At 38.0% G+C, this 132,119-nt stretch overlaps 4 protein-coding genes across 5 annotated transcripts; 2 read left to right on the top strand and 2 right to left on the bottom strand.

Moving 5' to 3' along the window:
• Positions 1-1,340: 1,340 nt before the first annotated feature.
• slc17a6a (solute carrier family 17 member 6a) lies at positions 1,341-24,929 on the top strand. Its single transcript, XM_067379733.1, has 12 exons — positions 1,341-1,426; positions 2,817-3,072; positions 3,268-3,386; positions 5,515-5,629; positions 11,101-11,188; positions 11,267-11,353; positions 11,459-11,601; positions 13,639-13,788; positions 16,461-16,593; positions 16,677-16,787; positions 16,946-17,073; positions 24,582-24,929. Exons 1-12 carry the CDS (start codon positions 1,341-1,343, stop codon positions 24,927-24,929), a joined length of 1,764 nt encoding a protein of 587 aa, XP_067235834.1.
• A 24,335-nt stretch (positions 24,930-49,264) lies between these two features.
• On the bottom strand, positions 49,265-51,082 carry fancf (FA complementation group F). The gene has a single exon (XM_067380201.1). It carries the CDS (start codon positions 51,026-51,028, stop codon positions 49,985-49,987), a length of 1,044 nt encoding a protein of 347 aa, XP_067236302.1. The 5' UTR covers positions 51,029-51,082; the 3' UTR covers positions 49,265-49,984.
• A 1,378-nt stretch (positions 51,083-52,460) lies between these two features.
• On the top strand, positions 52,461-112,711 carry LOC137015216 (growth arrest-specific protein 2). Its single transcript, XM_067380016.1, has 8 exons — positions 52,461-52,590; positions 64,911-65,059; positions 72,703-72,827; positions 88,734-88,875; positions 96,586-96,649; positions 97,921-98,125; positions 98,242-98,349; positions 111,607-112,711. Exons 2-8 carry the CDS (start codon positions 64,912-64,914, stop codon positions 111,814-111,816), a joined length of 1,002 nt encoding a protein of 333 aa, XP_067236117.1. The 5' UTR covers positions 52,461-52,590; position 64,911; the 3' UTR covers positions 111,817-112,711.
• Positions 112,712-113,855: 1,144 nt separating this feature from the next.
• svip (small VCP interacting protein) lies at positions 113,856-125,382 on the bottom strand. Of its 2 annotated transcripts, none has more exons than XM_067380301.1 (4): positions 124,952-125,382; positions 121,537-121,587; positions 116,909-117,022; positions 113,856-114,346 (listed from the first exon to the last, which is right to left on the bottom strand). In XM_067380301.1, the coding sequence occupies exons 1-4, from the start codon at positions 125,012-125,014 to the stop codon at positions 114,332-114,334; spliced, it is 243 nt and encodes an 80-aa protein (XP_067236402.1). In that variant the 5' UTR covers positions 125,015-125,382; the 3' UTR covers positions 113,856-114,331. The 2 variants fall into 2 exon arrangements, with proteins under 2 accessions (XP_067236402.1, XP_067236403.1); XM_067380302.1 differs by lacking the exon at positions 113,856-114,346 and adding an exon at positions 118,990-119,027.
• Between the last annotated feature and the right edge of the window lie 6,737 nt (positions 125,383-132,119).

Below are 132,119 nucleotides of genomic sequence, written 5' to 3'. Positions count from 1 at the left end.
TTTTTTAGTCCATAACAGAAAGATTATGCCTATTTTAAGAGGACAGAAAAAGTCTTTCGAAGATAATATTCTTGTCCTTATTTATAAGTAAATTTAAACATTTGTTTACGTTTTTAATTTTATCTTAAGTGAAAATTCTACTTTATTATTATAGCTAATTTAGCTTTTGTTTATGGTGACATTAGGCCTAATATATATATATATATATATATATATATATATATATATATATATATATATATATATATATATATATATATTACATTGATATGCGTTAAGTAACATTTGGCTTGTGTCATCACTTACACATTTCTATGCCCCACAATATAATCAAAATGAATTTTAGGTAAGGAACTGGAAAAAAATAAAATAAAAAAGAATATTCACACTTTTTTTTTTTTTTTTTTTTTTTTTTTTTTTGCACTGCTAATACATATTTATGAATGATTTAACAGATCCGGGCAAACGAAAGACATGACGCTACACCGACTTGTCATTGAGCTCCCTCTTGTGGTCATTATTCATTATTAGTCTTTTTTTTTCTTGCCCTACCCTGTTTTCGTAAGTCATTTAACCAAAAGGATTTGCTATGATTTATCATGAATATTCCCTAATGAACAAAATTAAATAAAATTCTGACTCCAACAATAACCAATTCTATTGTTTCGTCACAAGAGCCCATATAATGCCAGCATTAGTTGCATCTTTGTAACCCTACCTGATAAAACCACTCAATACATCAAACACTAATATAACATGACTCAAAACATGTTTGCTAATGGATCTTTGCTAAATGCTAGATGTCAATACATTTCTTTTTAAGCAGTTCATGAGTGACTGAGTGGAGCGCGCAGGTGTGGAGCGCGCAGCTCAGTCGCTGCCTTGCGGGTTCATGGAACAGCTGGACGGACGCGCGCTTTCACTGTCCACGGTACCGAAAGAGCTCCCGCGTCTACTGCTGAGTTCCACCGCTCCAGATTTCTTTTTCTCGTTCTGTCTTTGTCATTTTCCTCCTCCTGGCTTTTTCAAAGGTGAATTCTGATGGACTACAGTCGTTTGTAATTAAAAATATAACGACAAAATGGAAAATCGAGGAATTACAGAAGAGGGAAAGGGAGTTTCAAAGGACATTTCAGTGACTGTGAAACAATATTTTAATTGATTGATTATTTTTGTGTTTTGTAGGTCGTCTACAAGGAATAGTAAAAACGCATTTTTTTACTGGGTCAAAAATAGGCTACTTGCTCAGGTTTCCACACTCAAGGAATATGCTGAAACATCTCACAGCTAATTCATATTAAAATTTCTTATTCATATCGAGTGGAATATTATCTTTGGAGATGGATACGATGAAGGAACGAGTTTTGGCTCCCGGTAAGGAGAGATTGAGGAATCTGGCCGGGAAAACCCTGGGACACATGCACAGGTATCTATCCTTATCCTTATCCTTATCCTATCCTATCTTCCTTTAAAAAAAATAAAACGTAATGATGTTTACAAAAATATTATTCGTTTATTATCTCGATGTCAAAGTACAATTTACATGTCTAAAAGCATATTTTCCCTACCATTACTACATAAAAATGACTACATAAAAATGGCTACATAACGCATCATTCATTATGATTAATACATTTGTAGTGTGACATTTTTTTCGACATTTTTCGTTACGAGAAAATACGACAGAAATTCCTGTGCGCGTTAAAGATCGTGATATGATCATGTATAGATCTAGAGATGAAAGAATTCCTCGGAGGATCGTTCCTCTGCCCACAGCGCGCCTGAATCAATTAATAATTCATGAAAAGAAAGTCGTGACATGACGAGCTTAGAATAAGCTCCTTTAATTAAATTATTATTATTATTATTATTATTTGTTTTTTAACGATAAAAAAACAAAAAACAAACAAAAAAAAACAAACAAAAAAACGGTAGCTTATTTATTTTAGGAGCTCACAATTAGATTTCAGAATAATCACAGCGGTTCCCTTTTACTTTGTCAAAATCGTCCAAATTATTTGTATTGTATGAAAACAGTGACATTTTCAAAGCGTTTTTGTATATGTTTCATTATATGCAGGAGATTGTGAAACGCTGAGAGTCTGAACGGATCTGTGAATGGTTTTCATCACAGGAAAAAAAAATCTTCACTATGATCCGATACTACACAAAAGTCAATCTATAGAATGGTATTTTTTTGTATTTCGTTTGTTTTAATGTTTATTTCGCATATTTATCTGTTGAAACAGCCACAAAAATGTGTCACCAACGAAAAAGAATATTCACATATAACCTGTATCTACTATGAAAAAATATGGTCACGTCTGCATTTAGAAGCTATAGGTATGTATTTCGATGAGGATGTAAGAGATAAAAATGCTGCAATGCGGTGCAAATAACTCAGTTTGCCAAGTCGTGATCAGACAGATGAACAGAGATGTACAATAGAACTCTATTCCGTTCTCGTGCTGAATGGTTGATGGATTTAATTATTAAATAAAATAAACAAAGAAACATGATAACATCACATCCACAAACTAGAGGAATAAAATTAAGTTCATGAACAAAAAATGTATTTCTCTGTTTATAACAGCTATTTTCAGAACGTTCGCCCAACGTTCCACGATTCTTTTTCCCCGCGGGAACTTTAGTCAGGGACGTTTTTGATCGAATATTCGAATGTTGTGGCTTAAAGGTTATTTTCCCTTGCTTTATTTTCATAAACGAACATTCCCAGAACGCTCCAGAAACTAACAAAAAAGAAAACGAAATGTACTTTTTTTTTCGAAATTGAGCAATGTTGTCTGTCTTAACAGGGTGATGGAGAAGAAGCAGAAAACGGGTGAGGTTATCGAGCTGACAGAAGATGGACGGCCCGCGCAAATACAGGAGAAGAAACCTCCTCTGTGCGACTGTACGTGTTTCGGGCTCCCGCGTCGCTACATCATCGCCATCATGAGCGGCCTCGGCTTCTGCATATCGTTCGGAATCCGCTGCAACCTCGGAGTCGCGATTGTCGGCATGGTTAATAACAGCACCATTCACAGGGGCGGCAAGATTATAATCAAAGAGGTGAGAATAACCTGTGACAGCCTTCCTCTCAGAGCCAATCCTCCCTGTCAGTCAGAGCACCCTCGCCATCTGACAAGGAAACATCAACACTGTTTATATTTTATGAGGGAAAACAAATGGAAATGTTTCATTTAAAGCTTACAGTGTTTCATAAGTTTATACATTGAAATTATATATATACATTTCCCCCCTTAGAAAGCTAAGTTTAACTGGGATCCGGAGACGGTGGGAATGATCCACGGCTCGTTTTTCTGGGGCTATATAGTGACACAGATCCCTGGAGGATATATATCCTCACGACTGGCTGCCAACAGGTAATTCACCACACGCATTTGTCTGGATATTAGAAATTTATTTATCAGTTTATATATTTACATACAGCCTAGAGACTTGTTTCACATTATATCAGGCGACAGTATCAAGGACATTTGCTTCCTTTTCTGTGCTTTATTTGGTTGCCATGAACCCTGAATGCAGAAGAGCAGACACGCTTTCCTCTGGAGACCTCATTAACCAGCAGACAGGATCACGTGTCCGTGTGCTTCTCACATTTTCTTCTTTTGTTCACTGTGAGACATGGACTGATTCAACTAAACTCCCTCTTACTGAAATAGACTAGTATTTTTAGCTTTTAGATAGGTTACATGTAGTAATAAATAACATATATGTAGTAATGTAATATACAAATAGATAAGTACATGTAAAGTGCAATATATGTATGTATGTATATATATATATATATATATATATATATATATATATATATATATATATATATTGCACTTTACATGTACTTTTTATGTATAATATAAATGCATCTTTGGTCAAATGATGTTCCATGAAAACAAATTTTGTAAATTGCATTTTTTAAATGATATAGGGGAAAGCAGGGCACAAAGTAACACTTTTTGACTTTCTCAGTTTGTGTAAATTCAGGTTCAGAGTATTTATTTTTTCCCACATTAATATCACACATGTCCAATACAATTATGTGGTTTTGTTTCATTAATACAGTGTATAATTTTTTCTTGATTTACCCTGAAAGAATGGAAGTGAAATGTGACAACATGCCCCATAGGGACATGTGAGGGGCACATGACCATACAGCATAACCTGATTCTGAGTTCAACATGTTCCTGGGTCAACATTTTTGTTGATCCTGGAACAACATTCAAATCAGATTAGGGGCAAGTTTACAGAGTATGTCAAGTTTAAGCTTAAAATCATGAATTGGTGCTTCTACATCAGTGTTATTCATCTATCATTTCCCTCTGATTTTTGGGATAACTTATGGGTAGGGTTAGGTTTAGGGGTAGGAATAGGGTTAAGTCTAAATTTTCAGACTGGAATGTTGTTCCGGGATCAACAAAATATGTTGACCCAAGAATGCATCTAACTCAGCAAAATCAGGACGTGCGACCATACAACAGCTTAAAATGTTAACTGATCTAATCAAAAAAATATACAAGACAATCTAAAATATTTAGTCAATAAAATAAAATTATTAACTTTTTTTCATATAAAATAATGGCATTTTTTAATGAATAAAAATAAACTAATTTTTGCGTTTGACAGCAAACTTCGCAAAACACAGATATACAGCATAGTTCAAAACAATAATAATTAACAATTTCTGAACATTGACTCTCAGTCTTTATTCACCTTTTTCTCATGGTTTCTCAATAGAATTCATAAAAGTATAGAACAGAATAGTACAGTTCCAATAGGGGCACATTGTAACACAGTGTTACAACGGTTAAATAATGGATATAAGATTAAAATAATATAAAATTTGTCTAATTTTATATAAACACAAAAAATAGAGATGGAAAATTAACTTAAGTAAGAAATTTACTTTTGCTAGGGTTAAATAAATGTTCAGTGATATCTTCCAAAATAATTTTAAGTTTGGCGCAATTTTTTCTCGATAAAGTGTTGATATGGCAACAACTAGCCCCGCATTACTTTGTACCCACGCTCCCCTATATATGCACAAAACTGCCATTTTGAGATGTAATATAGATGTATATAAAGGATCAAGTGTGCCTGAGCACCTGTTAAATGTCGATTTTTGATTTAATTGTTCTTAAATCATGGCTTTAAGAATTTTGACATTTCCATTTGACTAAAGTTTGATTTCACACATTAAAACAGATGGCTGCACCCTATGTGAATTAGATTTCACACACAATTAATAAAACATGTGTTTTCCCGCCTTTTGATTTCTTTGCTAGACACTGATGCCTTCGGGTACAACTGTCTGCAGTAAATGTTCTTAACATCGAGTCCTGGCGTTTATTTCCTGCTCAGTTTCTTGTATCTGCACTACAGATTTACCTTCAGTCAGTTGAAGGTTGCTGGCAATTTTATACAGTACTTCCTGTGATTTGAAACAATTATAAAGTATGATCAGATTCTTTTTCTGCACACTTTGATCTCCAGGGTGTTTGGTGCTGCTATCCTGCTCACGTCAACACTCAATATGTTCATCCCCTCTGCGGCGCGTGTGCACTACGGCTGTGTCATCTTTGTGAGGATACTGCAGGGCCTTGTTGAAGTAAGACTCTGTTCTTTCTTTTAACCCATGTTTATCAAATTACTGATAATTTAAAAGATTAGTCCACTTTCAAATAAAATTTTTCCTGATAATTTACTCACCCCCATGTCATCCAAGATGTCCTTCTTTCTTCAGTCAAAAAGAAATTAAGGTTTTTGATGAAAACATTCCAGGATTATTCTCCTTATAGTGGACTTCAATGGCCTCTCCAAATGGTTGAAGGTCAAAATGACAGTTTCAGTGCAGCTTCAAAGGGCTTTAAATGATACCACACGAGGAATAAGGGTCTTATCTAGCGAAACGTTTGGTCATTTTCGAAAAAAAATGTAAATGTATATGCTTAATATAAACAAATGATCGCCTTCCAAGTGGTTTCGCCAAAATCGCACTTAAAAGCTTACACTGAATGTCCTACGCCTAGAATTACTTACGGAAAAAATGGAACCGACGCTGCGGTCATTCCGTAAGTAGAATAGGGAAGGTGTAGGACATACAGCGCAAGCTTTTTGAAGAATATGAAAGTGTGGTTTTGGCGGAACCACTTGGAAGGCGATCATTCGATCATATATAAAGCATATACATTTAATGAAATGACCGATCGTTTCGCTAGATAAGACCCTTATTCCTTGTCTGGTATCGTTTAAAGCCCTTTGAAGCTGCACTGAAACTATAATTTTGACCTTCAACCTTTGGGAGAGGCCATTGAAGTCCACTATAAGAAGAATAATCCTGGAATGTTTTCATTAAAAACTTTAATTTCTTTTCGACTGAAGAGAGAAGTACATGGACATCTTGGATGACATGGGGGTGAGTAAATTATCAGGAAAATTTTATTTGAAAGTGAACTAATCCTTTGACAGATGTTTTATCCCAAGCATTTACACTAAACATAATAAAGGTTCAGCCCTCCTAAAGCAACCAGATGTAAGTTTAGTTTGACAGCATTTGTAACATGTCAGTTACCATAGACAATAATCTCTCAGTTCAAAATAAACAAAAATTGTGTTACTTACAATGGAAGTCTATGGGACAAGGCATTACAAAAATGCAGTTTAAAACAATCATATTTAAACATTATATGTGTTAACATGAGTAAAATACTATCCTTATCTGTGTGATCTTATATTGGTAACACTTTACAATAAGGTTCCATTTGTTAACACTAGGTATCACAAACTAATATACATATATCAATAAACATTTAAATTTGCATTAATATTTATACATTTTAAATGAACATGGATTTCCATAGACATAAATCTTATAGGGATAGTTCATCTAAATTGTCATTCCTTGTGACTTTTTTTTCCCCTGTGAAAAAACAACAACAAAAAACTAACTATTATTTTGGACTCCATTGACTTTAAATTTATGGACAAAACAATTCTTCAAAATCTCTCTTTTGTATGTGAAGAAATCAAGTCATTCACATCATTAAAATGAATAATGATATTTTCTTTTCAGGATGAAATTTCCCTTTGAAGACTTTTGAGCTAAATTTCAATGGTTATGAAACAATTAAAACAATGTAAAGGTCAGGTTCAAAAATATCAAGCCATTGTTTTGCATTGAGAAAACAGTTCAGTATTTCACTTAAAATCTGCTATTGTTGACTGTTGTCTGTAAGAAATAAGATGATATTGGAACTTACCTGGATTGAATTCACAAAAATATGCTTATTTAAGATGGTTTTGAACCATGTATTTTAAACTAACACACAGAACACCTGTTAGAGAAAAAAATTGTATAGTGTGGATTTGGATATTGTCCCTATTATAACCAGTGTAACTTCTGGATCTGCCTCCTTGAAAAAGCTAATAGGAGTCACATGTGCATTATCCCACTGACTGTACACTCCTAAAATAAAGGTTCTTTATTGGCATCGATGGTTCCATGCAGAAACCTCTAATATCCATGGAATCCAATGCACAAAAGTTTCTTTACACTGGAAAACAGTTCTTTAGAATATAAAAGTCCCCCTGTCAATAATTGTATCATTTAAAACTCATATTTGATCACCAAAATGTTATATTTAAAGTATTTTTCCTGTGAAAAAAATCTTCATGCCTTAAAATAGCTTGAATGTAACCCTACACCCTTGTTTCATTTAGTATATGTGGAATCTATGAATATGCAAATTAGCCCCGCCCAGCTCAGAGATCCACTCAGTCAACTTTACTATAGTAAACCCTGCACAATGGTATCGCTCTTTACAACATCGGACACATAACGGTAATTAATATGATTAGCCTTTGGCTTGACTAAGTTTTCAAATAGCTAATAATGTTACACAAACCATGTTCCCGTTCACCATCTCAGAGTCACACAGTTGCCTTCTGAAAAATCTGTATCCTTAAAAAAGCTTTGAATAATGCAGAACTTCAGTGGAGAAAGGCATATAGTTCATCATAGCATTTTAATATACATCAAATACATGACTCACCTGCTATATTGCTAAATGTACCCGATTTTTCACATCAACAGAAAAACATACCGGGATAACCAGGCTTCTTTTGAGAATCCCCTGCTTCACAGCATAGTTAATGATATGCTAAAGCCCGCCCACACGGTGACGTGATTAGTTACAAGGTAGTTTGTTGCGTCAGAATGCCTTTTTTCACTGCAGTTTTAAAGAGAAAATACTCAGCGATGGTGTTGACTAATGAATTTGCACATGATTTGTATTAAAGCATATTAAAAACACCACAGAGACATATAAACAGCAATAAAAACAACAGGGGGTACTTTAAAATGTTCTTCACACTAAGAAAAAATGGTTCTGTTAAGAACTGATCACTGAAAGGTTCTTTGAGGAGCCCAAAATTGTTCTTATGGCATCACTATGAAAAACCCGTATTGGAAGCTTTATTTTTAAGAGTGTACATCAGCACAGCAGACACACTGAAAGCAAGAGAATAAACAAAATATAAAAAATGAAAAGGAGAGTAAACTGACTCATCTCTTATTCAAACAAAACTCAAAAGATGAACATTGAAAGAGTATTAGCAGCTGGCTTTGTCCGCGTACCGGTCGTGTGCCATTCTATACTATTGTTCAGTATACGATGAATGTTGACTGTACATGAATCAAACCCCATTTGAGGTTTTATTGTAACCACACTAGCTTGTGTTGTGTGTATTGACAGTAGCTCTCTGGATGTGCTCTCCTTTGCTGGCTGCAGCAATTTGAGTCTATCAGCGACTGATTCTGTAACAATTAGCTGCTAATGAAGATTTAATGAGCGGCATTAGTGTGTTTGTGGTGAATCAGATCTGATCTGCTTGCGTTTGCACAAGTCTGCACGGATCATTAATCCTTATTTGAATTGTGATTGTATGAGTTACTGTTCATTTGTTAAGAGTTAGATTTGTCTCTGTTTTTTTATGAACCCTGGTAAGGGAATTCTTGAGCATTTTTGTTCTGGAGAAAGATTTTAAATATATATAGTATATGTATGCAGATTTCATTTGAGTATATTGAACCCATTGTCATCATTTCAAAAGTGACGGGGACAGAAATGTTGGGTGTAATACCAGTTTTTATCTGAGCTATGTCTAATTGGTAGATACTCTTTTTTTTATCTCTTGCTTTTAATTTTAAATCAATTCGCTTTTAATAAGAAATCAAATACACTGCTGAACAATAAACAATATCTAATATGTTTCCCTATATTTTATGATTGGTTTATGTACAAACACTTGTGCTTAAAGTCCTTATTAATTTTATACAATGTAAAAAAAAAAAAAAAAAAAGATCACAGAATAATGCAGAACATACCTCTCAAAAGTTTGGAAACATTACAATTGTACAACTGAAATATGTCTCTTCTGCTCACCAAGGCTGGATTTATTTAATCAAAAATGTAGCAAAAACAGTAATATTGTGAAATAGCTGTTTACAATGTGAATAGATTGTAAAACAATATATGTGATATATTTTCAGCATCATTACTCCAGTCTTCAGTGTCACATGATCCTTCAAAAATCATTCTAATATAATGATTTGCTGCTCAAGAAACATTTCTGATTATTATAAATGTTGAAACCAGTTGTACTGCTGAATATTTGTGTGGAAACCATGATACAATTCAAACATTTGTGGTAAGATTAAAAAGAGAGATATTAATACTTTTATTCATCAAGGATGCATTAAATTGATCAAAAGTGAAAATAAATGCAAATAAATGATGTCGATTGAACTTTCTATTCATCAAAGAATCCAGAAAAATTAAATGTATGATGGTATCCACAATAATTTTAAGCAACTGTTTTCAACACAAATAATAGGCCTAATCATAAATGTTTCTTGAGCAGCAAATCATCATATTAGAATGATTTCTGAAGGATCACCGAAGACTGCTGAAAATTCAGCTTTAAGCACAGGATATAAATTACATTTTAAAGTATATTCACATAGAAAACAGTTATTTTAATATGTAATAATATTTCACAATATTGCTGTTTTTACTGTACTTTTTGATTAAATAAACGCAGCCTTGGCAATAGAGACTTCAAAAACATTAAAAAGGCTGTCAATTAGCACTGCATCATATGCTTTTTTTTTCAATAAATACCTTGAGATGGCTTGAAAATCACACATAATAATCCATATCTTGTTGCATTAGCGTGTTAATTGTCTTCACGTTTCATCAGTCAATGCGTTTCTGCATTTTATTCAGCTGTTGCTAGAGCGAATAGCTGAATTACTTCTACGAAACCGCTTTGGACTTTCTGCGAGAGAGCGCCCTCCGGCTTCCAGCATGAATGAAACATTAAACGATAGTGAACTCTCCATAATGTTTAGATCGCTTCATTTTAGTTAAGAATAAAACGACAGGTAATGCATAGACTATCTTGCCCGAAAAAAGTGCGGGGGACGAATTTACGTTTTATTAAAAGTGCGGGGGACATTCTACGCCCATGGTCATGCTCAAGAAACCAGTTTGAGATGATTTGACCTTTGTGACATGGGCCTGGTTTCACAGACAGGGCTTAGATTAAACCAGGATTAGGCCTTAGTTTAATTAGGACATTTAAATAGCTTTTATAACATGCCTTAAAAAACATTACCATTGTGCATCTAGAAACAAAACAATGTGACTGACATATTGTTTGTAGTGATTATTTGAGTAACTGTTGCCTTTTTATCAGCTGAAACTGATCATTCTCCTCTGACCTCTGGCATCAACAAGACATTTTCAACCCACAGAACTGCTGCTTACTGCATATTTTCTCTTTTTCGGACCATTCTCTGTAAACCCTAGAGATGACTGTGCGTAGATCAGCAGTTTCTGAAATACTCAGACCAGCCTGTCTGTCACCAACAACTGTGTCATGTTCAGATTCACTTAAATCACCTTTTGTCCCTATTCTGATGCTCAGTTTACTTCAGCAGATTTGTACTGACCATGTCTACATTTTGTAATGAAAATATTTAAAATCTTTATTGTATATAAAATATTTTGTGTCCAGGGTGTGACCTACCCAGCATGCCATGGAATTTGGAGCAAGTGGGCTCCACCCCTTGAGAGAAGTCGTCTAGCAACCACCTCTTTTTGTGGTAAATACAATTTGCCTTTTAAAAGCCCACATAACACAGAATACCCAAAATAAAACCTTTACAAACACCCTGTTTCAGGTTCATACGCGGGTGCTGTGGTCGCCATGCCATTGGCTGGAATATTAGTGCAGTACTCAGGCTGGTCTTCTGTCTTCTACATATATGGTAGGTTTATAATCTTGACTGTGATCTCTGAAATGATAATAGAATATGTGCAGTTTTGAGGGTACTATACTTGTTTTCCATGATTTTCTCTCCATTGGGCTACAGGTTGTTTTGGGATTGTCTGGTACATGTTTTGGATTCTGGTTTCATATGAGAGCCCAGCAGATCATCCCACCATCACAGATGAAGAGAGAACTTACATAGAGGAGAGTATTGGAGAAAGTGCCAAACTACTTGGGCCGTCTGAGGTACGTTTTCTTCCACTGGAGAAATCTAAAGATCCATGAAATCAAATTTGGGTATTATTCAATGTCTATTAGCTATAGGGTAACAGTGCTGTTCAAGATTTTGGAGCCAGTAAGATTTTTATATATATATTTACAGTACTTAGCAAGGAGGCATTAAATTGATCAAACATGACAGTAAAAACTTTTATAATGCTGTTCAGTTAAACTTTCTATTCATCATAGAATCCTGAAAAAAGTATCACGGTTCCAACAAAAATATGAAGCAAAAACTGTTTTCAACACTGAAAATAATAATTCCGGTACTGAATAAAAAATAAAAAAAGATAACTGTGACTTTTTTTATCTCACAATTCTGAGTTTATTTCTCACAATTGCGAGTTTATATCACACAATTCTGAGAAAAAAAGTCAGAATTGCGAGATGTAAACTCACAATTGCGAGAAAAAAAGTCCCTTTTTTCAATTACCTTTTTTATTTCTTATTCAGTGGCAGAAACAAGCTTCCATAAGCCTTGGTGAGCATAAGAGACTTCTTTCAAAAACATAAAAAAAACGACTCCAAACTATTAAACGCTTGTGTAAAATTAACAACAATTTATAGTAAAAAGGTATTAGCAATAGCAAGAAGCAAATCATGTTTTTTTTTTCCAAGTTGTCTGAGTTCTAGGAGCTTTTACCCTGGAGAGAATTTGAGAATCTTTTAGGATTCCTTTTTATCTCAATTGTAGTTGCTCGGCTTGAGAATATAAATCCATTACATGCTGTTAAATGTAAATAAATAAATACTAACGTTCAGGCTGAGGAAGAAAATGAGGCAAAGCGTAGCGGATCTAAATTACAGTGTAACTTTATTAAAGGTGCAATATGTAATATTTTTGCAGTAAAATATCCAAAAACCACTAGGCCAGTGTTATATATTTTGTTCACTTGAGTACTTGCAATATCCCAAATGTTTCCAACTATTTGTAAATCGTAAGAAAATTGCAATTTTAACCAAGGCTCCGGGACGTGTGAGGAGTCGCCTGTCAATTGCGTCATATCCGCGTTACCCTTGGTTAAATAGTCAAGTTAACAACTGTTTTGATATATTTATAGACTAATTGTTGTTATATAGCTCAACACGTTTAGTCTTATTGTTTAAATCTAATTTTCTTGATTTTTTGCAAGTACCGTGCTTTACCATACCTCAGAGAAAAACACTATTTTGTGAAGTAGCTAACGTAGCATAATCAGAAGAGGCGCCGGCGACTGTGGCATAATAAAAGTTTGTGAGGCGCTTGTTGCGCAATAATAACTGTGGCATAATAAAAGTTTGTGAGGCGCTTGTGAGGCGCGTGTTGCGCAATCGCTCCAGTGGCCTCGTTCAGCTCCCACAACACTTGGTCCTGCTCCGCTTCATACTACAGTAACGCTAATAATCACATCCATGAACATGATTTCTTCCCGAGTCCTATCTCTATTCTTTTGCACCATCCGTTGAGGTGGACACCACATGTCCCATGATTCCACTTTCAAATTTGGCATCTTCAAGCTACGCCTTTGTTTTGAATAGGCTTCTAGCGACCTCTAGCGGACAGAATTCTTACATACTGTGCCTTTAAACAAATCAAAAGAGAATAATCCAAACAGTGTGTATAAGCACATCCAACACCAGACAATGAAAGAATGAAACTGAGGACATTATATACACAACTAACCAAGGATCAAAACAAGGAACAGGTGTGTGAAATCAATGAAACAATAAGTAACCATGACGACCAATGATAAATGTGCTACAAACCATGACAACAGAAAGGAAACACAAGACAAACTAAAAGTTCTTGTAAATGAAACTGAAACATCTATATTTTTATGTTTTTATTTGTTTTTTTGTTTCTTTCAAAATATTTTACTTAATCAAAATTCATGCAACTTCTGAATATCAATAAGAGAGATTGTAGAAAGGTGTAGTTACAAAATCGTGACTGTTTTGATTGCTTAAAATCTTCATGCTATAGGTCTTCTATGAATGTATTAACATGTTTCTTTTTTTCTACAGAAATTCAAGACACCCTGGAGGAAGTTCTTCACCTCCATGCCGGTCTATGCAATCATTGTGGCCAACTTCTGCCGGAGCTGGACCTTCTATCTGTTGCTCATCAGTCAGCCAGCGTACTTCGAAGAAGTGTTTGGCTTTGAAATCAGTAAGGTGAGAGAATTTAGGGAGAAAATGTGTTTGCATTAATCAAGTCTAATCAAGGCTTGTGTATTTGCTGTATGAATCGGTCTCATATGCAATCCTTTCTGGTTGTTGTGTCTGACCCCTCATTCACCACTGTCATGCGTTGAGTCGCCGTATTGGATTGTATTTGAGACGTTGGGCATTCAGATATGTGTGTTCATAGTGGCGTACATAAATGAAACCTGACATTGTTATTGATCTTGGGCTCCTGACCTGAGAGAGTGATATAAATCCTGCAAGCCTGACAGGTGTAATTGAACCACTGCTTTGATTCTGCTGGTCAAACTGCCTCATAGGTGCAGCATGGGATTTGTTTTGGGGTTTTATTAGTCAGGGCTTGTTAAGGATTACAATTGTAGGGATATTTTTGAGCTACACATTTGGTTATTTAGGATGCTAAATAGCATTTTAGAGGTTTGCAGTGTTTTCTCAGTGTTTCTGATCCAGACATTGTTCATTATCGGTGATATAGTTCACCCTAAAAAAATCCTAAACATCTAAACCCATATGATTTTTGTTTTTCTGTGGAAAACTAGGAGAAAATGAGCATAATATCTGAGCTGTTGTTATGTACCATAAATATCTTACAAGTTGTCCATATGACGTGTACACTACATCTTCTGAAGATATACAGTGAATTTGTGTGAGGAATATGTGCAAATAAGTTCTAAAATGTCTAAGATTTTCTACATGAGACATCACTTTTAATCTGTGCAACCCTTTTAGCATACTTTTTTAAAAGTGTTTTACAGAAATAATATACTTAGAACCCTGGTTTCACAGACAATGCTTAAAGGGAAGGGATAGTAGAACATTTCTGTTAATTACTCACCCTCATATTGTTCCACACCAGCAAGGCCTTCGTTCATTTTCGGAACACAAATTAAGATATTTTTTTATAAAAAAAAGATGGCTCAGTGTGGCCTCTATTGCCAGCAAGATAGTTAAAACTTTCAGATGCCCAAAAGGTACTAAAGACATATTTAAAACATTTCGTGTGACTACAGTGGTTCAACCTTAATGTTATGAAGCGACCAGAATACTTTTTGTGGGCCAAAAAAAAAAAAAAAAATCTTTATTTCACAATATCTAGTGATGGGCAATTTCAAAACTGCTTCATGAAGCTTCAAAGCTTTACAAATCTTTTGTTTCGAATCAGTGGTTCAGAGCGTGTATCAAACTGCCAAAGTCACACGATTTCAGAAAACGAGGCTTCCTTACATCGTAAGTGTTTCAAAATTTCAATGGCTCACCACTAGGCCTCATTGAGCCATCGGATTTTATCAAAAAGATATTTGTGTTCATATGTGTTCCGAAGATGATCGAAGGTCTTACGGGGATGTAATGACATGAGGGTGAGTAATTAACAGAATTGACAGTAATTGAGTAAGTGAGTAAGTGACAGAATTTTCATTCTTGGGTGAACTAACCCTTTAAGCTAGTCCTAGACTAAAATGCATGTTTGAGCTGTTTTAACTGAAAGCAACTTGCACTGACATATCTTAAAATATGAGAAGTGTAATATGATTAATCTGGTGCAACTTCACACATCCAACAAGGTGCATGGAATATAGACAAAACTTTTTTTATAAACCATACATGTTTTATTCTTGACCCCTCAACACCACAAGTGTTGTTTATAAAAAAATATCTTAAAATATGTCAGTGTCATTGTTTTGTCTCAAGATGCACACACCAGTAATGTTTTTGCAAGGGTATGTTTATAAAAGCTACTTAAATGCCTTAATTGAACTAAGGCCTAATCCTGGCTTAGTCTAAGCCCTGTCTGTGAAACTGGGTCTGAAAGAATATACTTAAGTGTGAACTGAAAGTAATGTTTTCAGACACTTAATTGCATGTCATTCAGAATTACATGAAAATGTATTATAGTGTAAATTTATATTAAATGCAATTAGTTGAATTTAAGGGTGCTTTTTTGATGCACTTTTATTAGGACTTAAGTACATATTTATGTAATTTCATAATTACTTCTATTGTCTTTGAAATATGGTTGAAGTTACTGCCGAATGTACTGACAATAATTTATGGTAAACTAAAATATACTTTAATGCCATTTCTATTGAAACTTGTATGCATGTACTTAAATATATTTGTAATTACACATCAAAATAAGTGTACTTCCTCAAAGCATGACAAAAAATTATTAAAACAATGGAATTATTACAAAGTGTACTTAAGTGCGTTTAGAAAAATAGTCATGAAAATAGACACTTAAGGTACACTTAAGTGGCATTTTATTTCATTTATATTATACATCTTTTTTAAATGTACATATATAAAATATTTAATTTGAAATTTGTATACCATAAGTGCACATTCATTACAATTAAATGCACTTCTTTTTCACAAGGGAAGTGCAAATGAGTGTTAAAGCTTTAGTGGAGGGGACTTACAAGTCCCAAATATTATAAAAATCACCACAGTATTGAAAACGTGGCTAAAGGATTCAAAATTTTTCCTTTTGTTTTTAACGAAAGACAGTAAGTCACATAGGTTTGCAACGACATGAGGGTGAGTATGTTTTGTAAATGGTTATTTTTTTTAATTTTCATACTTCTGATGAACTATCCCTGTAAGGTGATGTCAGGAGCACTGATGGTTTCTGTGGCTGTTGTCAGGTCGGGATGCTCTCTGCTCTACCCCACCTGGTTATGACCATCATAGTGCCAATTGGCGGTCAACTTGCTGACTTCCTACGCAGCAAAAACATCTTAACCACCACCACCGTCAGAAAGATCATGAATTGCGGAGGTGAGTGTGACCATATTTGATTACATTATTTGTGAAATTAATAGAACATTGGTATGACCTTTGACCCACCAATTTCACTACAGGGTTTGGAATGGAGGCCACGCTGCTGTTAGTGGTTGGTTTCTCTCACAGTAAAGGTGTGGCCATCTCATTTCTGGTGCTAGCAGTTGGTTTTAGCGGCTTTGCTATATCAGGTGAGACGCTTTACAGTTCTGCTGTCACACACTGACATGTTATTGACTTCATTGCAAGTTTAGAAATCCCATTTTGATTGACCTGCGCTCAGAAATATAAAATAAATGTTTCCCAATATTTCTGATTTATTTATTTTTTAATCCGGCCCCTCTCTAAGGTTTTAATGTCAACCACTTGGACATTGCGCCAAGGTATGCCAGCATACTGATGGGTATTTCTAATGGAGTCGGCACACTTTCTGGAATGGTCTGCCCTCTTATTGTAGGTGCTATGACCAAAAATAAGGTGAGAAATCTTGAAATTATCTACATTTTCTTTATTCATTTAATCATGTTTTTTTTTTTTTTTTTAAATGGAACAGTTCATTAAACCTTTAAACAAAATATCAAAAAAGAAAAGAAGAAAAGAAAAGTGTGCATATGTTTTTTTTAATTGAATATCATATTTTAATACATCAGGCATTTATGGCTCATAGTTTGACATATGGATCTCATACTTGAGGACAAAAAAAAGCACCTCACTTTTATTCAGAGGCCCAAACTGAGCAAGAACATGCTATTTGGTGCACTTATTTATATGGCCAAAAAGTAAGATGAAAATCTGATAGCTTGTGATACAAATCAATGAGATCTTTATAACTGTGTAGCAGACAGCATACAGTAGTATACTTACATAAAATGCATATAAATATCAGTTGTCACAGTTCTCTATATCTACCATTAATATGAATATGGGGGGATTGATGTTCACATCAAAACAGGCAAACAATAAATTAATATTATTCAACATATCCTAGCTTTTTATAGAAAATATTCAGATGTAATCTAAAAATTTTCAGATGTAATCTATAACATTTTCATAAGTAACTAATTTAATTACACATTTTGTCTCAGTAACTGTAATTGATTACAGTTACATTTATTTTGTAATGAAATTAGGTAACTCCGTTACATGTAACTAGATTGATTGAGAGATGAACAAAAAAACGTTCTTCCAAAGCCCGATGTGTCATACTTGATTCTTAGATTTAAAAAAAAAACAGATGTATTGATAATTGATGTAATGATCAGTGTTGGGGAAGCTACTCTGAAACTGTAGTTTGACAAGCTACAAGCTACTCATAAATTAAAGTAGTTAAACTACTGTCAAGCTACCCTTTTGAAAAAGTAGTTAGCTACACTACAAGTTACTATCAAAAAGTAGCTAGCTACATTCAAACTACTTTGATTTTTTTTTTTTTTTTTTTTTTAAATGACATAGCTTATTACAAATAACTGGATAACTGTTCATGAAGAATGTTTAAGTAAGATGTTTGGAGTTTAAAACAAAGCAACGCACTACAATTATGATTTCAAAGCGTACTGATTTATTTTGTAAACTATATCAAAAGATACAACACTCAAATGTAGCCTATATCTCACACTGACTCTCTTTGCACGCTTTATATATAATACATTCAGAATTTTAATATAAATTTTGTTTTTCATGCTATGAGAGGACCGACCACCAATTGCACTCTGCAGTTTCAGAAGTGATTTCTACATATAAATGCAGGATTCATGCTCAAAATTGCTACCATAACCATAACACGGGACAAAAATATGCAATAATAAGAATAAGAATAAGCAATGTAAATGCAGACTAGAAAAATATTAGAATTTTTGTATCAATATTTTTGAAATTCTATTCCAATTATTTGTAAAATTACTTAATCTTAAATGTCACTATACATTGCTATTCTTATTATGGTGGAGCCGTTGTTTACACATCACATCTACATCTTGATTATAATAATACCATCACTTATTTCAGAAGCACCCTCAATGATTTGATTCTGGAACCGGACCTGCACGTAAACCGAACCGGAACTTAAATTGGATACACAGAAAAATGCAGGTCAAACTCACAGCATGCAGTTATAAAGCTTTGAGACGCGAATCATGCGCTTCTCGCGTGAACATTCTTATATCCGAGCAACCGATTTTATTAGATAAGCCGTGTGATAAGCGCACTAAGCTATAACGCGATTTTGTTCTCAAAAAGTTGACGGATGCTTTGTCCTTACATAATCATCAGGCGTTCTCTTCTCGATGAATTGCCAATGAACTGATAAAGCCGCAAGATGCGTTATATAACAATAGATGGCGGTAATGCACGATGTAAGTTCGTGATCTGAAGACGCTGAAGACGAGCTCGTCAGAACGCAAAACGGAAAGTAACTTGTAGCTTTTGGTCGCACTACACCGATACTTGCTGGAAAATGTAGTTAACTACTGGAAAAGCTACACTATTTTAAAAGTAGCTGAACTACATACAGGCTACTGAAAAATGTAGTTAAACTAGTAGCGCCGCTACATGTAGTTAACTACTCCCCAACACTGGTAATGATAAATGATAAATTAAGTAAATCTAAGTTGCTTCAGTCCTTGTTCATCTTGAAATATAACTAAAAACATAAATGTTATCCTTACATTTAATTTATAAAAAAAATCTTTAAAGATTTCACAGCAAAAAGAAACCTGAAAGTGGACGTTTTTACCAACATATCCTCCAATTTGCCTATATAGGTCGTTTGTCACTTCCCTGAAATACGACCCATAGGAGCGTTTACTAAAGTTGCGCCCCTATTAACAACAAGACACTTTCATTTGAACTTTTATCTGCATCATATTTCAGGTTTCGCGTAGCTCAATTGGTAGAGCATTGCAAGATACAACTATATGCAATCATGTGATCATATGATCGTGGGTTCGATCACAGGGAACGCATGTGCTTATAAAGTGTATACACTATAAATCACTAAGGGTAGGTTTAGGGATGGGGTGGGTGTAGTCGTTAATAAAAAAATTAGTTTTGCTAAATGGAAATAGGACAAATGTCGGGTAAGGGACCATGTAAAAAGTCCACACAATGCATTTAAATGAACACGCATTTTGATTGGTAACGATGGTCGTACGTCATTTCAGGGTCATTTTTTTGGAGGGGGACAGTCTCGTTTTTACATTTATACCAAAATGCTTCTACTTGCTAAAAATGTATAAACTATCAATCAGACGACAGAAGGCATGTAGATTGTGTAGTAAAATTTTGATCATATTGATAATTTAGAGGCCTTTGCGTATTTGCATAACAAATATGAGACAGGAGGCTTAAAGGGTTTAGTTCATTCTAAAATGAAATTTCTGTCATTAATTACTCACCCTCATGTTATTTCAAAAATGTTGTAAGACCTTCGTTCATCTTCAGAACACAAATTAAGACATTTTTGATGAAATCCAAGAGGCTCAGTATTGGCGGCTTCTCCATCAGCTTCACACGCATGTATCGCACTGCTCACGTGAACAGGCATCAGTCAATACTGAGCCGGCATTCTGAAGTAGAACCTGAAAACACTGCAATGAAAATAGCGTAGCAGAATGAAAGGGGAGAGTTGAATTTGTTAAATAAAGCCGTTATTTTTATTTTGTTTTTGCGTACAAGGAATATTCTCGTAGCATCATAAAATTAAAAGGTTATTTCACCCAGAAATGAAAATTATGTCATTAATGACTCACCCTCATGTCGTTCCAAACCCGTAAGACCTCCGTTCATCTTCGGTACACAGTTTTAGATATTTTAGATTTAAGGTGTGGTCAGACTGCACTTTTCGTTCCATTGACTTCCATTCAAACACATGCGAATGCGTCAGACCGGAAAAGCAAGCTCGTGTGAAAAATTTAGCATTCCGCACCTCTGACCTGCGAATTCGCATCACGTGAAGACGTGCGACCAATAAGATCTATTCGTCACGACATGACCTCTTGGCTGAATTAAAAGAATTATATTTTTGGAGTAAAGTCAAGTAGGTTCTATATTTTTACATTTTAAATGTATTACATTAAGTTATGTGTTGAATTCATGTTAATAAAAAAGACGCTGTAGACCGTGACGTCATATCACGACCGTTACAGCATCTAAAAAAATTTTGCACGTTCAAAGTCTAGTGTGACCGCTGCTTTAGTCCGAGAACTTTCTGTCCCTCCATTGAAAGTGTTTGTACGGTAGACTGTCCATGTCCAGAAAGGTAATAAAAACATCATCAAAGTAGTCCATGTGACATCAGTGGGTTAGTCAGAAGTTTTTGAAGCATTGAAAATACATTTTGGTCCAAAAATAACAAAAACTACAACATTATTATTAGGTCTTACGGGTTTGGAACGACATGTGGGTGAGTCATTAATGACATAATTTTCATTTTTGGGTGAACTAACCCTTTAAGGTTGAACCACTGTAGACATGAGTATTGACTATTTAACCATGTTTTACTACTTTTCTGGACTTTGAATGTGGTCATTTCATTGCTTTCTATGGGGGATAAAAAAGCTTCTTGGATTTAATCAAAAATATCTTAATTTGTGTTCCTAAGATGAATGAAGGTCTTATGGGTGTGGAACGACATGAGTAATTAACAGAGGTGTAAAGTATTTGAGTAAATGTAATTAGTTACTGTACTTAAGTATCTTTTTGGCTATTTTGTAGTTGTACTGAGTATCAAAAGATATTGGCAACTTTTACTCTCTACTTGACTACATTTTTGAGCAAGTAAATGTACTTTTTACTCCAATACATTTGTGAGGAGTAATGCAATTACACATTACATTTTGCATGGCACCTAACTTTTTCTGCAGCAGTTTGTTTCTGATATAAAGAAGCGAGATCGCCATCTAAGGGCACTGAAGATACTATATCTTATGTGTTTTGCCTTTACTCACCCACTTGTCAACAAGGATACTTTACGTGAATGTGAGTGCATTAGCAGGTAGTTGCTGATCACAGGTGTTTATTAGATGAGGAAAATGACTGCAGCTGGTGATGAGGCTCAAACCAGCACGTACTTTGACTATTGACTATACTTAACATTGTTTTATTTATCTGCTATATTGACAAGACCTGTTTGAAGGATATTGGTTTACTTATGGCCTTTTTGTGCACTTGAGCTTAACTGAGACTTGAAAGTTGGAAGACGTTTAAAAGGTTGTTGTGTCTACCTTGATTTATTGCAATATTGAGGTGTTCGGTTTTATTTTGATTTTAGAAAATAAACATGATTTCTCATCTTACAAATCAACTGTTTCTAAAGTACTGTTAAAATCACATAATCTAAGACTTTTACTCAAGTCGAATTGGAATTGGTAACTTGTAACTTGTAATGGAGTCATTTTCGATGTAAGGTATCTGTACTTTTACTCAAGTATGGTTTTCAGGTACTCTTTAGACCTCTGGTAATAGGTTGGTTTCACGTGACGTCACAGCAGCAGCGCGAATGTGTCCGGAGGGCAGGGAGTGATGTTTCTATATAGGAATCCTATCAAAAACTCAATATTCGTATGTTTTGCGTTGTTTATGGTTGCTCAAATCGTTAAAATCGAGAACCCAGAAGGTGTTTTTATCGTTTACATATCTTATACCGTTTTTTATAACTTATTTAGTTTTTTTTATTTTAAAAGTTGTCGCCTTTTATAGCGTTTTGCGTCTGCTGATACTGAAATGAATATGGATACCTTACCTTTTGTTTTTGAATTGGTTAAATATTCACATTCTTCATGCTATCGTTTGCAGGGAGGAGAAGATATTTTATCCTATTGAATGATAATTTGGTGTTTTAACTTCATTTTTGTAGAATTCCGTTCATGTTGATCTGGTTACCATGAAAACAGTCACCCGCTGCTGCTTCAGCCGTCGTATTGTAGAAAATGTCCAAATAAAATAAATGTTTAACAAGCTGACAGAAGTCGATGCATTTCTTTGTTGGAAGTGTGTAAATGTAACTAGTTTTAATGTTGTTTTTGTAAATATTCACTTTCCCATCTGACCACGAAGGAGAATCGGAGGGTCACATTCAGGGACAGACACCGACGCGCTGTATTTTTGTATTTATTTCAACAAATGACAACCGAAATCAAACCTATAGAAGCTCTGTTAATTAAATATTACACAAAAACCAAAAACCAAATACAAAACTCAGCTAAGTACAGTATGTGTTTATTTTGAGTGAAAGATAGTGGGTTTATTTAGTGACATTATTACATTTGCTAGTCGTCTCACCTTCTCAACCAAGGCAAAAAATTGTATTAGCAGTTTTTTCCCCCCGAACGATATCGTGAGTTCCTATTACAGTTCTCGATTCAGCATAAATGACCAACAATGGCGACATTTTTCACAATCATGACAGAAAATTAAAATACTACCCTTAACATCACTTGCAGAAAGGCAGCGCGATATAAACAAACCCAGACTAGAACTGAACACGGCGTTACGGCAGCTTAACATCCTCTATATCTACCTCCTCGATGGCAGTCAAGTCTTTCAATTCAGTGGAAATGTCGCTCCTCTTCATAACATAAGTATCACGTCCAACATATGTTGTGATTTTCTATCTAAATCAGCACAGAACGGACTTTTTCCCATCTCTTCCATTCTAATTTTCACTGCTTGCCCTCCACCAGAATTTCGCGCGTCTCGAGAACCACGTGACTGAAAACAACCTATTAATGACAGAAATTTCATTTCTGGGTGAACTAACACTTTAATAAATGATTAGTCCACTTTCAACTAAAAAAATCCTGATAATTTACCCACACCCATGTCATCCAAGAAAAGAAATTAAGGTTTTTGACATTCCAGGATTATTCTCCTTATAGTGGACTTCAATGGACTCCAAACGGTTGAAGGTCAAAATTAGTTTTAGGGCAGCTTCAAAAGGCTTTAAACGATACCAGGTCTTATCTAGCGAAACAATCAGTCATTTTCTTAAAAAAAGATACAAATCTATATGCTTTATAAACACAAATTATCGTGCTTCGCCATTCCACCTTCCATATTCTTCGAAAAGCTTACGCTCTATGTCCTACGACTTCCCTATTCTACTTACGGAAAAAACGGAACTGGCGCCGCGTTCGTTCTGTAAGTTGAATTTTGACCTTCAACAGTCTGGAAGCCATTGAAGTCCACTATAAGGAGAATAATCCTGGAAAGTTTTCATCAAAAACCTTAATTTCTTTTCGATTGAAGAAAGAAGGACATGGACATCTTGGATGACATGGGGGTGAGTAAATTATCAGGAAAATTTTATTTGAAAGTGGACTAATCCTTTAAAGACACTTCTAATGTTTGGAATTGCATACTACCATTCTCTACATTAGTATACATGCTACATTTGACAAAATGTGCAGTATACAACAGAACTCACTGTTGAGATTGTGGCAATGCTTGACATTCCATTTTCAATTTGACCAATGATGTATAAACTATTTTTATAATGTTCTTTTTTACACAAAATTGGTACAAAAATGCGAAATAATATTTACTTCCATTGACTAAACATGCAACGTAATAAGATCTTGTGACAATAATGTAGCATAGAAAATCTAAATGTTTATTGTTGCATAATGTGTACTGTTTCTCATGCCATTTTTTTTTTTTTTTTTCAAAATTGCACAATCTAAAAAAATGCTGGGTTGTTTGAGTCAAATTTGGACAAACCAAACTATTAGGTTAAAAAAATTAATTTACAAATTTAACCCAACAGCTGGGTTTGTCCATATTTGACGCAAATGTGGGTTGAAACAACTCAAACATTTTTTAGAATGTAAGAAGTATGCAGTGAATCAGCCTTCTGTGCTGTAGACAAGCATTCCATTCCAAACATAGCCACAAGAAATTACATAATATTTACAAAAATTGCATTTTTTTTTTTTCTGAATTACAAAAAGTCAAAGATTGGATTCTTAATTGTCTCTTTTTTTGTCCACCAGACTCGTGAAGAATGGCAGAATGTGTTCCTGATCGCCTCTCTGGTGCATTACGGCGGTGTGGTGTTCTATGGGATTTTTGCGTCTGGCGAGAAGCAGCCGTGGGCAGATCCAGAGGAGACCAGCGATGAGAAGTGTGGCTTCATTGATGAAGACGAGTTGGCGGAGGAGACCGGTGACATCATGCTGAGCCACGCTCCTTTTGGAGGCCAGGCCGGTCTTGGGGGCCCCGCCAAAACATATGGGGCCACGACACAGCTGAATGGGGGATGGGCGAAAAGCTGGGAGAAAACCGAGGAATACATCCAGGAGGACGCCGAGCAGACGTATAGAGGAGACGGGTACTCGTAGAGATTCCTTTCCCAATGAGTCAAAACAAAACAAATCCTTTAAAAAATGACAAAGTAAAACAGAAATAAAGAGAGAATATGAGTGATTATAGACACTGTAGGAGTTAGAGACATCTTTTAAAAAGAGTCTTTGTGCAATCTGAAGTGAATATATTTAAGAGGGAGATATATTAATGAGAATATACAGCTAATCATATATAAAAAGTAATTTAGGATTATATAAAGAATATATATGGCTAAATCAGTTTAAAGACTATGTAAATGTTTTTTTTTTTTTTTAAAGTACAGATACGTTCAATTATTACTGTGGTTTACAACATTTAATCAACTGACAATATTTAATAGCACAGACATCTGTAATCAAAGCACAGGTCTTGGCTGTTTTTACAGGTTTAGACTAGTTTTGTTTGAGTTTTGTGTCTTCTACTGTAACTTTAGTAGATGAGTAGTTGAGTTTAACTGGTCAGGACCAATTAGTGCAGAGTAGAGTAGTTTAGATTAACAGTTTTGTTCAAAAGAAACTCTCTGGTTTACAGAGCTCTTGCCATCGACCTCACAGAAAATATGCAAAATTTGGGTTAATTATATTATATAACTTAAACCTACAAAGAATGCTGTTTAACATTATGTACGTGTACTATATTACACATTATAAACTGGTCCCTTTATTTGGGACACAAACCAATAGAAGGTAGAGCAAAATAGACATTATATAACTGCTCAGTGCAGAAAGAGTCTAAAATAGCACAAATTTGCAAAAAAATATCTGAATACTGATGATGTGTATTAAAATAAGTGTGAAATATATTGAAAAACCTTTAAATGTTTGAAACATCCTAAAGTACACTTGAGAACTTTTTAAAGTGCAATCTTGTATAAATTTTGTTCAGCTACTTACATCAACAATACATTCAAGTGTGTGCTTGGCAATACAGTCCTGTATTTTAAGTGGTATTAAGCTGGTCTTCATTTAAAATGTTCCATTTTAACCATCATATAATGACAAACCAGACATTTTCTAAGATACTTTGAATGCACTGACATGTTGTTATTTGAAAAAAAGAAAGATAAAAAAAGTAATTTCTATCTTAAGTATGTGTTTTGACATGGATTTACTGTTTCTGTGAGACTGTTGTGAAGCTGGGTCAGTGATATCTGTGCTAACTGTTTATTGGGCCATATTTATCATAGAAACTGTCATAACAGTGAGGCTGTCCATTTGGGATGTATATTGCGATGCCACTGAGAGCCTTCCATTTGTACGGTCGAATCCTGAATAAGGATCTGGTGATCATCTAATGTATTTAATTGTAGCCATGCAAAGCTGATGTAATGTGTTCTTGAGTGAATCTCACAAAACCCATCAGGAACATGTCTAGGTCCTATTTCATCCCAAAATCAAAAGAATTACAGGGTTAGTTCACCCCCAAAAAAAGGGTCATTAATTACTCACCCTCATTTCTTTACAAACATGCAAGACTTTTGTTCATCTTTGAAACACAAATGAAGATCTGAGAGATTTCTGTCCCGCAATTGACAGTCTGGGGAACTACCACTTTGATGCTTCAAAAAGTTCATAAAGAGATCGTAAAACGAATCCATATGAATCGAGCAGCTTGGTCCAAATTATTTGAAAAGACACAAGCACTTTATATGATGAGCAGATTGATTTTAGGCTTTTATTCACATACAAACATTGATCAGCAAATATAAACAGAAGCTCAACTGAACCTGCTTGGTGTGTGAGATTGAACCTCATTGGTTCTTCCAGAAGCTTAAATGTGCGTAACACAACACTGTAACCCTAATGCTTAAAATACTTAAACAAACTTAAATTAAACAAATTAGTTCAGTTAAATTAACTGTTATGTGTATTTGCAAGTAGCATGAACTGTTTAATTGTTTTGAGTTGTATGAACTCATTTCTTTAAATTTATGATTAAATATGTTTATTAGAAATTTTAAAAGAAATAATAATAACACTTTTTTAAAATGCCAACAAAACTTACGAAGTAGAAGGCAATAAAAACTCAATATTTATTTATCTTTGCCAAACTGTTTGTTTGCAAATTTCCATGCTTCGTTCGCGTCGGTGAAAAGCTTCACTCCAATACATTAACATTAGTAACGCTGTACGTCAGCCGAAGTTTCGCTGGATACAGAATGTCAAACTTCACACCGGGTTTATCTTACTCTGGCAAAGGCTGCCCGTCGTTTTACCACAGCCGAAGAGTAGTCTCTGAAGATCTGCATGGAGCAACTGTTAAAGGTTAGCTTTCTTTGTAATGAAACTTTGCGCATGATGTTTTCCATAGTTTGGCCATGGTGTTTTCGAGCAATAAACTGACACGGCGGGTCACTGTCCTCAGGCCGGGAGCGAAGAGTTCGGTGCGCGCAATCCAGGACAGGAAGCTCATCTAATTCAAGCACCTTCATGTGCACCTCAATTCTCTAGCACCTTGACCGTTTTCCAATCCTTCTCGGATTCCCACGATTCTTATATTTTGCCTCTTAGAACAGCCTTCCAGATCGATACATTTCTCCATTATTTCTGTCACCTGCTCGAACAGACTTTTAACTTGAGCTTGTAGTTTCGTAACAGCATCTGACGAAGTTGTTGCAGTGTGTTTGAGAGTTGTGCTTTGGTCATTTATGATTTACTGCATTGCATCAAACTTCGCATCAATTTTTCTCTCCAGCATCGCAATCTCTCCTTTCAAACTTTCTTTAATATCAGTCTTAACTTTGCCTAGCTCCAGTCAGAGAGATTCAATTGCAAGCAGCACCGGGTCATTACTTGCTGTTGAGCTGGCCTTTTCCATCGAGCCCGCGGTCTCAGCCGTACTTTCTCCCTCAGCGACATCTTTCTTTCCTTGTTTCTTTGATGCTATTTAAACAAGAACATTGCGATTGCAACACTATTAAGGATTCGAGAGCACTAACTAGCTTTATGTTGTCTTGTTTTAATGAAATTTGAGTGAAAATCAGCAGAGCTACAAAACTCACGTCTTACTCCATCTTAAACCCGGAAGTCCCCTCATTTCTTCTAACCCTAACTTAAGTTTAACTGAAACCGGGCTAGGATTTCTATTTCCCAGCATGCTCTGCCCATGGCACTCGAAAGGGAGAGTAAATGCTAAAATTAAGTGTTATATATAGAGATTTAGAAGTGATTATTGTTTTGTTATGCCAATTTAGAAGAGTTTCTGTTAATGTTGGTTTTTAGAGAGTTACCATCACGATGACAAGCGGCGATGCTGCTTGGTTTGAGAGCATGTTTTAAGTACATGTTTTAAGTTGCTGTACTCATTAAGTAAATGCTATATCATGCTATTGATAACAAATTAGCAAGTTGGCATTTTCTGAATTAGTTTGTTATAGCTAGCAAAATGTTTACGTTGAAATAACCTCTTAAATTAAGTTAAATGTATAAATTAGTGAATTTAAATAATAAGTTAAGATCAATAAAAATGTAAGAGTACAAAATAAAAATCTTTTACTTTGAGCTAAGAAACTTTGAGTTAATTAACTAAATCTTTTATGTTAATTGCTATTAAAATATATGAGTTAAGTAACTCAGTACTTCAAGTTAGGAGCAATTAACATGCATGAGTACTACAAACTCAAAACTTGATAGTTCTGCTTACTTAAAAAATGGGAACATCATAAAAATTGATGTAATTGATTACAATTTTGTTTGAGTTAGCCCAGCTTATTCGGGTTTACAGTGATGAATGAACCTCATTGGTTCTCACATGCGTCAAGCAAACGTGCTTGAGCTTCTGTTTATCACTACTTATATGTGAGTTAATGAATATGAATAAAAGCTAAATTCAATCTGTTCATCATATAAAGTGATCGTGTTTTCAGAACATTTTAATTAAACCTCTAGGTTCATACAGATTAGTTTTACAATCTCTTTATGAACTTTTTGAAGCGTCAGTGTCAATTGCGTGGACTGTCAATGGAGGGACAGAGAGATGTTTTTTAGTTTTTTTTTTTTTTTTTTTTGTATTTACATTTACAAGAATTAAGCACCCCCCCACCCACACGCCAAATTTCTCATTATCATAATGCATAAAATAAAAAATAAAAATCCACAAAGCAAAAATATGGAATATTGTTTAAACAGTAAAGCATTTATCATAGTATTATAACAGTAATAGAAATAAGTAACCTGCTTATTTTTAACATAATTAAAATCATGCCAGTGTAATAATGAAAATAAATAAATAAATCTTATAGTCCTAAGGCTTCATTTTCTTTAAAAAATGAAATGTTACTTGCTCATGATTTGTGAGATTCACTCTGATGCTCCATTCATGACACAAACCAGTGTTGTGTTTCGTTAGCCAGCAGTAATGTGTCAAAGTCTTAAATCGTTCCTTGATCAAAAAATAATAATAATGATAAAAAAAAAAAAACACCTATTAAGAACATGTACTGCAATAATCTACAAATAACATCAGCAATCTTGTTATAGTCATCATCTGAATCGTTCAACAAATCTGAGTTGTGTCTAGTTTACAGAGTCATTCGAATGATTGCGGAAGTCTTATCGAAACATCAGAATCAGCTTATGTTTGTTCTGATAAGAAGATACATTGACATTTTCAGAGGTTGGAATCTGAGCCATGCTTTAAGTTGTTCTGAAACTCAGCTAGATGTTTTCTAGATTTGTGTATTTTGTGATGACTATATATCACAAACCTAAAGCTCTTTTCATGGCCTCTTGCCTGAGACTGAAGTGCACAAGTGATTGTTATATTCTATTGTTGTGTCAAACAGAGAGATTTGTTGATGTCAAAAAGTGTTAAACTGTATGATCTGCTCCCTATGTGTGATTTTATATACAATTGTTCAAATCAAGACATGATTATGTCTTTCCTTTGATTTTTGCGACTGGTGGACCAAAATTTAGAGGCAATTTTCTGGTTTTGAAAAGAAAAGAGTTGATGTTCTTTATAGAGTATGATGATTATTTTTGCATGATATAGTCATTAAAATCATTCTGGGCATTGATTTGTTGTCTCTCTTTGATCTTGCAGACTTTTTTTGTTTCTGTAACAAGTAAGTTTCTGTTCAGCTTGATAAAGTTTAGTGGACCTCTACTTTTTATGATGTGCTGTTGTCCTCTTTGTTAAAGTGTTTTAGTGCCTCGAGTTCAAGCCAGTTTACTGCATTGATTTCATTGAAGATGGTGCATCACAGCCCTTGTGAAAAAGAAATGTGCTTATGCTTAATTGTACTGAATGTGCATTTGTAGTGCACTTTAAAGGGTTAGTTCACCCAAATAATTACTCACTATCATGTCGTTCCACACCCGTAAGACCTTCGTTCATCTTCAAAACACAAATTAAGATATTTTTGATCAAATCTGATGGTTCAGTGAGGCCTCAATTGACTGCAAGTTAATTTACACTTTAAAATGCCCAGAAAGCTACTAAAGACATATTTAAAACAGTTCATGTGACGACACTGGTTCAACCTTAATGTTATGAAGGGATGAGAATACTTTTTATGTGGGAAAAAAAAACTAAATAACAACTTTATTCAACAATATCTAGTAATGGCCGATTTCAAAACACTGCTTCATGAAACTATACAAATTTTTTGTTTCGAATCATTGGTTCGGAGCGTGTATCAAACTGCCAAAATCACGTGATTTCAGTAAACAAGGCTTTGTTGTTCCGAACCACTGATTCAAAACATTACTTATTATTTCCATAAAAAGTACTCTTGAAAAAATATACTAAAGTGTATTTCTCTTAGGACATACACAAGGGTTTGTGAAAGTGATGCTTCATCATGCTTCCTGCAACTTACATCCTCAAAATGTATTTAATATCCAAAAAAAAGTAGTGTGTAAACCTTATATGTAGTCAGAGTCGATAGATTTGAGTCATTACACCAGTGGAACTGATTTAGGTGAATGTCCAACAAAGGACAAATTACCACCAGCAATTAGATGGAAACAAATCACTAATCAATACCACTTAACACCCCAACAACAGACTGCTGAGCGTGCTGGTCATTTATTTGTGATTACACTAAGAGAACAGAATGAAAGGGTTACTCACCCTCATGTCGTTCCACACTCATAAGACCTTAGTTCATCTTCGGAATACAAATGACGATATTTTTAATGAAATCTAAGAGTTGTTTACCACAAACCCCCCCCCCCTTGACAGCAGTTTAACCACCATTTATTTTCAAGGTCCAGAAAGGTACTAAAGACATCGACGTGACTACAGTGGTTCAACATTTAAGGATTAGTCCCCTTTTAAATAAACCAGATGAGGAATTAGGGTATTATCTAGCGAAACGATCAGTCATTTTATTAAAAAAGATATAAATTTATATGATTTATAAACACAAATGATCATGATTCAGATGAGGAATAAGGATCTTATATAGCGAAATTAGATATGTATGTCCTACGCCTGTGCCAAACACGGCACCAGTTTAGTTTTTTCCGTAAGTAGAATAGGGAAGGCGTAGGACATACAGCGTAAGCGTTTTGAAGAATGCGGAAGTACGTTCAAGGCGATATTTTGTGTTTATAAAGCATAGTTGTATTTTTTTTTGAAAATGGCCGATCGTTTCGCTAGATAAGACCCTTATTCCTCGTCTGGTATCGTTTAAAGCCCTTTGAAGCTGCACTGAAACTGTCATTTTGACCTTCAACCGTCTGGAGGCCATTGAAGTCCACTATAAGGAGAAAAATCCTGGAATGTTTTCATCAAAAACCTTAATTTCTTTTCGACTGATGAAAGAAAGACATGAACATCTTGGATGACATGGGGGTGAGTAAATTATCGGGAAAAGTTTATTTAAAAGTGGACTAATCCTTTTCAACATTATTCTCTCTTCTGTGTCATTCTTATATGCTGTTTACGTTCAGCGATTCCATGTTTACGTCAGAACGCCGGCTCAGTATTGGCCTACACTGCACTTGTGAGCAGCACGAGGAGGAGCCGGCCAATAATAAGTCGCCGTTCAGATGTATAACCAGGAAGCGCTGAACGTAAACAACTTATGAGAATAGCACAGAAGAGAAGATATTGTTGAATAAAGTCATTATTTTCGTTGTTTTTGCGCACAAAAGCTATTCTCATCACTTCATAACATTAAGGTTGAACCACTGCAGTCACGATTGTTTTAATAATGTCTTCAGTACCTTTCAGAACTTTGATATTGGTGGTTAAATTGCTGTCTATGGGGGATAAAAAAACCTCTTGTATTTCATCAAAAATATTTTTTAATTTGTATTTCAAAGACGAACGAAGGTCTTACAGGTGTGGAACGACATAAAGGTGAGTAATTAATGACAGAATTTTCTTTTTTTTGGGTGAACTAACCCTTCAAAAACCAGACCTCCAAGACCCAGACCAGTACCAGACCTTCAAAATCTAAAATCTAGACCAGACACCACAAAACCCAGAAGAATAAAAGACCCTCTAAATCTTGATATCTCAATCAATTGTTGCTAAATGTATATAGGATGTTTCATTGTTTTTACGGAATATTCTAAATTTATTCATTTGTTAATAAGTCACCAAACTGGTAAAATGATCCCTTTACCTTTCAACCCTGCACTCTTGACTGGACAACAGTAAGCAGTCATGCTCTGCTGAAAATAAAAGATGAGCCGTCTCACTTTAATGATCTGGGCTGGCTTCCTCTGTGGCGTGTGTTAATGTGACAGGACACACATTGCTGTCACCAGCCGACCGGAACGTGTTTTCCCACAGCCCACCGATGACACGCGTCATGCCAATTGCCTCTGTGACAAATCCACCTACGTAATACCCATCAACTTAAAACGCTCAAAATGCACCACATACAGCATGTGATGGTGCATAATGATAGGAATAGGCTAAAATTAGGATATTTTGTTAGTTTTGGAAACGCTATTCTGATTTTGACCAAACAAAGAGTCGTGTGTGTGTTTGTGTGTGTGTGTAATAAATGAGTTTGATCCAGTGCTGTGCTTGGGGCAGCAGGTGTTGAAGGGTATCCCAGCATCTCTAGGGGCCGTAAGGCTGTAATCAGCATCCAGAATGAGTATGTAATGACCAAACCTCTGCAGGGCTCATGGGACACCAGGTTCCAAACACAATTATTTCCGTGAACCCCTCCCAACCCGACTTAACTCTCCCTAAACAGTTATTGCAAAGGGGGTGTTTCATCAGATGGATTCTGTCACGCAGAGAGGCAGAAGTAAGGTTTGCACAAGCGGTCTGTATGCCAATATGATCTTCTCAACTAAACCTGCTGTCACGTATGACTAAACAGGAATGAGTCAATGGTGACTCACACTGGGCTCTTATATTCTAACCTTCTCTTTTAAATAATTTTTTTCTCACTTTTTAGCACTGTTTGATATGGCAGGCATCAATATCTTCTTTCAGACGAACACAGTCAGAGTTATATTAAAATATATTCTGGCTCTTCCAAGCTTTATAATGAGAGTGAATGGCGCTCATGATTTTGAAGTCCAATCATAAAAGTAATCCATATGACTTTAGTGGGTTAATAAAGGCCTTCTTAAGCAAAGCAATGTGTTTTTGTAACAAAAATATCCATATTTGAACTATAACAACTGGCTTCCGGCAACAGCTGTGCACGAGTCTTGTTCTGGAGGAAGAGTGACCTCAGACGCGATGTATGACGCAGGACGTAGGAGTATTGTAAGCTTAGATGGCTTTCGTGATTTAAAAAATAGGTCTGGGAAACAAATTCAAGCTCCTCTTATATTAAAATCCTCCAACTTTCTCTTTAAAAATTGTCATTTTAGACTTCTAATTCATGACCGGTGTTTTGTTTTGCTTCCACATTAAGCACTCTTCTGCCGGAACTCGACCCGCATAAGGCCGTCTGCCGGAACATGGATATTTTTCTAACAAAAACCCATCGATTACTTTTATGATGGATGGATGCACTTTTTTCAGCTTCAAAACACAATACCCCATTCAAGTCTCGGAAGAACCAGGATATTTTTAATATAACTCCAGTTGTATTCGTCTGAAAGAAGATAGTTATATACACCTAGGATAATTTTCATTTTGGGGTGAGCTATCTGTTTAGTTGTTTGAACACCCCACATACCCATAAATTTTAACCTTCAATGCAAAACTTATCCCAACATATTATTTATGGTGCGGGTCACCTGCATTAATGTATTTCACCATGTTGAAATGATGTGACCACTGTATTTCAGTAAATGTCCAAGAGATCTGCACGCTCATTATTGGCTGCCACTATTACGGGATGCCGTATATATGCTAGCTGAGTAGAATTGCTAAGAGCGAAAATTAGACAGTGAAACACTTTAATTACACTGCCATAGACTTGTTCACCAGACCTGTTAAACAGTTTAGGCCCTGATATACTTCAAATGAAAATTGAAGAACGAACAGATGTGACGTAATTTCTAACAAAATCAGCCCAAAACGAAGTTCGATTTGTGTTCATTTTGGGAGTTCGAAACGGCTTGCCAAAGCGAACTCTAAGGAAAAGTTCACTCCAGCTGCAAAACACCTTTGTACTACCACTGGTCCGTGACAATAACAAAATAGGAGGTGTGCGTTGAGGCTCCGCCTTCTTTCACATGGAACCCTTCTTTGACTCATTTCGTCTGTTGAGTCCGTCAAGGTAAGATCTCCGTGGTTGAAAACATGAACACACTGCATAGCTTCTTTATAGTACAAAATTAAGTTGTGCTTCTGATGAAATGAGGCACTGACACTGTTTTTCATGTTTGATACTATAAAGCTGCTTGCTTTTAAGCAATCTAGAGAATAAAGTGCTATAAAAATAAACGTGACGTGACTGGAGTGCTAATTTGCAGAGCTAATGCTAACATACCAATGTTGTTATGATCAGACACTTTTCTTATGCTTTCTATAAAAATGCTAGCTGTTTTCTAATTTTTGTTGTGTTTATTTTGTTACTGAGAGGAAAGCGCGCAGCACATATTTACATATTATCTAAATGCTGCTCTCAGCCGCGTGGGTAGCATCAGATGTCCGATTACAATATATCGCTGCTCACGTATTTCGAGCTTCGTTTAACCCCTAAACGAAGAGCGAAAAAGAACTTTGTTTGAAGTATATCGGGGCTTTTAGGAAATGCCACACCATTATCAATCCTTGTTTTATCTTTCCTCTTGTCCAAAACTCTTCTTGGGTCATTAGATTCACCTGTACATTTACATTTTATATTTTAATGCAAAAATCTTACATATTGTGCCTTTAAGAACGCACTGCCAACCACCCACAACAGCGAACTAGCAAATAACCACAAAACCCTAGCAACAGCATTTAAAAAACACTCAAAATACCCTAGCAACCACCAATCAATGCTTCAGTAACCATTCTAGCAACCATACAGAAATGTGTTAACAAATACATGGAAAACTGTAAACTATTATAGTGCTAGAATCAACAATAAAAATCAAAATGTGAACATTTATTAATAATACATGTTTATTGTTTAATTATTAAGCAAGCAATACAGTAATTTTTAAACAATAGTTGAGTTAAATAAAACTACCCAGCAAACATTTAACCCAACCGCTGGGTTGAAGCCCGAAACACACCAAGCCACAACAGCGAACTAGCAAATAACCACAAAACCCTAGCAACAGCATTTAAAAAACACTCAAAATACCCTAGCAACCACCAATCAATGCTTCAGTAACCATTCTAGCAACCATACAGAAATGTGTTAACAAATACATGGAAAACTGTAAACTATTATAGTGATGAATTTTCAAGTTTCAGAAATCTAACTGATCAATATAGGTTGTGCTAAATTACAAAGGAAGTTCCTAGGGAAAAAGAGACCGGTTACTTTTCGTATGAATGTTGGCCAGTTCTCTCTGTCATGTTTATGAACTATTGATGCCCTGAGGCATTTATTCATGTAATTAGGTTTTAAATTACTCTCCCCATGCACAGGGAATAGAAGTTCAGTCTCTCTGCTGCGCAAATTACACAAATGCTGGCTGACATCTCTGTTTTTTAACCTTATGGTTTAGCAGGTGAAAGGGGTCCAAAAAAGTCTGGCAGTCAACACAACGGCAAACGTATAGGCACAAAACTAAATGAATGTTTCATCACTTATCAACACTTTTCCTTTGCTTGAGAATCATCCCCTCCCCCTTCCACCGCCCTGTTCTTCACACCATCTTAAAATAGTTCGATCCCGCTGATGCCGTGGGAACTGACAGTATTTTTTCTCCCTGTAAAGCACATCTCTGCATTGGCTCAGGTTGCCAGATTTGCTCTGTAGAGACCAGCAGTGGATTATTTAACATCCGTCCTCCCTCCTGGAGAGAGATAAGATGGAGGAGCCTACTAGAAATGCGTAGTTAAGGTAACTGAGTCACCAGGAGATAAAAATCAGCCCTTTACTTTCTTATTACTGGTGTACACAGTGCCCGAAAATGCTGTCTAAGTAAGGTGCTCACCAGATATTGAAGCAGAGCCTGCACAAGCTCAGTTCTAGAACTTTGTTAAATGAACACTCTAAAAAATGCTGGATTAAAAACAACCCAAGTTGGGTTGAAAATGGACAAACCCAGCAATTGGGTTGTTTTAACCCAGCAATTGGGTTGTTTTAACCCAGCGAAAGGGTTGTTTTAAGCCCGGAACACACCAAGCCACCAAGTTTTCTCATTGTGTTCCACACCGTCAGCTTTTGAAATGTTGACATTTGACATGTTCGGCGTCGGAGCTCGTCGGTCATTTGGGCCATCTGATCATTCTGATTGGCTGTTCAGCTACTGCCACCTGCTGGTATGGAAAGGAATTTTTCTTACGCAGGCACAGAACGGACGTGCTACTTGGCTGTCGGGTGTCGAGCGTCAGTTTGGTGTGTCACTGCAACTTTCGACCCAGACGCTGCCGACGTGAACCAACCCTGCAGCCTGCTTTCGTCGCCACTAGTTTGTCGGCTTGGTGTGTTTCGGGCTTCAACCCAGCGGTTGGGTTAAATGTTTGCTGGGTAGTTTTATTTAACTCAACTATTGTTTAAAAATGACTGTATTGCTTGCTTAATAATTAAACAATAAACATGTATTATTAATAAATGTTCACCTTTTGATTTTTATTGTTGATTCTAGCAATTATGTGTCTGATTTTGAATTTCCAACCTATTTTGGGTTCATTTTAAGCCAGCCATATAGTAATTTTTAAACAATATTTGTGTTAAATAAACCTGCTCCGCACATTGGGCAAACATTTAACCCAACCGCTGGGTTTGTCCATTTTCAACCCAACTTGGGTTGTTTTTAACCCAGAATTTTATAGAGTGTAACATATGTGAGAATATATTTTTCTCAGGAGAATAAACTGAGAAGCAGAAGACTCTCTATTTACTTTTCATTTAATTTTGTTGCTGTCTAGGAGAAACAACTGAGATATTAAAGAGATCCCCTTTGTTATATTCTTCCTATGGTCTGGGACTCAGGTGTGACTCAAGGCCTCTCACCTCTCACTTTGACAGTGATTAAGAGGAGAGGGAGACTTCTAGAGACAGACAGACAGAGAGTGAAAGAGCAGGAGCCAAATCTGCTTAAGCACACACTGAGAAGGGCCAACACGTCCCCTAGGACCAACTCTACTATTCAGAGCTGACCCTCAGCAGATGGGATCTGTGCGTGTATGTGCATGTGTCTGAGAGAGAGAGAGAGAGAGACAGGGCTTAGATTTTAATGAATCCTACAGCTCTCTCTCTCAAACCTTTGATTAAAATGTTATATAGATGAGACCAGGGAGAAGAAAAAAAAACCTTGAAGAGATGAAAAGGCTAGGGACTGAATCGAAATGAAAAGTCTGCAGAAATAATGATGGCGTAATTGTACATCGCTTGCATCTAGATGGATGTTTTACTGTAAATTTGAAGTCAGTTCACAGTTGAAGTCAACAGTTTTGTTAAAACACTTCCACTATATGATCCAAGATCTATATAGAATTTTAAGGGATCATGGACATGATTTAAATGCTAAGGCTGTTCTAAAATTAGGCAACATTATGCCTTATAAGATATGTATCCTAAGTGGAGAAGGCGGTGTAATGTGACAAGCTTAAGATGAGAGCTTGATTATACAAATGTTTCCCTTCAATACCGAAAAGTATATTTATTATAGTATGCGTCAATCAAAATGGGAGGTGAACTTGATAACAAGGATGCTAAAGACTGAATAGTTAGCCCAAACCTGCATTTATTCTGTGAAAACAAGAGAAGACATTATGAAGAATGAACTATTTTTTCAATGGGGTTTTGTCAATGTTTTTTCAATATTAAAGTGCCCCTATTATGTCATTTGAAAGGTTCCTATTTTTGTTTTGTAAGTCCCCAACAACAGGTTTAAAAGCATGCAAGGTCAGAAAAAACTCTTTGTCTTATAATATGCATTTATTTTTACCTTATTTGCTCAACGACTTCCAAACGATTCATTTTGCCGAACCCCTTGTTTGCGAGATGCTAATCTGCAGTGACTGGTCAGATGACTTCTGCTGGTTAACACGGAGTACAGTATACAGTGCTTGCATCACTTACATTGTATTATAATAATGATGGTGCTCCGCTCTGTTCTTAAAATAAAGACTCAGAGAGGAATTAAGTTGTTTTGTGTTTATGTTAGGGAACCTAGCCCACAGCTCGGTGGTAAACACATAAACTGTCATGGTATATGCGTTAGCCCAACGCAGAAATGTATTGATAAAGCACTGCAGTTGTACACCAACATATTGCTCCATTCTTTATCATAACTCCAAGTAACTCCAACACATTTCTAGACAATTGCGAGCGAACACATATTGCTGTTAGCTGGTTAGCCGGAGGCATACAAGCTGCATGGAGCGAACACAATACACACAGGCTAAGGGTTTCAGTCCAGTAACGTTACTCTAAAGGCCACTGAACTGAAACTCAGAACCGTGGGGATGTTAGACACTGGATTTTAGTCCTTGCTAATCATATATTTGTCTGGAAGATTTTTTTTTTTTTCTTACTTAGAGGGCATATAGACTTGTGCCGTTTCATTTGGACTGCACATCAGAACAGGTGAGTCTTTTTGTTCGGGGGCAGTTGGCTTCTTAAAACTTAACTAATTTAAATTATTTTCTCTGTGAGAATTACAACTACATTCTTTCCTACAAAACAGTCAGTCTATCAAACGTTGCAACAATTATTAATCGTACTTACAGGTTGTGATTCGGAGGAGGAAGGAGCTGGTCCAAACTGAGTACTGACCCATGCTTCAATAGCAACCAGCCCGCAAAACCCTGGTTGAACGCATTTAGGTTGAAGAGGCAATTGTCAGTAAAATGACAGGAACACACATCACAATGTTCGGGTTTTCCCTGGCGTCTGTGCATGCAATAAGTGAGCGGGCAATATGCTAATATTTCGTTGTGATGTCAAAACGAAATGGCTTAAGATTCGTTTTACAAACGACTCGTTTAAGTGACTCAGAGACAACTCTTACTTTTGAGAGACAATAACTTAATATACGGTGCACTTTCAGATTTAAAAATGTGCAGGATGTTTTCATTCACTAAGAGCTATGATACACACTACATGAAAGGTAATTTTCAAAAATCCATAAAGGGGCACTTTAAGCATTGAGGCATTTTTCTAAATATTCACACATCAAGAATACCCAAATCCATGTTATCAATATATCAACCGTTCTGAGTTTGGGAGTGACTCTTGTATTTCATACAAATAGACACTGAAGTATAATTTAGAAGTTTCAATGTGTTTGTCAATCCCAAAAATCAGGCCCTGTTTGCACCTGGCATTCAGAAGCATTTTTTGCCAATCTGATCACAAGTGGACGACGCAAAATACAGATGTAAACGGGGTCTAAAACATATCAAGGAAAAAATTTTGGGGCACTACTTTGCTGAAAGGACCTCTGTTTAATAATCTTAGAAGGTGCTCTTATGTTGGGTTCGAACTTGCATCTATAATGAATAAGAATCCAAGGCACTTCTTCTGGTTCCAAAATATTAAAAAGCCTTTATTCAAACATAGCTCACTTTAGAAACATTAAAAAGTTACTAGAACACTGATGCATTTCACCAATCCAGCCTTCCTCAGAGTGTATCAGGTACAAAATTTGTCACAGGTGTAGGTATAATCAGTTGCTTAGGAGAAATGGGAGAAACCAAAAAGACCACTACAGGGGGAACAATAATGTCAAGTATAATCACATACATCAAAAAAGATTTAGGGGTTTAATTCCACATCCACACGAAGCCAGAGCTTTCCCTAGCTGATCTTTTTTTTCCTCGTCTCAAAAAATATCTGCGCACACACAAAACCACTGAAACCAACTCAAAGCGATGTAGTATACTGCCAGATCAGTATGTGGTGCTGCAAATCTGCCACAGAGATACACAGACGCTGTGTTCCAGTTTGGTTTTTAAATGCCCTTCCCTCGCTAACTTCACTCGGTCTCGTTGACTCGGATGTACGTCATTGCTTACGTTGCACGAGTGCCCACTTCTGGCGGAACCTTTGTATGGGCTGAACTGGAAGGTCCTAAGCCCTTGTTCACTTGGAATCTGCAATGGAGCTGATTTATTATTTATTTTTCCCCTTACAAAATTGTTTAATACAGCATTCTATATGTATATATGTGTGTTTTAAATGTTTAAAAAATAATTAATATATCATAGAGTTGTTTGTGGTGGGGTAAATTAAACGCGATATGCGGTGACGTCACAATCGTGTTGCATTGTGGGTTATGGAGCTGCCTGAAGTGTACATATGAAGTAGACTCGCTCCCTCGGTCAAAATCGTGGGAGCGAGGGAGCGATATCTGTCCATATAAACTTCCCTCGTCCACTTCACGAAGTGGAACGCACTTCAAAATGGCGGCAGGGATTCCCCCGAGGGGAAGTGTTTAGGGAAGTTTGCGAGTGCGTGTCTAAAACCGAACTGGAACGCAGCCAGAGAATAAGACTCGGTGCAAGTGTGTAAACCTTGCACGCTGTATACAAACTTTAATGGAGCTTAGAAATAAAGCTTTATTTTAGTAAAGCTAATATAATCAGTAGCTTCTGCAGCATGAACACAAGCATGTAGTTCGCAATTGTTGTTGTTTTTGTTGCTGTTACATGACATAGTGAGGTCTGACTAGGGTTGACACGTGGGGAGATGACATCATCGTTTCACAAACGAATTGGCTGTACACACAAAAATGCAAGGGTGTCATTTTCAGATTTATCCACTCTGGGACCTGGTTAAAAAAATTAGCAGTTTCAGGCACTGAAAATGCTGGATCCGTCTGGACGAAATGCCTATACGATACAAATTTTTTTGTACGTCTCCATGTGGACAAGCTCTAAAACTTTTTGAACTTTTCCACTTTCGACCACTTCCAGAGGTAGTTGAAAACACATTCGACCGGATTGCTTTCGTAGTGTAAACTCTCATGTGGTTGAATATGTTCGAACAGCCACAAAAGACTGCTACTCTGCCTACTGACTAATGCTTTATCATTATGGGAAGCACACTAGCCAGATGGGATTTAAAATTTGTTGGCTGAAGACCAAATTTTGGTTGAAGATGAAAAATGTACCAAGCACAATGTTCTCTCACCATTCCTGATTTCTAACACACATCACATTCGGCCTTGCAGCAATCAGAGCAGAAACGAAAGTTGCTGCTCTCTGTGTGTTTTTAAAATCATAAAATGTGTCTCCCTTGTCTACTTGTGATCCGATCAACCAATATGCATCCTAATACCAGGTGTAAACAGGACCTCAGTGTACTTTAATGTACTACAACAGGAATCCAATTCTGCTCCAAAACAGCTATTCAAGGTCTTCAGAATTACTAGAAAACTTCCAGGTAAATGTGTTGGGGCAAGTTGGAGCTAAACTCAGCAGGACATTGGCCCTCAGGACTGGACACACCGTACTACAACGAAACTTTAACAACCATGTCAATTTGAAAGTTAAAGTTCAAGTCGAAGCCAGCAACTACACCAGATTTACAGAGCAGAATCAGAGCAGAAACTATAGTTCAATCAGAGCAGAAACTAAAGTTGGGGCAAGTTGGAGCTAAACTCGGCAGGACATTGGCCTTCAGGACTGGACACACTGTACTAAAGTGAAACTTCAACTTCAACTTTCAAATAGACATTAAAGTCGAAGCCAGCAACTACACCAGGTTTCCTCAAATCTGACCCTGGAGGTCCACTGCCTTGCAGAGTTTAGCTCCAACCCCAATCAAAGACACCTGAGCAAGCTTATTAAGATCTTCAGAGTTACTAGAAAATGACAGGTAGGGTTTGATCAGGGTTTGAACTAAACACTGCAGGGCAGTGGGCCTACACAGATCATCCAGCCCAAATATCTAACCACTACACTACCTCTACCCTACATGGCAATTTCCTTTGCAGAACCTGAACCAATTCTTGGATTCATTACCTCAGAATGTGTTGCAAATATACTCCTACCAAACCTCAAATGTTCTCACTAACAGCAGCTGCTGTGAACACACAGTCTGGTCCATGTGGAGATCTATTTATATAGTTATCTATCTGTAGAGCTGTCGAGAGTGCTATGCAGCATCAAGCCTGCTGATGAAACTGAGGCAACACAAGGCAATATCACAAAAGATTGAGAGCTGTTCTGAAATGCTGTTATAACACTGAATGAAACTAGGTCTATGTGATATCTTCATACTTTCTTTCACACTCTCACACATTATGCTCAAAATACTGAGTGTGAGTCAGACTTTTTAAGCACAAGCAAAACCACATCACACCTAGATCACCAAGTTTCTTTAGCGGGGCAAGACACCTTCCCTTTCCTGTTCCATTTACACTTCTGATATTCATCCCTTTCCCTATCCTTTTCCCCCAATTTTCACTTGCTCTTCCTTTTCTGGTACCCATTTCCTTTTTCCTATCTTCCTGGTACCCTTTCAGTCGCTTTCTGGTTCCTATTCTCTTTCACCATTCCGTTTCCCATTCTTGTTTGCCTTTCTATTCTGTTTTTCTCATTACTTTCCTTTTTTCTTTCTTGTTCCCATTCCCTTTCGAATTGTGCTTCCCCTTCACTTCCACCTTCTCTTTCCTCTTCATTTCTGGTTTGCCTTCTTTTTCACCATTCTGCTGCTGCTTCCCATTCCCATTCTTGTTCGCCTTTCTATTCTGTTTTCTTGTTACCATTCCTTTCCTTTTCCTGCCCCATTCCCTTATCATTTTGCTTCCCCTTCCTTCCACCTTCTCTTTGCTTTTCTATTCCTTTCTGTCACTTTCCGACCCTTTGAGGTTGCCCTTCTCTTTCACCATCCCACTTTTTCCATCCCATTCCCATTCCTGTTTGCCTTTCTATTCTGTTTTCTCTTTACCTTCCCTTTCTTTCTTGTTCCCATGCCCTTTCAAATTTAGCTTCCCCTTCATTTCACCTTTCCTTTTGCTCTTACCTTTCTTTTTTCACTTCTCGTTTACCATTCTGCTGCTTCTTCCCATCCTATTTTTGTTCATCTTTCTATTCTGTTTTCTTGTTACCTTTCCCTTCCTGCCCCATTCCCTTTCCCATTTTGCTTCCCCTTCCTTTCACCTTCTCTTTGCTTCCCTCTTTCCTTCTGTCACTTTCCCCATCCTTTCAAATTCCCCTTCTCCTTCACCATCCCACTTTTTCATCCCATTCAACTTTCCATTGTTTTCTCTTTACCTTCCCCTTCCTATTCTGCTTCCCCTTCATTTCAACTTCTCTTAAATTTCTTATTCTGTTTCACCATCTTCTGTTTCCTTTTGTTTTCTTTCTTTCTTTTTCTCTTTCTTTCTTTCTTTCTTTCTTTTCTTTCTTTCTTTCGTTCTTTCTTTCTTTCTTTCTTTCTTTCTCTCTCTCTTTCTTTCTTTCTTTCATTCTCTCTTTCTTTCTTTCTTTCTTTCTTTCTTAACTGCAGTGAATTTGGGCTGGGGTGAGTTTCAGAACATTGAATAATTTTTCACTTATTCTCTGCGCTCTTGTGCAGAACTGAGAACACATGAGTGATGGAGGTGTGAACAAATGATCAGCAGATATTACAAACAGTGCAAGTGCTAATTAAACCAAAGAGAGTGTGTCTGAAACCTTTGAGTAATTCTGTTATTACTCACACAAAAAATGCTATACAAGTTTTCACTTCAATGACATCTGTTAGTCAGATGAAGGAACATTTTTGATCTACAGTTTGTGTATTTTCATGTGAAAGAGGATAGGAAGATGTTTTAGTATACTGTCTGATGGATTAGACTGCATGGAAATTTCAGGGCATGGAGTAAAACAAAAATCACTAAATTTCAGATAAAAAAAGTGCAACTCAGTAATGGCTCTCTTATTTTTTATAGTAATAAGTAATCTTTAATTAATCAATTTAAAAAAAAATATTTTCACATTTTCAGCTCAGATTTTAAAGGAACACTCCACTTTTTTTTTAAATAGGCTCATTTTCCAACTCCCCTAGAGTTAAACAGTTGAGTTTTACCGTTTTCGAATCCATTCAGCCGATCTCTGGTTCTGGCGGTACCACTTTTAGCATAGCTTAGCATAGTTCATTGAATCTGATTAGACCGTTAGCATCGCGCTTAAAAATGACCAAAGAGTTTTGATATTTTTCCTATTTCCTTAGTGTTACTAAGTCTTAGTACACGATTTAACTACAGAAGAGTCAAGTTTTAAATAGGAAAAATATCAAAACTCTTTGGTCATTTTCAAGCGCGATGCTAACGGTCTAATCAGATTCAATGAACTATGCTAAGCTATGCTAAAAGTGGTACCGCCAGAACCGGAGATCGGCTGAATGGATTCGAAAACGGTAAAACTCAACTGTTTAACTCTAGGGGAGTTGGAAAATGAGCCTATTTTCAAAAAAAGTGGAGTGTTCCTTTAAGACAGCAGAGGTAAACAATTCGAACAAGTGACAAAGAATATCTGTGTTTGTCCTTCAGTATTCATCTGCTTCTTTCTCCCTGTTGTTTTAAAAAGCTGTATCCTTCATCTGTCTGCAATCTCTCCGAGCTGTGCTTTTCATCACATGCTTAACAAACCATGTCCTCATTGGTGTTGTCACCACCCCGCCCCCAACACACACTCACACCAGCTCGCCAAGTCTACAGGGACTACAGATAATAAAGGTGTGTGTTCATATATGGAAAATATGTGTTTTTCTTAATTATGTGTGTTCTAGTAAATAAGTCATGTATTTGGTAATATCTCTTAGAAGCCATTTAATGGCTTTGACTGTGCAATTGTGTTATATTGTGGTGCTTCAATCAATACTATTGCATCCATTTAGCATTCAAGACTACTGTAAATCCATCAAAGACAGATCACATATCCTTAGACAAGTCAATTAACTGCCAGAGTCCATGGAATCAATGGAATTTAAAGATCTCATGAAATGAAAATGATAAAGTTCATGGCTTTTGTTCATGCTTAGAAAAATTCTATATGCTTGTGTATTCCAACAAGTTAACTTTTATAGATATACACTTTCACACATAAAGTTTTTCTCTCAAATATTATGACATCATCTTGCACTACACAGATTTCTCTCCAATCAAATGTCCCTCCTGTTAATATCACTTAAAACCCGAATAACAAGTGGCATTGTTCATGGCTGTGACATGATACACCGCAACCAAAATTTCAGTTTCAAAAGGAAATATGGAAACATAGCTCATCCAATGATTTCATGGGTTCTTTAAATGAAATATTGAAATCGAAAAATTATGTCCATGCTGAATTGAAATGATTAAGATATGCATGAGCATATTTATGGGAAGGAATAAAATAACCCTGTGTACGAGTAATGAATTTACATCACTTCAAAGGCATTCCAACATTCCTGAATGATATCACTCCAGAAGTGAGAGACACGAAAATATCTGGCCGAATAATGACATGAAGTCCCCCCATTTAAAAAAGAAGTCCATAATGAATTGCTGTCTTAGGGAGGAAATCTCGCCTCTGATTATTCACTGTGGAAACGGTTGTGTTTTCTCAGCATTGCCCTGCTGTTTTCTCAGTGCATATTTGAGCTGAGAAAACACATATTCTTTGTTTCCAAGGAGACAGGGATGAGAAAAAAAAAAGAACTATTTGTCTGCTGTCAAAGAAACCACAGCATCTCCAGAGCACGTGTTCTAGAGTCAGAAAAGAGAGAAACTAGTGTGTCTGCAGTTTCTATCCTCGTTGAATGCAGAATAGAGCAGGAATAATTGCAGCATTTTTTAGTTTTTGCTCATTAATTAAAAAATGTTAAGCTTAAAGGTAGGGTAGGCAATTTCGGAGAGGCTAGCAATAGCAAGCAAAACCACGCCTCCTCCAAAACACATGAACGCTTACAGCAGGGAGCAAACAAAAGCGCCACGAGAGACAGCGTTAAACTACCTCATGTCTCAAAGCACATAACATTACAATAATAATGAATGTAAACAACATACAGAGCTCTTATTTGTACCACCTGACTGCTACAGATTCATTTCGGCATTGATAGTGTTGCCATAAAAATGCTTAAATCCGAGTCTGAGGACGTGAACAGCTCCGGGTAGAACATCACGGGTTTCCGATTAAACAGCTCACAATTTGGCAAAGGCTGTGATTTTTTTATACGCAGCTTGTCAGAGCTGTACAGCTCTCTGATCAGTAGTAAATGCTTCTCCATCTGAAAGCCAGAGGGCACTCTTGCGCAGAAACTCCAAATATGATCTGCCGCAGAAGTAGATAACACGCATCACATCGCTGATTGAAATGCTTTGATTAAACATGACTAATAAACACACGACTGCCTTATTCTGTGTAAGAAGCCACATCATCTCACAAAAGCTCAGCTGTAGTTCTGAAGTGTGTTTGGAGTAAAAATATGCTATTAAATGTTGTCTTTTGTTGGACAAGATGTTAATAAATGCTTCTCATGTCTGGAAAGATGTTTGACATGTGTTGCTTTTTCAAATGTACATTATAAGCAACTCAAACTCGCAGTGCTTTCAGATGGATTAGCATTTGGAGCCATACTTCATTGACAAGCTGCGCATAAAAAAATAATCACAGCCTTTGCAATTTCATTTAATTTACATTTAAGCAATAATCATGTTTAAGTTCAATGTTATTTTTCATATCGTGCAATAAATCGTGCAACAGTGAATAAATGCTGTGCTTTGTCCTCTCAATAAAAAAAATAATCATAGAACAAAAATTGCGGTGAGAAAAAAGCAGTCAAGAAAGCATCTGATCATAGTGATGTGGATATGTTTGCTCTGCAATTCACCGGGCGGTATCAAACACAGAATATAAAGTATGTTTGAGAGTATATAGTTCTATGTGGGACTATAGTTTGAATTAATCCCTTTTCTTTGCATGACAGATTGACAGTACAGTACAGAATGGCTCTTTTGATATTATCTTATTAACTTAAGCAATCATTTTCTGTGCCATTGAATGGAAGAGAGGCTCACTGGAGCAAAAACACCAAATCCTTTTGATTTTCCCAGTGAAAACATCCCAAGTCCTTCACATAAAAATCTGTCTATACTACAGGCTTTCATAGATGACCTAGGAAATAGGGGAAGGCCTTGTTTTTTAAGTTTTGTTACAAGCTGCTCACACATTGACAATAAAAAAGCAATTAAAGGGATAGTTTATCTGCTTACCCCCAGGGCATCCAAGATGTAGGTGACTTTGTTTCTTCAGTAGAACACAAATGATGATTTTTAACTCCAACCTTTGCCGTCTGTCAGCCGTATAATGCATGTCAATGGGAATTCCATCTATAAGAGTCAAAAAAACATGCACAGACAAATCCAAATTAAACCCTGCGGCTCGTGACACATTGATGTCGTAAGACACAAAACGATCAGTTTGTGCGAGAAACCGAACAGTATTTATATAATTTTTTACCTCTAATACACCATGTCCAATTGCCTTGAGCATCCGGTGTGTGAGGTTTGAAAACGCGCTCTAATGACGGAACTGATGTTTCACGCTTTGCTTTGATGAGTGCAAGACATCACTGCCGTTGTCAGAGCGCGATCAGACCTCACTAACCGGATGTGCAGGGCAGTTGGACATAGTGGTGTTTTGAAGGTAAAAAATTATATAAATACTGTTCGGTTTCTCGCACAAACCGATCGTTTCGTGTCCTAGGACATCAATGTGTCGTCACAAGCCACAGGGTTTAATTTGGATTTGTCTGTGCATGTTTATTTTTACCCTTATAGACGAAGTTCCCATTGACATGCATTATACGGCTGATAGACGGCAACGGTTGTAGTTAAAAATCATCATTTGTGTTCTACTCAAGAAACAAAGTCACCTACATCTTGGATGCCCTGGGGGTAAGCAGATAAACATCAAATTTTCATTTTTGGGCGAACTATCCCTTTAATGCACGTAAATTCTTACATACAGCTCCTTTAAACATAAAATCTGCCATAACTTGAGTATTTTATATGTAAATACTACAGTTAGTCAAACCACAACACATCCTCAAACAATTTAGATGATAAATATTTATTTATTTAACCAAAGCAGGTCCCAAAAGAACCCAAAAACATGTAACTTGAAAATGTAGCTGAGAATTCTTCATAATGATCCTGTTTGTCATTGGATGCAAAATCAATTTTGAAATTAGACTAATTTATTATGAGTACAAGGCCTGTTTGAAAAGGAAATGAAACTGCCACTTTTCTATTTTAAAGCATTAACAAACAACATGATGTTGTTGAGATTTCAGATGAAGTCATAAGCAATGAGGTTTGATTGTGGGTTTCAACAATCTCAAGTGACCTCATAAATCATTAACCCTGGTCGATACAGATTCCAGATCTCTTTCTCCTCCTCCTTAATGTGACAGACATATGAAACCCAACCCCTGAAGCACGCGTCCGTGTATCCCCAGGGACCAATTTAAAAGGCGCACGCGTTTGCTGCCTGGCCTCTTCCTTTTATTTCAAAAGGAATCCTGTGCTTAATGCCAATGGTTGCCAAGGTGACAGTGATGCCACCATCTGTCACACAGCCTATTCGGTGCAGCCCGGCACCATTTCTCTTTAATGAAGGAGTGATGTGTATTTATTAATTATGCAATGACAAAAAAAAAAAAAAAAAAACAGAATTGCAAATCATACCTACAGCATACTGACATGAAAAACTGCTGTTTTGTATTTTTACACTTTTTGACTAGTAAATTTCAAATATATATATATATATATATATATATATATATATATATATATATATATATATATATATATATATATATATATATATATATAAATTATATTTTGCTTACAAAAAGCCTTTTTAGCCTGATAGTTTAGGGGTTAAACGTTGTGTTTCTGTCTTATCCATCGTAAGAGGAATTTAATGAGGCATAAAATGATCTAATACAATAAATTTATTTAAAACCTCAAACATGTCTTAAAAAATACAGTTTAAGAGCTTTATTTATTCAGCTGTAAATAAAACACCACTAAGAACGCAGCTCTTAAATAGAGCGCACGGATGATGGTGTAAAGAGCGCTGTCGCCCCCTGTCTGCTGGGAGCCTGAGGCTTCATGAGAACAAGGTAAAAAGTTTCTTTCTCTGTATATTTTTCTCAACGAGGGACAAAAATCGCGTTTAAAAAATGTAAATTATGAAAAACGACAAAATGTATGGAGAAACGAAATTAATCAATATTATGATGGCTCTTATAAAATAACAACAATAGTATAATAAAAATAACAATACCTGAAATGATTACAATACATAAAATAAAAATATAATAAATTACGAAAAAGGCAAACATTTTTTGTTCCTAATTCCAAGAAAAATACATGAAAAGGAAAGCTATCAAAAAATGCTGGCTCTTAGTAATGACAAAATAAATAAATAAAAGTCTAAATATAAAAACATGTCAAATATAGACTATTAATAATTATAAAACGTATGGGGGGAAATGCACACACTTCTAACCCTAAATAGAACACATTTATCATTAGTTTAATTAACATAAAATGTTAATAATATTGAATTAACTTCCAATCTGATGCAATTACAGCTTCAGTTGAATGATTAGATCTGTCCATATATTAATGCCCTTTACATTAAAGTCCCCACCTTCCAGTTTGAGCGCTTTAAGCTCAGTCTCAGTGTCCTCTTTTAATGGTGGTCCTGAATTTAATAAATCTTTGAATCGATCAGCCAGTACATTAAACGTCACTGACGCGTCTGACGTCGGCGCCCAAACGCTCTCCAAGACGACATACTCCAAACAGGACGCCCAGTGTTTCAAAACACCCCAATATGCCTGTTTAAACTCTGGAGACTGTCGGGAGAGGACAGTACAAACCCCGGGGGACAGCGTTTGGCACAGTTTACTCAAACATCCATCGTGATCTTGAAGCCAGGCGAGGATAAAGTTATGAGTGACGGCGTTCGGTTCGTCATTACTGGAGAGGAGCGCGGCTGCTATGATGTCATAAAGGCTTTCGATTTTTCCCGCGCTGTCACGAAGGATGGAATTCAGCACTGTTCTCGCATACTCGTCATTGTCAGAACGAGTTAATAAAGAGTTTAAGAGTTTCCCGAGCAGTTTTCCCCTCACTTCTGCTTCAGCCTGTATCCCAGCATGTGTATTCCTGTCAAACGTGCAGCATAGCAGATTAAACGCAGATCTGCATGTGATGAAGCTGCTTTGATCAATCTGGAATTCAGTTTTGGGATCTGGACAAAGCATTTGTATAACGGAGTTCGGCGCGTAAGGGTTTCTGAGTAAATGAACGAGCAGTTTGTGCTGACACTGAGCCAGGTCAGAGAACATGACTGGGGAGTACGAGGGGAGAGTGTCCTGCAGGCGCTGGTTGGTGTCATTCAGACCGGACTCCAGTGCGGATCGAACCATAGGGTTTGACTGAAAGCGGGAGTGGAGCTGCTCGCAGTACTCAGCCCACTGAAACGCCCGCTGTACGGTGTGATGGTCCCATTCACGCGCGCGGTCTGTCTGAGACACGGCCAGTAACTCCAGTATGTTCTTCAGGTGCCTCAGCAAAGCCTCCATGAAACTCCCTTCACTGTTCTTCTGGCATTTACTGCACATAAACAAGTCAACACGCGCACGGAATGAACTTCTAATTCAGCCAGCGTGCTTCCTTCTCGATTCCCTACTGGTGGAGGACGCACACGACGTCACTTTTTTTTTCGCGGTACTTGAACTTCCGTGATATTTTTTCAAAATAAAAGTTGCAAATTTGATGTTAAAGGATTAGTTCACTTTCAAATTAAATTTTCCTGATAATGTACCCACCCCCGTGTCATCCAAGATGTTCATGTCTTTCTTCCTTCAGTTGAAAATATTTTTTTTTTTTCAAAAAGGTTTTTGATGAAAACATTCCAGGATTTTTCTCCTTACAGTGGACTTCACTGGAGCCCAAATGGTTGAAGGTCAAAATTACAGTTTCAGTTCAGCTTCAAATCATTCTACATGATCCCAGATGAGAAATAAGGGTCTTATCTAGAGAAACCATCGCTCATTTTCTAAAATAAAAATAAAAATTTTATACGTTTTAACCATAAATGGTTAAATAAAATAACCATAACCATAGCTCTCTGCTTCTTCTCTATTAGAATTACTGGAGTGTAGACACTGCTAAGTGTATTACTGCCCTCCACAGGTTAAAGTTTAAACTAATTGTTATAAACTTGCACAAGCATATTGTAAATTACAATTTAGTTCAAAATTTGACCTGTGGAGGGCAGTAATACACTTAGCAGTATATACACTGCAGGAATTCTAATAGAGAAGAAGAAGAGAGCTAGTTCAAGATGAGCATTTGTGGTTAAAACATATATAATTTTTTAGAAAATGACAGATCGTTTCGCTAAATAAAACCCTTATTCCTTGTCTGGTAACGTTTGAAGCCCTTTGAAGCTGCACTGTAACTGTAATTTTGACCTTTACCCGTTTGGGCTCCACTGAAGTCCACTAACGTTATATGTAGAAAAATCCTGGAATGTTTTCATCGAAAACCTTAATTTCTTTTCAACTGAAGAAAGAAAGACATGAACATCTTGGATGACATAGGGGTGAGTAAATTATCAGGAAATTTTAATTTGAAAGGGAACTAATCCTTTAACTCAATCATTCAAACAACTTAAGTTTAGTTTGAAATTATATGTAATATATATATATATATATTTTTTTTTTTTTTTTTTTTTGACGCAAAACGATCTATAGCAGAAAATTGTTCCAACGCATGTTGAAACGTAGATATATTTATAAAAAAATGGTAGCCTATTTTATTTTAAATGTTGCATTGTTTTGTATATTATAAATAGGCCTATATATTATTTGTTTTTTGAGTTTTGTGTTGTATTTCTCCGGTTAGTTAACTTTTTTCTCTTCTGTGGCTCGTTTTATGCTCTCTCGTGTAGCTCCGTGATTCACAGTGGCGCTGATAAAGAAAGACGCGTTGCGTCGCGTCTCTCAGGGAGGCGGTGAGATGAGCGCACTTTGAACTGAGACCCGCAATGACTGTCGGCTCTTTGAGGCTCCGTGTCATGGTAAACAGTCTGAGGACCCTGTGCTTGAGAAAAGCATGAATTCATTGGAAGCGAGAGTCGACTGTTGAAGAACCGACTGCAGGCAGTGCATTCTGGAGGGTGAGTGGATGTTTTTCGAGAAAGAGAAATGTTTCTTTTAGAGGATATATATATATATACATAGATAGATAGATAGATAGATAGATAGATAGATAGATAGATAGATAGATAGATAGATAGATAGATAGATAGAATTACATATTGTACTGTAAAAAAATATTCTTAACAAATAAAACGTAAACAAAAACAAAGTTCCTTCAGCATGTTTTTTGGAGGAATGCATCTAGACTTCAGATGTCTACACATTGTACTCTGTTTTTGTGGTTACTCTTTAAGTGTTAAAAATAGCTCATGAAAGCACCAGCAGCTTTGAAATATTACTACAGTCATAAAATGTCAAGCATGCCCACTTGAAAACAGAAAATAACAGTTTTTCTCCTCAGTTTTTTTTTGCTATTAGACTGCAGAAGGTATTTGAGTTTTTCTCTCATAAATGAGCAGCCTCAGTTAAATGGGTTATTGTGCATTTAAAACTAACAGTTAAAGTGTGTAAAAGCATGTAAATATAATTAAAGCCAGTCTGATACATCAAGCATTAAGTAATGGGACTGTGCAGACAACTAGAATGAATAACCAAACTGGGAAATGAAATAGACTTTAAACTTAACTTGCATGCAAAAGGCAAAAATTTAGGTTGAATTTAGAAAATGTGATAATATGATCACTGCATGGAGACATAAAAAGCTCTGTGTATTTGTAAGTGTGTGTGATTTACCCTTCACAGTCCTTTAAGGACAGAGTACAATGTGTGTTTTGTGCTTGATGAACATGACACAGCACTGAAGCTCAAATAACTGCAATAGAATCAGATATGCCAGCTGGAGTATTATCACTTATATTTCTTCATTAGTCAAGGTCAGCGTATGGTTTACGGATGGAAATTCACCCAATCTATGGGAGACACATATTGCCTTTATATCACTCCACTGTTGCATCTTCAATTTAAACTCATCTGTTTGCTAGAAAAATGTTGACTGAAAGAACATTATGTTGTTCAATATAATAGTCCCAGCTAAAGGTTTGTCTGTCACACTGTATACACTGACCTTTGGTTTCAACCATATGTGCCCAATATGTATGTTTATATGTGTGGCGATGAACGTACTGTAAATGTCGTCTCCATCTGTGAACTGTGCGGGCTTATGTTTGCCGAGCATCTGTTTCAAGGTGGTGATCATGCAGTTGTGTGAATATCTAATGTCAGCAAATTAAGAGTCACTTTTCTGAAGATCTGTGTGGTACTTGTTCATACAAAACCTGACGCTATAATGCTGTTTAATGGTCAGTGGCAAATAAGAGAGATTGTTAAAAAGAAAAGGAAAAATCTCTCATATGTCTAATTATATTTTTTAAGGTAAAAGTGTCAGTTACTTATTAATTAATAAATATTACGTTTTTAAGGTGTCACACCACGACATTTCAACTTAAACTAACCATGCCTTATCATTATATATATGGTGTTTCAGTGGCTATAGATTCACGAGCATGCAGAGCTCACACTGAACAAACTCTGGCTTAATTTAAACACATCTTTGCCATTGTGTTCACATGCTCAACAAACATGTCTGTGATTGGCTACAGTGCTCAACGCTGAAAAAACACATTGTAAACAGAAACCTTTGACACACTCTCTCTCTCTCTCTCTCTCTCTCTCTCTCTCTCTCTCTCTCTCTCTCTCTCTCTCTCTCTCTATATATATATATATATATATATACTGTGTGTGTGTGGTTGCTAAACTGTGTTCTGAGTGATTTTCATATGTTCTAATCTGGGAGGTTGCTTACCGATTATGTCAAAATACCTAAGCCTGAGTGAACATTTACATAACAATGTACTACAAACCTTATTTTTATACTGCACTTTAATATTCTTTCTAGACTAAACACATAATATGCATGTGCGTGCTGTCACCGTTTTCACACATTTGTGTTTTTGCAGTTTACACGGAGATGACAACGGTGTCGTTTTTAAACGTTTGTTTTCAGGCCACCAAACGTTGTTGTTGTGTAAATGGATGGTATGATGCATAAAAAGTTTTCCATTTTTAGTTGAAAACAGTGTCATGTAAACAGCCCCTAAGAAATTGGGTCTCTATTTATCACTTGGCTTCCTCCTTTAGTTTAAAAGTGATGATACACAGGGGCAACTTTTTAAGCAATGTTGCTGGGCAATGTTGCCATCAACGGGCAACCTGGTGAGACACGGGGCAACTAATTAGGGCAACTAATCAGAGAGGAGCAGATCTATTGCCAACACAATAAATACTTTATTATAAACACTTGTTACATTTACATTTAGCAGACGCTTTTCTCCAAAGCAACTTACAAATGAGAATAGTAGAGGCAATCAAATCAACATGAGTACAACAGTATGTAAGTGATATGTCAAGTCACAGTTTAATCAGCAAAGTGCTCGTAGCAAGGGTTTTTTTTTTTTAAATACACAAATAGATGGAAAAAGAGTAGAAATCGAAGAAAAGAAAGATAAATAAAAAGTAAGTGCTACTATTACTGGGTCAAGTGTTGACGAAAAAGATATGTCTTTAGCAGTTTTTTGAAAATGCTCGGATAGAGCGTGGCAGGTCATTCCACCAGCCAGGAACAGACCCAGATAAGGTCCGTGAGAGTGATTTTGTGCCCCTTTAGGATGGCACCACAAGGCGCCGTTTACTTGTAAGCTTCTGGAGAGCGCATAAGTCTGAAGTAGTGAGTTTAGGTACAATGGTGCAGAGCCAGTGGTTGTTCTGTAGGCAAACATCAGAGCCTTGAATTGGATGTGAGCAGCTATTGGCAGCCAATGCAAACTGATGAAGAGAGGTGTGACATGCGCTCTCTTCAGTTCGTTAAAGACCAGTCTTGCTGCAGCATTCTGGATCAGTTGTAGAGGCTTGACAGTGCATGCTGGAAGGCCAGCCAAGAGAGCATTACAATAGTCCAGTCTGGATAGAACAAGAGCTTGGACAAGAATTTGTGTGGAATGCACCGATAGGAAGGATCTAATCTTCCTAATGTTGTACAAGGCAAATCTGCAGGGCCGGGCCGTTGTAGCGATATGATCTGTGAAGCTTAAATAATCATCCATCACCACTCCAAGGTTCCTGGCTGTCCTGGAAGGAGTAATGGTTGACGACCCAAGTTGAATTGAAAGGTGATGAAGTGTTGCTGTAGTGTTGGGTTGGCACTGACCACAAGCAGTTCCGTTTTTGCAAGGTTGAATTGAAGGTGGTGGTCCTTCATCCAGACAGAAATGGCTGTCAGACTGGCTGGCAGACAGGCTGCAATGTGGCCAGCAACCATCGGATCATCTGGTTGGAATGAGAGGTAGAGTTGTGTGTCATCAGCATAACAGTGATAGGAAAAACCATGTTCCTGAATGACAGAACCTAGTGATGACATGTAGATGGAGAAGAGAAATGGTCCAAGCACGGAGCCCTGAGGTACCCCAGTAGTAGAAAGATGATGTGAATTGGACACCTCACCTCTCCAAGATACCCTGAAGGACCTACCTGAGAGGTAAGACTTGAGACCACTGGAGTGCGATTCCTTTAAAATGAGTGTTGACAGGAGGATCTGGTGGTTAACTGTGTCAAAAGCAGCAGACAGATCCAGCAAGATAAGTACTGATTATTTTGAAGTTGCTCGTGCCAGTCTCAGGGCTTCAGTAACTGGCCACTCTTGAAGCCAGACTGGTGGTTGTTAAGGAGGTTGTTCTGTGTGAGATAAGTAGACAGTTGGTTGAACACAACTCTCTCAAATAACTTTGCAATGAAAGGAAGAAGGGATACTGGTCTATAGTTTTCTGAAAGTCCTGGATTCAGAGTTGGATTTTTAAGCAGTGGGGTAATCCTAACCTGTTTAAAAGCTGTGGGAAATGTTCCAGTGTGAAGGGAAGAATTGATAATGTGAGTGAGTGCAGGTACAATTGAGGAGGAGATGGCCTGAAGAAGATGAGTGGGGACAGGGTCTAGTGGACAGGTAGTAGGGTGATTGGAAAGGATGAGTTTGGAAACGTCGGCCTCAGAGAGCATGGAGAAGGAGGGGAGAATTTGTGTGTTTTCCGTTAAGATGTTATTGTCAGTGTGTGGTGTGGAGAATTGGCCGCTGATGTTTGTTATTTTATGTGTGAAAAATGTGGCAAAATCATCAGCTGTGAGAGCTGATGTGGGAGGGAGGGGAGGAGGGCAAAGAAGAGAAGGTTTTGAAAAGTGTGCGGGAATCAGTAGAATTTTATTGTGATAGTATGTGGTTTTAGCATTGGAGACATTTGTAGAGAAAGAAGAAAGGAGTGACTGATATAAACTAAGCTCAGTAGGATCTTTAGATTTGCGCCACTTCCTCTCTGCAGCCCTGAGTCTAGACCGATGCTCACGGAGAGCATCGGATAGCCAGGGGGCAGAAGGGGTGGCACGGGCTGGTCTGGATGAAAGGGGGCAGAAGTCATCTAAGTAAGATGTTAGAGTGGTGCAAAGAGTGTCAGTAGCATTGTTAGTGTCAAGTGATGAGAACTGATTAGGGGGAGGAAGTGTGGATGAGACCAAAGAGGATAGGTGGGATGGTGAGAGTGAGCGTAGGTTTCGCCGAAAAGTAACGTGGTGGAGTGTGTATAGAGTTAGGGGTCAGGTTGAGATTAAAAGTGATGAGGAAATGGTCTGAGGTGTGTAGTGGAGTAACCAGTGTATTGTCGGTTGAGCAACAGTGTGTGTAGATGAGGTCCAATTGGTTACGTGATTTGTGGGTAGCTGAAGTAGACACTCGCTTGAGATCAAATGAGGCAAGCAGAGTGCGGAAGTTAGGCACTTTATTTCAACTTTTCAAATATTGTCTTTGTTTTTATTAAATATAAATGCTTTTCCGATCTGATTTGTGATAGGAAAAGTTTGGCAAAAGGTGGATTCAAACCAGAGTCAATTGCATTTTTTCTGAAATCGCCAAGCTGGTCACGTGATCAGCTGCTAGCAATCTGATTGGAGGATCTCAAAAAATTGCCCACGACCGATCTAAAGTAGCCAAATAAAAATTTGTTGCTAATTCTCAATGGGAAAGTGCCAAGCGACATTGCTCAAAAAGTTGCCCCGTGTTTCATCACCTTCAGGTTCTGTTTACACCTGGTATTAAGATGCATTTTGGTCGACTGGATCACAAGTGGACGGAGCTAAATACAGGTGTAAACGGGGTCTAAAACACTTTGGGCTTGTTCACTTTCGACCACTTCCAGAGGTAGTTGAAATGCATTTGACCGGATTGCTTTCGTAATGTAGACGCTCATGTGGTTGAATGTGTTCGAACAGCCACTAAAGACCGCCAACTTCGCTAGCCAGATGGGATTTCAACTTTGTAGGCTGAAGACCCAAGTTTAGTTTCAAGATAAAAAACGTTCCAAGCACAACGTTCTATCACCATTCCTGATTTCTAACACTCACTCACTACATTTGCTGTGGTCTAGCGTCTATCAGAGCAGAAAGGAAAGCTACTGCTCTCTATATGTTTTATCCTCTGCCAGATCTGATCATTTTGAAAAGTAATAGTTATGCAGGCACTACTAATAATAAGGTCAATCTCAGATTCTCTCATATCAGCTTTCTCATTCAAGCAATGATGATCAGTCTGGGAAATAAAGCCAGACAGCACTGATATTATTAGTAGACTACTGTTCATGTCTCAAAAGGCATCTTGCTTTTGTCCATATGGGACAGTGTGTCCTCTCTTTTATTCTTTAGAGTGCCAGTAACACCTCTTTTTTCCCTCTGGTTTCTTTTTCTCTCAACCTTTTCCAGCACAGGAGCTCTTTCAGAAAGAAAAGAAAAGAGGAGATTTGGGTTTATCTGATAGACGTTTGGCAGGTAAAGTGAACTCTGGTGTGCTATTTTGTGAAACAAGAAAAATATACAGATTGACTTTCAATTCGCATTCGACTGCCAGCCATTCAGAGCCCACCACAACAATGTGACGATTGTTGGACCCAAGTTCTCATTCCCAGGTTACTTAGTGGGATACAGGAGAGCAAAACTTAGGAAGAGGTCCCGTTCTGCATCACTGAAAATATTTACACTTCTCAGAACTCATAACCTTTCTCTTGTGCCTCTGGAATTCACATAAGATGCAGTGTATTATGACTAAGGGGAAATCCCTCGAAATGCTGGATGGCATCACGCATTATCGTGCACATTTCTGTGGGCATAATTAACCAAACCACTGCCACTGCATTTAATGTATTCTTAAAAAAAAAAAAAAAAAAAAAAAAGAGAAACAAACCCTCAAACAAAAATTATATGAAGTAACAAGCTTTGCTGAGAGGCAGAACCAGATTAACTCGTCTGATCAGCAGGATTCGCTAGAATTAAAAAACAATGCACTGCCTTCATCTGTGTTTGTGTAGATCACTGATACATATTAAACTGGATTGGTTCACATTCTTCTGCAAATAGACGCAGGTTGTTACAGGGAAATATAACTGCCTTAGACAAACAAGAAAATGATCCGGTAACCAACAGAGCAGTTAACAACAGAGCTTGACAAGAGACAAATTTGTCATCAATAAATTAAAATTTAACAAAACCTCACAACATCACCACATTATGAATTAATAACCCAAATTAATTAACAAATTATTAATTAATAACAAATTGTACAATGACTATAAGTACATTTATTTTCAACTTTACCCAGATACATACTATATGTAAAGCATATGTATTTAAGTATATCCAAATATATCCACATACAGTATACTTGTGCAGATGCTGGGCTGGTCATATAATTAGAATATCATCAAAAAGTTGATTTATTTCACTAATTCCATTCAAAAAGTGAAACTTGTATACAAGTTCATTACACATTATTATCATTCATTACATTCATTACATTATTATCATTCATTACACACAGATTGATATATTTCAAATGTTTATTTCTTTTAATTTTGATGATTATAACTGACAACCAAGCAAAATCCCAAATTCAGTATCTCAGAAAATTAGAATATTACTTAAGAACAATACAAAGAAAGGATTTTTAGAAATCTTGGCCAACTGAAAAGAATGAACATGAAAAGTATGAGCATGTACAGCACTACAAAACTTAGTTGGGGCTCCTTTTGCCTGAATTACTGCAGCAATGCGGCGTGACATGGAGTCGATCAGTCTGTGGCACTGCTCAGGTGTTATGAGAGCCCAGTTTGCTCTGGTAGTGGCCTTCAGCTCTTCTGCATTGCTGGGTCTGGCATATCACATCTTTCCCTTCACAATACCCCATAGATTTTCTATGGGGTTAAGGTCAGGCGAGTTTGCTGGCCAATTAAGAACAGGGAAACCATGGTCCTTAAACCAGGTACTGGTAGCTTTGGCACTCTGTACAGGTGCCAAGTCCTGTTGGAAAATGAAATCTGCATCTCCATAAAGTTGGTCAGCAGCAGGAAGCATGAAGTGCTCTAAAACTTCCTGGTGTACGGCTGCGTTGACCTTGGACCTCAGAAAACACAGTGGACCAACACCAGCAGATGACATGGCACCCCAAACCATCACTGACTGTGGAAACTTTACACTGGACCTCAAGCAATGTGGATTGTGTGCCTCTCCTCTCTTCCTCTAGACTCTGGGACCCTGATTTCCAAAGGAAATGCAAAATTTACTTTCATCAGAGAACATAACTTTGGACCACTTAGCAGCAGTCCATTCATCACAGTTTCACAATCCTCTCCAGGGTGCGGTTATCCCTATTGCTTGTACACTTTTTTCTACCACATCTTTTCCTTCCCCTTCGCCTCTCTATTAATATGCTTGGACACAGAGCTCTGTGAACAGCCAGCCTCTTTTGCAATGACCTTTTGTGTCTTGCCCTCCTTGTGCACGGTGTCAATGATTGTCTTTTGGACAACTGTCAAGTCAGCAGTCTTCCCCATGATTGTGTAGCCTACTGAACTAGACTGAAAAACCATTTAAAGGCCTTTGCAGGTGTTTTGAGTTAATTAGCTGATTAGAGTGTGGCACCAGGTGTCTTCAATATTGAACCTTTTCACAATATTCTAATTTTCTGAGATACTGAATTTGGGATTTTCCTTAGTTGTCAGTTATAATCATCATAATTAAAAGAAATAAACATATGAAATATATCAGTCTGTGTGTAATGAATGAATATAATATAAAAGTTTCACTTTTTGAATGGAATTAGTGAAATAAATCAACTTTTTGATGATATTCTAATTATATGACCAGCACCTGCTATAAAAGCATATATAGCAAATCTCAACCGCTTGATTTCTTGTATCGCTGCAAAATATAAACTATATTATCACCCAGACCTAATCCGTTAAATGCAACTGTAAGGCATGAATATTTTATAAATGATAACATCCTGATTTTTTGTAAAGTTGCTTTGAAGCAATGTGTATTGTGAAACACGCTATACAAAAAAAAAAGTGAAATTACTTGACAAATTAGGGGATTTGCATCACTTTTACTATTGCCCATATTTAGTGTAGTGAACTGGACAACTTACTAACCATATTTAACAATGTAACTCATCCTGTATTGTTTGTACTATGGACTAGGGATGGGGATTAAACTGGTATTTCATAATACTGTATCAATATTCCGATGCCAATAATTAATGTACAGTGGCAAGAAAAAGTTTGTGAACCCCTTGCTGAATCTGTGAAAATTAGAATTATTTTAATAAAATAAGAGAGATCATACAAAATGCATATTATTTTTTGTTTAGTACTGTCCTGAGTAAGATATTTTACATAAAAGATGTTTGCATTTAGTTCACAGGACAAAACAATAGCTGAATTTATTAAAATAACCCCATTCAAAAGTATGTGAACCTTTGGTTCTGGATGATCTATGACTGTTTTTTTTTTTTTTTGTGATGGTTGTTCATGAGTCTCTTGTTTGTTCTGAACAGTTAAACTGAGCTCTGTTCTTCAGAAAAATCCTCTATATCCTACAGATTCTTCAGTTTTCAAGCATTTTTGCACATTTGAATCCTTTCCAGCAGTAAATGAATGATTTTGAGATCTGTCTTTTCACACTGAGGACAATTTAGGAACCCAAACTCAACTATTAAAAAAGGGTCAAACATTCACTGATGCTCCAGAAGGAAACACAATGCAATAAGAGTCAGGGGTGAAAACTTTTGAATAGGATGAAGATGTCACAATTTTTCTTATTTTGTTTAAATATTTTTGTTTTACATTTAGTACTGCCCTTCGGAAGCAACAGAAGATACTTGCATGTTTCCCGGAAGAAAAATTAAGTACAATTTACCTTGATCTTCAAATTCAAAAATTTTTGTGAAATACCTTGCTGGTATTTGAGTCCCTCAATTGTCTTCAGTGTGAAAAGATGGATCTCAAAATCATCCAGTCACTGCTGTAAACTGCAGTCGTGGATCATCCAGGCAACCAGACACAGTATTGAGAACCAATGTTTCACATATTTATGAATGGGGCCATTTTAATAAATTCAGCTATTGTTTTGTCTTGTGAACTAAATGCAAACATATTTTATGTTTTCAAATGTTTTTTATGCTTTTAGTTTCATCTTTTCAAATATGCAAAAATGCTTGAAAACCGAAGAATCTGTAGGATATAGAGGATTTTTCTGAAGAACAGAGCTCAGTTTAACTGTTCAGAACAAACAAGAGACTCATGAACAACCATCACAAAAAAAAAAAAAAACAGTCAGCAGCTTACACGAGCGTTTGCAGCCTCAGCATGGACCCAGCAATGCGGCTCGTCAGCCTTCGTCAAGGTAACAGTACCCTCGAGGCACATATTCAGAAGTTCCTGGATGTTGCTTATTTATCTGATCTGCCGGACTGTGCCCTCGTTGACTTTTTTTCTTATGGATTAAACGAACCACTAAAGAGCAGTTTACTCACCAATGGTCCCCGAGGGTCGTTTGTGGATTTTCTGGAAGTTTCTCTGTTGCAACGCTCTCAAGTTCGTCCATTGCCATGCTCTCAAGTTCGTCCGTTGCAACCCGTTGCAACCCTCTCAACCCTCTGGATGCGATGGACAAAATGGCTGCTTTGCCAGTGCCCACGGGCAAGATGGCCGCCCCTGCGGTGCTCAAGGATGTAGGGGGGCGTTCCAGCCATTGAGTCCGCTCCAGAACCCGGTGAACCATTGCCTCACCCTCGGAGGAGGAGGAGGAAGAAGGCTTCTTTCGTTCTTCAGGGATCGGAGGCCCTCCCAGAGCCTGCTGTGGGCCCGGAGACCACTCCAGAGGTCTTTCTTGCTGCGCCCAAGCGTCTTGCCCTGCCGGCGCCACCTGCAATTTATTATGGCCACTAATGGACCCGCTGGGGTCATCTATGGACTCTGTCCTGCCGTGGCTGCTCAAACCACCTGACCTGCCGTGGCTGCCCAAGCCACCTGACCTGCCGCGGTTGCCCAAGCCACCTAACCTGCCGTGGCTTCCTGACATTTCAGATTCACCATGGCTGCCCGTAACACCTGAACCGCCAGGGCTGCCCGTGACACCTGACCTTCCATGGCTTTCTGACACTCCTGACCTGCCTTGGCTGCCCGTGGCATCTGACCCGCCATGGCTGCCCGTGACACCTGGCCCACCTTGGCTGCCCTGGAACTTGCATTGGAGACCCTGTTCCTGTCTGAGCTCCAATGCAACCCACAATGGGACACACACCTTCCAAAATGTTCAACTTTTGTCTCGCCAGTCCACAGAGTATTTTCCCAAAAGTCTTGGGGATCATCAAGATGTTTTCTGGCAAAACTTAGATGAGCCTTTATGTTCTTTTTGCTTAGCAGCGGTTTTCGTCTTGGAACTCTGCCATGCAGGCCATTTTTGCCCAGTCTCTTTCTTATGGTGGAGTCATGAACACTGACTTTAACTGAGGCAATTGAGGCCTGCAGTTCTTTGGATGTTGTTGTGGGGTCTTTTGTGACCTCTTGGATGAGTCGTCTTTGCGCTCTTTGGGTAATTTTGGTTGGCCGGCCACTCCAGGGAAGGTTCCATGTTTTCACCATGTTTTCGCTGGAGTGTCAGGAAGGTCCTATTTAAGTTATTTCTTGATTGTGAACAGGTGTGGTAATCAGGCTTGGGTGTGGCTAGAGAAACTGAACACAGGTGTTATAAACGACAGTTATGTTTTAACAGCGGGGGGCAAGCACTTTTTCACACAGGGCCATGTGGGTTTGGATTTTGTTTTCCCTTCATAATAAAAACCTTAATTTGTTATCTTTGATTCATATTTAAATTTGTTTGATGATCTAAAACATTAAAGTGTGACAAACATGCAAAAAAATAAAAAATCAGGAAGGGCGCAAGCACTTTTTCACACCACTGTAAATGCATCGATTTGCTTCAGAAGGCCTTTATTAACCCCCTGAAGTCATATGGATAAAATTTTTATGGATGGGTGCATTTTTTTGCCTTCAACTAACTTTGATGAATATAAAGTTCAATTATTACAATTTATTTGAAATAGAAATCTTTTGTAACATTATAAATGTCTTTACTGACACTTTTGAGCAATTTAATGCATTCTTGCATTAGTTTCTTTCTAAAAACCCAAACACTTTGAACGGTAGAGTATATAGACCATAATATCAAAGAGAATTGGTGGTGGACTCTTTTGATTTAGGGAAGCAAGCAACAATCTAGCAACCACTTAAAAGACTCTAAAAACACATTGCAATGCCCTAGCAAACACTCTTAACATCTTATCCCGTGCCAATTAATGCCCTGACAACATCCCAGAACATCCTAGATATGTCCTAGAATCCAGTCAGAACACCTCAGCAATGAATTGGAGAATACTGTCAAAGTTTTCAGGATATGTCCTACATGGCGATGAGTTTTACATAGTCCGTTATCACTCACATTATCTACAGTAAGACAAATTTTCTTCAGAAGATGTAATCTAGTTAGATTACTGAATGTGCAATGGTAACTTATTCTGAGGTTTCACTGGGAAAAGCATGATTTTTTGTGTAAAGAGCCTTTGGGTCAAAGAGAATCACTAGGGCAGGACTGGAGAGAATCCACACAGTGTTTGACTGTTCAGTCTTTTTTTTTTTAAAAGAAGGAAAAAGCAAGTGAATATGATATCACGGGACAAATAAAAGAGAGCCTGGAGCTGGACTGTGATGAGAGGATAGTAAGGAGGATAAGAGTCTACTGTGAAACAACAGAAAGGGCTTGAATGATCAGAGGCACTTTAGGGGAGGAAAACAACGTTTGTGCTCTGTGGGAAAGTGAAATTATTCATTTGAGGGATTTTGTCAGAGCCAAATGATTGAATTAATGTTATTTAGTTGTACTGATGTAGATGTGCCTCCGTCTGTGTTTTCTGAAGCATGTGTAGTCCTCTGAGTGGCAAGCAGCAGCCGGCTGGTCCGGGCCTCACAGATCTGCAGCAGTACAGTCAGTGGCTGGCCAGTCGACATGAGGCCAGTTTGCTGCCCATGAAGGAAGACCTGGCGCTCTGGCTCTCCAGTATGCTGGGTAAGTAATTTATAAATTATTCCAATGTCTTAGTGCTTCTCACATCTTTCAAATCAGTTAGTATCCATTGAGTCACAAGCAAAAATAATCACAGGTCTGTTCTGAGTCATGGACAACAGGGAAAACTGGGATAATGCTACTGTATAAATACAAATAATGCAACTAACCATAATTATACATAGTTAGGATAGCAAATAAATATCTGTATTTGAGCCAACATCTGGGTACATTTTGCTGCACTTTTCAAGTGACACATCCACAAGAGGTGCTATAAGCGATATTCCTTTTCTCCATTGCAGATGAAAGTTTATTAAAAAGGCCCAGTGTTATAAAAATATATGCCTGATATTGTGGTGCTTGTAGTATATTTCACAAAAAATTAAATGTTACTGGTGCTAAACAGCTTGTTCAATTTTCTCCAAAACAGTTAAATGTGAATATGGCAACATTCAGAAATGACATGTGAGTGAGTGGTGAGTGGTGTTGAAAGGTTAATGCTCTATCACATTTTAAATTAACAAAAATAATCCCAACCCTAAACCTAAGTGTAACGAGGTTAATAGTTGTGGGAAGAAGGAGGCGGGAACCGGCAAACGTTCAAACAAAGTTTAATTCCAAAATAAACAATGAACAAAACGAAAGTAATGCCCTCACGGACGTCTGCCGGCCACACAAACATAGTAAAACATAAAATAAAGTCCAGGCCTGGTCCTCTCTCGTCCTTCACTGATGTCGCTCCTCTTTTTATGCCTCCGGAGCTCCTCCGTGAGAGACTCGAGGCCGGCACGCCTCGCAGGTGACGCTCATTATCACTCGCGTCACCGGCCTCGCGCCGTTCCCTCACGGCTCTCACCCGCCCTGCTCGTCACATACCCCCAACGCCCCTCGCAGGCCGGGGGGTACCTCCGAGACTGCGCTTTACTCCCCCCCCCGTGGCCTGTCTCGGCGGCCGCAGCACCTGGGGGTAAGGACAGACGAGACGAGAGAAAGGAGACGGAAGCAAGGGGAGCGACAGAGAGGGGAGAGAGGAAAAAGAAAGAAAAAAAAAAAAAAATGCTGGGTCCGGCTCCCAGACACACTGCCGCCCGGTCCTCAGCCTGCCAAGAGGCTCTTCCTCGCGGTGCCACATGCGATGGCACTGGACGCGTGGTGGACGGCCCGATCCTCGACCGCCTCCTGGCGGCCGGCGATGGCTCCTCCGGCTGAGGGCAGCCGGCAGCGAGTCCCCCGTCCCCTGCTCCTCCCCTTCATGGCGGACGGCAGCAGGCTCCGGCCCACGGCGGACGGCGGCGACTCCTCCGCTCCCTCCAGGACGGCAGCCACCCCACCTCGTCCCAGGAGCACGGCATCCGGGTCTCCGTCCCACCTTTCACAAGGCTCCAGCACCACCGCCTCGGGCAGCCTCTCGCGGTCTACACACACTCCCGCGCTGCCCGAACTCCGCAGCACCACGATCCCCCTCAGCAGCGAGGGCTCTTCGACAGCATGTCCCTCCTTCCTCCCGGGTTTCGGCACCAATGTAACGAGGTTAATAGTTGTGGGAAGAAGGAGGCGGGAACCGGCGAACGTTCAAACAAAGTTTAATTCCAAAATAAACAATGAACAAAACGAAAGTAATGCCGCACAAACATAGTAAAACATAAAATAAAGTCCAGGCCTGGTCCTCTCTCGTCCTTCACTGATGTCGCTCCTCCTTTTATGCCTCCGGAGCTCCTCCGTGAGAGACTCGAGGCCGGCACGCCTCGCAGGTGACGCTCATTATCACTCGCGTCACCGGCCTCGCGCCGTTCCCTCACGGCTCTCGCCCGCCCTGCTCGTCACACTAAGGATAGTGTTAAAGGGGTGGTTGATTACTATTTCACTTTGAGATTTTTTTAGTTAGTGTGTAATGTTGTTGTTTGAGCATAAACATCTGCAAAGTTACGACACTGAAAGTTCAATGCAAAGGGAGATATTTTCTTTTAAAGGTGCTCTATGTAAGTTTTTGACTGTACTAAAGCATAAAATATACCATACCATACCATATAAAGCATACTATAATATGTTTGCAGATATTTATTAAATATGCTGAGTTCACATAATCGTTTCTCTGAAAACCATTGCTACAGCCAGTTATTTTACTTAGAAATGTGCATTCCGTGTCGGAATTTCTGTTTTTGTTTTGGTCTGTGCAAGACCACACGTTGCCAATTTACCCAATAGTATTTCGCCAACCCGGATGGCGAAATACAAAATGATGAAATGATGAATTTTTAACTCCAACTGTTGCAGTCTGTCAGTCGTATAATGCATGTCAATGGCAACACCATCTATAAGAGTCAAAAAAACATGCACAGACAAATCCAAATTAAACCCTGCGTCTCGTGACAACACATTGATGTCCTAAGACACGAAACGATCAGTTTGTGCGAGAAACCGAACAGTATTTATATAATTTTTTACCTCTAATACACCACTATGTCCAACTGCCTTGAGCATCCAGCTGGTGAGGTCTAAAAACGCACTGTGATGCCTTAAGTGATCTCTCGCGCTTATACGTCAGTGTCTTCCGGCGTCAGAGTGCATTCAAACCTCACACACCGGATGCTCAAGGCAGTTGGACATAGTGGTGTATTAGAGGTAAAAAATTATATAAATACTGTTCGGTTTCTCGCAAAAACAGATTGTTTCATGTCTTAGGACATCAATGTGTTGTCACGAGCCGTAGGGTTTAATTTGGATTTGTCTGTGCATGTTTTTTTTTTACTCTTATAGACAAAGTTCCCATTGCCATGCATTATACAGCTGACAGACCGCAACGGTTGGAGTTAAAAATCATCATTTGTGTTCTACTGAAGAAACAAAGTCACCTTTATCTTGGATGCCCTGGGAGTAAGCAAATAAACATCAAATTTTTATTTTTGGGTGAACTATCCCTTTAAAACCTGCCAAATGACAGTCCCACCTACTGGCTGGAACAGGTACTGTTCAACAGTGGCTATAGAAAGGCTGGCTAAATAAAAACTGCTGTGAGCTAAATTAATGAACTGTGCACACAGAATGTGTTTGTGCTTTTAGAAACATGAACATAATAGACAAGAAAGCAAGGTCTCAAGACATGTTTTTAAACTTATTTTAACATGACAAAGCATTATAAAAACCTTGTTTTGAGCCCAGACAAGGCACAATGATGATAGACGTCTGTTTATGCATGATACATCGTAAAACAAATCATGCTGTGCCAGTGTCTATGCAAATTTCTTACGGGACTATAGCCCAAGCAAGCCTAGTTCTGCCACTGGTTGTAACTTGTGTTTTACGGGACCCAAGTGCTCCGAACTGCAAGTGCTATGCTGTATCATGGGAGCTACCGAGCAGGTTTACTGTGTCTAAAAACCTACATATGGAGCTGGTTATGTGATGCAAAAGTCAAAATGTATTAGTTTACAAATCATACACTATTGTAAATATTGTTTTGAGGTCATAATTTGCATAGTTAGTCTTTATTTATCAATAATTTGCCAATGTAATCATAAAAGTTGTTGCCATTTTACTGTCTCAAGTGTTTATTTCAGCTGGAAACTGCAGTTTAATGTATGCATAATGTATCTGTTTTTTCAGAAATGTAAGCAGAGTCACATATTTCCATTGAGCCTAGGCATTGCTAATATATACGTGTATGCAACAAGGCTATGTCCTAAGTCCTTCTTCATTCTGCTGTTGTACAGTATTCTGCAAGATGGAGTGTAAATGTTTAAATTCATGTCTCATTATTTGCATAGATTGCTCAGGGAATGTCCAGCTACACTCTGTGTATCTTATGGATCATTTATTTTGTTTGATTTAAGCTGCTATAACAATTATTCTGTCCTTAATATGTGTCACACATTTGATGAATGTTTAGATTTTTATTTAATATATCTATTTATATGCATATACATGCATGATTGCACATGTTTTCTTTTCCAACATTTCCCAGCATTAATCAGATTCTGAATACCATTTGATCCAAGAGACAAATTCTGAACTGAAAAGAATGGGTACAAATGTGTCATGGTCCTGGCTTCTGTTCTGTGTGTGTGGATGGAGGGGGATGTCTGTGGAATTTCTGGCAGCTCTCAGGCTGTGAACAGCCAGCTGAAACCAGGGCTTTGTCTTTGGTCTGCCTGGAGCAAAAGGAAGCCAGGAGCCACAGTGGGCCACACAGGGGCTTCATATGCAACCACACACCAACCACTAGATCCCTATCCAGATCTTCCACACTCTTTAGTGGCTTACGCCTGTCTCTGTGTTATTTTTTTAGACAAATAACTGCTCAGATCTCTGAATCTGATCTGTGCTACAGGAACACAATTTGGTCCTTGTCTTGCCAGGATCCATTTCTATATTAAACATTCATATTTTGTTCCTTTCCTTTTATTGTTGTTTTCGCTCATTTGCATTTTTAGTTGAGCGGGTGTTGAGGTGCAGGTGTAATCAGATTCAGAGTGTGAATGAGAGTAAGGCTACGTTCAGACTGTCAGTCCAAATCCAATTTATTTTCTATAAAAATAAACGTTGAAACCAGGATTTGGACTGACAAGTCTCCTTTTACTTGACTTACATACTTGAGCTACTACCGACAACAGGACAAATGGAAGACCAAAAGAATAGTCACTCTTACACATCCAGTGTAAACAGCATTGCACAGCCTTCAGAAGGTCCCCAGCATCAGGAACAAGTGAGGTTTATTTTTAATGGTGTCCCAAATTGCATCAGAGGATTATATGTTTTGTTCAGAGCATTTGACTGCAGATTATTTTCAGGCACAGTGAACACTTTTGTTGATGAAGCAGCCAACTGTATTAGACAAGTCCTAAAATGGATGTTTTCAGGCAGGGTCAGAATGATGGTTAAAAATATATTTTTTTAGAATATACAACCCGAATTCCTGTAATGTTTTTTTTGTTTTTTTAAATCTGAATAAAATGAAAACTAAAAGACTTTCAAATCACATGAGTCAATATTTTAATCACAATAGAACATAGATAACATAACAAATGTTTAAACTGAGAAATTTTACAATTTTATGCACAAAATGAGCTCATTTCAAATTTGATGCCTGCTACAGGTCTCAAAATAGTTGGGACAGGGGCATGTTTACCATGGTGTAGCATCTCCTCTTCTTTTCAAAACAGTGTGAAGTTGTCTGTGCATCGAGGTTATGAGTTTCTGGAGTTTTGTTGTTGAAATTTGGTCCCATTCCTTCCTGATATAGGTTTCCTCTCGCTGAAGAGTTCATGGTCATCTTTGACATATTTTTCTCTATAAGTGAAAAATCTGGACTGCAGGCAGGCCAATTCAGCAACCGGACTCTTATACGACAAAGCCATGCTGTAGTAATAGCTGCAGTATGTGGTTTTGCTTTGTCCTGCTGAAATAAACAAGGCCTTCCCTGAAATATACTTCGTCTGGAGGGGAGCATATGTTGCTCTAAAACCTTTATATACCTTGCAGCATTCATAGTGCCTTCCAAAACATGCAAGTTGCCCATACCGTGTGCACTTATGCACCCCCATACCATCAGAGATTCTTTTGAACTGAACGCTGATAACACGCTGAAAGGTCTCCCTCCTCTTTAGCTCAGAGGACACGGCGTCTGTGATTTCCAACAAGAATGTCAAATTTGGACTTGTCTGACCATAGAACACTTTTCCACTTTGAAACAGTCCAATTTAAATGAGCCTTGGCCCACAGGACACAATGGCGCTTCTGGACCATGTTCACATATTGGCTTCCTTTTTGCATGGTAGAGCTTTAGTTGGCATCTGCAGATGGCACGGTGGATTGTGTTTACCAACAGTGTTTTCTGGAAGTATTCCTGGGCCCATTTAGTAATGTCATTGACACAATCATGCCGATGAGTGATGCAGTGTCTGAGGGCCCAATAAAGGTCTTCAGCCTTGTCCCTTATGCACAGAAATTTTTCCAGTTTCTCTGAATCTTTTGATGATGCACTTTAGATGATGAGATTTGCAAAGCCTTTGCAATTTGACATTGAGGAACATTGTTTTGAAAGTATTCCATCTTTTTACGCACTCTTTCTGCCTCTCTAAGACATCCCTTTCATAGCTAATCATGTTACAGACCTGATATCAATTAACTTAATTAGTTGCTAGAGGTTCTCCCAGCTGAATCTTTTCAAAATGTCTTGCTTTTTCAGCCATTTGTTGCCCCCATGCCAACTTTTTTGAGAACTGTAGCAGGCATCAAATTAGAAATGAGCTCATTTAGTGGATAAAGGTGTAAAATTTCTCAGTTTAAACATTTGTTATGTTATCTATGTTCTATTGTGAATAAAATATTGGCTCATGTGATTTGAAAGTTTTTTAGTTTTCATTTAATTCAAATTTAAAAACATCCCAACATTTCCTAAATTCAGGTTGTAAGTTTTGTATGTGTGTGTGCATAACATCATTATTGACATTATAAGTGAACCTCAAGAAACACATTAAAATAATAAAAAATACACATCATGACCCCTTCAATATTGCCAGTAATTTCAAAGTAATCTGTTCAAACTAATGCAATATGCATCACTTTAGTTCTCACCTTCTTTTTGATATTGGATTCAAAATATGGGCAAAGGTGGTGTATATTTTGATTCTTTGGAGATGAAGCGAGTGTAAGATATGGAATAAAGGAGGTACGTTCAGAAAGAATTTCACAAGCTCTCCGTCTCCTCTCCACCGGGCTCAATTACCACATTTGGAACTCATTAAAACATCTAAACCCCCTCGACCACTGACGCCCCCTCTTTATGAAAAAAAAAAAAAAAAACATGGAGTAGATGAGAAAATATGCTCTTTCCACAGATACCCCAACCCCCTGCCACCACCTCCTGTTTCACAGTGACATCATGTAGAAAGAATGATAGTCTGGAAGTCAGTAAAATGCAGCCGCCACATGTTGATCTGTGTAGAACTGAGTCTGTGTCTCTGTGTGTGTTTCATCTGGATTACTATTGCAAAATAAACCAGCTGTTTCCTTCCAAAACACTTGTCTGTTTTGGGGCCTGAAATGTGTTTATTTGTGAATCATAGCTGCAGCAAATGTCTTGAGATGGTTGTGCGTCATTAAGAGTATGAATTGGGAATGCCTTTAAAATTCCTGAAATTGAATTGAATTTGAATTTAGTTTGGTGCATATTTTTAGTTTAAATTTGAGTTTAAGCAAGAATTAAGATTAAAAGAATTACATAGAAATGTTGATATATTCTGTAAGCTCAGTTTTTGATAATATATTTAATTTTTCAATATGAATACCTTTACATATTTTCATACTCATAACAATAATAATGTTATATATTATGAGTATGATAACAAATAACGAGTAATGATAAGTATAATAGTTATTTAAATGAGTATTTTATTAATTATTAATAATCCAGTATGATATTAATAATGTTCAAAATGTTACCTACTCAATAGAAATTCTTAAATTCAACCAATACATTTCTCTAGCCCTGATTTGAGAATTCAGATTCATTCCCAGAAGCTATAAAGCTAATTTCTGACCATTATGCTGTAATACAGTAATGCACCAATAAGAGTTTGTACAATGAAGCACAACCAAACCAAGTCTTTTGTGAGATATTAACCTCTTTCTGTTATATTTTGCATCAGATGTGGAAATCACAGCCGAGAGCTTCATGGACAGGTTAGACAACGGTTTCCTGTTGTGCCAGCTGGCTGAGACTCTGCAGGAGAAGTTCAAGCAAAATGACTCCGGTGTGAGTTCACCAGGAAAGGTAATAATTTATTATTATTTATCAAATAAAATTTAGTAACATTGTGTTTGGGAACAAGACACTGCATCATTGCGTTGATGCTATGGGAACGTCTTCAGCATGCACCGGTGTCTGAATCACATGTAAACGCACCAATACTATTAGCCAAGGACGAAGTCAGGTGATGTTACATAGTACGTGACCACGTCCATAAAACGGCACCTGCAATTGACGTCCTTCATTTGTCTGAAAACCTTGGTCTGCAGATAGGCCTGAGCTATCTGGCACCATGCAGGAAGCAGGATATAAGGATATGTTTCCCTACAGAGGCCCCATCAATGTAAATGAGGCAAGCCGAAATAGCGTCCGCAAACACCTTCAGGGTAGCACTACGACATGCATGCATTCTTTTGCGCTTTATTTATGATGAAGTGATATACATTCTGCGCTGCCATATTTGCGTGTGCAATTGAAGAGCACAGTATAATATCTGACAGGACAGGAAAGTTAGAGAGACTTTTTTTGAAACAATTTACAAAAATAATGTTAGAATAATGACAACATCTAATCTGAGTGCAGATAATAAATCAGGACAAAGTGTTTTTCTCAGGCATTCTTTACTTTAGTTCTTCCAAAAATTAAATTTCTGTTATTAATTACTCACCCTCATCAAACCTGCAAGATCTTTGTTCATCTTCGGAACACAAATTAAGATATTTTTGATGAAATCCGAGAGGTTTTTTATCTACCATAGAAAGCAACGAAATTACCACATTCAAGGTCTAGAGAAGTAGTAAAGACATTGTTAAAATAGTCTATGTGACTACAGTGGTTAAACCAATGTTATGAAGCGACGAGAATGCTTTTTGTGCTCAAAAACAAAACAAAAATAATGACTTTATTCAAAAATTTTGCCTTTTCCCTGTCAGTCTCTTACACAGTTGGCACATTGAACACAGTGCAGAGCTTCTCTGTTCGGCGTCAGAGCACCAACTCTGTATTGGCCGGCCCCTACATCAGCTTCACACACATGCTCAATACTGAGCCGGCATTTGGATGTAAACCTATCATTTTGAAATGAATTATGAAAGTAGCAGCATTTATCTGGTTTCACACTCAAATAGATTCTTTCAAACCCTGGTGCGTTTGCGTTCACCTTACATCATAGATGTGCACGGCACATGATAGAAGATAGAACGTGGGTCAGTAAATTGTGTTTTTTATCAATTTGGTGCTATGTACAACAGAGTAAACAACACTTGGATTTCCTGTATGCGCATCGCATGTAGATGGTTTTCCGCTGCTCGCAAACAGACTATTTTGAGGAGACAGCTGATTACCATTCATTTGCCACTTTGATAGCACTCACAAAGCGAGAATACACTGCAGGCTCACTCCTTCTCGAATCCAAGGTAAATCATCAACGCTATCATCACTTACATGTGTTTTATTGAAGTAAATATGAAGAATTTGGTTCCAAAACATAAATGCCATTTAAAAAAAAAAAAAAATTGAGTATGATTAATTTTGCACAAAATGCGATATCCGTCGTGTTATTCTGTCATGTTTTCTCCCTTTCTTTCCAAAACGCGACAAACGCCAGTCTCCCTTCTCTGCAGAATGCGATATATCCACTCAACCAATCACAGCGCACCATTCCACATCCTAGATTTTCTTATCTACTTTGTACTTTGTGATCAACAAAAACAGAAAAATTTATAATTTTGACGGTATTGATGAACCTGTGGTGGGTTCTGCGGTGGGGAAGAAACGTAAGTCATCGAAATGTAATAATTTACGTGAGGAGATTAATAAGATGAGGCACGTGGAGTTGGGAGGAGGAAAAATGCTGGCTGTTGCTTGTTCCACGACAATATCAAACTTCTGTCACGGTCCCCAAAACTGAATCATGAACAGTTTTTAAAAGCCATTTTTAATACCAATGTACTCGGCAAATGTGTGTTATTTTAACCGTGCGGTGGTGCCAGACACTCTTTAATTGGTAATGACAAATGGAGACGTAATTAATTTATAACATTAACAAGATGACTCATTGAATTCATTTTGGGAGCAACGAATGTATTTTTAGTCAAATGCCTGTATATAAGATTAGTATTGAGAAAGTTCAGAGGCTGTCATATATGTGAATCAACTTACTTTGTTGTGTATTTTCAATATGTAAAATAGCTTTTATATTGATGGATTAATTGCATTTTGAAAAAAAAATTGGGGTGAAAAATTAATCCATTTTTATAAAAAACCTTTGAAAATCAAAATCTAGATTAGTTTTTATAACCAAAAGATGCTATGTGAAAGTTTGTAACAGAAAATAGTGGTTTTCATCTTGCCACTTTCTTGGTAAAGACACTTTCTTTTACTCAAAAGAATCATAAAGAATTTATAGGGTTTTGGAAACAAACACTTCATATATTATAGTGCGTAGGTTACTTTACTTCCTGAACTGGTGCGCACCCAAGTCCGTGTTGCTTTCATATTCACGCAAACCACGACACAGTTCGAGTGCAACCGAACTCAGACCACCTCCTTCAAAAAAAAGCAAGATGTCCACATAATTTATAACCATAATTCAACTAAACTTGTTCCTTCTTCTTGTCCTGTCTTAATGCAGCATATATTCTCTGCTTCTGTACGCTATATTTTATGAATCCAGTTTGAACTGAACACCATTACTGACAGTTTCTGACATTTTCAGTGCTTGAGATTGTCCTGTTTGTTTGTTGCATGAGCTCTTGAAGCTCCGCCCTCTTCTTGAAAGTGGGCCGGGAGCAGCAGCTCATTTGCATTTAAACGGACACACAAAAATGTCTCGTTTTTGCTCGCCCCCCAAAACTGGCTATTTTAACATGCTATAAAAATTATCTGTGTGGTATTTTGAGCTAAAACTTCACATACACACTCTGGAGACATCAGAGACTTATTTTACATCTTGTAAAAAGGGGCATAATAGGTGTCTTTTAAAATACTAGACCAATCTTCTCAAACTGTAGAAGGTTTTTGCTGTAGTTTCCATATAATCAACTCAATTGTGGTGATACTTCCTAGTCATCTGTAGTGTGATTGTGAATAGAAAATTAGTAGCCTAAATTAGAACATTATCACTCTGAATTAATCAATTCATTGTTTTCTGCATTTACTGTAGCAATGTTTCACGTATGTTATAGCAGTAACATAAATGAATTCAGCATGGCTGCCAAAATGCATGTTTTGAAAAAAACTGCTGTTTATTGGATTCAGGTGCTTGTATTGAATGCATTTTTAGTTTCTCTCATACAAAGACTTTTGTCTGGAGTCAGGGCCGCTTGCCATTTCCTGTCAAACCTCGGCATTGTGGGACGATGAACTTTGGAAAATCACTGAGCTTTTTCATTTTAACAGAGCAGTCTAATGAAAGCAGTGACTTGTTAAGTGTTCAAAAACTCCTCCAGATGGGAAAACCATTAAGATCAGGAGATTTTTTCGATGGTAAATTAAGAAAATATTTCTGCTTGTCTTGGCCAAAAACCACCTCTTACAGATACTCAGAATGGGGCTTTCTGTTAGTTTCGCTCCAGTTCTACTAATAGAGTCCCTGAAGTATAACAGCACAAGAAATACACAGTAGACCTCATGGCCTGTAGTTTCCTCGATTGGCATAAAAGCAATAATGATATGTATACCTGCACAGTACTGAATGCACTGAATATTGCCAACAAAAAAGAGGTTTTTAAATTGTGGAGAGCGTGGTCAGAGTGTGGTCACCCTATTTAAGCCATGCATATTTGTTTTTGTATTTTGACCACATATTTACAAAGGAACTGTAATATAAAACTGCCTTTGATTGAAATATGTACTTTAGAAATGTAATAAACATTTTTTTAAAATAATAATTAAAAAAAAAAAATCATGTATTTTTTGCCCATGAAAATAAATTTCAACAATGGCAGGTTCGATGATTTTCCAGTGTATTAGGCCATATTATTTGTCTAAATATTCACCATGAAGCATATTTCTGTGGCCTTGTATTACAGATATTTTCAAGTTATCTAGATATCAGAAATCCTTCCCTACGTGAAATACTATGTAGTATGTCACGATAAGCATGCAAAAAATTAATATACTACATTGTTGTCACGACTTCATTGCATTGTGTGTCCTGAACTTCCAGGTAACTTGATCCAGGTAAGATCTCAGAAAGAAATATATATATTTTATATTTAAATATAAATATAAAATATATATATTTATATCGCCAAAAGTATTGGGGCACCCCTCCAAATCATTGAATTCAGGCGTTCGAATCACTTCTATGGCCACAGGTGATAAAATCAAGCACCTAGGCATGCAGACTGCTTCTACAAACATTTGTGAAAGAATGGGTCACTCTCAGGAGCTCAGTGAATTCAAGCATGGTACCATGATTGGTTGCCACCTGTACAATAAGTCCATTTGTTAAAATGTCCTCACTACTAAATATTCCACGGTCAACTGTTAGTGGTGTCATAACAAAGTGGAAGCAATTGGGAACAACAGCAACTCAGCCATGAAGTGGTAGGCCACGTAAAATCACAGAGCAGGGTCAGCGCATGCTAAGGTGCACAGTGCGCAGAAGTCGCCAACTTTCTGCATAGTCAATAGCTACAGACCTCCAAACTTCATGTGGCCTTCAGATTAGCTCAAGAACAGTGCATAGAGAGCTTCATGGAGTGGGTTTCCATGGCCGAGCAGCTGCATCCAAGCCATCACCAAGTGCAAAGCAAAGCGTCGGATGCAGTGGTGTAAAGCACACCGTCACTGGACTCTAGATCAGTGGAGACGTGTTCTCTGGTGTGACGAATCATGCTTCTCTGTCTGGCAATCCAATGGACGAGTCTGGGTTTGGCGGTTGCCAGGAGAACGGTACTTGCCTGACTGCATTGTGCCAAGTGTAAAGTTTGGTGGATTATGTGTAAAGTGTAAAGAGGGGGATTATGGTGTGGGGTTGTTTTTCAGGGGTTGGGCTTGACCCCTTAGTTCCAGTGAAAGGAACTCTTAATGCTTCAGCATACCAAGACAAGCCTGCACAGAGTCCTGACTTCAACCCGATAGAATGAATGGGATGAATTAGAGCGGAGTCTGCGAGTCAGGCCTTCTCACCAACATCGCTGCCTGACCTTACAAATGCACTTCTAGAAGAATGGTCCAAAATTCAAATAAACACACTTCTAAACCTTATATAACCTATATATATATATATATATATATATATATATATATATATATATATATATATATATATATATATATATAAATGATATTAATATAGTAATATAATTTTTATTGTATATATTGTGTATATATATATATATATATATATATATATATATATATATATATATATATATATATATATATATATATATATATAATACACACTGCGTTCCATATTATTATGCAAGTGACATATCAGTAAGATTTCAGTACAATAAACATTCAGATTTTAGTTTTTCTAAGAAAATGTTTGTTTGTTTATTTGTCTATGTCTTTTTAGATGACTGGTATCAATCTCAGACAAAATAATTTGCCAGGTCTATGGAAACCCTACTTAGAGGTTGCTCCACATTATTAAGCAAGTCACAGTTCTCATGCAATATGGGGAGGAAGAAAGATCTTTCTGAAGATGAAAAGCATGAAATGGTGCAATGTTGTGCAAAAGGCATGAAAACAACTAATATTGTGTAAAACTGGTGATTATCGAATTATCATAAGATTTGTGAGTGATTTAGAGCACATCAGAACTCTGTCAGATAAAGGCTTATTGAGGAAAGTTCCTGTCAAAAAAAAAAAAATAAAATAGCATTAAAAGGGCAGCTATAAAAAAGCCAGTGTTGAGCAGCAAACAGGTATTTGAAGCTTCTGGTGTCTCTGGAGTCTTGAGAAGCTCTCCATGCAGGCTGGCAGTTGTGCGTAAAGATGCATTTCAGCCACTCTAAACCAAAGCTCACAAAGATAAACATTTACAGTGGGTTTAGAAATACATGAAGACTCATTTTTAAATAGTTTTATTCATGACTAATGGTGTACTACAATGGATGGTCTAAATGGATGGATTTCTGGATGATTGGTGAATGGCCACCATGTTCCAACAAGACTGTGACGTCAGCAAGGAGCGGGTGGGTGATGATTTGGGCTGGAATATTGGGATGCGAGATGGAAGGTCCCTTTAGGTTCTCTGAGGGTATTTAAATGACTTTTGCAAGATATATGGAGTTCATAACTGGCCATTTTCAGCTATGGTATAAAAAGGAGGATAGTGCCTTCTGAAATACAATTTACTATACAATATCCCATGCTGCAAAAAAGCACCACAGCAATAAAACTGTTTGAAAATGTATTTCTACACCCATTGTAAATGTTTCTCTTTGTGAGGTTTGGTTAGTGGTGTCTAAAATGCATCTTTACGCTAGGGGTCGACCGATTATCGGCGTGGCCGATTATCGGCGCCGATATTAAGCATTTTTATTGTTATCGGCATCGGCCATTTTCAAAACCGATTTGCCGATAAAGCCATCTTATTTTGAAATGCGCGATCTGGCACTGATCCAGCCACCTCAGTCAGAGCACAACACTCTGTGGCCTAGACTAAGCCCCGCCCATCGTCCGTCTGATTTGTTGGGAGTCACGAGCCTGGCCAATCAATATGGCTGGCGCGGCTGGAAAATGTTCCGCTCTCACACCGAAAGCACAGGAGCTGCTTCAGTGATCATCATCACACATCAATAAGTTAACTCTCGAAGGTAAGAATGCAGTAAACGTTCCTGAAGTTGCAATAAATCACTACACTGAAGTTGCAAAACACCTAAATATAATCGATTTATGATGACAAGCCCCGTTCAGTTATTATACTGTGAATTCCCGGTCAATGTCCGTCATGGCAGTGATATGCTTTAACGGATCATCACATCAGTGCTGAGATAGTGAAACTAAAACCTACTTCTCTCACCATTCGGCAAACTTAACGTTATATTGTGAATAGATTATCAACACGAATGAAATCACTCACGTCTGCTGCGGGTTTTTTTTGTGTTGTTCACATAGCTTCATTGAACCGCGTCCATTCCGTTAGGGCTCTTCGTCAAAAAATTGCGCATATTTGGAGAAATATTGCTTTATTCTAACATGATTGCAAAATAATTTATCATACAGATTCAGAATTACCATTATGCAATTTTGAAGAGCTGAAAGGGCATCAAGCGCGAGCTCTGACGCCCTGACGTGACGTGAGCTCCCTATTCCTGATTTAGTTATCTCCGCGGCCGCGCTCTCTCATTTGACTAATAACCCTATGCTAATAATGTAAATTGTCAATAATCTCACATTGCACGTTTCTGGATGACGCTGTCCTGTATACTACTAATTGTTACCCATTTTAATTTACTTTATAAAACTTCAGAGACATTACATTTATTTTCCATTATTTGTTCATTTGTTGCTGTTTAAATTTGCTTTAAGTTTTACTTAGTTTACAGAATGCTGCTGATGGATGCTCCCAGCACTTTTTATGTTTGTTGTTATTATTAATATTAATGTTGTTATTATGAACAGTTCTCAGAATTAAAGATGTGTTAAAATAATTTAAAGAGAGTCTTTGTCAGAGGCCTTTTTATTCTTAATTTTGACATTAATTTTCATTTTTACACTAGACACATATCGGTTCAAAATATCGGTTATCGGTCTCCTTGATCTGTAATAATCGTTATAGGCATCGGCCCTGAAAAATGCATATCGGTCTATCCCTACTTTACGCACAACTGCCAGCCTGCATGGAGAGCTTCTTGAGACTCCAGAGACACCAGAAGCTTCAAATATCTGTTTGCTGCTCAACACTGGCTTTTTTATAGCTGCCCTTTTAATACAATTAATTTTTTTGACAGGAACTTTCCTTAATAAACCTTTATCTGACTGAGTTCTGCTGTGCTCTACATCACTCACAAATCATATGATAATTTGATAATCTCCATTCAGTTTCACACAATATTAGTTGTTTTCATGCCTTTTGCACAACATTGCACCATTTCATGCTTTTCATCATCAGGAAGATCTTTCTTCCTCCCCATATTGCATGAGAACTGTGACTTGCTTAATAATGTGGAACAAACTTTAAGTAGGGTTTTCATAGATCCGGCTAATTATTTTGTCTGAGATTGATACCAGTCATCTAAAAAGACATGGATAAATAAACGAACAAACATTTTCTTAGAAAAACTAAAATCTGAATGTTTATTGTACTGAAATCTTACTGATATGTCACTTGCATAATAATTTAGAACGCAGTGTGTATATATATATATATATATATATATATACACACATTATATATGTGTGTATATATATATGTGTGTATATATATATGTGTGTGTATATATATATATATATATATATATATATATATATATATATATATATATATATACACACACATTATATATGTGTGTGTGTGTGTGTGTGTGTGTATATATTTAAATATCCGGTTAGAAATTTTAATAGCAATTTTGTGATAGTATACTATTTCAAACTGTGTTTGCTGTACTGTATGTAAAATGGCTTGATATTGTTGGCTGACATACTCCGCTAAGGAGGTTGTCTTATATCATGGCATGTTTCATGTTCATGTTTCAGGTTCCTGTCACCGAGTTTGCTTCTGGGAAACATAATCAGTTTGTCTCATGAGAAAGAGATTGAATTTCAAGACTGTTTCTTTTCAGTCAATACTTTGCAATCATAAAGTTCCGGTACAGATCCATTCAAAACACCAATCCATTAAATCATAAGGTGTTTGACTAAGGCAAAATAAATAGCAGGTTAAATATTACTGTTATTACTATTTTAATTATGTAAATTAGGCTATTTTAAGTTAATGTTCACATACATGTCCAATCAAATTTATTTACCTAATAAATATGCACATATGAATGTTATCCCTCGGTTGAAAATGTACAATGTGAAATCTTCAAACTTGACTATGGTTAATTACTAATCCAGTATTAAGGTAAAAATATATGATAAATAGTGTTATTCTGTGTAGATAAATATAAGTGAGATAATGTCACTGTTTTTAAATGTGTGTAAAGAGCCCTGCTGCATGCTGGGTTGGCAGATCACTATAGGTGTACGTGTGAAAACAGCACATATGTGAGGAATATTTGAGGTTTTGACTCCTCATGGAAAGAAAGAGTGAGAGAGTTACAGCAGTTCATTGATTACACAGTCCAGAGGCTACAGAGACAAGATCAAACACATCCACTACCCTCTAGATAGAGAGTGAAATAGAGAGAGTTTGTATGTGTGTGTATTAAAGGCAGGGTAGGTGTTTTGGTTTATGCTGGTTGAAAGTCTCTTCACATCCTGATAGCAATCACTAATGCTGCATCCCAATTCGCATACTATCCATCCTAGATAGTATTCGAAATTAGAATTAGTGTTTCCCAAATCGTAGTATGTTGAAATGAGTATTCCAAACATACCCGGGTGGACTACTTTTTCCAGTTAGAATCCAAAGTGTAGATCCGTGGACACTCTTAACGGCTAATATCGCCCATAACACATTGCACTGTGGACAAGGATTCATTTAGAATTACAAATACAAATAAAAAGTGTTAAAAAAATCTGCAAACATGATGTGTGAGACAGATGGTTAACCAGAGCTGTTAAGACGAAGGGGTTTGAGTGATTATTAACAAAGTCCCTTTAAGACAAGTCATTTCACTCGGCGGCCATCTTTGAAATGCCTCTCGGGCATTCAAGTGCAGCTCCTATCTCTTTGAATGGGGAGACATCAAATTCTCCAAAGCTGTTTGCCAAGCTTTCAATTAAATTTCATAGTTGTAATCACCAATGAAATCTGACAACAACTGTCTCATATTTTTTTTTCTAAATGCTCGAATCATGACAAATTTATTTATTTTTTTTAGGTGGATCAAGCTAATGCGCATGCACATACCTAAATGCGCGTCTCTTATGCCTCATTTCGGAGGCACGCTTCTGACTGTGTCTATAGAAACCGGAGCTTCTAACGGCTGCTGCAGCTTCTAACGATGACTGTACCAGTCGGCGATTGGCTCACATTTAGAGGGCAGGTGTTATTAATCAGTATCTAACCTGACGAAAACATATTTATAACAGCATTGTTAACCTTAATAATGATGCATTTGTTCATCAACTTAAATGCATCATTATGCAAAGATAAGGAAAGTTCTTTGCATTAAAAAAGACCAGTGACTGGCAGATCAACGCGCGACTACATTTCTCTCCGAAACGGTAGGAAATTAAATTTGGAGGATTTTAACAACATGTTCTCCAACCAATGCGACTATATAGGTCGTTTGTCACTTCCCTGAAATACGACCCATAGGAGTGTTTACTAAAGTTGCTATTGACAACAGGACACTTTCATTTTAATGCATTGTTCCCTTTTATCTGCATCATATTTCGGATTTTGCATAGCTCAATTGGCAGAGCATTGCAATAACAATATGCAATCATGTGATCATGCGATCGTGGGTTCGATCCCAGGGAACACATGTGCTCATAAAGTGTGTATGCACTATAAATCATTAAGGTTAGGTTTTGGGATGGGGGTGCTTGTAGTCGTTAATAAAAAAATTTGTTTTGCTAAATGGAAATAGGAGAAATGGTGTAAAAAGTCCACACATTGCATTTAAATGAACACGCATTTTGATTGGTAATGACGTAACACGACACTGTCATTATTTTTACGCCCACTAGAGGGCGCATGACTTCAAAACGTAAATATAGGTCATAATAAGGTGCTTGAAAAACGACCTATAGTGTTGTTTTTTTTGGGAGTCAGAGACAGTTGAGACAGTCTCGATTTTAACTGTGAGATGATTGACAGGCAGTTTAAACGGTTACAGGTTGCGTAACTAAGGGACAGAACGTCCGTTAAATACGCAATTATGACGAAGTAGTATGTCCCAAAGCTTGCATACTTTTCTGCTACACACTCAAATGTATGTAGTTTTTCTTCTCAAAAACAGTTTGTGACTCAAATGTATGTGCTTCAATGGCGACACTATCAACGCAGAAATAATCTGCAGCAGTCAGGTGATACAGGTCAGTGCTCTGTAAGTTGTTTATGTTCATTATTATTGTAATGTTATGTGCTTTGAGACATGAGGTAGTTTAACGCCATCTCTCGTGACGCCGTCCATATGTTTTGGAGGAGGCGTGGTTTTGGAGACGCTCTAAAGGGGAAGTGGGATGTTATGATTTGAAAGCTAGCTCGTTATTATCAGCCTCTCCGAAAATTACCTACTCTACCTTTAAAGGTATACTTCTCCAGAAAATGAAAATTCACTCATACACTCACCCCCTCATGCCATGCCTGATGTATATGACTATATGAGAGATTATTATTCTAAAAATGTGTGTCTTTTTGAAGAAAGAAAGTCATATTCATCTGGGATGGCATGAGGGTGAGTAAATGATGAGAGAATTTTAATTTCTGGGTGCAGTATCCCTTTAAGGGTATTGTTGGGAATCATCAGGCACAATTCGATTTTGATCCCATAATTTTTAGAGTTTTAAAGTTTTTTTTTTAAATTTTAAAGTTTTTCAGCAATGGTATATGGGCCCAAAAATTAAAACAGGGTCAATTTTGGTTTTATTTTGGGTTTAAACATTATCTTTTTTAGCAATAGCCTAATTCTGAATTTCCACACATGCTATAGATTATAATAGCTGGTTTTGTTTTTGTTGTAGTTCTTCTCGTCATTCCAGTGATCAGAGATTACGTTACATGATGAACTAATACTTTATTAACTAGTCATTGGGGAAGCTTGAGAATGTTCTGGAAAAGTGAGAGAAAACAATCCATTCCAGCAAATACTACATTCTTCCAACATGACCTCATCTAACCTTTCTCAGTGTGCTGTATGAAACTATACACTGGGTAAATCTCCCATTGAGAGTCATATGTGTAATGTGACCTCCAGCATCTCCTTATGCATGCATTTATCTATAACTGTCACTTATATTCTTATTGATTATTGATTAGAGAAAGGGGATTGTGTTTGTGAAAGCATATATATGTGATAATAGTAGCCTGTAATCCGGACCCCTGCGGGGGAAGATTGAGGCAGATACTAAGAGAGAAACAAGAGAGATCACAAACTGCTCATGGTTAGTGGGTGACGTATGCCAGCTAAAGCACGAAGAGAGACTGTGGCGGGAAAGGAAAACTGTAGGGAATTAGTGAGAAAGGAAATGCAGGGGGAGAGATTGGAAAGGGGATTTCTAAAACTTCTCTGAATCCATGGCCAGTAACATTATGCCCTGATTCAATAAAAATCAGTTTTAACTTTAAAAAAAATACCCTTTTACCCTATACAGAAAACATGTGGTTTTGTCTTAAAGGATTAGTTCACTTTCAAATGAAAGGTACATATGGCTTTCTGATGAACACAATCTGAGATATTTTAATAATTATTCTGATGCATCCAAGCTTTATAATGGTAGTGAACATGGGTCACAAGTATGAGCTGAAGAAATTGTCTCCATCCACATTCATCCAGCATAAGGCAGGAACACACCAAGCCAACGGTCGGCCGTCGGGCAGTTTTTGTTTGTCGGCTGACTAAGTTTTCTCAGTGTTTTCGGCTGAAGTTGGTTCTCGTCTGCTTTTTTTGGCCAATTCGACATGTTGAATCGGTGTCTGAGCTTGTCGGTCCGTCGGGCCATCTGATCATTCTGATTGGCTGTTCAGCTACTGCCACCTGCTGGTTTGGAAAGGCATTTCATCTTGCGCAGACGCAGAATGGACGTGCTATTTGGCCGTCAGCTGTTGAGTGTTGGTTTGGTGTGTCAGGGCAACTTTTGACACAGACGCTGCCGACGTAAGCCAACCCCGCAGTCTGCTTTCGTCGCCATTAGTTCGTCGGCGTCGGTGTGTGCCTGCCTATAAAAGTACTCCACATGGCTCTGGGGGGTTAAAAAAGCCCTTCTGAAGCGAAGCGATGTGTTTGTGTAAAAAAAATCCATATTTAACAAGTTATGAAGAAAAATATCTACAAACCCGATTCCAAAAAAGTTGGGACACTGTACAAATTGTGAATAAAAACAGAATGCAATGATGGGGAGGTTTCAAATTTCAATATTTTATTCAGAATACAACATAGATGACATATCAAATGTATCATTTTAAGGGAAAAATAAGTTGTTTTTAAATTTCATGGCATCAACACATCTCAAAAAAGTTGGGACAAGGCCATGTTTACCATTGTGTGGCATCCCTTCTTCTTTTTATAACAGTCTGCAAACGTCTGGGGACTGAGGAGACAAGTTGCTCAAGTTTAGGAATAGGAATGTTGTCCCATTCTTGTCTAATACAGGTTTCTAGTTGCTCAACTGTCTTAGGTCTTCTTTGTCGCATCTTCCTCTTTATGATGCGCCAAATGTTTTCTATGGGTGAAAGATCTGGACTGCAGGCTGGCCATTTCAGTACCCGGATCCTTCTTCTACGCAGCCATGATGTTGTAATTGATGCAGTATGTGGTCTGGCATTGTCATGTTGGAAAATGCAAGGTCTTCCCTGAAAGAGATGACGTTTGGATGGGAGCATATGTTGTTCTAGAACTTGGATACACCTTTCAGCATTGATGGTGCCTTTCAGATGTGTAAGCTGCCCATGCCACACGCACTCATGCAACCCCATACCATCAGAGATGCAGGCTTCTGAACTAAACGCTGATAACAACTTGGGTTGTCCTTGTCCTCTTTAGTCCGGATGACATGGCGTCCCAGTTTTCCAAAAAGAACTTCACATTTTGAGTCGTCTGACCACAGAACAGTTTTCCACTTTGCCACAGTCCATTTTAAATGATCTTTATGCCTGCGCTTCTGGATCATGTTTAGATATGGCTTATTTTTTGACCTACAGTATAGAATTTTAGCCGGCAACGTCGAATGGCACGGTGGATTGTGTTCACCGACAATGTTTTCTGGAAGTATTCCTGAGCCCATGTTGTGATTTCCATTACAGTAGCATTCCTGTATGTGATGCAGTGCCGTCTAAGGGCTCGAAGATCACGGCCATCCAGTATGGTTTTACGGCCTTGACCCTTACGCACAGAGATTGTTCCAGATTCTCTGAATCTTGGGATGATATTATGCACTGTAGATGATGATAACTTCAAACTCTTTGCAATTTCTCTCGGAGAAACTTCTTTTTGATATTGCTCCACTATTTTTCACCGCAGCATTGGGGTAATTGGTGATCCTCTGCTCATCTTGACTTCTGAGAGACACTGCCACTCTGAGAGGCTCTTTTTATACCCAATCATGTTGCCAATAAGTTGCAAATTGGTCCTCCAGCTGTTCCTTATATGTACATTTAACTTTTCTGGCCTCTTATTGCTACCTGTCCCAACTTTTTTGGAATGTGTAGCTCTCATGAAATCCAAAATGAGCCAATATTTGGCATGACATTTCAAAATGTCTCACTTTCAACATTTGATATATTATCTATATTTTATTGTGAATAAAATATAAATTTATGAGATTTGTAAATTATTGCTTTCATCACGCAATTCATAACCAAATGCATGTCCGCTGACCAAGCTGCATTTGAGTACTTGCATTAGTTAGTTCACCAAGAAATTAATTTTATGTAATCATTGACTCACCCATATTTTGTTCCAAACCAATAAGACTTTTGTTTAGTTTTTTGTTATTTTTGCTTCGAAACTCAAATGACGGTATTTTTAATATTTAAAATTCAATCATTTTTGCCCTTCTATTGAAAATCCATGCAGCCAAAACTTCTATGCTTCAAAAAGTACAAAGAAGATATTTTAGTGGTTTAATCCAAGTTTTCAGAAGAGGTGATGGCTTTATATGATGAACAGTTTTAATTTAGGGTTTTATTCACATAATCCCCTTTCACACAGCGTGTCGATCCCAAAAAATTGCCATAAAATTCCCAGAGGGCCTTCTGTGTGAACGCAAACACGTAATGGGATTGATTTTGGGATTGATCCTGGGATGGGGACCTAGTAACATTGCCAGGATCAGTCCCGGAATGCGTCCTGTTTGAACAAGAGGCAGGACCAATACCGTAAGGGGTGTGTTGTAATGATGATGCTGAAGCTGAGATCGTCCGCCAGCTTAGTTGAACGGTACGCAATGCGTTAGTTTATGATCGAATCAGAAAAAAAAAAAATGCACAAACGTGGTTTCTTCAGAGAGAAAACGCAGATCATGGCTGAATCCCAAATGGCACCCTAAACCCTCATGGTCTTCCTCTGAGTCCGCCCTTTCGTGACGCATTGAGGGCGCGTAGCGGCCTCAAAGAGGGCGCTCATGAGCACCCTTCTGAAACCTAAAATGATGAATGGGACACCTTACACCTTATGGACACATGTACACGGCAGCCATTGTAAGTCGATAAGACGAAAGTGCAAAGAAGTGTGCCATTTGGGATTTAGCCCATAAGCAAACTTAAGATGCTGTAGAGACATTACACCTCACATCCTGATGTCATGTGTCTTTACGGGATCTTTATGTGATGCGTGTGGGCGCACCGTCAGATTCGGGAAAATCACAGGCAGTGAATGAACCAAAATCAAATGAACACATTGTCTGTGTTAGGGTTATTTGTGTGTGAAAGGGGCTATATAAACATAAATCAACACATATAAATAAAGCTCATCAAATATGGTAAACAAGAAAGCTCAAATGTGCTTGCTTCATTTGTGTGGTTAGAGTTTGGAACATCATTCATTTTCGTTATGTTTCTGGCCTTAGAATGTTTGGGGTGTTTCGATTTTGGCCATCCTTTTCTTTACAGGCATTCCTCTTGCATGTAAGACATTTTAAATGCAAATGTCTGTCTACAACGGCATTGAGTAACAAATTGAGTAAATTCTCTTTCAGTCGATCCCCAATCGCAGGATTCCTTGCCGAGCCAACGCCGCATCTGGTTCCTTTTTCGCCAGGGACAACACATCCAACTTCCTGTCATGGTGTCGAGAGGTGGGCGTAGGTGACACCTGTCTGTTTGAGTCAGATGGGCTTGGTGAGTCTTTTAAACAAATCCATCTCTGACACAGCAACAAAGATTTATGGGTGAATAAACTCTGTCTTATTGAAATCAGGCCTTTCTCTGTGCAAGGACTTTAAGCCTGATTTATTTTACAAATGCAGCTCTGTATTTTTAGAGTAAATGCAGTGAGAGAACATGTTTGACCTGCACCAGCCATCAGACAAAAAAACACAACCGATTTTTTATTTGCCTATGTGTTTAATATGTAAAAATACATTTTCACATGGAATTGTTAAAGGCCCACTAAAGAGTGGTGGAACGTGCAGCATTATTCAGTATGTTGATGTAATTTCAACTGAAACAGGAAGACAGGGTGATATATCGAACAGCCCTGCCCCTTTTTTTAAATAGCCAATAGTGTTCCGTTTATGTTAAAGCTCGCCAGAGCCGTTAGACTCAGTAAAACCTCTGTTTCCTTCTAATCTCTAACTGTTTCTCCTCATAATGTCCTTTAGATTGCTTATATACAGCATTCTGTGCAGAATTCAAATGGGTTCAATATCTTTTGTAGTCTATGCCGACTCGCGCATATGATCCGCTCTGTGCTCTTGTGTCTCTGGAGTAAAACTGTGCTCGCGTTGCGGCGGTTCATGTGACACTAGCGCAAAAATGGACTTTATTCGCATCAAAGGAAAGCATATTTACACTGTCTGATTCGTTCCCTATTCTCTGTATAATGCACTATGTGCCATTCATCATGTAGAAACTAGTAAATGTGTGAACAAATGACTGATTTCAGCCGAGGCTTCAGCATCTGTAAGAGTTTAGGAGGGGGTGGGACTTCAGATTCTAGTGCGATGTGATGTCATGAAAATCCGTGATCCATTTTAGTGAAAGTGAGAGACTGTAAGATTTGAATGCTTATATCACCTAAATGCGAATTATGTCATTGTCTTGGAACACACCAGCTTACATAAGGCTAACATATTCATACTAAGCTAAAAAACTTCAATTTTGATTTCAGAGGGACTTTAAAAAGCCCTTATTATGCTTATTTACAAGTTCATAATTTTGTTCAGGAGGTCTACTAGAATAGGTTATAATAATTGAATGTTCAAAAAAAAAATTTTCTTATAAGTTACAATGGTGCAGCTCCTGTTTTCACCCTCTGTCTGAATGTTTTATTTTAGTGTAGGTTTCTTTAAAACCCGCCTTCCAAAAAGCCCCATCTGCACTGATTGGACAGTTGCCCTAGTCTGTTGTGATAGGTCTTCCGCTTAGAGTGTGTCATAAATGTAATGTCAAGTCAAGTCAAGTCAAATTTATTTATATAGCGCTTTTACAATTTGTAATTGTTTCAAAGCAGCTTTACATATTAGAAGCACAGAAAAAAAGGGAAGTGGTTAAAACTGTACAAAAAAGCGTGGTAATATGTAACATATACAAGATGGTGCTACATTAAGCCAATGTCGGCTGACTTCCAGGGGTGGAAAAAAACCCCTAGGAGAAAAACCCAGCGTGCTAGCACTGGGAAAAAAGTCCTAGGAGGGAAAAAACCCCTTGGAAGATATATATATGTAAATGTATATGGAGATCAAAATCTGAATTGTACATTTTTATTATAGAGATTAAAAATCGATTATATATAAATATATGTAAGCGGATACGGGGATTAAAAATCTGAATTATAGATGCAGCCAGAATTGGATCTTTAGGCCCATTTTCTCCTGGGCTACGTTGTAGTCAGGTCCAGACGCAGGTTCTCCATCTGATCTGGATACGGCCTGGATCCAGCACCCGGCAAACCTCAGGATTAGCAGAGAGACAGATATTAGCGTAGATGCCATTCTTATTCTGATGTACAGGTATATCTAGTGTTATAGGAAATGTTCTCGGTTCCGGCCGACCTAATTATTGCAGCGTAACAATCCTTTAACGGATTTGAAAAATGTTAATGTATTGATAATGTGTTATGTGTATGCAAGAGCAAAGAGATGTGTTTTTAGTCTAGATTTAAACTGACAGAGTGTGTCTGCTTCCCGAACAATGCTAGGAAGATTGTTCCAGAGTTTAGGTGCTAAATAGGAAAAGGATCTGCCGCCTTCAGTTGATTTTGATATTCTGGGTATTATCAACTGGCCTAAATTCTGAGATCGCAATAAACGTGAAGGACTATAATGCATTAAGAGCTCACTTAGATACTGGGGAGCTAAACCATTTAGAGCTTTATAAGTAAGCAGCAAGATTTTAAAATCTATACGATGTTTAATAGGGAGCCAATGTAATGTTGACAGAACTGGGCTAATATGGTCATACTTTCTGGTTCTAGTAAGAACTCTAGCTGCCGCATTTTGGACCAACTGTAGTTTGTTTAAAAGCCGAGCAGAACAACCACCCAGTAGAGTGTTACAATAATCTAGTCTTGAGGTCATGAATGCATGAACCAACTGTTCCGCATTTGTCATTGAGAGCATATGTCGTAATTTAGATATATTTTTTAGATGGAAGAAGGCGGTTTTACAGATACTAGAAACATGACTTTCAAATTAAAGAATGCCCTACTTTAACCAAATGCAGGTGTTTTATGCTGGAGAGATTCACTCCCTTTGGCATGGACCTTGACTTTTATACTGTTGCAGATCGTTTAACATGCACAAACAGCTATATTACACACTAAAAGAAAGGTAAAAAAAAGCATAATAGAATAATCCACACAATGACAGCTGTAACATTAGGGGTGTAAATGCTCATGATGTCTCAGAAAAAAAAAAAGGAAAAAAAAACATAATCATTGATTATTCTATTATATTTGTTATTTACACAGTCTAATAATTACAACTCTCTGAAAAGTTTTAGCATGTTATTGAATATGGCAATGTTAATGTATTTGGTCTTGGCTGACTAGCCCTTTCATGCATGAATTATGATAGGCTACTTCAGGATTTTTTTCAAAAGTGTTTTTATTACTCTTTAGGCATGAAAAAAAAAAAAAAATCCACCTAGGGTGGACAACGCGCATTTAAAACAACGGATGAAATATGTGTTTGAGAAAACAATTATTAAAAAGAAATATTGTAAACACTATAAAACATGTTTTTTTGCTCTTTAAAATTGTGTTCATGTATTTTGAACATATTCCAGAACTGTTAAGCCTCTGGTTTTTTTTTTTTTTGCACTTGTAAAAGTTGACCAGTTGGTGGCAGTGTATTGCATGACACATTAGGGTCCACTGCCACTGTAGCGACAAAAAAAAATGAGGACATCAAGGAGCAATATAATTTTTAAAATATCTAAGTATTGATTTTGTGATTTGAGGAAATTGATTAATCATGTGTCCACTCAAGTGGACATCATGCATCGCTGGCTATATTTAGACTACAATTTATAGTATGCTGTGTGTTTTTTTCGAGGATCATCAATCTCATGATAGAACTAATATCCGCAAAATATTGCTATAATATATATTAAATTGATTTTCAGCCAAAACATTACTGCAGATGGCGTATTTTCAAAAAAAGAAAAAAAACAGCAATACTATAAATTGTAGTCTAAATATAGCCAGTGTAGAGATTTTGGATTAGCCTCACACGAGGGCACCACAAATGTAGTGATTTTTGGTCTTAAATATTAATATTAATATTTGTATTAATATTAATTTTGAGTCAGATGATTCCTTCCAATATTTCGGGGCACCAGTCAGGATTCTCACCTTGACAATAAAGAACAATCATGAAAGATTGTTAACTGAATTAATAATTTATAAATTGGAGGAAGTTTATCATCTGACCAATCTGAAGGATTTAGTGAGATTCGGGCGAGCTTGTAGAGCCTCTGATTATCAACACAAGAATGACACAGTTTGCAATAAAATGAATTTATTAACAAAAAGATATACAAGAGTAAAATATCACCCTTACTAAATACTACAAAGGAAATGACTAAACTACTAAGGAAAAATGACTAATCTACTAAGAAAATTGAATCAATAATCAAACAGAAACCAGAAACTACAAACTACAACACAAATGGATGTTAACAAAACTGAATGCCAAGTAGATGAGCAACGGATTGGACGAAGCAATGAATGGTTAATTAGCAGTCTATGAGGGAGTCAATTGTGGTCTTTCTGGATGCTGGTATTGAAAATAAGTAAATAAGCATTTACTCTGAATATAGATAACGTGTCTAATGTATCTATCTGTGTACACTGACCCTAGATAAACAGTCTCTACACAAATAGCAATCTCATTTAGCAACAACCTAATGCCAAGGCTTTTGGAAAAGGTTTGGTTAGCTTATATTTACGTTTCACTTGGTCGGGTGAGCAGTCCCGGAATGGGAATCGTTGACCACTGGCATCCTTCCGTGTGCAGTGGGAGACTGGATTGCTTTCCAACAGCTGCAGAGCTGCACTGAATGCTAGAGGTCTTTGTGTAATCCAGAGAACTGGTTGATGGTGGTCAGTCAGTAGGATCTTCTGTAGGTTGGAGGTACTTGGGTTATGCAGGTCAGGAGTCAAAGTCCTCTGCAGAAGCACTTTTGCTGCTTGATCCATGCGGTGAAAGGTTTACTCGCAAGAGTATCACCTTGGTCGTGCTGTTGTTCTTCCCTCGTCAGGTCAGAAACTCAGAACGAGGGTCTGTTCACTTTTATTCCTTCACGTTGGGGAGGGGATTACTAATCCCACCTTTCCTGATGTGGTGATGTGATTAGATCCTGTGAAACTTGTTGTATTGTTCCAAAATACAGTTAAATAAGACAGTGTCTTTAGGACCTTGGAAATGCTTTATTTCTTTTTCAAACCTTTCTCAAAGTCCTTGTGGTAGTGTTCTGAACTCGTAGAGTCCAAACTTGATGTTGTCATTTATTTGTCATTGAGGGTCCTATCACATTCTTTTGATTAATCAAAGTGTGACAAAAGAATGTCTGTTGTGAAGCTCTGGTGCGATCACGTCTGTTGTTCACTACATCAGCGATGCATGATGTCCAATTGAGTGGACACATAATTAATCACAATTTCCTCAAATCACAAAATCAATACTGAAAAATCATAACAATTGTATTGCTCCTTAGTTGTTGCTTGATGTCCTCATTTTTTTTTTTTTTTTTTACCTGCAAGGGTCTCATAGAATAGAAGGAATGGACATACATTCCTCCCATGCAAGGCACATCTGCTCTTCTGTCTGCCATCTTGTTTTAGAGATTTTATTTTTTTTGCACTTGCAAAAGTTGACCAGTGGGTGGCAATGTATTGCATGACACATTAGCGTCCAATGTAGTGACTGATGTGCAACTGTGACATTCAGACTCATTTATATAGGAGAAAACAACTATTGAATAGCTGTCCACTGTAGTGACCACTATGCATGAAAGGGCTAGATCTGCTATGCCGCTGCTGTTGATTATTGCTGCTGCCGCAGAACAAGTATGGACTTGCTACTATCAGTAGATACTCAGACATGCTGCTGTGAGCATGTAAGATATGCTGCTTCTGCATAAATAGACATACATAAATTCTGTAGCAGATCAAGGCAGGTGGAGCTGGGGGAGGCGGAGGGTTTCAGAGGAACTGATAGCACGCGACAGGACTACCCTACAGCAAACACTACACCATATTTAAATGTTGAGCAAGCAATCTCATTGGCTGCAGGATCAGCAGAAGCCAATCAGCTTGTGCCATGTAGTAATGATGTAATTTCTTGTGGAATTCTTGTAAAGGACCTATCAGCCTGTGCCCTCTAGAGTTTCATGGCTGAACTTGACATTTAGACATTGTTTATAAAGAAATTAAATAATTGAGAGTGTAAAAAGTGAGTTTCTAAACATTTCTAAAATTCTATTGGGCCAAAAGCACCCATGCTTAAAGAAATGCCTGAAAAAAAACATTTTAATTTTACATCACAATACTACTAATGTTGTTGGGAGATGATTAGGTTGTTTTGCTGTAGATAAAACATAAAACTGCCTTATGCACAACTAATGTTATATAGCTCAACACAGTAAGTTTTATTGTTTAAATCTAATTTTCTTGATTTACCGCGAGTACCATGTTTTACCATGACTAATATCGATCTAGCTTACTGCAGTGTGCAACAAGTGTCTCATAGCAGCCGCCAAGTGAATGCACAGAGTGGCATTATAACAACTTTGAACACACAAATGTATCTAATATGATAAAACAGAGCTGCTTTACCCCATTTACTTGACCGGAAGAAGCAGAAGTGCTTGTCTGCAGCATAATAAAAGCTCCACTGCTCTCAAGACGTGTGTCACGCTTGTCTCTCATTAGCAATCACTCCAGCGGCCTCTTTCCGCTCCAACGGCTTTCAGCCACACCCTGCTTCATACTACAGTAATGTTTATAAATCTTTAATACATTAGCTCATCAATTAATAAATTTTTTGCCCGAGTCTCGTTGGATTCTTTCCTCTGGCTGTAGACTTGAAGACAACACCTCCCATGATTTCGCGAAATCAAGGCGTCACTAAGCTACACCTTTTTTTGAATAAGCGACATCTAGTGGCGAAAATTACATATTGTGCCTTAAACTGAAATTGGTAAAGGTCAGATACAGATGATAAGTGTCTCTGGCTGGTCATGGGACAAATAAGTTTTTTTTCCTCTCACTGCATTTCTCAAAATTGTGGTATTCTTGGCACAAATTTTGATGGTGAACAAGTATATGAAGGAAGAAAGTGTGTCCTCTTCTTTTGCTGTAGCTGTAAACAGCCTGTAAACTAGACATCTCTGTCATGTGTCAGTTCCAGACATACAGACATTGAAGGCTCCAGGTAGAGCGTTAGAATAGCTTTTCTATGCTTTGCTTTCAACACATGTCCAAGACAGCTGGAGAGAATAACAAGTCTCCTGAAACTACAAAAAGAATGAGAGAGAAAGACAGGATTGGTTCATCTAGGGAGTAGAACTGAGGGCAGCTGAACTGAGATTTCTGAGTGCAGAAAGAATGGGTTCTCTTCAAACTGGAGTTACACACAAGAGAGGGTGTTTGTGTAGTTGTGTGCAGATAGAATGTAGACGTATTTGTGACAAACTCAAGTCAGAAAAGATGTCCTAACCTCACTTTCATTGGAATATTCAGAAAAATCTACTTGGATGCCCTTAAGATCTGAAATGCAAACCCGTGCAGGAACAGATTTTTTGAAGTGTGTGTTGCAGTAAATCTGTTCTATATAACAAAAACTGGCTAATCATCAAATTAGCATATTAGCAAGTGTGGTGTATGATGTGGTAAATTATGGGTTTTTCGACTATATTTCCATTAAAAAAACATTTGAAAAAGAGAATATAAAATACTTAATTATTTTTTTCTTCCTTTCCCCTTCAGAAATAGCTAAATGAAAACATGGATGCATTATGTTCAGGTGGGATGTTCTGAGGTTTGATGTGGAGATTACAGATTTTGTTGCATGTTGTGTTGTGTTGCCATCACTCAACCTCACTGAATCATGGGAAATGTAGTTTGGATGCTCCACAATTCCTTATGAAAAGCATAATGTGTTGTTCAATAACGCTGAAAACACACTGAGAGTCTCCCGCTGAGAGAACATTAGCTGTCAGTGAGTGTAATAGTTTAATGAATTACTAATTCATCGTCACCGTGTCATTGTGTGGTCTCTTGGTTTCATCATTCAACCATGTTTTCAGTAATTCTTTGATTGTTACAGTATGTCAGTACAAGATGCCGTGATTATGTCTCATGTTTTTATTTTTATGTTCTTCTAGTTTTACACAAACAGCCAAGAGAGGTTTGTCTATGCCTATTGGAGCTGGGAAGAATAGCATCCAGGTAGTCCACAAAAAATAAATAAATAAATTCTGTCATCACTCACACACCCTCATGTCGTTACAAATGGTATGACTTTGATCATTTATATGTCTTGTTTTCCATTAAAAAATATCTAACAATTCCTGAAACTAGATACATTTACTTGAGAAGCAAGATGATGTAAGATATTCAGTCTTGTTTACTGAAAAATGAACCAAAATGAAGTGAGTTTATGCTTAAAACAAGAAATAATACTTTCTCAATGCATATAAGCCATATGATTTTTAGAAAGGAAATTTTAAAACATGAAAGAAGAATTAAGGAGAATCAATAATTATGAATGATTTACTGCCAATATTGAGAATGTATAATCATGTAATCAATAGAAAAGTAACTGCAGTCTGAAGCATTTTAAAACGCAATATAATTTAATTACATGTACTTAATTTTTGGAAACTGATTATATAATCCAGAGTACATGTAATCAGTTGCTACCCAGAACTGCTGATAGATATTAAATATTAAATAGTTATGAAAGATTTTTTTTTTTCTTTTAAGCATAAAATAAAAAGGGGTAAAAAATAATAAAGTAATCAATTTGTCATAAAGAAGACTTATTGTATCATTTTGCTTCTCAAGTAAAAGTATCTTGATTTAAGAATGTTATGTTCGTACTGAAAAAACAAATATAAGATTTTTTTTTTTTTTTTTTTAGTTAAAAAGATATTTTGAAGAATGTTGGAAACCAAACAGTTTTTGTTCCCATTAACTTATATAGTAGAAAATGTATATAATTTGGTAACAAATCTACCGAGTAATGGCAAATTAATTTGGCAAAACCCATAGGTAACACTTTACAATAAGGTTCATTAGTTAACTACATTAGTTAACATAAACTAATAATGACCTGCATTTCTACAGCATTTATTCATCTTTGTTAATGTAAATTTCAACTAATACTTTATTAAAATCAAGTTGTATTTGTTAACATTAGTTAATGTACTGTGAACAAACATGAACAAACTATGAACTGTATTTTTAACTAACATTACAAAGATGAACAAATACAGTGACAATTGTAATGCTCATGGTTAGTTCATGTTAGTTAATACATTAACTAATGTTAACAAATGAACCTTATTGTATAGTGTAACCAACCCATTGAAAGATTCTTGTGATTCCATGGTTCTATTGCTTTGTTTTTATAATGAGCAATTTTGCTTTGTTTCAAATCACAATTTTGTTGTACATGTAATCAAACCGTAAAGTGTGAATGGTCACTCTTGTGACAGGTATAAGGTAGAGCCACCTGGACTTATAAAGCTGGAGAAAGAGATTGAACAGGAAGAGAAGATACCTGAACCTCCACTCTCACCTGTACCTCCTGCTTCCGATTCTCAATCTCCATCTGTTTCTCCATCCATCTCTCCATCTATCTCTTCATTCAGCAAGGCCAACTCTAGCAGAAAAAGTACCGGCAAGATACTGGATGATGCTGTGAGTAACATTTTTCTTTCTCAGATTCCACTTTTATTTTCTGTACCCACAGTAACTTTAACTCTAGAATGAGAATTTAAAGTTTTCTGTCACTTTACATGTAATGTGTGTTCCAGGTGAAGCACATTTCTGAAGATCCACCTTGTAAATGTCCAAATAAGTTCTGCATAGAGCGACAATCACAGGGCCGTTACCGCGTTGGAGAGAAAATGCTTTTCATCAGAGTAAGTAAAAATCACAACAGACCTTTGTGCACAACATAGTCCACAACATAAGCAATATTATTTTTTCTCCATTGCAGATGTCGGTTAATTAAACAGCCCAGTGTAATAAATATAAACTGCAAAATGGTTGTGTAATGACACTCGCTACTTGCAGCAGGTTTACGGCAAATCAAAGTGAAATGCTAAATAGAGCGATGAATTATAGTTTCCGAAACCATTAAACCTGACTGTTGTACTCATCACTGTTGCACATTACTTGTACCTGAACGCTCTGCATTGCTGTATCAGGTGAGCTACAGAGCAAGTTTACTATGCCAGAAAATCATAGGATTATGTGGTGGTGATTCCAGGTTCTTCCAGGTTAAAAGGATTATGTGGTGCAAATATAAACATGTATTAGTTTGAAAATCATACACTATAGAGGGTATGCATAGACATCACTTTCCCGCCGGAATGTGCTCCCTCAGCTGGACTGAGTGGCAAAAGAACCTGCTGCATAACTGGATTTAATAGGGGAAACTGCGAAAATGTGAGTAAAACAAACTATTACACTAAAGGTTGGGCTTGAAAGTGTTCCTTATAACATGTCAAAGAAACCTAATCCATGGATATTGACATGCAGCCAGGAATCATGTTTTACTGACATTTATATGTGCCTGATTTCAACGCCTGGGAAATACATAAAGCAAATCTGCCTGTGAACGCTTTATATAACTATAAAGCTATAGGTAGGTTTAAATCGAAGTGGTCACTTATATCAATGTTATATATTTCATTGTATCGTCCAGCCCTAAAACTTGTATAGTTTTTGTCAGTGTTTATTTAAAAACACCCAATTATGCAGAATATAAGATGGTAAATATTTAATTGATGAGTTGTCAACAAAATATATAGCTTATGAATTTACACAATTAATTTGACATAAAATGATAACAGCAAAACATGTTTTTTTTGGGGGTTTTTTGCCTGGAGTCCAGTTGTTTCTGTGAATTGCTGTGACCTATTTGCTTCTTTTTTCTGTAGCTTTCAGCAGTCTTTAAAAATATACCTCAGATTTTGTGTGAAAGCTATTTGTACAGTCAGTAGCATAGCTTTTTCCCATTTTGGATGTGTTTTGTGTGTTTTTCGTGGCATTCACGCAGAAAACCAGTGCTGCCACTCAGTCTTTTGCCACTCAGTGGGTGAAACCGCAGGCATAACGGTCGACAGTGACGTCACGTGCATACCCTCTATAGTAAAAGTATTTTGAAGTCATAACATAGTACTTATGGAACTGCGTGTACATACAGTATGTCTTTTTAATCGATAATCTACCCCTTTAATTATCATTTGTGTGAAAAGAAACCAAAACCTGTTGTTTTACTGCCTCTATTGTTGATTTCACCTGGAAACTGCAGTAAATTGTACTGCACGTATAGGTACATTTTTGCAGTTTTGCAGAAATGTAGTCAGAATCATGTATTTAATGAGTCTGAGTTACAATGTTTGATGTTAGCATGTTGCTAAGCTAACAGGAATAAAAATACTTAGCCAACACAAATACTGGGTTAAATGTTTAATTTGGACTGTTGGGTAACATTTGTGAATACTGTTCTGTCATTAATGAATAACACACAAACAAATGAGTAATGCAATGTTAACATTTTAGTACTATCAACTAAACAAGAAACTCTGATTAATGAATAAGTAAGTAATAGCACTTGAATGTGGTAGTTCACTGTTAGCTAATCAATAACTACTATTTTTCATACTTTCCAGAAGACTACTAACAACTTTATACAGGTTCATACTTAATGTGATTAATGCATAATGTATAATTAATTCCAAAATAAAGATCATGATAACCCACTATTAATGAAAAATGTATTAACAAATCTTCCAGAAGGAATTGCTAATTATTTGGATCAGTATTCTAAAGTGAAAAGCATGATAACTCTCTAGTAATGACTGAACTCATTGTAAACATTTGAAGTTTTTGGAAGATTTTGGATAATAATGACTCAAGTGTTACTATGTCCTTCTAAATGAATTACTAATTGCTTGAAACTGTATATATATTTGGAATAAATATTTTTGGACTGTTTTTATATTAAGTATATTCATTGTCTTTCACTATCTTGGGTCACTTTTTTCGCTAAGCTTCAAATGTTTCCTGAGATACATGAAATACTGCCTTATAAATCCATTTTTTCAAAACATGCGCTAGATGGATGTGTTTGACCGTTGTGCTCGTGTCTTGCATCTTTTGCAGCATCTCATGCATGACACGCCTTTCTAAAAATGTGACGCTCAAGTTAAAAGAAGTAAAGTTAAAAAACTTTTTTTAAAAAAAAAAACGTTTTTAACCACAAAAACCTGTTCTGTGTGAATGGCCCCTTATGCTGCTGTCTATTTTGCGTGTGTCAGGAAGGAGCTATACACGGCAGTGGGGTGTCCCATAACAGCACAGACTCCACTTACTGACAAATACTGATTAGTGAGGTGGGCCTAGTCACCATGGGAACCTGTTACTTGGCAACAAATGACTAAAAGATGCTTTAGATCTAAGTTATCTTCATTGTGTATCTGTGCGTTCAGTTGTGTTTTATTACTCTGAGCTGTGCAATAATACACTGAGAACTGTTCTCATGAGAGCAGGATATATAAGTGATTGCATCACTCCCATCAGTCATGGCTCATTAGAAGCAGTGTTTAATGAGTGTTCTCACTCAATAAATAGGCCAGGTCTTAGAGACACCTGGTCGGCTGTTTAGACCTTGATAAAATGCAGATGCTAATGTTTTAAATAGTTTTTTTTTTTTAAGTTTAGATACAGTGGGGAAAATAATTATTTGATCCCCTGCTGATTTTGTAAGTTTGCCTACTTACAAAGAAACAAGGAGTGTATAATTTTATGGTAGGTTTATTTTAATGGATAGAGACAGAATATCAACCAAAAAATCCAGAATAAACACATTATATAAAGGTTATAAATTGATTAGCATTTGATCAAGTGAAATATTTGATTCCCTACCAACCAGCAAGAATTATGCCTGCTACAAATTGTTTATAAGGTCCAACCCCTAAAACATACAACTTTATGTGTTCACAGTAGGGCTGTCAAATTTAACATTAACATATGCAATTAATTTTTTCAGTTTAAAGCGTTAAAAATATTTAATGCAAATAATGCATCCGTTTTTTTTTCTGGCATGCTTTGGCTAGCGTTACATTATATGATGACACTATCATTCATTCAAGTGCTATTAAACCATTCAAGCACGATAAGACGCAAAAGAGCACTCAAATCTGTGCACTGGCTCTCTGTGAACAAACAACCAACAGTTTTCTTTTGTGCTGGAATGGACAAAATTATTCAATTTTTGTATATTTACCTGTTAGACCTACCTGAAAATCTAAAAGCACTGTTTACAAGTTTACATTTGTCAATAAAAAAACAATAACTTTTTTTGTGCATTTTGGCAGGGCAGGTAAAAAACTGAACCGTCTTACTGGGCCAATAGAAAAAAAAAAAAGAAAAAAAAACGTTAAGTGTTGAGTCCTGATATATTAAAGGGACAGCTAAATGTGACATTTATTACAATGGGTTTATGTGAAGATTGTTTTAAGTTCACTTAAATTATTTTTTAAAGCCTATTAAATGTTAAAAAATTATATCTTTCAATTATACTGTAATGTTGAATGGTTATAATTAGTGGCTAAAATTGAGGGGAAAATCCATGTAATAAAGACAATAGATAAAGGCCTTCATAGTGATTAGTAAAAAGATGCTATTAAACAAATATACTGTCTTTATGTTGTTTCTACATTATTTTGGAGATTCAATGTGTAAGTATTACAATAGAAATATATATTAAAAACTTTAAAGTTGGGTGTGATTAATTACAGAAAAATGTGTAATTAATTAGGTTATTTTTTAATCAATTGACAGCAAAAATTCACACCAAGACAAATGTTCGGCATGAAAATGGTCATGTTTTAACTTGCTGTTTGTCTGTTCAGACCAATGTGGGCAAAAAAGAAGGCATACGGGCTGAATGAAAATACAGTTCTGTCAGGACCACTTTCATCGAAGATAATTGACCATTAGCTTACAGTTTGGACTGGCGGTATGCAGGGGCGGGTCTAGAGAAATATTTATAGGGTGGCAAAGGGGTGACATGAGGACTATGAGGGGTGGCAACCGCAAAATTTTTGTGGATTTATGGCCTGACATACACATTCTTGTTCATGAAAATCGTCCCCAGTTCCTGCAGTGCGAACGCTACAAAAAGCATGTACTTCCACAAATAGTTATAGAAACTATGAAAAGGTTCCTCCGGTGCGAAAGCCCCTAATGATATCTGTTCTTGATGACAATGACACTAGAGAAGGTCAGAGGCTAAATCCTTATTGTGGACAAGAGGAGGAGCTGGGGATGGTGGAGGGTAATTAGCTCCTGAGCAGCACAATGAAAGCAGCTGAAGGATAACTGAAAAGGGAACTTAAATAGGAATGTTGTAGCATCATATTCCTATTGGTAGACATGGATCAGATGAGTGTCAGCTGATGTGAGCTTGACTAGCGTGATCTGCGAGAACTGACGCGGATATTCACTCTCTGACAGTAGGTGGCAATTATGGAAAAGCAGAAATATACAGCAGTACACAATTAGGGCAGTTTCTGACACACACTTTTCACAGAGAATCAAACAGTATTTAAACAGCCATTCAGATTTATTTATTTGCTATGGTGTTTACCAAACAAGACCAATACATGAGTACAGAAACAAAAGTTCTGTAAGTTCTGTTTCTTTCTTTCTGTAAGAAATAAGAAAAGTGGACAGTGTAAAGTGCGATTGTTTGTGTTGGTCCGAACAGATGCATTAATAGCCACTCATTTAAAATTAAAATGTTTACCAAATTTTAGTACCAGACATTCATATTGGTGTGAACAGGCCTTTAGATCGTACAAATTGAATTGTTAGAAAAATCGAACAATCAAACTTAAAAATTTTCATGAGTGTGTTTTGGTTTTATTGTTTTACCCTTTTCCCAGATCCAGGCTTTCAATCAGAACATAGCTACCTTACTGAATGGCTCATTATGCAGCTCATTAGGTGCAGGGTTTTAATCTCCTCAGGTGTGAATCACAGCATTATTCATGATGCCTCCTCGCATATGGCCTTTCTAAACAAAAAGTGTCTTAGAAATTTAAAATCAATACATTGTTTTATGTGACTGAGTAGGCATGATGATTTTCACATCATTTTGAAGCAAAAACTCTAGACTAAAATATACAATTCACAAAAGTCTTGTGAAAAATTATTTAGTATGTGTTTTGAAGCCTTATTTCAGTGACTTATTATTTTTGTTGTTTTTTCAAAAAAACATGCATATGCGTAATTTTCTCAAAAATATAAACATGTACATACTTGTTGCTCACATATTATTGTAGCCTAGATCGTGCTGAATACAGTGTAATGAGACTTTTGTCATTAATATGTTTATAAGCAACTGAAAAAAGCATAAATGTCAGGGAATGTCAAAACTACTGCAGGACCCCAAATCAGCCTCAGACCCCAGAGGGTTAACTAAGAAAAAAAGTGAATCAAATGTTCATATAATAAACATCAAAATATTTATAGTTTAAAAAGTATTTTCCTTGATTACCAAGAATATGACACTGGTGAAATGAGATCTCAAGATGCTTAAAATATTTTTTACAAAATGAATGCTGGTTTGAGATGATATTGAAAATACATTTGTTTATATAGATTAAGAGAAAATGCTGTTATGCATTGTGTGGACATTCATAGTAGACAAATTAAATATGCTCTCTCTTGCTGTCTCTCTCTCTCTCTCTCTCTCTCTCTCTGTATGAGCTCAGTGATTTGATTTGATTCGATTAACTTTCCTCTAGCTGTCTAGATCTCATAATTACAAAATGCATGTGATTCCTCTTTTTCAGGTTTAGATGCGAGTGTTCAGCTTTCATTTAAAACACTGACTGCTGCAATTCATCAAGCTAAACCACTGAACTGTTATTAATTCAGTTGCCTGTGGAGAATCACATTAGTCAGTGCTGGTTTTAATTGCTCTGTCCCTGAGAAATGAAGCAGGCTGCATCACTGCTGCCCCCTATACAGAGAAACTAACAACTGCACCAGCAATTTCATTCTTTCTGCACCCAGAACAAAGACCATGCTGCTGAGAGTCCCCTTAAAAAAATAAAGAAAAAAACAATGGTATACTAAAACACCATGCATTTTTATTACATAGTCATGATGGAAAATTAAACAGACTTGTATTTTTAAATCAAATTAGGCAGATGTCAACATGGCAAGTTACCTGATACCTCAACCTTGAAAACCATGAACAAAACGACACAAAATAAAAGATACCAGACCACACTGAATACAGGTTGTGCAGACCGCAATGTGTTTTGTGAATTACTGGCTGCTGAGTGCATGAAACTGACATTCAACAGACCAAACACTCAAACTGTCAATCACACTTCTGCTGTTTATGCATGTAATATCAATGAATATTTTTTTATTTAAAAGACATTTTTTGTCCCCCTGTTTACTGGAGATAAATGCAATGGATTACAAAAGGTTTACAAAATTAAAAAACAGATCTGTCTTATTTGTTGAATTAAAAATATTAAAATCCTTTTCTTAGAGTATTTTCCAAAGAAACTGCCTTGAAATGTGTTGCCCAGCAACCAAGGCCAAGACTAAAAAAAAAACAAAAAAAAAAAAAACTTTTTTTTTTCCAGTGAAATGAGCGAATCTTGTGAATATGTCTCAAGGACACATTCCTTTTGTGTTTGTCTTTGAGAAAGACCTTTCTTGTTAAAATACCCCTAGATTCCCCAAATGGTTTAGTTGTTAGAAAACTGTGTTTTCATTTAGTTCTCATTTAAACACACCATTTGCTTCAGTGTGTGTTTTTCTTTTAGCCTGTTGAACTTTGGTGCTCCTGAGACAAATTGATTGTGTATGTTCCCTTTTGAGGGACTTTTTTGGGGATAACCTTCAAACATCACAGACCTGAACTGCTGTATATAACATAAGTGTGTCTACGCTACGTGTGTGTATAGAGGTCCTGTGGAGTCTGATTGGTAATATATTTGTGGCTCCAGTGCCTGAGGGGCCAAACAAATGCCCATCTGGAGGGGCTGACCTGTGAATGTCCCTCCATCAGCCTGCTAAGAGCCTTATGAATCTTTAATATCATTTCCCTGCAGGGTTAATATGAGCTGCAGCTCACAGTATGAGATTTCTCTGTTGTTGTTTATTTTTTAGTGTTCAAATAATTTTCCTGTCCTCACAGAACTGGTTTCGGCGCGTGTCTGTAGGCTACGGCTTGTTCAGCTCTTTATCCCACAGGGGAAGGTTACAGTGCATTATCAAGAGTGACATTTTGTCATTTCTCACCCTTTATGAGAGATTCTTTAGCAGCATGTGTGTTCAAGGCCGCTGGGACAGAGGCTGTAATAGAGGGATGAATCACAGCAGAATTGCCGCTTTTTATTGGGACTGTGATTAACTGTTATTATGTGGAATTCTTTAGAGCTTGGAGAGATTTTTAGAAAATCGGGCTCAGATTGATTGTTATTGGTTGGTGAAATAGAAGACAATAGAATTCATTAATAATATAATGTGCTTTAAAAAATGTTGTAAAAGTAAATTCAAACCAAAGATTTGACAGTAATTGGGAAACCAAAGTTCCACCGACAATACAAAAAGAATCTCACAATGAAATTTCTGGCTCATATTAAATAATTTAAAGAGGTTGTGACATGGATTTTTTTTTCTTAATATATTCCTAAAGGGTTCACTTGTAATGTTAATAATACCGATCAGGCATAACATTATGACCACCTTCCTAATATTGTGTTGGTACCCCGTTTGCTGCCAAAACAGCCCTGACCCATCAAGGCATGGACTCCACTAGACCCCCGAAGGTGTGCTGTGGTATCTGACACTGATGTTAGCAGCAGATCCCACTTAATAATAGGTGGCCCTAACTACTGTGTACTTACATTTAAATTAATCATTTGATACAATGCACTTATTGTGTACATACATGTGTTACGTGTGGTTGTAGTAACAAGCACAACGACGATGAAGATGACAATAACAACAATACTTTAATTCCAAACAGAGTAAGACAGCATACACACGTATAGATACAAACGAGAACGGAACAGGAGTGAAGGAGAACAGGTTATATATACATATGTCTAAACGAGGAACTAAACAAGGTGATAGGATAATTAACAAGACACAGGTGGATCAAATGAACTAATAAGACAGACTGGGGAAAAACTAGGTCACAGGACACCATACATGTAACATATCGCCCCCCTCCGGGTAGGCGCGGCCTCGCGCCGTATGGAGTCCATCAGAGGAGGGAAGGGTGGGGGCTCTGGAGGAGGGCGAAGGGCAGATGAATAAAAACCAAGTCCACAGAAAACAACAAAAATAGTCCAAGGGGGAGTGGAGGGTGGGAGGAGCCAAGGGGAAGCCTGGAGCAGGAGGAGCCAGATGTTGGTCCAGAGACCAACCATGATGAGGCCCCAGGGTGGAGTCGAGGACAGGAAAAACCATCGTGGGGAGATGAGAGGCGCCACCCTGGGGACGGCCAATGGAGAAGCCACCGATGATGGTGATCCAGGTGGAGTTGGAATGCCGGAGAGCCCGACCGACACTGCTGGATCTGGAGACCGAGCTGGAGCCGGGACGACGAACATCCGAGGTGGAATCCGGGAACCTGAAGACTGAGATGGAGGCGGTGCGACTGAGGACGAAGGAGGAGACGGGGAGGAAGGAGGAGCCAGGCGAAACCGTAGGTGCAGGCTGGACGACGTCTGACCAAGTCGGAGCCTGTGGGACGAGGGAGCCCGGTGGCGTCTTGAGGCTGAGGGTATCCGGTGGAGCTGAGGGAGGGAGGAGCCACGGCGAAGGCAAAACGTCGACATGCCGCGGTGGAGTGTTGGACTCGAAGGCTGGAGGCGGAGCCAGGAGAACCTCAGTCCACGGTGACACTGGTGGCCTGAAGCGTCGAGTCGGATCCATCCGTTTACGTGATGGAGTTGATGAGAGGCTGAAGGGTACCAGGGGAGGCAGAGATGATGAGATGGTTTGAGGAGGAGGGAGAGGGAGGTTGGGAGGGAACACAGGGCTGGACAGAACCAGCAGGGGCACGGACAGTTCTGAGCTGGACAGGACCAGCGGGGACACATACAGTTCTGAGCTGGACAGGACCAGCGGGGACACACACAGTTCTGAGCTGGACGGGACCAGCGGGGAAACAAGACAAGGGGAATTTACCTCCTCAAACACATCCGATAAATACAGAAAAGTTTCTGTGGACATGGCGATGCCATCCACCGTGGTGATGTTGTGGTCGGGGCTCTCATCCCAGCCCTCGAACTCCACTAACACTCCCTCGACAGCAAACGATGTAACGGGCTCACACACCTGGTCAGACACACCTAGCGGTTCACACCCCGGGGCGACGACTCCTTCCGTCCTCTCTTCAGGTTCGGTCTCGTTCGTCCTAGCAGGTTGATCTCCGCGGTCTGCGGTGGGCTCTCGTTTCTCCGTCGTGCACATCGATGGCGGATGGTTGGTCTCTGGATGTGGAGTGGTGCTGGTGTCGTCCTCAGCAGGGCTGATGGTGAACGGAGAGTTGATGTTTACCAGCACCCACTCCACGTATGCGGCGAAATCCTCCGTTGGACCGCCCGCTGGAATGCGTGCCTTGGACCGCTCGCTCAGGCCGGTACGTGTAACAAGCACAACGACGATGAAGATGACAAAAATAACAATACTTTAATTCCAAACAGAGTAAGACAGCATACACACGTGTAGATACAAACGAGAACGGACCAGGAGTGAAGGAGAACAGGGTATATATACATATGACTAAACGAGGAACTAAACAAGGTGATAGGATAATTAACAAGACACAGGTGGATCAAATGAACTAAGAAGACAGACTGGGGAAAAACTAGGTGACAGGACACCGTACATGTAACAACATGCTTTTACATTGTAATTATATTTTAAAAATACCTGCATGTAATTACATCTGTAATTAATTTCTGTATTTACATTTATAATTACACTGTTGACCCGTCCATTACCCCTTAACCCACCTTAAACCTACCCATACCACCAAACCTGCCCCTAATCTTTCCTGTATCCCACTTCAATAGCAGCAAAAGTGTTTTACAATACAATATGAACACAATAAGTACATTGTACTTATTTTTTGATGTAAGTACATAGTAGTGAGTCCTGTAAGTTGCAAGGTGGAGCCTCCATGGATCGGACTTGTTTGTTCAGCACATCCCACAGATGCTCGAATGGATTGAGATCTGGGAAGTTGGAGGCCAAGTCAACACCTCAAACTCGTTGTTGTGCTCCTCAAACCATTCTTGAACCATTTTTGCTTTGTGGCAGAGCACATTATCCTGCTGAAAGAGGCCACAGACACCAGGGAATACTGTTTCCATGAATGGGTGTACATGGTCTGCAGCAATGCTTAGGTAGGTGGTACGTGTCAAAGTAACATCCACATGGATGGCAGGACCCAAGGTTTCCCAGAACATTGCCCAAAGCATCATACTGCCTCTGCTGGCTTGCCTTCTTCCCATAGTGCATCCTGATGCCATGTGTTCCCCAGGTAAGCGACACACCCGGCCATCCACATGATGTAAAAGAAAACATGATTCATCAGACCAGGCCACTTTCTTCCATTGCTCCGTGGTCCAGTTCTGATGCTCACATTCCCACTGTTGCCGCTTTCTGCAGTGGACAGGGGTCAGCATGGGCACCCTGACTGGTCTGCAGCTATGCAGCCCCATATGCAACAAACTACGATGCACTGTGTATTCTGACACCTTTCTATCAGAACCAGCATTAACTTCTTGAGCAATTTGAGCTACAGTAGCTCTTGGATCAGACCACACGGGCCAGCCTTCGCTCCCCATGTGCATCATTGAACCTTGGCCACCCATGACCCTGTCGCCGGTTCACCACTGTTCCTTGCTTGGACCACTTTTGATAGATACTGACCACTGCAGAGACTGATGTTGGGATCCTTCTGAAGTCTGCACAGAGACTCAAATGAGCTCTTTAAATGACGCATAAAAATAGAGTAAAAGTTCTTTTACTCTTCAAGTGTGTGGGAGTACATTAGAAACTGAACGCCCATCTGTATCCAGTCTAGACAGCATCAGTGATTATAATGAGTTTTATTTGCTTTTGACGCAACACGATGCTCGCCTCCAGTGAAGGCAAATGTCAGCCATTAAGTGACTGAACGTGGGTGGGGCCTGTGGTGTGATGATGTAAAACTATTTGTCGATGTCTTGCTCTGAAGGCAGTCATATGCAAATGTATTTGCCCATGTGATGTCACAGATCCTGCAATATCAGAACAAGCTGTTTTTATAGCTTGATTAAATTAAATTAATGCTTTGTTTATAATGAGGAGCTCTGAAACTTGCAGGATGTTTTAATGGTACAAAGACCTCTTGTGAAGTAGTACAATTTTTTTTAATTTTATTTTGTAATGTTTTTGTTATTTTTTTTATTGTTTTTTATATATATATTTTGATAAATTATATACAGTTATTTCCCCCTAATTACAGAAAAAAAGAACATAATTTATTTTACATTAAGCAGGGGCCCATCATGGTGGCCAAGCCAGCAAAACATTAGCCAGTCTCCAGTAGCCAGACGTATGACTATCAGCACTTTGCAGCTTATCTTATATATAGCAAGAGAATAGCAAGACACTATCTGACGACAAGTGACCATTGTTGGTTTTATGCCCCATTCAGGGACAGGTGTTCATGAAATAGTTGATACCAAATTCAGTCAATCAGATCTGCTGAAAACCAGATCCAACCAACCATTTTGTGCCTGAAATGCATCAGATGGGCAGTGAACAGATTATGGTGGTCCATGGAAATGCAGTCCGAGACTGCTTAAATTAATCATACTTTCTGTTAATAATAATTCTTTCTGTTTAGGAACTGTTTTGATACGATAATCTAAGGTAATAATAGATGAGGATAGGACTCTATGTAGGCAGCTGAAAAAATAATTTGCAGAAAATGCAGCCTCTCTTCTCCTTCAGTCTCAGGGTCTCACACGTCTTTTTGCCTAGAGGGAGTTTCACAGTGGGATCCGCAGGTGACAGATAGCCAATAAAAGGGTGTGATTACGCCACTGGAGGTGTTAAAGGATTTTGATGGAAAAGACTTTTTTCTCCAAATGAGCTTTCATAAATACCAGGATTAGGCCCAAAACTTTTTCCACACACCAGTGCTTTGCAAGTGTGCAGTCCAACTTAACATGTTCTGACATGCTTAAAATTGAGCCCCTAAGTGTATGAGTACATGTACTTGCATATGCTGATTGGCCAGCTCCGAAGGGGGCTTGAACTTGCAATATCCGGCATAGAAATCGAGCACGCTAACAAAGACGTTAAGACTGCTCACCCTAGCCTGCAATCTTTGACCAGGAATGGGATTTACCTTCACAGCTACCTTGCATCAGCTGGCCTGTTACACCCATCCTCATCTGGGTCACGGCACCACTGTAACTGCTTCCGCATTGCCCGCTTAGAGCAGGGCTTGAACCATCAATAATTGGCATGGGAGTTAGGTGCCCTAACTTGGACACTAACTTGGAGCCCCTAGCATAAGTCGCTAATGTTACTCTCAACTCCATCCAGGTCACAGCAGTCTCTACTGACAGTTGCTAGCATGCCTCTTGATGCCAGGGGAGTGAGGTTTAACTGCACAGCTATCTTGTATCAGCTGGAAGGAAAATACTGCAGCCCTTAGCGTCAGAGGCTAATGAATCATGTAAACCTATTTGTGACATAAAATTGCCAGATTCAAATGCTTCGCCATTATAATACATGTGTGCAGTCCTATTCAACTAAATTGACATGCAGTCTTGCGTTGCTGTTGAGGTGACAAACCTCAGTTCTCAAGGGTGTCATAAGCTGTGTCCAAATCTGCTCTCTATCCACTATATAGTGCTATATATGTTGGGTGTCAGCCATATTTTAGTGGTGTCCGAAGAATTCTGAGTAAACGACTTCATTCCCTACATTTGTTCACTACATTATACCCATAATCCACTCTGAATTCGAGTGTACATTCAATGTACACTTGCTGAAGCACTATTTCCCAAAATCCAACCTAGAGATGTGTATCTCAAAAGTCTTTTTCTCTGTCTCCCTAGATGCTGCATAATAAACATGTGATGGTGCGTGTTGGTGGAGGCTGGGAGACGTTTGAGAGCTACCTGCTAAAGCATGACCCATGTCGCATGCTCCAGATCTCTCGCGTGGAAGGCAAGATCTCGCCCATCTCTGGCAAATCTCCAAACATCAAAGACCTCGCGCCTGACAGCTACCTGGTAGTGGCGGCCCACTACAAAAGCAAGAAGTAAAGAAGAAATGTACTAATGAAACAATGACTTTTAATGTAACTTTGAAGCACAGCTCACTGGCTAGTCATTGTAGATGCCACAAGGAACTTCCATTGGCTTCTAAAACTAACAAAATGACAGTGTAGATCAGCTTGTTTGATAATGTATAACTAAGATATCAAGGGAACTGGAAAACCAGAATCTAGGTTGTTTTATTTGTATACCATTTTCTTTTCTTTTGTGTAATATCCTTATACATTCAATCTTGACAAATGAAATCGCTGGATGAATTCAAATATTCACTTCTACCCTAGTGGCTGTTCCTGTAATTGCTTCATTTGCTGACAATATTAATGATTTTTTTATGGGGCTATTATTATTATTATCTTCTTTTGATGTCATGATATATATTTTCAGGCATTTATTGTACTTGACTGTGATGGCCTTGCTCTTTTGGAGAATGGAATCTAATCAGCCAATCATGCAAATGAATAGACCCTGAAGCCATAAAAGCATAAAGGCATGATCAAGTGGTTAAGCTGTTGTTTTTGCCAAACATCACAATAGGAAGAAATGTGATGTAGAAGACTGTGACCTTGAAATGGTGGTTTTAGAAACTGCTGATCTCATCCAGTGAGCGACAGTTCAAAGTCAAAGGAGAACAGCCAGACTGGAAGCTTCGCAGAAGACCATACCTGAACGCAGATCACATTAAACCTTTCAAGTCAGCAAAGAAGAGGAAACTTAAACATGAGTTCAGTGTAATCTAGTGGTCCATCCAATACAAAATCTGCAGTGACTGCATGATGTCTGGTTAACAAGGGCCAGAATCTTCAAGGATGTATTTCCAGCACTTTGTTGAATCAAGGTTTAACTAATGAAGTGACCAGAGCACTGAGAGTTTTTTCCAGTATAGTGCAAGTAAAACAAATAAAAAAGTAACAAATAAAAAAGGTTGTTTAATCAAACACACAATCTTTATTTAAGCAATAACTTTGCAGTTGTGCTTCTAAAACAGTTCCTGATCAAAGATGTGCCACTGCCCTCTACTGGTAAACATAAACATTGCAATACTTCATCTGATTTATTGTATTAAAGTTATACAGTGTGTATATGTTAGTTTTTTACATTCGCTAGGACCCATTTCTTAATATTTAGGTAACTTTTTCAAAACTCTTCACACAGTCATATTTACAAACTTTTAACTCGGCAAAGCAGTGAATTTCATCAAAATGTAGTAAAACTAGGTTTTGAACTTAACTTTAACAGTTTAGAAAAGAACATGTAAGCATGTGCAAATTGGCCTGTAGGTATATAGAGTTTCATTGGTGTCTGTGTATTAAAAAAAAAAAAAAATTGATGGTATTTGAAAGATGCAAATTTGGAAATGGAATTTAATGTTGTGCTCACTGTGTTAAGAGTTTTGGAAAAAGTGGCCTAACTATTGAGAAATGGTTCCTAGTGTATAAACCTGCAATAACCCATTCTGAAAGAAACCTGGGAAGATATTTCTGTTATTTGGTGCAATTCTATTTCCCTGTCACAAGCATTTACTGTGACTGCTGTAGGCAGAGGTAACAACTTATGAGCATAGCTGAAAACCGTTTCTTAAAAAGAAATGCATCAAAGGCAATATGAAGCATTCACTCAGACTTCCTATAGGTACAATATATTTCACACTAATCACAATAGTTCAGGCTGCTACCTAACGGAGAAGTAAAATCCCGTGTCTAAAGTCACAATTGCATGGCCCAGAAATACAGATGTTGAGTTTAAACGTGGTAAGTTAAGATTTTCTTAACTTAAGACAACCAAAGCCCTTCATAAAGGGTGAGAAATTGAGGTGGTGTCTGATAAGATAAAGTGATACACATTCAACTTGGTTCATAAGAACAGCAAGTTATACAATCAACAGGCAGTGAAAGTGCTAACTGACATAATATCCTTAATTTGCATGTTTAACTTCACTCTTAAATATCACACATTTCCCACATGCTGTACAGGCCTGAAAAATCGCAAAATGCACTATGAGCTTACAACCAAAACACACTGGTAACGGATGCATAAATATATATGGCTAACTATGCACAAAATTATCCAAAATCCAATATAAAACATGCTTTTCAGTTGTATAAATGTGTATTAAAATGACATTCAGATCTCAGAGTCCAGGTTCGTAAACAATGTCAAAAATAGAAAGCACATTGGTACAAAAGCTGCGTGTGTGAAAATGATGCATGAACATGAACGGAATAGGTTGTGAAAAAAATCATTATATGAAATGTCTATCCCAGAAACCCAGTAGCTAGCCCATCTTGGCATTTAAAGGGGCGTGGCCTGAATGCACTCTGGCAAATCAGAAGACCTGGAGGATTAGGAGCTTGGCAGTCTCTACGCAAACTCCCCTGGCTAGTGTACACTTCAAAATAAGAAAGAAAGCACAGAGTTTTCAGAATCTCTCAAGTCAGCGGGAAATACTGCAGATGAAGGTTGATCCCCAATGTAGACACACCAGCGATCTTCACTTCAGCCTGTGTTAGCCAACCTGCCACTGGAGAGAAAGAGAAAATACTAAATACTCTTGCTTTTCTTTAGTCAGTGAGGATTTAACATCAAATATCAGTGAAATAAGGTACTTCACCTTCAGAAAAGGCTGTCCGACTCAGAAGGACAAACCAAATATTATATAAAATATAATATTTTATATAGCACCACGTCCTCTTGTACCACTGTTTGAAGAATTTATCTTCCAGAATCTGGCAGGTTTGGAGTTCATTTTTAGTCAATCTCCTATCCTGAAAAGTCCATCTTGCAGATATGGAATAAAAATGAATCCAAAACTTACTGCCAGATTCTGGATGTGGTGTCACTCTCAATCTGTCTGTCTATAAAGCTTATAAAAAAAACAAAAACAAAAACAAAACAAAAAAACAGTATGCATGTATTTTACAACACTTCAGCTTGTGATTCATATTAAGTGGGGGTCATTTTTAAGGATTCTTTACCTAACCTAAGTCTCTGAGATCCTGACACCTTGCACTTCTGGAGACTCCAGGTAGGTTGCAGTTCTGGAAAATGGTGGCACTGGAGACCAGTGTTAATTTAGTTGACATATAATTTTTGTCAACGACATTTTTTCAGAGATGAAAACGAGACAATGACTAAGCAAAAATGGGTTTTGAATGACTAAAACTATGACTAAAATCTACTAATTTTCGTCAACGAATAAAAACGAGACGAACATGAAAGAGAGGGACGATTTGGGAAGATATCCAGTCAGGACTGTTGTCTTGTGTGGAAGATGCGCACATTTGAAGTGTAACGTGCTGATCTAACCGCGGGAAACGCGGTGCTGTTGCGCCCTCTACAGGCTCGTCAGCAGCACTTCAGACTGCTGTGCAATTAATGAATAGCGCACATTTATGACAAGCAATTGCTTATAAGTTAATTGATGAATTATGACAATGTTTACTACACAATGTTTAAATGATAGTATGTTTTAGATGGTTGTAAGAATGCATATTTATCACCCTCATGAGCAGCTACAGTGCAGACTGCAGACATTTCAGAATAAGAGTCACAGTGTATTTCGGGATGGTTTATTTTCTATTTAATTTATAGTAAACTACTGTATCTTGTCATAGGAAGGAAAGACTAAGAACATTATTTGACACATTATTCAATATATTTTAAAAGTATAAGGGTTATTATAGTTAAGCTAAAACCAAAGAAATCTTCATTACTTGAAATAAACGTTAACTTAAATAAATATATCTAAAAAATGTAAACTTATTTTATTTCATCTAGTTTCTAAGCTTTAGCTTAACCTGAGGTATTAAAATAACAAACAGAAATAAAAACTTATAGACATTTAAAAGCAAAAACTAAAACACAAACAAAATACTAAAACTTTTAACTTAAATTACAGTGAAAGCAGAAAAACTAAAAATCAAATCTAATTAGGGCTGGGCGATATATCGCATGCAATTGTCATGCGCCTTTCGTCAGTAAAGCCGGTTCCCTGAGTACCGCTAAATCGTCATCACCTGCTTTCAAATGGAGTGGCATTTAATAGACAGAGCTGTAGTTCACTGATAAGCCACGCAATATCGCGTTCATATCGCAGATGAATCGCCTTCAATAATGAACGCGATATTGCGTCGCTTGTCAGTGATCTACGGCTCGGTCTATTAAATGGCGCTCCATTTGAAAGCAGGTGATGGAGATTTAACGGTAATCAGGGAACCGGCTTTACTGACGAAATGCGCGTGACAATCGTGTGCGATATATCGCCCAGCCCTAAATCTAATACATTTTTAAACGAAAATTATAATAGTACCTCAATGAAAAGTGTCAATCCCTGAAAAGTACTGAATTTTGCTCTTTCGTGTCTTTTTGCACTTTAACGGTCAAAAACCGTCTGCTTTGGTTAGCAAAGTACAGTTGGGTGAACATAAACAGTTTGGGGAATATCAGATGTACCTCTATCAGTGTATAGGATCTGTGTATTGTTAGAGAAATGCTCAATGCATTGCAATTTAACTAAATTAGATTTTAGTCGACTAAATCTACTGTAGACTAGACTAAAACTAAAACAATTTCTGATGACTAAAATATGACTAAAACTAAATGGCATTTTCGTCAAAAGACTATGACTAAAACTAATCAAAATTTGCTGTCAAAATTAACACTGCTGGAGACTAAAGGGTTTTACACTTAATTCTTCACCTTAAAGGGACAGTTCACCCAAAAATGAAAATGATCCCATGATTTACTCACCCTCAAGCCATTCTAGGTGTATATAACCATCTTCTTTCAGACAAACACAATCAGAGATATTTTTTAAAATATCCTTAGTTCTCCAAGGTTCATAATGGTTGTGAATGGGGGCCACATTTTGAAAAAACAATGCATCCATCCATAATCAAAGTAATCCATACGACTCCAGAAGGGTTAATAAAGGCATAATAAATGCATTTTTGTAAGAAAAATCTCTATATCAATTAAAATAACTAGCTTCTGGCGGACAACCGTACGCATACTGCGCAATTCGACGTGCGACAAATGAGTAATCCACTGAAGCGATAGTGGATAAATAAATTAATTCAATTACCTTTAGTCCCCCACCTCCAGAAGGTACAGAGTTCATGGTCTGTTTCTCTGTCTCTTCCTGTTTCTTCTTTTTCCTCTCCAAGGCTTCTGGGTTTTTGATACCTCTGTAGGTAGTCTACACAAAGATCAGACAAAATACAGCTACCACTGCATACTTAATTCAGTGAGAACAATAGCATATTTCAAATGAATCAAAGCATTAACTAATTGAAGTGTGCAATATTATTCAGTGCTCACGTGCCGAATCACAGTGAAAGCTGGAAATGTGAGTACAGAGTGTGCAAAAACTAAAACTCATCCCATCTATAATAACACTGGACACTGGAATAACTGCCCTGACTAACTAGCCAATAATGACATCATAGACCTTATTCAGAGCAGAGCCATGATGGATATGAAAGCGAGGCTGTGAGGGACAAACTTACCGTGTTTTCAATGGCATCCACTGTAAAAAGCTGTATAAATCTCCTAGAAGACTTATAAATTTCCACAGCTCATGTTGCCTGGGGTTTTTAGTCTACTGAAATTTCTCTGCAGTGTTTTGTCAGCAGAACAATCCAAAAACCCCTTCCAACAGGGGTCAGTGGGTTGAAGGTCCAAACTGCAGTTTCAAAGCAGCTTCAAAGGGGTCTACACGATCCCAGCCAAGGAATAAGGGTCTTGTGTAATGCGCAGCACAGAGCAGTGAAAGACAAGCATTTGTGGTTAAAAAGTATATAATTTTCATTTTGGAAAATGACAATGTTTCGCTAGATAAGACCCTTGTTCCTCAGATGGGATTGTGTAGAGCCCTTTGAAGCTGCACGGAAACTGCAAATTGGACCTTCAACCCATTGGTAGCCATTAAAGTCTGCTATATCCTGGAATGTTTTCCTCAAAACCTTAATTTCTTTTTGACTGAAGAAAGAAAGACAAACATCTTGGATGACATGGGGGTGATTAAATTATAAGGAATTGTTTTAATTCTGAAGAGAACAGTACAACAAACTGAAGAGATGTATGGCACTGCTGTGAATAAGGTCTATAGAGGTGAATCTGAACAAGGGGTGGTTGATTATGATTTCACTTTTTTAACTTTAGTTGGTGTATAATGTTGCTGTTTGAGCATAAACAATATCTGCAAAGTTATGACGCTCAAAGTTTAATGCAAAGGGAGATATCTTCTTTTAAAGAATTCTCTGTTTAAGGACTAAAACAAACAGCTGGTAGGGACTACAACAGTCTTCTTCCTGGGTTAGTGACATCACTAACCCTAAAATGTACATAAACCCCGCCACCCGGGAACATGCAACAAAGGGGGTGAGGATATGTTGGGCTGCTTTAGAGAAGAGGAAGAGTTGTTGTAGTAGAGTGTTGTTGACATGTTACCACAACCTGTGAGTATGTTTTATTCTTTGTTTATGTTTTCCATTAATAGTTTCTATCGTTATTTTTATGAGGTAGCAAGGACGTAAACAAAGGGCAACACTGTTTAACTCCGCTAGCCAGTCACTTAATTGCGTTTTAACAGAGCTTTTTAGGAGAACGGAAACAGCAGTGTAGAATAAAGGTAAAATATGTGAAAAATACAGTTTGCAGTTTTGCAAAATGCAGGGATTTTTTTTTTAAATAAAGCATGAAAACATGTTACAGTGCACCCCATAAACCCAATCAAGCTTTCGAAAATTGCTTATCAACCACCCCGTTTGTAACTTGTTTTTTTCTTTTTTTTTTTAAATACTAGTGTGCCAAAGACCTTTGCACAGTACTGTGTGTGTATATCATGTTAGTATATCATAGTTGTGGTGGTCCTGCAGAAGCTCCAAAATCAATTATTTTGTTCTGTTAACAACTCACTCACTGACTCAAACTCAAAATAGTTCTAATAAACATTTCATGAGTTAAACTTTTAACACTAGTAAATACTACAGAGGTAATGGGACTTTGTTCATGATTACACTAGCAGAAAAAAGAACAGCCACAAGCATTATGACAGCAGCAGTAAGAATCAAGCTCACTTTAGTCATTATGACATCACAGAAGATGTCTGTCATGGCATTTCAGCTGTAGAAGTGTGTAGACAGTAGGAGGATGTGTACTTACCGTGCTGCTTTAGTAGTTCTATGCTTTCCCTTAAACCTCTAAGAGACAGTAAAACGGCCCTCCAATTACATGTGGGGAAACTAAAACCACTATACTATAAAACACTGGGTGTTTAAAAAGGATCTCAAATGTGAGGATCCTTGTTTTCTTCTCTTAAAAGGTATAGTTCATCCAAAAATGAAAATTATTAAAACTCGACTCGCGGCAAATGAGTAACCCGTGACGTGATATGTGACGCAGGATGTATGAGTATTGTAAGGGGTCTGGCGGTACCACTTTTAGCATAGCTTAGCATAGTTCATTGAATCTGATTAGACCGTTAGCATCTTGCTCAAAAATGACCAAAGAGTTTCAATATTTTTCCTATTTAAAACTTGACCCTTCTGTAGTTACATCGTGTACTAAGACCGACGGAAAATTAAAAGTTGCGATTTTCTAGGCCAATATGGCTAGGAACTATACTCTCATTCCGGCGTAATAATCAAGGAACTTTTCTGCCGTACCATGTGTGCAGCAGGCGCAATGATATTATGCAGCATCTCTCACAAATGTCTCCATGGTTGCAAGGCAATGCTCCCTGTACAAGCGGGGGGGGCATGGGAGCCATATGGATTACTAGATTACGGATGGATTTTTTTTTTCAAAATGCAGGCCCCCATTCAATAAAATTATGAATCTTGGAGTATGGCTGCACAATTTATCGTGATTGAACCGCATGCGATTTGGCAAAGGCTGTGATTATTTTATGCACAGCTTGTCAGAGCTTTACGGCTCTGTGATCCGTAGTAAATGCTTCTCCATCTGAAAGCCAGAGGGCGCTCTTGCACAAAGGTATATGAAGAAGAAGATATATGCGTCATATCGCTGTAGCTGAATAAACAGAAGACTGATTAAACATGACTAATAATCACACAACTGCCTTATTCTGTGTAAGAAGCCACATCATCTCACAGAAAGATGCTCAACTGTCATTATGAAGTAGCCTGGTAATACCAGACTCTGCTACTTCACTTTGCTTCATAGACAGAGTCTGGAATGGCATAATAGAGAAGTGTTTTCTCTCTCGCTAGGGGGCGCTTGTCTGAAGTTTAAAATCATTGGTTACCCATAAGCCAATCAGATACGTTTAGTTATGGCGTTTAGTTATGACGTATGTTATGCGCCTGTACAGCCGCATCGAAGCACAGACATCATGCATCGAACTCAAATCTATGATTGAACTTCCACTGTAAACCTGTTGTAAACACATGATAAAACAAATGTTTATCAAACACTCTTCTTGTTCTGGCTTCAGTTTGAAAAAGAGTTGAATGTTCTCCATAACAGAGCGAATTGCATCCCATGTCTCGTTTCCCATTTCCGCGGTCGTTTCGGTTTTCGATTTCTCTAACCTACAATGTAAAACTCGGCGCTTAGCATCTACGTCACGGCTCTCAGCCCGCCCTCTGTTCGTTGATTGGCCCGGCTGTTTCCAGACCGGTGGCAAACAGAAAGCTCTGACGCTGTATCAGACTGAGTACAGAAGCGAAATGAAATTGAGCGGAACTAGGAAGTCTGACGTAGTCAGGCTAATTATGAAGTGAGTTTGGAGTAAATGTCTTTTGTTGGACAAGATGTTAATAAATGCTTATAAATAAAAATAGAAAGATGTTTGACGCATGTTGCTTTTTCAAATGTACGTTATAAGCGACTATGGATTAGCATTTGTAGCCATACTTCATTGACAAGCTGCACATAAAGAAAACATAATCGCACTAAGAATTGCATATTAATGTTATTTTCTTATTTTGTTTTTATTGCACACAAAAAGTATTTTTGTCACTTTATAATATTAAGACAACCACTGAACTCAAATTAACTTTTTCAAATATGTTTTTAGAAACTTAATGGACCTTGAGAGTTTGAATGGCATTGCTATCTATGCAGGCCTCACTGAGCCATCGGATTTCATCAACAATATCTTAATTTGTGTACTGAAGATGAACGAAGGTCTTATGGCTGTAGAACGACATGAGGGTGAGTAATAAATGACATTATTTTAATTTTTAGGTGAACAAACCCTTTAAGCACGGCATTTTCAAACGCTAAAAACCGGTGGATGGAGGATGATGTGACCAATCAACGTACGCTTACATCACTGATAGTTCCTATAGTGCTGGGTTAGACCCTACTCTGAAGTAGGAGCTAATTTAGTTCCCCCAAAATGAGTTCCCAGAACTAAAATCTTTCCTAGTTCCTGTGGTACGAACACGGCAAAATCTGGGTAATTCAGCCAATAGTTCTAGGAACTATGAAAAGGTCCTCTTTTCTAAAGTGCTTGAAATTTTTCATTGAAGTGTTCATTGTCGAGTGGTTGTTTGTAAAGTCATTCCTCATAAATGCAGTTTTTATGGAATATTTGTACTTGTAAATGTGTTTGTCAGAATGAAGTACTATTTAAGTTACACTGAACTGATGAAATGGTTATAGCATCTCAAATATAGACTTTCCCCTATATTATCACAAAGTTTAACTTTGATGTTTGAAAAAAAGTTTCAAAAGCTTTACCTCTTTCTGTCTCTTCTCTGCAGCATCTGCTAGCTGTCGTCTCCTTGTCTCCTGTCAAAAATAAATGTTTTTAAAATCACCTAAACATCTGTCAAACTCCAAAAATAACAAAAGTGAGACCCAAGTCTTTACAAAAATATTATGCCTATTTATACATTTCTTAGCATTTTAGCACTTTATACATTTTGTTGTACTCACTTATAAATTAAAGGATTCACCCAAAAATGAAAATAATGTCATTTATTACTCTTTTACGTTTTACCGGCCTCTAGCGTTCGCTTCAGTCGGAAACTGCAGCGAGACGTACGTGTCGGTACGTAATTTTGTGTCTCGTGAAAACGTGCCCATGGGTACATCTCTCCCATGAGACCAGGTTGGAGAAGAAATACCTATGAAGGCGTCACTGATTTAATCAAAATATCTTATTTTGTGATCCGAAGATGAATGAAGATCTTACGGGTGTGGAACGACATGAGGGTGAGTAATAAATGACATTTTTATTTTTGGGTGAACTAACCCTTTAATACATTGTATTTAAATTATTTAAATTAAATTTTTAATGTATATATATTGAATGAATGAATTGTAGCAGACATTGAAGGAAAAGCCAACACATGTTCAAAGAACGAATGAATAAAATAAAATTATAAATAGACATTATTTAAAAAATATAAAAAATTAATAAATCAAATGGACAACACAGACAAGCAGGGAAAAACAGACTGGCAGTGCGTTCCAAAACGGGATATATCGTCCTCCGAAGGGCACTTCAGAGTGAAAATAATCAAGGCCACCATATTGAAGGGTTGTTCCAAACCGAAGTGCTCAAAACTGGCCACTTCAAAGGGCCCTTCAGAATGAAGTATTTCGAAGAGAACAACTGATGGACACTTCGGGCCCCCATGATTCTTTGCACAGGGAAGATGTTTGACATCACAGAATGGGTACAGGAGGCTCAGAGTTCGATTTTAACTATAAAGGTATGTATAATATATTTCTGTACTACTGTAATATTTATACGAGTTAGATTTGGTACATTAATATGGTCAAAACGACATTGTACTTCAACAAAAATACTTTACAGCTCCCTTTATCAGTCCATTCAAATGTTTAAAATACATAAATACAATATAGCCTACATACGATAAACCTAAAATAAATAAATAAATAAACTAACATTAAACGCAGCTTGCACAATCTACTCCTCCTTGTCGGTCTCGTTAAGATGACGCAGAAGTGTGTTCCAAAAGAAGAGTTTTTTTTTTACCCCTACACCCTTCATCCCTTCGAAGCTCTCACTCCGGAGGCTAAACCCTTTGAAGGGATTAGGGAATAGGGATGAGCCCTTCCAAATGGAACACAGGGTGGACCTTCTTCTTCTTTGGGTTTTTACGGCAGCTGGCATCTAATTTGTTGCATTACTGCTACCTACTGTATTAAATTCCCTTTACACTATATTCTCTTCTCCAATCCAGTTTCTTTTAAAAAACCTAACAAATATTTCCTGCCTTTTTGTTTCTCTGCACACTCTAAAATACTTTTAACACTAACCTCTACCCGTCCTGAACTCTGTAACTGGGTCATCATTTCTTGTCTTTCTTGAATAAACCTCCCACAAGATATTAAAACATGCTCAACCGTCTCATACTCCTGACATTGTGTGCACATTCATGTTAGGTGTTTCCCAAATATATTTATTATGTGAGGTGCTATTAAGATTGCTATGCCCTATTCTTATTCTACTTAAAATGACTAGTTCTCTTCTACTCGTACCATTATCTCGACACACCCACTCTGCTTTATATTGAATATAAATGCCTCCCTTTTGTTTCATTCTGCCACTGTTGCTGCCATTTGTCCATTATTTCTTTCCACACTATGCTCTTTCCCTCTGATTTAGATAACTTAATATTGATTTCAACATTTTCCTTTTTAGTTGCCATTTTTGTCAACTTGTTTGCCCTTTCATTGCCCGCAATACCTGAATGAGCCGGTACCCACATGAATGCAATATTCTTCACCTGCCTAACTGCAGTTGTATAAATAAATAAAATATCATAGATCAAGCCCTTATGGTTTCTAGTTGTGCCTAATTTAATGGTCGAAAGAGCAGATACAGAGTCACTACATATTAAACTTGTTGGCGCCACTTTCTACAATGCATTCTATTGCTTCTAAAATAGCAACTAATTCTACAGCATATACCCTTAAATAATCAAATGTTCTTTAACTAATATACACTTTACACTTTGGCACACTAACTCCTAAACCAGTTGTATTTGCTTCTTTAGATCCATCTGTAAAGATTTGAATACAGTTCTTATATTTATACTCCCTATATCTCTGATATTCTTCTATTATATCAGATGTCCTATCACATTGTCTGATATTCAGTAGCTCTAAATCTACCTTTGGACTCTAATACCCAAACTGGTTTAATTGTCCATATTAAGGTTTCCTCAAATTGTCTATTTTATATTCTTACATCTTTTGCTATTTGGTGTCCCGTCCAACCAAAGCTTTCTCTATATACTTTCTCCTTCTCCCAACTCAACTGCAAGACATTTTTCACTGGATGATATTCTCCATGCCCTCTAATATTAATCCAATAGTTGGCTGCTAACTGAAGTCTGCGTAGCCCCAAAGGCATTTCTCCAGCTTCCACCGGCATAGCACAATCTGGTGTGGATCTTACTGCCCCTAAACAAATTCTTAGAGCTCTAGCTTGCACTATATCTAATTTTAGACATAGACACAATTTATATCTAACATAGACTTTGATGCTAATCTATACACAGTGCAGCCATAGTCTATCCTTGATCTTATTATTGTTATATAAATATATTACAAATCTGTAAAATTAGCTCCCCATTTTAAACCTGAAAGACATCTCATGACATTTATTACCTTCCTGCACATAAACGGTATACTTTATATGCTGTCCATGTTAATTTATTGTCAAAGTAAACTCCAAGAGACCGAAAGCATTCAACATTTTCTAAACAATTTCCATACAATTTCAGCTGATTCCCCCCAGTCTTTTTCCTTGTAAAAAAACAGACTTAACCTTTTCAATAGCACAATCGAAGAACTCATATTGAGAACAGGAATTTCTTACATTATTTTATTTCTAGTTTATCAAAGATATTTGAAAAATTAGTCTGATGTCTTTTTCAAAACAAAAAATTAGAGAGTAGGAAGTAATCCCCAAAAACGTCTGGTTATGGATAACTAAATCAGAGTATTTTTACAAACAAACAAATAACGTTTTATTCTCACGTGACATTCATAATGTCACTCACTGCTATTATGAAGTCAAGCTGACGTTCTGTTTAGGAAATGTTAACGCTTGAAAGATGAACACAGTGAAAGATGTAATGAAAATGAATGCAATAAAAGTATTAAAAGTACTCACAGGGTCTGGTGTGACTACTACATCATCCCCAGCTCCACTCAGACAGGGTAAACACATACCCATTCTGATGTTGTAGCACAGGCACAAATAAAACTCTTTCAGCCAAATTTGAGCACTTATGATGATGCCAGGCCGCTGATGTAATCTAGCAGTTTCAAAGCTTTTCTATGCTGCCATAAACCCACTATGAGAGCTGCTTGAACAGAACTAGCAATGTAAACAAAGCTATGCTGAGCTACTTTAGCCAACTACCGCTACTGATAAATAACCTTTACCACACTAACAGACTGATGTAATCTTCAGCAAACCTCTTTCTCACAGCTCCCGACATCTGTTTTTTGATTTTGTTGTGTAAATATGATATATTAGTTTAGCTGAAAGTGTGGCTGTCAGAATGACAGCATTACAGCAGCTCCAACAGTCGAGGGAAGTGAAGCTCAACAGCGCCACGCTGCGGTATGGATGTGAATGTGCTGTCGCTTTGGTAACACTGTATGTTGATGGTGTATTCCATTATACTTTGATATACTATACCATAGTACTGACTGATTACCGTAATGATTCAAAGAAACCATTGATATAATACTCTGTCCAAATGCATGTTTTGGGTTGAGTGACTGCTGCATATGCAGTTTGTGGAAAGCTATAACATGAAAATTCCAAACAAAACTGTATCATAGTAAGTGTGGTTTAGCTTAGCTGTGATATATTAGGCATAGGTATAGTCTACAACATTTGAATGAATGAATGTGATTCACTATAGTTATATGTGGTTTAACAAAGAATGTGGAATGTGCAAAACAGCACTTATCTGTTTGCATCTGTTTCAGTTGTCTATACAAAGATATTTGTGAATAACTGTCAAAGAAGAAATATGTTCATTTGGAACCATACGATGTATGGAAATGGTACGTCCATCAGAAGGGGTTAAAGGGGCAATGACATGGCAAAATCATGGCCAAAATAGTAGTGCACCAGAAGTTTTAAATTATGGTATAGGCTATATAACATATTTACCCAATCAAACGACTTTAAAGCATCTTACAGTAGAAATGGTGACAGGTCATCAGACCACAGAGGAGAAGAACTGGATGGTATTGGCAGAGGGACCAGTGGAGAAAAAGGAGACTTGGAGATGGGCGTGACCATCAGTGATGAATGAGACTTGGAGCTTGGTGGGACCAGCGGAGACTAAAGACTCTGGGAACAGATCCTTTATTATTCCTCACATACACTATATTGCCAAAAGTATTGGGACCTCACAAATGCGCTTCTAGAAGAATGTTCAAAAATTCCCATAAACACACTCCTAAACATTGTGGAAAGCCTTCGCAGAAGAGTTGAAGCTGTTATAGCTGCAAAGGGTGGGCCAACTCCATATTAAAGCCTACGGATTAAGAATGGGATGTCATTAAAGGTTATGTGCATATAAAGGCAATATGCCGAGATGCTGATTCAATTCGTTGGCCGGATGTAAATGTAAATTTAACTTCTTTAAGCCAGATAAATATTTAATTTAATTACTTAAAATTAAATGCAACCAAGAAACAACCAGACAACTATACACGGTCTGAATGACATGCTGAATAAACATATTAGAATAGTTTCAACATAAAAGAACCATAAAATCATAGCCTGCAAACTCATAATTAGTTTGCACATGATCAATGGAGCAAGAAAAAAAAGGAATCTTCCATCTGCTCAGTTCCCTCTGCATATATATGTGGACCCGTAATCTATGCGTTGCCTCAGCAAATGCAAGATTCAAGCCGCTAGATTCTTTATTGCATAAGACTTTCTTCCCTTGAAAAGAAAGCCAACAGGAGTGGAGCTAAAACTCCTGAAAGTGCATGACATTTTATGAATGAACAAAGTCAGCCCTTTCAAGATTTGACCATGCAAGCTGTCATGATCACCGTCTGTTCCTGTCAGTTCCCGGACTACATCTCCCATCATCCTCTCTGCCACTCACCTGCACACACTTAACACTAATCACTAATCACCACACCCAGCTGCAGCTCATTACCAGGACTATAAAAGACTCTTACACACATCACCTCACTGCTAGGTCTTGTTTTCCCTGTGTGACATTTCCAAGCGTTATTATTCTGTTTCCCTGTCTGTTCCGGTTGCTGATCCCTGTCTGGTTCTACAGTTCTGTGATTGTTAGCTGCCTGCCTTTTGACTAGTGATGTCCAAATGAAGCAACGAATCAGTATTGAACCACTTCATCAATTGTTTTGAAAATGGGTTCATTCATTCAAAGCTTCGTTTCAGTGACATCTAGTGGCGAAATTGTAGATAGCAATATAATGTCTGTATAAGTATAACTAGGGTTTGTGTGAATGATGTAAATAAACCAGCCACGAAATAAATAAGCCAGGTGCAGTAGGATAACCAAGGTATAATAAAGCAATTTAACTTATAAAAATAAAAATGTTCCCACATTGGAGAACAGGTTCTCTTCCTAGCTGGCTCCATGAAGATGATGAAACAATGCAGTGAAAATAACAACTATGCAAACTCCTAATACAACAAATCCACATCTTGTGCATCATTTTGGGTGTCTATATAGTCCTATTACGCACCTAAAAAGCTGCTGAAGCGTGCGCGCAGCAAAGTCTCGCGTCATGAAGCCTCTCGCGATGCGAAGCAGTATCGACTGGTCTGAACCACTCACGTGATTCACTTAGAGAACTGAAGCAGTTACTGCTTCGGACGTCATCGGTCACGTGTGTTTTTCCGCACCAAAGCAAGCTCCGAAGCAGTAGTTCAAGAAAAATGCTGCTCCGAGTTCGAAGCTTGTGTCGGAGCATCGGTGTCAGACGGTCATCACTACTTTTGACCACTGCCTGTTTCCTGACTACGATTCTGTCTGTCTCTGATGTTCCTGTTCGCCCCGTTTGACCATGCCTGTACGACCACGCTCAACATATAATAAAGCTTTGCATGTGGATCTTATTCTGAGTCCCGCCTTCGTTACAGAAGACCTAGCCACACCAAGATCCAGCAGCTTTGTTGGGCGTCCTAGTCCCAGCATGGATCCCGCAACACATCTGGTCAGCCTTCGTCAAGGTAACTGCACCCTGGAGGTTCATATCCAGAAATTCCTGGACATTGCCCATTTTTCTGATTTACCGGACTGTGCCCTCATTGACTTTTTTGCTTATGGACTAAATTAACCTCTTAAGGGTTATTTAATCGCCAATGGTCCCCGAGGGACGTTTATGGAATTCTTGGACTTTGCCCTGCTTACCATTGGTTCACGTTTTACTGTGGGTGTCGCGGCGAAATGCGGCACCGTAGTAAACCACGTAATGGCCGTCGCTTCAGCATCAACGGACACTCACAAGATGGCGGCTCCCATAACAGCAACACCAGTCAACGTCTCCGCTGATCGCCCAGAGTCACGTCACGTCTCCGCTGATCGCCCAGAGTCACGTCACGTCTCCGCTGATCGCCCAGAGTCACGTCACGTCTCCGCTGATCGCCCAGAGTCACGTCACGTCTCCGCTGATCGCCCAGAGTCACGTCACGTCTCCGCTGATCGCCCAGAGTCACGTCACGTCTCCGCTGATCGCCCAGAGTCACGTCAAGTCTCCGCTGATCGCCCAGAGTCACGTCACGTCTCCGCTGATAGCCCAGAGTCACGTCACGTCTCCGCTGATCGCCCAGAGTCACGTCACGTCTCCGCTGATCGCCCAGAGTCACGTCACGTCTCCGCTGATCGCCCAGAGTCACGTCACGTCTCCGCTGATCGCCCAGAGTCACGTCACGTCTCCGCTGATCGCCCAGAGTCACGTCACGTCTCCGCTGATCGCCCAGAGTCACGTCACGTCGCTGGTCCTGTCCGAGAGCGGAGAGGATTGCGTTCCAGCATGAATGATCCTCCACTGACTACAGCACGAGCAGCTGACATTCCGAAACCCACAGCCGCTTCGCTCTCACGCCAGCCAGACGCTTCGCTCTCACGCCAGCCGGACGCTTCGCTCTCAAGCTCGTCTGTTTCAACGCACTCAAGCTCGTCTGTTTCAACGCACTCAAGCTCGCCTGTTTCAACGCACTCAAGCTCGCCTGTTTCAACGCACTCAAGCTCGCCTGTTTCAACGCACTCAAGCTCGCCTGTTTCAACGCACTCAAGCTCGCCTGTTTCAACGCACTCAAGCTCGCCTGTTTCAACGCACTCAAGCTCGCCTGTTTCAACGCACTCAAGCTCGCCTGTTTCAACGCACTCAAACTCTCTGGATGCGAAGGACGAGATGGCCGTTTCGCCAGTGCCCACGGGCAAGATGGCCGCCCCTTCAGTGTCTGGAATAGAAGGGGTCGTCCCAGCCATTGAGTCCGTTCCAGAACCCGCTACAGCCAGGGAGCCCGCTCTAGCCAGTGAGCCGGCTCCAGAGCCCGGTCCAGCCTGTGAGTCCGCTCCAGCGCAGCCTGCTCTCCTGGTCTGTCCTGTCCTGGCCCAGAGGGCTGTGCTCACTTTTTATGTCTTTGCTGTCATGCGTGCATTGAGGAACTCGAGCCCTATTGACTTTGGAGCAGTCTGCCAGCCCGAGCAGCCCGCTGTCGTCCCAGAGCAGCCCGAGCAGCCCGAGCAGCCCGCTGTCGTCCCAGAGCAGCCCGAGCAGCCCGCTGTCGTCCCAGAGCAGCCCGAGCAGCCCGCTGTCGTCCCAGAGCAGCCTGAGCAGCCCGCTGTCGTCCCAGAGCAGCCCGAGCAGCCAGAGCAGCCCGCTGTCGTCCCAGAGCAGCCAGAGCAGCCCGCTGTCGTCCCAGAGCAGCCCGAGCAGCCAGAGCAGCCCGAGCAGCCCGCTGTCGTCCCAGAGCAGCCCGAGCAGCCCGCTGTCGTGCCAGAGCAGCCCGCTGTCGTCCCAGAGCAGCCAGAGCAGCCCGCTGTCGTCCCAGAGCAGCCCCAGCCTGAGTCTGCTGCCATCACTGAGCTGTCCGCTCTCCTTGATATGGCCACTGAGCACCCTTGGCCAGCCCTGCCGCCGCCGCCTGCCCTGCCGCTGCCGCCGCCCAAGCGTTTTGCCCTGCTGGCGCCACCCAGGCCTTCTGTCCACGAACCCACTAAGGACCCTGCTGAAATCTCCAAGAACTTTTTTGGGGGGGGCAGTAAACCCAAGGGTGGGGAGCTTGTGGGTGGGGACCATGCCCGGTCACCATTGGTTTGCAACTTGTTGTGGTCACTAATGGACTCTGACCCACCATGGACATCTTTGGACTCTGTCCCGCAGTGGTTGCCCAAGCCTCCTGACCCGCCGTGGCCGCCCTTGGCTCCTGACCCGCCGTGGCCGCCCGAGCCACCTGACCCGCCGTGGCCGCCCGAGCCACCTGACCCGCCGTGGCCGCCCGATGCTCCTGGGAGGGGGGCGTTATGTCATGATCACCGTCTGTTCCTGTCAGTTCCCGGACTACATCTCCCATCATCCTCTCTGCCACTCACCTGCACACACTTAACACTAATCACCACACCCAGCTGCAGCTCATTACCAGGACTATAAAAGACTCTTACACACATCACCTCACTGCTAGGTCTTGTTTTCCATGTGTGACATTTCCAAGCGTTATTATTCTGTTTCCCTGTCTGTTCCGGTTCCGGTTCCTGTTGCTGATCCCTGTCTGGTTCTACAGTTCTGTGATTGTTAGCTGCCTGCCTTTTGACCACTGCCTGTTTCCTGACTACGATTCTGCCTGTCTCTGATGTTCCTGTTCGCCCCGTTTGACCATGCCTGTACGACCACGCTCAACATTTAATAAAGCTTTGCATGTGGATCTTATTCTGAGTCCCGCCTTCGTTACACAAGCTCTGCTCCCAAACAAACAACACATTAATTGCATGCATCCTCGTAATGTAGAGAGGGCAGGGAGGAGCATGTGATTAAAATTGCTGTTTGCTCGCCATTATACTCCGGTCTATGGGAGGGTAAATGTATAGGTTTTTCAGATCTTTTGATCTAATGGATATTTTTGATCAAAATAAGCTCTCACAATTTACATATGAAGTGCATATGAGTGCGTGTTAGAAATCAGGAATGATAAGGGAACACTGCTCTTATAGTGAGCGTGTGCACAGAAACACATCTTAGACAGCTTACAAGTACTGAATTGATTGTATAAACAGGATAAGACTTGAACACACAATTGTGACAATTCAGTACTGACCTGATCATATTTCACCGAATCCCTGGACTTGGTTGGACTTGGGAACATTTATCGAGTCCCAAACACCCGAGTCTGAGTAAAACTGCATCCGAGTCCAAGTCAACGATGAGATCAGACAAAGAACATTTAAAACTCAGGACTACATGTATAAAGAATAATCAAAGGGAGAAAACAAGAAGCAGGTGTGGCAAATTAATCAAACAATGAATCACCATTCTACTAATGCAAACATGAAAACCAAGGAAACAGACAGGGAAAAAACCAGGACACAATGAAAACTAAACTCAAACTTAGACATAACGTGAAAATATGACACATTAATATAATTAAAACAAAATACAGAGCAGTCCAAAATCCTAAATCCTCCTTGGTTACAACTAGGGATGCAAAGGGGTGGAAAATTTCCAGTAATTTCCAGAAACTTTCCAGAATTTGCGGAAACTTTCCAGGATTTTTGGAAACTTTCAAGAAATTTTGGAAAGTTTCTGGAAATTTACCTGAAATTTTCTGCCCCTTTGCATCCCTAGTTACAACCCACACGACAACTACGCTTTAACAACCAAGAACAACAAAACCTGGAGAAAGCTATCTGTTAGTATTCCCATTCATACCTGTTCAGCTGATGAGGCACTCCCTGGAAGTATGTGTAACCGGGTGGAAAGAAAAGACACACACCCTGGAAGCAAAATTATGCTTTTCAATATTGATGTTTATTTAATCTGACTGCTGTTCAAAAAAAAATTGTGACAGTGGTCAATGGGAGCAAAACTTTAATAATCAAGCTTACAGAAACAGATTTGGGATAGTTGAAGATTTCACTAATTACACCATACAGAAAGAAAAAAAATCTCTTATCCACAGTTTAAGCAATCACAATTTGAGAAATGTCAGAATCAATTGTTGCAAAGATAAGTTAAGACAATGATTAGTGTCGCTTCCAATCAACTAGATGTAATTCAGACTAGGACATGTAACCCGCGACAAAGTACAGTAAAATACAGGGTAA

The sequence above is a fragment of the Chanodichthys erythropterus genome, chromosome 24 (assembly GCF_024489055.1).
Source record: "Chanodichthys erythropterus isolate Z2021 chromosome 24, ASM2448905v1, whole genome shotgun sequence".
Classification (NCBI taxonomy): Eukaryota; Metazoa; Chordata; class Actinopteri; order Cypriniformes; family Xenocyprididae; genus Chanodichthys; species Chanodichthys erythropterus.
This window is presented reverse-complemented; position numbering and strand designations above follow the sequence as displayed.

Excerpts from the sequence above, each read along its gene's own strand:
- slc17a6a (XM_067379733.1), top strand. The coding sequence starts at position 1,341 with ATGGATACGATGAAGGAACGAGTTTTGGCTCCCGGTAAGGAGAGATTG. Across the intron at positions 5,630-11,100 it reads TACTGCAGGGCCTTGTTGAA|GGTGTGACCTACCCAGCATG; the intron begins GTAAGACTCTGT and ends TTTTGTGTCCAG. Across the intron at positions 16,788-16,945 it reads TAGCGGCTTTGCTATATCAG|GTTTTAATGTCAACCACTTG; the intron begins GTGAGACGCTTT and ends CCCCTCTCTAAG.
- LOC137015216 (XM_067380016.1), top strand. The coding sequence starts at position 64,912 with ATGTGTAGTCCTCTGAGTGGCAAGCAGCAGCCGGCTGGTCCGGGCCTC. Across the intron at positions 88,876-96,585 it reads GTTTGAGTCAGATGGGCTTG|TTTTACACAAACAGCCAAGA; the intron begins GTGAGTCTTTTA and ends ATGTTCTTCTAG. Across the intron at positions 96,650-97,920 it reads CTGGGAAGAATAGCATCCAG|GTATAAGGTAGAGCCACCTG; the intron begins GTAGTCCACAAA and ends CTCTTGTGACAG.
- svip (XM_067380301.1), bottom strand. The coding sequence starts at position 125,014 with ATGGGTATGTGTTTACCCTGTCTGAGTGGAGCTGGGGATGATGTAGTA. Across the intron at positions 121,588-124,951 it reads TAGTAGTCACACCAGACCCT|GAGACAAGGAGACGACAGCT; the intron begins GTGAGTACTTTT and ends TATTTTTGACAG. Across the intron at positions 117,023-121,536 it reads CAGAGAAGAGACAGAAAGAG|ACTACCTACAGAGGTATCAA; the intron begins GTAAAGCTTTTG and ends ATCTTTGTGTAG.
- fancf (XM_067380201.1), bottom strand. The coding sequence starts at position 51,028 with ATGTGCAGTAAATGCCAGAAGAACAGTGAAGGGAGTTTCATGGAGGCT.